The sequence below is a fragment of the Struthio camelus genome, chromosome 24 (genome assembly GCF_040807025.1).
Source record: "Struthio camelus isolate bStrCam1 chromosome 24, bStrCam1.hap1, whole genome shotgun sequence".
Taxonomy (NCBI): Eukaryota; Metazoa; Chordata; class Aves; order Struthioniformes; family Struthionidae; genus Struthio; species Struthio camelus.
In genome coordinates, this window is record NC_090965.1 from 4351775 (window position 1) to 4483345 (window position 131571).

Here is a 131571-nt window from a genome sequence, read left to right on the forward strand (position 1 = left end):
CCTCTTTGCCAGGCATTGCAGCCTGGAGCAGCACCTTCCCGACGGGGCCACGCTGAAGAGAAACCATCTCCAGGTTTCTCCATTTCCTTTCCAAGCAGGAATTGGTTCAGCTCTGGGACTGCCCCATCCCGGCTGCCTGCGCTAGAGGGCAGAGGGAAGGTGTGAGCCTTAATGCTGGAAAGCCAGGCGTCACCACAATGCAGGCTGACCCTGGCCCGGTGTCTGATTTGGATTCAACGCTCTGTGTGAAACCCTGGAAAGCTGATGCACGGCCAGAAATTGCCCTGATTTAATGGAGATGGTGTCTAGATTGGTTTGTAGCCATGCACCAGGCGCTGCAGCGATTGAACTAAACTGATTTTGTTAAGAGATTCCTGGACTGGGAGGCCGGGAGGGATTGCTGGCGGTGACGTGTCTGCTACGAGTCTGGGTGGGCGGTTTTAATTCATCGAGGCCAGCTGGTTCCCGCTGGATTATGGCTGGACTGAACGCTCCATTTTTGCCCCTGGACAGACAGCAGACGTATTGTGCTCCCACCTGGGCTCTTTCGGGCAGAAACGTGGGCCGTGCACGTGGAGCCCAGAGCCTTGCCCGCGCCGCGCTGAGACGAGAGCGGCTCTGCAGCAATGCCTGCTAAGCAGCCAAAATCCTCGCTTTCCACCCAAATAAAGTCGCAGCCAGAAAAAAAGGGGCTGTATCCAGGGTAACGCAGATGCCTGGCAGCCTCTGTTTGGCAGGAGCCAACCTAAAACCCTTCTGCATCAGCGCAGGGGCTGCTGGCTCTCAGCGTTGCTCCCGCCTTGCCTGGCCGTGCAGGACGGAGCCGGGGACCTGGCTGGAGGGGACGCGGTGGGTCCCCAGGGTCTCCCAAGGTGCAAGGTTTGCTCTGGGCTCCAGCAAACGCTTTGCAGGGCCCTGCAGAGATCCGCCACTGCCATCTAGTGTCAACGGGAGCCCAGCAGCGGGGCGAAGCTGCGGGGCTGGTGCTGGCACCGGCGCTTGCTGGGTTTGCACTCTCGCTCCTCAGCCTTTCGGGGCTGGGGGAGTCCTTGCGGGGGTGCTGCCTCGGCGCAACCTCTGGATGGCTGGTTTTGGAGCTGAACTACCTCCCTGCTTCCTCTGGCATGATCGATTGCTTTGCTGCAAGGGTTGGAGGATTTCCTCACTGTCCTCCTCCATGCAAGGGGCTCCAGAGGGCACTTGGCTGTGTAAACCTGGAGGGGAAAATGCTGCTCCAGGTGTGACTATCCAGAGGGCAGGCACGACATGCTGGGGGTGCAAAGGAAGCCCCGAGAGCTGGGGAAGTGGAGCATGGTTGGGGTGCACAGCCCCTCCAGGTGCCTTCAGCAGGCAAGAACATCTTGCAGGTGGGATGGGGTTGAGAAAGGGTTGCTCAGCCCCCAGCTGCCTGCAATGCAGCTGGGAACCAGCCAGGCTGGTGATGGAGAGTGGTCTGGATGTGTGCGGGGAGGCTGTGGGCCCAGGGGCAGTTTTGGGGTCCCTGAAGGGTTTGGCACTGGTTTGGCAGTGAGGTCTCTTCCATCACAAGCTCTTTTCAGGAGGCTGAGATCTAAAAATGCTGGGTTATGCTTATTTCCCCTCTAATTTGGGGACCTTTAGGAGTTTTTTGATGAAGGAGGTGCAGTATCTTCCTTCCTGGCACCTGGGACAGGTTGATTTTTTTTTTTTTTTTTTTTTTTTTTGGCTGCTTGCTTGATTCTGGGGGCTGGGGGTTTAGGAGAAGACATCACAAGGCCAGCACCTCTGAGCTGTGCTGGATCCAAGCCCACAACACCCTCATGTCTAAGGTCTCTGGATCAGGACTTTTAAAACCTATCTCTTCCAAAGATGGGAATGAGCTGCCTGTGCCCCCTTAGCTGTAGGTAGCAGATTCCCTTGGGCTCCTCAGATGCACCACAGCCTCCTGGAGCATCTCTCCATCACCTTCTTCCTCCCTCCCCTCATCAGTGCAGGAAAATTATTTAGTGCCTTCAACATAATTAACACATTGCAATCCCAAACTGCTAGCAGATGCTCGGCCCTGTAATTTATCCTTCCACTGAGCCATTAATGCCTCCCTAAGGGCATCCATAAAGCAGCCCTGACCGAGGCAGGAACACCAGCACCCACTAATGTCTATGTTTCTGCTCCCCCAATGCTGCCCCTTCTCTCAGGACTGAGGCTGCGGTGGGTGCTGCCCTGGGACGGGGATCCTTGTAGCCTTGGGAAGGTCTGAAAGCCCCGGGATCTGCACCAGTGTCAGGCTGAGAGTCCCAGGGTGGCTTCAACAGATGGAAGAAGTGGCGGTGGGTTTGGCCCAGGGGCTCTAAGCTGTGGGCAGGTCCCCGCGGGCCACGCGGTGATGGCTTGCTGTGTCCCCTGCACACTGGGTTTGGGCTGTCCCTCGCACCCGGGATGCTCCTGTGCGTTTTGCCTGTTGGCACCTTGGGTCTCAGCCTGAGACCCCATCTCTGTGCTGTCCGCTGCTGCCTAGCCCAGGTGCACTATTGGAGTTGTAGCACCTCTGCTTTCACCCTGGTGGTTTTGAGCTAACCAGGCTGTGGGAAAAAATGCTGGAAAAATGAACCCTGCTCCAGGGGAAAAGGAAAAGTGGGGAGTGCCCCACTGCAGCTTTCTATTGCCAAAGCCTAGCTGGGGGACGAAGGGGTACGTGTTTTGGATGCCCCATCTGCACCCCTTCTGCTGCATCTTTGGGGGTTACTAATGAGCCAGATCTCATAACTGCAGAGATTTGGGTGGCAAAACAGGAAGCGGAAGAAAGTGCAAGAGGAAAGGGCCATGCAGGGAAGAGGCTCTGTGTGTTACCATAATTAACACATTGCAATGCCAGACTGCTAGCAGCCGCCTGGCTCCGTAATTTATCCTTCCACCAAGCCATTAACGTGACCCTGCGGGCTGCTAATGCAACCGCGTGTGTACACGCACGTGTCCACCCACGCTGCCCGCTCTGCGCAGAGGAGGGCTCGACTTTCAGCCCCGGCATCCTGAAAGGTTGGTTGCTGCTATGTTGCTCCTGTTCCCCTTTTTGGAAGCTATTTCTCTTTGAGCATTATCTCCCCAAACACGTCTCGTTCCTCAGTTTGCCCCCTGACAAATTATGGCACTTGCTGGATGATTATACGCCTCTGTGCTGTAATTACCTTTGCTTACATTAATTGTGTAATTGAGAGAGGCAATTACATGATGAAATAAGATAGGAAAAGGTCCTGGCTCCCTCTCCCAGCACTGCAGGACCAGTTCTGGTCTTGCTCTGGTGTAAATCCAGAGCAGCTGCCCTTGGTCTTGCTGGGGCAGGGGGACCAGCGATCAAGACATTTGTCACCTTCTTACCTGTTTTCCTGCAATATTTCCTCAATATTTCAGGATCTCAAAGCATCTCTTTTTGCCTTTCTCCTCTGCTGTATTTGCAGGACCGATGACCTCGGCTTGCTCCCAGCCTCCAGGGATGACCCAGCTCGCTGTGGTCCATGCAGGTAAACCCGGCCGGGCTGCGGCTGGCGGTCACCCAAATGGCTCCAGTCCACCCTGGTGAGTCCCGTGGAGATGTGGGGTCTTGGACCAGCCCAGCTCTCCGGTGGTCACCTCTGCCCCTTCCTTGCCCAGCTAAAGGACAGCGGAGACCTGAGAGGACGATGGCAGGAAGCCTGGGGACCCGGGCTCAGAGCAGGATTTGCTCCAAGATTAAGGATCAGACTTGACTCAGCTGTGGCTTTTTCTCACTTGTGCTCAAAGCTGATTTCGTTAAGCTGCTTGGTGAGCGATCGCTTTTGATGCATCTTCCCAATTTTGTCTGCGCTGTCCCTGCGGGGCAGGTTTTTGGCAAGGGGCTGTGTGGGCTCTGACAGCTCCACCTGTGTGGAGCAAGGTGGGGGGAGAGCCAGGTGCTGGGCACTGGTTTCTCTTGGCCTGGATGGGCCTCAGGAATTATCTCTAGGGTCTGATGGGACCCCTAGACCTGCTAGATCCCCCCTGAACACAGAGCATCAACTTGGCTTCCGGTTTTCACTGCCCTCAATCTCCCGTTGACGCCCCCACACCCACCCTTGGAGACTGAGCAGCAGCAGAGGCATGACAAACTCGTCACAGGCAAGCATGCATCGCTCTGCTGCCGTCGCTTGCAAGGCTGTCGTCGGTGCGCTGCCTGCCGAGCCTTGCGTTTAAATACCAAGCTTTCCCGAGAAAGGAAATTAAACTCCAGGCACGGCGCGTTTAATCTGCAGACAGCGATAATCCTGTTTGTAAACACTCAGGCAAGGAAAGAACAGCTCCAGTGCGCCCGCAGGTTTATGCAGCTGGAAATGTGATGCACAGAAACTCTCCCTGCGTGGGGATGGATGCTTTTATCCCTGCTCCCCCTCTGCATGCTCCTCTGTTAGTCTGGCTATCCATCCTTCCCTGTACGCTGCCGGCCAGCAGCCTTGCCCAAAGCATCCTGTAATCCGTCTGTCAGTGCAGCGTGGAGGTCTCGCAGGCCGCTACTGAGGCATATTCTGGATGTGGTTGGAGGCCAAGGTGGGAGCAATTTCAGAGATGAAAGTCTCAAAGGCCCCAGCGCCTACTGGCTGTGTCCCATCCGCACCGCCCCGATCTCTCCAGCCCACCCTGGCTTGGTCCCTACGTGCATCTCCATCACGGGAAGAAGGGCTGCCCCCATGGCAAACCTCATTTTCCCTCTGAATCCTAAAACCTAGCAGTTCTGAGGGAGATGGGATGACAAGGAGAGGTCAGCATTCCTGCTGGGAGCAGCATCAGGCTTTTTCCTCCCTGGGCTAAACCCCAGTGCCGGGACGCTGTGAGCCCACCTAGCCCTCGCATCTCCCTCTCATCTGCGGCTCCTGTGGGGTTTATCCGGTGTGCACGGAGATGTACTGATCGCAGGGCCTTAAGAAGGCAGCCAGCTAATAACTCCCCTCCTGGGTTTTTCTCCCGGGCTGGCTATGCCACGTGGTATCTGCCTCGGCTGGCTTTTTGCCACCGCTGCTGCTTCTGGGGCAGAGCCTGGCCAGGGTGAGACAGAGCAAAGCAACAACGTGCCGGCAAGAGCCCTGGGAGCGAAGGATGGGCGGATGAGCGGCCGCTGGATCCCCGTGCTGGGTGCCCCGGCCGAGGCGGGCACTGCGGGGAGGCAAAGCTGGGGGAAATGGAGATTGCTGCCAGGCTGGGGTGAACGCCCAGATTTCTGCAGCACTCACTGGGGGAGCTGCCCTGCCAGCTGGCAATCGAAGCCACGTGGACGGCTCGTCTGGTCCACGGTGGAGACAGGCACCAGGCAAGCCCCAGGGCGCCTCGGCTGCCAGCCGCCACTGAGCACCACCCACCCGTCGAGGAATTCAGCTCCCTTTGGGTGCTGCTCGGGAGCCCCCTGCCCACATGCTGTTGCTGACGGATGCTGATTCCCGGCCCCGTAAATCACTTCTGGGCCAATAAGCCAATGGGAACGTGGATGCTGCAGCACGTGAGTGGAGTAGCACGGTGTGGCCAGTGGGCTGCTGGCTTTTTGCGTGCTTGATTAAGGGAATATTAACAGCTGGGCTTTTCCCTCCTGTGCTGGCACCCCAAATTGTGGCTCAAAGGGCTGCTGGGACTGCAGTGGCTTGTTATTCTTTGGGTTGTGGCAAGGTCTTGACAAAGACCTGGTGGGCTAAAGCCCTTGCGATGGTGGGGACCTCCCTGAAAGCCACCCAGAGAGGGCTGTGGGCAGGGATCCAGCACAGTCCTGCTCATGGTGGTGGTCTATGTCCTGGCAAGGCAGATTTTCAGGCTGGGCACCCACAGGGGTTTTTTGGGATGCTGTTACTTTGCCGTAAGTGTGGCAGGGTAAAGCCCTGGGCTTTGCCATCAGCCCCGCTCGGCGCTGCGGTTCCTCTTCACCCTTCCAGAGGGGCAGAGGGTTTTCTCAGGACTTGGTGCGGGATGGACCCAGGGTGTTTTGGGCAGGCAGTGCCCTGATGCTGAGGGTGGAGGAGGAAGGGGGATGGCAGCGAGGATGTCCCCGTGTTGCCCAGGTCGGACCCCTGTGCTAGGTGAGGTTGCGCTTGGATACACCGCTCCATCTCGGCTCCCTGTGGAGGGAAGCCTGGCTCATGCGGCGCGGCCGTGCCCGGCATGTGTTGGCTCCAGGACTTGTCCTTCCCGCTCCATGCTGGGGTATTTTTTTCTTCATTCCCGAGGAATCGCAGTGGCATCTTGGCACAACTGCCGGGATTTTCGCGGCATGTCCTGTTGCTCCTGCTGGCTGGTGATTTTTGTGCATGCTCCTGGCTGTTCATGTCGGGCTGGTTGGGAGGATCTGGGAGTGCTGTGAAAGCAATGTCACCAGGCCAGGGAGCCCCAGGGCAGCGGGGAGGGGGGGTGGGGTGAGCACGGGGCAGGAGGGCAGTGACAGGGAGGTGTCGGGGAGGTGCAGACGGTACAAAAGAGCTGCTAGAGGGAGAAGGAGGATAATTACAGGATGGGGCTGAGCTCAAGAGACCCAGCTTCAAGTCCACCCCCAAGCCTGATTGCTTAAATCAGGGTGTCTTTTAAAGACCCTGAGGGATGTGGGCACCTGCTCCTCTCTGTAGAGGATCCAAGGCCGCTTAGAGCAGCGTTTTCTTGCCTGCATCCTCTGGCTTGAGGCCAGGCTTTGCCAGGAGTGGTGAGTCAGGCTGCCGGAGGCCCCTGTCCCCCAGCTCTGTGCCCAGTGGGTAGTTTCTCTGGAGGAGCCCCGGCAGGCCCCATCCTCTGCAAGGATGCTCCTCCGCAGGGGCTGGAGCAGCTCCCAGCCCTGCAAACCAGCTCCTTTCTTTTCCCCGCCTCGCACGTTGGCTGCTCCTTGTTCAGCCGAGCCATGGCACGGCCTGGGCTGGGTCTCATCCCATCCCCTTCGTGGCGTGTCCCTCACGGGCCTGCATGTGGCAGGGAGCTGGGGCCGGGTGCTGGCTCCCGTCGGCAGGAGCTCTCGCAGCAAAGTCGAGGCAGCTGAGCTGAAAGGAGCCCAAGGAATTAAAAGCACCCACAGCAGATGGTCGGCGCAGCCTGTCTCCCCACCGCCTCCTCACTCTTCCCTTTTCCCATCCTCTCTCCTGACTCCTCTTATTTCTGCTTGCACTTAGCCTGTGTGCTTGTGTTGCTTCGCTCTCCCTTGGGGGCTCACCTGGGGCTTTGAGGTGCCCGTCCCAGGGGATCCCGGCCCCATGGAGACGTCCTTGCAAACCGCAACCGGCTGGTGAACTTCAAACCTTCCCCAAGTGACGTGTGTTGAACGGGGGGAGAGTAGTTCAGGGCATCTGTTTTCATTTTCTGAGTCATGCTCGAGAGCTGGCAAAGGGCTGCCAACGTGGAGCCTTTGGGAGCGCTTGCGTTGGGTCTCTTCTCTTTCCGCGAGGGGTGCAGGATGCTGGAGCCTTTCTGTCTCTGTTGCTCCAGGAGAGGTGGGGAGGCCTGGAGTTTGGGCGTAACCTTCCTCCCCCCCTGGCTTCTTCCTCCTCTTCCTCATTCCTGTTGTCTCCATCATTCCCCTGCTTTTACTGTTCCTCCCGCTTCCCTCTGCCCCCTCGCTTGGAAGGCTGTGGCTCTCCGTGACCGTGCACTGGATGCTCCCAGCGCCTGACGAACCCAAAGTTTCATCTACGGAGCTCATGTGTTCAGAAGATGAGGACCCTCATCTTCAGAAACGGGCAAACCCAGGCAGGGATGGGAACTGGGGCCTGCTGGGTATTCTCTGAGGAGGCAGGGAGCAGAACCCAGGGGTCTGGGGCTCCCTGCTCCCAGGGCCTTGCCAATCTTCCCCCTTCCCAACTGCAGAAAGACCTTTCTGTGTGTTTCTGTGCTCTTGGCTCCAGCTTTCAACATCTTCTTGAACGGGCCGTGGATTCCAGCTAGCGAAGGAGGAACAGAGAGGGGCGGTTAAAATGTCCATCCAGTCTTCCCGGTCTGATGGCTCTTATTTTGCCCAGGCTCCTTCTGGCCCACCAGGGTCCTCCTTATGGTTCACCTCCTCCCCCCAGCTCCCATGTTGAGATCAGCCCCCCCCGCAGCTCTGCCCAGGGGATAGATTTCCAACCAAAAACAGGCCATAAAGCCCTTGCTTCTGATGGGGATGTGGCCCAAGCGACCGTGGGGTTTGCAGTCCCCATGCCAGCCTGCTCCCAAACATGGGTGGGGCGTCCGCTCTCCAGGGACCCCTGCTCGGCTGCATTCCTCCGTGGTCCCTTTCTCGGAGGCGGTGGCCGTGTCATTCAGCAGAGGCTGAGCCCCACCGCGGGGACCATGGGCTTGGCCCATCTCAGATTCATTGTTTTGGGGTTGATTTCTCTGTCTCTGTGCCCCTCTGGGATGGCTTTGCCTTTGCCAGTTTTGTTGTGCCTCCAGACCTTGTCTCGGGCGGCACCGTTCAGGCCTGACGTGGACAATGAGTTGTGCTGCCATCTTGGCAGCCGGCCCATGTGCCGACAGCCGCAGGGATGCGGCCACCTCCGGGTGCGGGGAGCGGATGGAGACCGTTAGCCAGGCAGACAATTGCAGCCTGGAAGAGTTCGCATGGGAAGGACGAGCTGGGCTGGAGGGGCATTTGCATTGCAGCGTGGCCCAGGAGGTCTCGGAGCAGCGTGGTCTGGGCGGTCCCCTCCTGGGGGTGACATTGGGCCGGTCCCCGGCTGAAGCATCATGCGCTGTCAAGCAGGGAGGAAAGTCCCGCTCCCTGACACCATCGCGAATCCTTCCCTGAGCCCATCGGGTGTTGCTTGAGCTCCACGCCGTCTCCTCCTCCAGGCAGGACTCGGCGGTGCCGGAGCCTACAGGAAGGGATGGGGCACCAACACCGTCCCCTGATGGCACGGACCAAGGCTAAGAGCAGGGTCAGCCCCAGCCCATGTGACCCAGGCACTGGGGAGAAGGAGGACGAAGCCAGATTCACAGAGGACTGAACAGGTATGAAACGAGCCCCCCAGTCACTGCCAGCCCCGCTCCATCTCCCGCCTGGCCGTGGATACCCCCACCACCCCGCGTGGCCGGCGTAGTCCCTCCTTGGCAGAGCCATCTCTTGCTTTCTCCCTGCTCCGCGTAAGGAGCCTTGGGGAGGAAAATCCCCTTTTCCAGCAGCGGTGGCCCCGCGGGCGGTTGCCTCGCTGGGTGGATGGGAGCCGCCGTATGAAAGGGCTGGTGACAGGAGCTGAGCGGGGAGGGCGCGGGACGGGAGCCAGGCTCCTCTCCCCAGCAGTGGTTCACATATCTTGGGTCCTGCTCTGTCCTCAAAGCACAGGAGGACCGGGGGGCAGGAGGGAGGGGAGGGCCCTTCGGCCAAAGCCGCTTGTCTTCATGCGGATGATCGTTTCCAGCTGAGCCACCAGGATGGGTTTTATCGGCTACTTTTATCCTCCAAGTGAGCTCCACAAACCCCAGGACCTCCACCGATCTCTCTAGACTCCGTTGCAGCAGCTCGGAGGGGGTCCAAACCGCAGGCAGAGCCCTCCTGCCGGCAGCTGAGATGCAGAAGGGCTTGTGGAAATGCCTGTCCTGGGTTACAGCCAGAGGATTCAAAGAAGCAACCTCTGATGTTGGGGTTCAACAAGCCCTGATGTTGCAAAGGGGTCAGGGTGAGGAAATGCGGTTCCCTGGCCAGATGTTTTTGGCTTCCTTCGAACCAGGGGTGCACGTGGGACGCCGAAGGTTGGCTTTGTGCCGTGCTGTCCGTGGCCGGGCCAGGCAGCGCTGGGCGCGTGACTCCACGCATGGACTTGCTGGCTCACCCATGCAACAGGTATCTCACAGCCGGGACAACGGCTCCACGGGCAGCCCAACCTCAGGGATCTCAGAGGAAGGACGCAGAGGCGCTTGTGTCACCCCTGAGAGCTGGTAGGATGCGCTGAGTTGGACCTGCAGGTAAAAATGCTCGAGAGAAGGGGAAACGCAGGCCTGCTCTTTGCCCTCTGCTGCTGCTCCCCAGCGTTTGCAGGTCTGCCCCAAGAGCTCGGATGGGCAGTGAACTGGGGCTCAGGTCGTGAAGGTCTCCGGAGAAGGAGAGCAGCTGTTTCAGGGACAAGACACGCGAGCGAAGAGAGCTCAGCGTGGGATTGCGCTGCAGTGCTGCAGAACGCTCCCCAGCTGCTGGAACAAATGCAACCCACCCCCCCCCAACAATGTGCTGCTCCATCACTGCTCGTGTCCTTGCCAGATGGCTGAATCCTGCTCCTCGAGGCGCCCTGGCCCCGGGAGGTGAGGGGTTTGGAGGCTTTGCCCCTTGTCTGGGGCAGGACGCAGCGACGGCAGCACGTTCAGGCGGCTGGGGATGGAGGAGCTGGGACGGGCTCTGTTTCCTAGCTAGGTGCAGACCCTGCCGGGCCCGTGTTGGGGCAGTTGGCTGTGGTTTGGAGATGTTTCCCTTGCACTCGGCTCTCGGGACAAAACAGCCTGTCCTACACTGATGTGCTGAAGGAAGGAGGGGGCTGAGGTTAAGGTTAGTGACCCCAGCACCCAGCTTTGCCTTGGGTGACTCCATCACTTGATGCCTCATTTCCCCCGTCTGCCCTTCCGGACTGCTCCTGCCTTGAGTCCGATTGCCAGGTGATCCGAGCATCTTAGCCTGTGTTTTTTCCACCTCTCCCTTGTACCAAAGCGGGTTATCGAACACCACCTCCCTCATCCCCCTGCTAGAGCTTGAGGGAGGCGAGGAGGGAGGATGCGGGGCGGCGGGGTGAGCTGAAGGTGAGATTTGGGGCCTGTTTGCCCGGCGATGTACACAAGCAGCGTCCTGGAGAGCTGGGGAAGGAGGTGTGACGTCAAAGGCAGCGCTTAAAATATACCCAGGGCAAAAATCACATGACAGCTGGTGAAAGATGAGCCGGCGTGCTCAGAGCGCAGAGCCCTGCGGGAGGCTTCGGGAGACGGCGAGAAAGGTCCCTCGGCCAAAGTCAGGAGCTTTGCCGTCTCCGCGCCTTTATTGCGGTGGCTCCGTCGCTCCGGCTGCGACCCGGCGAGCGGCGGCAGAGCCGTTCTGCCACGGTCTCGGCCCCGAGGGACGCAGGTGGCCGGCTCGCTCCCATCTGCTCACCCGCAGCCGTGCTGGCAGCCGGGGCTGCGGCTGCAGAGCCCTGGGCGGTTCCTGGGTGACTTCTCTTGAAAGCAGCTACTGGTGGTGACCAGCTGGATGGCGTTTGGCCGCTTCTCTTTAGCGGGCCTGGCTGGGTGGAGAACGATGCTCGGTGGCAAATTGCTGGAGGTTGTTTTCCAGGGGAGGGTCAACTTAGTGGTGTTGGTTCAGGAGGTTTTCCTAGGGCTCGCTGTTACCCCCAGGGGATGCAGCACAGGGCGAGAAACTCACCTGCGTGCACCTTTAGCCCTCTAAAGCCTGCTGGGCAGGTTGCCCAGTTAGGAGGAGCGTTGAAGGACCAAGCCACGTCCTGATTTGTGCAGCATCAAATGTGGCTGTAGCAAACTTCATCCCTTCTGTGCTGTGTACTCTGCTGCCGTTCGGGAAGGGAGCGAGTGTCCCCTCTCAAAGGAGCGGGCCCGAAGACGGACTGAGATATCTACTTATTCCTGCAGGAATAAGATGCAGCCAGCAGCGGCCTTGCAAGCAGATCTGCAGCTCAGCAGCCCTTCAAAGGGGTTTGGTTTCGTTTCCGAGGATCAAACCTTTGGTGCTCCCTCCCCAGCACCCAAGGGTGCCACAGCTCCCCAGAGCGGGGTCTGGGAGCCCACAGGCGCCGCCGCGACCCACCACAGATCCCAGCTCTGACCTCTCCGGGCTGCTCAGGGAGAGCTGCATCCAGCCGCGAGGGGAGTCTCCTGCCGCTGCCCGATTGCCCGCCCCATGAGTGGTGACGCCTGGGTGATGGTCACCTCTGCTCAGCCTCCCCCTACGCCACCCTAGAGGGTCTGCTCCACTTCAAACCCTCCAGGGACATGTCTGGATAAAGGCCGTAGCTCCTTTAGGCTGTACGGCAGCGATGGGAGGTGGAGGGAAAGCCTGCGATGAGCTCCGTCTACCCTGGCTGAGATGGCTCAAAGCCCTCCAGTAAAGCCTGACCCAGGTAACCAAAACCACCTGGACACGTGGAAATTGAGCCCGATCCGCCAAGTGGGCAGGTGCCTGGGGCTAGGAAACTGCTGGCTAGCAGCTCTCCGAAGCGTGCGTTCCTGCCGGAGCCGGCACGGCGCTAACGAGCCCGGTGCTCATGAATTCGCCCCGTTGCACAATGCAAACTCGGCCGCGTCTGATCTGACGGCAGCTCGGCATGCCAAGAAAATTAAGACCAGAGCGCAGAAGCAGCAGCGCTTTAAAGCGCGTCGTCCTGCTGCTAGGAGCCTTGCTCGGAGGCAGTGGTACGTGGCTCTCATTCCTGCGCCTGTGCTGGTGTTTATTATTTTTCCTTCTATTGTGCAGAGTCCCCTTTATTCACGGCATGGTTGTCCCCCCAGGGTTGAGTGAATCAGTGCGGTTTTCTTCTTGTGCTTATTATTGCCTCCCCCCCTCCTTTTGTTTTTTAGACATGACCTACAGTCCAAAAATAGTTGGCTCCTGCTCCCTGGCAGCCCACAGCCCTGGGATAAAACAGCCAACAGGTGAGGGCATTGGGGTTGGTTTCATTGAGATCTCTAATAAATGGCATCTGTTTCTTTTAAAGGTTATTTTGCCCGTGTGTCTCGATGTTTCCAGCTGGAGCTATCTGGCATTTACCCTGCTCTTGAGGACAAGATACCTGGCAGAGTTGCCATCCTGCTCTTGGAGGAACCAGGCGGTTTGGGTGCTCGGGGCCGGGCTCGCAGGAGCTCTCGGGGGTGGCACCATGCCAGCGCTAGCCCAGGTTGGGTTGAGCGCTCATTTGGCCGAGGGGCCGTTTGCCACCTTGCAAACGTGGTGCTGTGTCCGCCCTCTGCTCTTGCAGAGAGGAGGGGGACAGGGATACCCAGCTGGGCAGAGAGGCGTCCAAGGAGAAACGTTGCCTACCGCCGCCAGCAACGAAGCTGATCTCTCCACGTCGTCCCAGCTCGGCTCTGCTCAGCGCGACACTTTGGACAAGTTACAGCATTGCCCTATGCCTTGGTCACCCTGTCTATAAACAGGGTTAAAGCCTCTGGTTTCTGCATTACACAAGGAATAACGGCTCTTGTGAGAGGTGTCTGGACCTCTCCGGTGAAGCAATGAGGCTGGGGATGAAGGTCCCAGGTTGGGATCCCAGCTGCGACGCTGCTTCACCTGTAGCCTTGGGTGAGTCCCTTCGCCCCTCGGCTCTCCCGCGGGGGCCGGCAGGCAGCGCGCGTTTTGTGCGGCGGGTTGGGATCCTTGGCTGGAAAATGCTACGTCAGAGCTGGAAATTCCTCTGCCCTGAGCCAGGACGGTCTCTCCTCTCCCAGGCTCTGTCCCCTTCCCTTTGCGTCAGCAGCGCGAAGCGCCAGGCCTGGAATAAACCATGACGGAAAGTAGCTTTGCAGGCAAATACGTGTTTAGAAAGAGGAGGGCATTATCCCCTTAGATTATTGTCACTTGAATATAGGTCATCTTGACAGCTTATGTGCAAAACTGTCCTCTGAGCACATTGACAGCGCCACAGTCGCTTGCCGTGTTAATCCCCGCTATCTGCACCCTGCTTGGGGGGCAAGCTGAGGGTCAGGAGCCTGTTCACCAACAGATGAGGCATTAAGGTCATAAATCATTAAGGTAGTCATCTCTTCCTGAAGCTACAGGGAGGAAGGTGCTCCCTGATGCCAAGAGGGGTTTGAAGGTGGGCAGGCAGGAGAGGGAGAAGTAAATACGTACCCCCGTGCTGGCAGGACCATCATGATGCTCCAGACCACAGGGGACCAAATCGGGAGGGATTTGCTCCTCCCTGCAGACGTCTCTCCCACCCTTCCCATAGCTCTGGCCTTGCATCCCCGCAGGTCCTCCTGCCTGGCTGCAGTGCCCGGCAGGCTACGCTGGGAAACGTGGCCTCTGCAGCCGCCTTTCTGGGGAGGCCTGGCCGTTGTGTCGTCACATGCTCCCCGTTAAACCTCCCCTCGGTATTTTTCCTGTCCCGAATCTGCGACTTTCATCCTTTAGAAAGGCTCACGGGTGCCTCCGCCGCGCCTGGCCCCCCCCCTCCCCCGGGCTGGCTCCCCGTAGCTATCAATGAACGGCTGGTGGCCCTGTGATGCCATCACCATGGTGACAGATGGCAGCCGAAAATGCAGGAGATCGGGGTCACATGAGAGCAGCAGTAAACTCAGGCAGTTATTTATAGGCTGCTGCTTGAGCATTTATGGAAATGCATCTATCTTCGACTGTGGTATCAGCCCTTTGCTGGGTCTCCAGGGCATTGTTCTTCCAGGAGAGATGTTACTCATGCCCACGCTCCGCGTGAATCCAGATTGTTCCTACGGCCCTGTGGTGGCTGCTTGGACCGGCACTGGAAAAGTACAGGGCTCTCTGGTTTTCTGTGGCTGAGCCTGAGTCTCTGGAGCAGCTCCTGTCCTCTCTACAGGCGAGACAAGTGCAGCTGTATCCTGTTTCTTGCATTTGCTTGTGGCATCTTCTGCTTCTATCGGTGGCATCATCTTCAGCACAGCAGCTTCTTCCCTTGGCCTGGCTAGCATGCTGCTTTCACGGCTAAGTCAGAATTTTCTCTGGGTTTCACATGAGTGTGTGTTCGTGGTAGAGCCTGGATCCTGGCCAATTTTAGCTTTGCTACATCTGGGGAAACCTTTCTGTGCCTCAGTTTACCAACCTGCAATATGTTCCAGATCATCTGCAGCATGGGTGGCTGTGTGAGCTACCAAAGGGATCTCTTTAAATCCATAGAGGAGGCAAGGCTCAAGGGACTGCTTATCTTCCTGAACTAAGGGACTTAAACACATGCACTGTGTTTGACTCAAGGTATCGTAAAGCCAGTCGTGATCCAGGAATTCCCCTTCCCCAGCTTCAGTAGACTTGCCCCTGCATCACACTGAGATGTGCAGGGTCAGGATGGCAAGTTCAGACCTTCTTAATAAGGTTGCTTGATCCTCCTCTGCTTTCCTTCTGGGTGTGCGGAGAGCTTCAGCTGGTGGTGTTTGCAGCCAGCTGCCTCTACAGCTCCTCTTCCCCAGCCCTCCAGAGCAAAGGTGGCATCCATCCACCCGCAGGGGCAGTGCCTGGATGCAATAAAAACCTCTGTTTTTAGCAATTAGGAAGTTGCTCTCGCACCTGCAGACAGCAATGCCTTTTCTCCCATCGCTGGGCTTTTCCCAGCAAGCCGGACAAGCTGCTGACACTGCTCAGCACAGGAGATGGCTGTCACCTTGCTGGGTTTCTGTACAGGAGCATCAACCTTGAGCCCAGCTCACATCGACCCTGTGCAGGATTGAATTGCTCCTGGATGCACTGTAATGTCTCCTGGCCCCTCTTCCTCTTGGTTTTTGTCTTAAAATGCAAGTGCTCACCATGTCCTGGGCAGAAGCGCGGGAGAGGGGTAAAGACTGTGCTGGCAGAGGGCCCTTGGGTCCAGTGGAGTTACTCCAGGCAACTTGCTGGCTGGGCGCATTGCTGTCTCGTTAGTACCCACCCAGGGTGCTTGATCCGTGTCTGGAGAGCGAGATCAGCTCCCACAGGGCCCGGCCAGCCTGCTCAGTGCCAGGGAGGCTCTGCCTGGCTGCATCGGGCAGGACTGTGCTGGTGGTGCCTGTCCAAGGACCCTGCCGAGATTGGATCCCTTTGACTTTGCTATTTCCTTCTAAGTGGAGAGGGCCAAAAAAACGCAGTAGCTCTGCAGGAGGGAACTTGTCTGGGAGCTGTGATCAGGCCAAAGTGTCAAACCTCCCCCTGTGATGGCTCAAAGTCTTGCCTTTCCTCCCCAGCTGGGACACTGTGTTCCTGGCCACTGGGCAGCCATTTCCTTGCTTCTCCTGTGAATCAGAAGGCTTGATGCACATGAAGGATTGCGACAAGATGGCATTGCTAAAGCATAAAAGGATCAAGGCTTTGGAGAGGCCATGAGAGCCATCCCTGCCTGCCACCCTCCTTTGTCCCTCCAGGATCAGACTCGCTGCAAAGAGAAGGACGCCTGCCAGGCTTTGATCCATCCACAAAGATCCAGCAGTCGCTGGCCCCTCTCCAGGCCTTGCTGCTGCATGAGGGGACAGGTGAGCACCCCAGATCTGCGTCCCATCATGCTACTCGATTGAAATGAAGGCCAGAAGTCTTGTTCCTGCCTGGAAAGCAAACAGAAGCCAGAGCACAGAGCACAGACGTGGCGTTTGCTTCCTGCGAGGCAGCGCTTTGTATAACATCTGAGGAGATGTGCATAGTGTGTCTCTCTTGCAGGCTGGCTCATATCGGTGTGACTCCTTTGACTTCAGCATGACATTTGCCCCTCCTCTCCCCACCAAGGTGTATCAGCCCTAGTGAGAGCTCAATGACATTGCAAACAAACCAAAGAGATGCTGCAAACCTGTGCATGCAAAACAGCGGTGGTAGGTGAACATGAGCAAGGCACACACCGTCTTCCCCTTTGCAGCGCTTTAATGCCACGTTAAGCAGCCTTATTCCTGCCTGACTTAGGGATGGGATGGGTAAAGGAGCAGATCTAATGGAATATGGCCTCATTTCTCCTAGAGAAGAAGAGGGAAGAGAAAGGAAAATTGTGACTGTTGCTATCACGTTTGGGCTCTAGATCTCCATGTAAGTCCTGGCTGAACTCCCAGGTACCTACAAGAATAATTTCTTTTGTACCTAATGAGCTGGAAAGAGAAATGCATCCAAAGGCCAGAAATGTGCATAAACATTGAAATCCAGGAGCTGGAAGAAGCCTGATTTGGGGTTGGAGCTCTGAGTCACCCATGGTTTGTCTCTTCCGCGTGCAGCTTTCCTCCTGCTGTGCTTTCTCAGAGGTTTCAGGTGGCCCAGGCGCTGGCCACTGGTACCAGCATCCCAAGCACCATCATCAGCCCATTCTGGGGAGAAAAGTTTGGGGGCTACACCCTTAGGTCTGGGTGGGCTGAGCTGAAATCTTCAGGAGTTGTAGACCTTAACCACTTCCACCAGGCATTGAGCCAGCAATTAACTTCTTTGAAAACTCCTTTTCCTCACAAGTAAATCAACATAACATCCCTCTGGCTTTCTTGATTAACTCAGATGCTTTTTGAGGGCAGGACTCACTATGCAGCACTGAATTGAAGGGGAGGGCTGATCTCCACAGGTGTGCCTGGGCTTTCTGTTAAACACACCACAGTAACTGCATCAAAGCAGCCTAACTGGCTTTGTGATAAATTAATCCTGTGTAAGAAGTTGAATTTGGAGTTTGCTTGCCTGGAAGGGCTCATGTCATGGGCTAGGTGTGTATTTCTCTCTTCCTCCTAACAAAATACCTGGTGTCATTATATCCCACCATGTCCTACTGGGGGAATTAAACTGCTGAGTGGGTCCCTTTCACATGTAGAATTTCACCGTGGGCATTAAAGGTAGGCTAATAAATGCTACTACCTCATCCTCCAGATTTGGCTTATACCACTAACTTAGCCCTACTCAAGCCCATGCTGCTCCTGTGCTGAGCTCTGGCACTGAAGGGAACTAGCATGACTGGAAACGTGGTATCCTGTGAGTCCAGAGTCGGGCCTGGGTCTAGGGCCCCTGAACGTGCCTGGCTTTGGGCAAGGTCTGAATTTCACTGGCTTGAAAGGGAAGGCACTGGATTTGCACCCAATTTATGGGGAGCAGAATTCAGGTCCTGACCTACCTCTTTCCCTCTGATGTGATTTGAAACAAAGCAGCGCCTCCAGTGTGCCAAGTTATCCTTGGAGGAAAGGGGTGACCAAAACCCACCTCCCACCACCAAGCAGTGCCCCAGCTCAGAGCACTCCCCTTCCCCAGGGCAGAGGTGTGGTGGTGGCCAGGAGGGCACCTCTTGGGGCTGTCCTTTGGTGGTGGTGGTGGTGGGGGGGGGGGCGTTATAGGAAGCTCCTGCCTTTCCCCACACCGCTAAGGGCAGGTGGGCAAGGGTGAACCTGCCCTGCTAGGACCCACCGCTATTTTTCTAATGCAAAAACCGGCGGTGTGGCAAAGCCCCCTTCACCCGGGGAGGGGGGGGGGCGACAGCCACCCCCCGGCGCCCCGGCTTTGACGTGCAGCAGCCCCGATGACTCAAGCCTGCGTCAGGGGCTGCGTGTCCCTTTTTTCTTTATCTCTCTCTTTCTTTTTCTTTTTCTTTCTTTCTTTTTTTTTTTTTTTGGAGGCGAGCAGAGTTGCCCCCCCTCTCCGGTAGCGAAGGGGAGCGGGGCCGGGCCAAGCCGAGCGCGCATCCGCGGAGCGGTGGGCGCGGAAAGCGGCCGCTGGGCGCGCAGGCACCGCCGCTGGGTGCGGAGACCAGGAGCGGCTTTTCGGCGGCTGGGGGGCCGGGGCCGGGGCCGGGGCCGGGGAGGGGGGGTGGTCCGGAGAGCACCGGCTGCCCCTTCACCTTCCCCGCCGGCACCTGGTCAATTTCTTCCCGGGAGCCTGGTCAATTTCTGCCGGGAATTTGCTCCGTTTCTCCTCCCCCCGCCCCGCCCGGAGCCTGGTCGGTTTCTCCCCGCCGCCGGGGAACCCGGAGCCGCCGCCGGAGCGCAGAGGTAAGGCTGCCCCCTCCTGTCGCTCCCCCCCCGCGGTGGTCCCAGCTCCTGGGGGTCTCCTGCCACGCCGGGTCCTGCTTGCTTGGTTTCCCCCCTCCCCTTCTTTCCCCTAACCCTGCTGTCGGGGCCTTTTCCAAGGAGGATGCTCAGGGAGGAGTAGAGCTAAGCCGGGGAGGGGGCTTAGGGGGGTCACCTGAACTCTAGAGGCATCAGGCGTGGCCCTAAGGTAGGTGGCATCGAGGGCTGGGGGTGGGGGGGAGACCTTCAGAGTCAGCAAATGGCTCTGGCCACCCCAGAGAGGCTGGGGGTAACCCCTGGGGGGGGGGGGGGCACTGTCCTGCCAGCTTGGGCTGGCAAGGGGCTCATCTCCTCCGAGCTGCTGCCCAGGGATGATGGAAATGCAGCTTCCAGGTTGACCTTGACAATAACATTGGGAGAGGAGAAAGCACTCGTCTGCAATGAATAATTAATTTCTGGCCCTCGAGGTGTTGGCGTTTTATTTATTTTAATTTTTTTCCTGCCTCTTCCTGAATGTGGGTGGCTGGTTTCTGAGGCAAAAAAATGAGGGTCGGGTTCCTGGTTTTGTGCCATTCACAGTATTTGGTGTGAGGACTCCTTACTCTCTGATGTGCATTTATTGCATTACTGGATGTGCCCGAAGATGTGTATTTCATTCAGACCTGCTCTCAGGTTCGTATCTTAGCCAGGTGCAGATCTGCATTGCTCCAGAAAATTGGGGCTTAGACCCCCTTAGAAATATGGTCCCAACCCTTTGTAAAGGACCTAATTTGTTCTGATTCTTGGATCTTGCTTTGTGTCTGAGGCACCCGAGGTTTGAATTCATCAGGAGCTGATGTAACTATTTCTGGTTCTAGTAGGAAAAAACCCAAAATGCCACAGTAACTGAGCTATTCTCAGGAGGATCCAGAATTTCTTGTGAAACATCTCTCCAGAGGTGTTGTGAATAGGTCAGGGAACCTGGATGGTGGTTTGTCTGTAGTTCAGCTGGTTGGAAGGGGAATACAATTTGGGTCTAATCTTTTTCCTCCAGGATTAACTGGAGACAGCTCCACTGAAATCAATAGGAATAAAAGGTTTTGATTTAAAACTGGAGTGACTCCAATGACACTTTAGGCTTACACAGGGTGAAGAATCTGGAGTTACCCCAGAGCCAAATCAGATGGGAACCACGAGGATCAAATTTGCCCTAGATCAGATGCTGACGTAGACAAATCCAGCCTAAACCATTGCCTCTGGTGAAGACGCTCTGATTTTACCCTATCCTGGGTGGTGCGTGAACTTGTTTGTTTACAAATGACGAAGCTTAATGAACTACAATAAGGGAAGGCAGAATTTGCAGCGGGATTTGGACCCTGCCTATTTGCTGCCTTCTAGGATAAACCTGGCCTACTTTTGGGCTCAGCTGGTAACCGTCAATCAGTGTGGGTGAGCTAAGAGGAAAAAGATCATCTTGTGAGTATAACAGAGCCCTGAAGGGATCATTTGCTGGTTGGTTTTGATACGGTGTCACGTTGTTGCAGCTGATGTGTGTTTTCATGATACTAAATGAGACATGAAAGGAGACCCAATTGGATGAATCAACGGGATCATCCAGCTGTTATGTCTGGCTCATGACCTGTCCGCAGAATTGCCCTTTCTGCACTTCTGAAGGCGTCTTTGGTAACCATTGAAGAAAACAGTCACTACTCTAATATCACAACCTAGCATCGTTTGCACAAATCCAGAGTTAGGGGCTCTGGGGTGGAGCAGGTGCTGTGTAGTGCAGGTGGCTGTGCTAGCCGCACCTCTGCTTGCCTTTAAAGGAGCTGAGGATTATTTATAACATCTGTGCAATCTTGCTGCTGAAAGCCACGCTGGGTAGGTGTAAGACAGAAGCAAAGGCAGGTCTGATTCATCAGTGAATGTGAATTGCTCCTGTGTCACGATGCTAAAGTGGGCCTAGACGTTTGCACGGGAAGGATGCGGCTCCGAGCACCCGGCTCCTCTGGGAGGGAAACGCCTGTCACGCACAACCGAGGCGCTGCAGACACGCGCTGGGGCTTTGAGCCTTGTTTCCAGCGAGGCTCCTTGCGAGTCCCTTGTCCTCAGACACCCCTACGCTCTCCCGTCTGCTCATACCGGCCCTGTCCAAAGTTGGCACCTCTCCGCACGCCCGTGTGTGCTCATACCCCGTGATGTGGGACTGCGTGAGCATCTCAGCTGGTTTGACTGAGTCACCACGTGTCATCTCTGCAGGGTGGTGAGAGCTTGGCACTAATTAGCAGGGGCTGTTTGAAGGAAGGGGAGAAAGGGAACAACCCTAATGAGCCCAGATGGCCAAAACCTTCCCTGTGGAGCTGGAGAGGATGAGCAGGGAGGAGGAAGATCAGATCTGGAGCTCTGAGTCTCTCAGTTTGTAAGCAGGCCTCAGCTCTCAATAGCTTTTAAAATGGATGCGTCTCGGGCCAGCCTTTCTTCGTGCAAGGGGAGGTTGCATGAAGGAGGCTGCAGGAAGGCCCGAGGAGCAGGACTGGGGGAGATCAGAGCTGAAATGTTTCTGAGAGGGGCAAAAGTCTCTTCTGGGGGCTTTGAGGTGTAATTTGGATGCTTCTTGGAGGGTGTCTCCCTTGATTTCTTGCTGCTTGTAGGAGTATGCTGCTGCGGGGCTCTGAATTTCCTCGATGTGATACCTTGCAAAGGATCTGGTCTGCAAACGCAGTCCTTCTTGCAGCCCTGCGCTCAGAAAGGAGCTAGTCCTTGACTGTGGGGGAACGGCACAGGGCCAGGAGCTGATTTTCTCATGATTTGGTGTCTAAGGTGAGATGTGCATCGAGGGCTCTTCCCCTTTGCTGCTTGGCTTTGCAGTGCAGAGGGGGAAGATGGGAGACGCCTGCCTCCTTCCCTCCGCCTCTCCTTTCCCAGGTTCTCCCACCGACTTCCCAGATGACCTTGCATCCGTCCCTTTCTCTCTGCATTTTGCTTTCCCCATCTGCACCGAACAGCCCTGCCCTGGCTGCGAGATCTCCTGCGGAGGTAACTGCGAGCTGATGCTCAGCTCCCCCAGCCCAAGCCAAACAGTGGCCTTTCTCCTCTTGAAAGCCCTCTGTGGCTCTGAACTCCTTGCCCTTCCCTTTCCTTGCTCTGTGACCTTGGGCAAGTCCTCTCCTTTCTGGGGCCTCAGGTTTCCCTCTGTGCCGTGTCGGGAGGGAGCCCATCAGTCGTTTATTGCCTCTGAATCCTGGCTTTGTGGGGAGCAAAGGAAAACCCCTTTGGGAACATTGTCGGCCCTGCGTATCTATGCTTTGAGATCATCCCAGAAAGGCTGCCGGAGAGAGCTGCTTGGGGAAGGGACCAGCAGAGAGGCCCCGTGATTTATATGTTATTCTGAATTCACCAAATTCCATCTCCTTTCCCCCCCCCCCCACCTTAGTTTCTCCAAAGTGGATCCAAACGGGGTATAAACGTAGCATTTGGACATGGGAGCTGCTCTGTCCCTGGGTGAGGAGAAAGCTCCTGCTGTGCTTATCCTCCGGGCCCAGAGTTTGAATCTGCTCCCAGTGGCTGCCCTCTCTAGGGGCTGCTGGAAATCCACGTCTCCTCTCAGCCTGCATCTGCGCTACCAGGCCCAGACCTAGCTGAAAGCTTTGCTGACACATTTCCAGCCTTTATTGCTCCCCAGCCACCTTCCTAAGAAAGCAAGGATGGGCCGAGGCAGGGTACACGGCTCGGAGGCCACCCCATCAGCTGGGCATGGGGGCACTGGGGGCTTGTCACTTGGTGCAAATGGGAGCCTGCCTGCGAGTCCTGCAGAGGAGCAGGGCTTAGGGGACCACGGTCACTTTGCCTAGAGGCCAAGCAGACCAATTACCGAGGCAGCCCAAGGGGACTGTTAAAGTGGGAATCTTATTTAAGGAAATGCCTAGGGAAGCTAAGCAGTGGGAGATGGAGGCGATAACTTATCCCTAGGGAGAAGCCAGTGATGGTTTTGCCAGCATCTCCCCTGTAACACCTGGCAGCATGTTGGGAGATGCTCTCTGGAGGCGTCTCTAGGGATGCTGGCACTGACCCCATGGGAGAGAGGGTGGCTGCGCCGGGGGAAGGACCTGAGCACCCGAGAAAGCAGCGTCAGCGTGGGTTTTACCTGGGAAGTGTGGTGGCATGAAGACACCTCCCTCCCAGGAGCTGAAGTGAGGTTATTACAGGGCACGGGCTCTGAAAGGGTCTAATCTTTCCTCTAAAGAGAGAGAAAAATGCACATTTAAGAAAATTAAGGTCATGGGGGGCTGAGTAAACGAGCCAAATCTCCATCTGTCAGTGACAAGGGTTTGTTCTCTCTATCCAGCTCTGAAAAGCTCCTGGTTGTCAGCTGATCTGACTAGTCTTTCTCTCAGGGTCATTATTATCTTTGGCAGAGCAATTTTTGATTGAATTCCCTTTCAATCAAAAAAATGGATGGAAATACCTTTCTCAGATAGATTTGGAGTGCACTTTCCAATTTGCCTGGGGGGGATTAGGCCTTGGGACTGATGCACTGATGACCCTTCTGTGGTTTTTCCCTGCTCTGCTTCAGTCTGGACCCGTGTCCTGTGAGGAGGGAGGAGGACTCTCCCATGGGGAGGAAGCTTGTCTCTCGGCTCATTCACCCTCTTCCTCCAGTGTCATCTCACTCCAATGCCGTGGGAACCGTAGGCCTAGAAGAGCAGTCGAGCTCTTCTTGTGCTCCCCCAAATCCTTTGGGACTCTTGCTGGCTCCAGCGTCCCCCGCAGGGCTCCTACGTGAGCAGGTCAGCGTCCCATGTCGTGGGGCGCTGAGGTCTGGTGGCTTGGCCAGCAGACCCGAATTCCCTTTAGCTCTATCCCTAACGAGAGGAGAGACGTTGGCACCACGGCCGAGTCCTCCTGAAGGTCTGAGTCACCCTCAGAAAGAGCTTCAGTGTTTGCTGAGCTGCAGGTGTTTCAACGGAGCACCCAAATTCAAGGTCTGCGTTCATCCTGTGCCTGATCCAAAACTGAAGGCAACCCCAGCAATTTCCTGGTTGCTGGATCGGGATCTTTGCTCGCCTCTGTGTCCTGCTCCTTCCAGCCGCTGGCTCGGCGCTGAGGATGCTCCGGCCTCGGGCAGCCGCTTGCAGGTAATTGCTGCTGTCGAGCCGCGAGCTGTTTATGTGAATGGGCCGCTGTTAGGAAATTAAACGTTGCTGGATCGGGCTTGAAAGAATAATTCAAGCGGCTTCTCCGAAGGAGCCTGATCCAGCAAAGTCCGTGGAGCCGGCACGGTTGCCTGGCAACGGATGCAGACTACAGCCGAAAATAGCTTTCCTAATAGGAACAGGAACTGGGCCTGGCAAACGGGGAACTTTCTTCAGGGGTGAAAAAAAAAATAGCGAGGTGAGGACGAGGAAATGTGAGATTTCCTGCTGCCAACGCTTTGCTTCCCTCCCACGCTGTGCCAGTGCCTCGCCGCGCTGCCTGGGGACGGTCGCTGCTGCCTGGCCTGAACCTGCTGCTCTGCAAATATTTGCTGCAGGATTTTGAGCTTTGCTGGGGGTCTAAACTGGATCAAAAGGATGGATATCTGCCCAAAGAAATATATAGCGCTGGGAACAGCTCCGGAAAAACCATGGTAGCATCCTCTTTCTGCTTGCGCTGGGGTAGGGCTCGAGGTGGGACAGGTCCTTGGGCATGGCACCATCTCTCCTGCAGGTGCTGGTAACCTGTTCTGTGCCCCTGGAAAGCAGGGGTGGAGGGGACTTGGGTTGTGTTTTGGGGCAGAAGAGTTTGGACGTGGGCTCAACCCCTGGACCATTGTATTGTGCGCAGCAGCCCACTGGTACGAGTGGGTAGTGCTGGCCCCTTCCCTGGATTGGGCTCCAGGTTAGGTGGAGATGACTACAAATCTGATACAGGGAAGAGAAAAATCCCATGTAGGAGTGACAGGCAGATGCCAGATGGCTCTGACCAGGGGCCTCCAGTATCCCATCACAGGTGTAAGATGCTCTCACCCAAAAGCAGAGAAAAGAAGGAAGCATGACCCTTTGGAAAAGTCATTTTTCCAAGATGTGGGACTTTCCGTGGGTTTCCTGTATCTTCTCTCTAACCGCCGTACCTCCACGGTCCCAGCTGGGGCAGGAACTTCGGGTCTGACCCCCAGCTTGGCAAAGAGGGCAGGGGATGGTGCTTTCTGTTGCTGGGTCAGGGAGGCCAGACCCAGTGGAGCAGATTTCCCTGCTGCCTTACAGCTTTCCAGCCTGGATGACTGGTCAGAGCGCTGCAGGGTCACAGGCATCCTCCGAAACGCTTCCTCTCAGGGCCACTAGCATGGCCGGAGGAGACCTCAAGCCAGGCAGCTGTGACATCAGCATGGCCACTGCACGTGCGTGGAGTCCCAGGTGCGAACATGCAGCTGCACATTTGCAAACGTGCCCGGACGCGAGCCAGCTCGCGGCCCTCTGCCGCCGCACGAACATGCCTCCCCTGTTGCACCCTCCTGCTTGTCACCACGCGGGCAGCCAATCGACGCTCCCTTCTGCCAGTCCAAAAATTAATCTGCTTGTGCCCGTCCCAGCCCCGCGGACACCCAGCACTGCTCCCAGGTGGGTCTGTTTGCTCGTGCACCTGCATCCCCCACCTTGAGCCCTGCTTTTCTTAGCCAAACAGACCGAGATCCCAGTGGTGCGGTAACCAAACCGCGGAGCGATTGCTCTGCTGCTGGAAAGGCCTTTCTCGTTGCAGTTTTAATGAAAAAGGGTTTTGAAAGGAAATGGTGCCATCAGTCTTGCAAACAAGGCAGGCAGCCCCCGCAGTGGGGGCAAACTGGTGTAACTCCCAGGCCACCGCAGGACCGGCACGGCTTTTCCCAGCCAAGGCCAGCCTGTGATGGAGGTGGAGGGGCTGGAACAATTGATGGCTTTGCATCGCCCGTGGCTGTTTTGCAGACGTTATCTGCTGTAAAACTGCCTGGGAAGATTTAGCTACAGGCTTCCAGGCTTTTAAGTCATTCCTGATAACATCCAGGGAAGGCAAGCGAGCGCTGGCATTTGTCACTGTCACCTGAGTGCAACACCGAGCTGGCTCTTGGCTTGCAAGCTGTCCTAGGGCTGGGCTCAGTCTCGGGCTCGGGGAGGCAGATTGCCTTGAGCCGGAGGAAGGTCCCTGCTGTGGGTCCCTGTGGGTCAGGGGAGGCTCTGCTTGACGGCTGATGAACCAGTGGCTTTGCTCCCCCTCGGCACTTAGCATCTTCCCAGAGCAGAATAAGGTCCCCAAAGGCACAGGGATGTTGGAGACTGTTTTTACCCCGGCTCTGCTGGCTCCACCAGCACCAGGACGCCTTGCTGCACCTTGGGGCGAGGTAAAAATCGCTCAGCCTCCCTTGGCTCCTTCCTTTTGCAGGTCCCGCTGATGAAGAGGAGGTGAGGCCTGAGCTGTAGTTACCGCTGGTGCCGTTCCCTTCGGGACACTTGTCTTCTTCCTGCCTCCCCTCCCGGCCCCCTGGGGCTGCGCGGAGCGATCCCGATGCCGAAGAACAGCAAGGTGACGCAGCGGGAGCACAGCAGCGAGCATGTCACCGAGTCGGTGGCCGACCTGCTGGCCCACGAGGAGCCCGTGGACTACAAACGCAGCGTCCTCAACATGACAGGCGAGACCTGGGACAAGCAGAAGGACGTAGAGGACGAGCTGGAGGCGGAGAACCGGCCGGCGTGGAACAGCAAGCTGCAGTACATCCTCGCGCAGATCGGCTACTCCGTGGGGCTGGGCAATGTCTGGCGGTTCCCCTACCTGTGCCAGAAGAACGGAGGAGGTGAGAGACGGGGCAGGGAAGGGCTCGGCCCTTGGGATGGGAGATAGGACCCGATCCTACCCGGCTGCCCACGGGCTGCTCCCGTCGTAGCTGTGATTCGGATCATGGGGCGGGAGGGAGCGAGGGGGGTCATTGGGGCTCTGGCACCCGCATGCTGCCCGCGGGCTCTTATTTTGTCAGCAGCCCCGGCAAAGCATGAGGTCCTGTTAAATCGGGTCACCTTTCCGGGCTGCATCCTCCGATGGAGTAAGCTGGCAAAGAAAGCAATATCGAAACCAGCCCGGGTGATATAGCCGCTCTGTTGGTCCATCTCTCCTGCCAGCTGGTGTCCATCTGTCTGATGGGGGCTCCCTGTCAGTGACGGTGTCCGTTTGTCCGGTTACAAGTTGCTTTTGTGTCTGAGCACCGGCAGGTTGTCTGAGCGGGGAGCAGAGCAGGTTGTCGTGTCTCGGCTTTCACCTGTCCCCGCGTAGGTCCAAGCGGGTATTTTAACAGGGCAGCTGGATGGGGAAATGGGGTGTTTTCAGGGGGTGGCTGAAGGAGGAGATGGGCAGCCAGGACCTGCTGGAAGAGCCTCAGCCGGGGCACCACTTGCCACTGAGTTTGCATCAGAGCAGAGACGCAGGCACCCCCGGGGCCGCCGCTTTCTAAAGGGCGTCCGACAACCTGAGCGGAGGGCGAGATGAATCCAGAGCCGGGAGCAAGAACGTCTGGCTGCAGTTCCCAATTCCTGTTGGGGCAAACCGGAAATTAAGGGGGCGAGAAAGGAAAAGAAAGAGTCCCTGCGTTTCCCTAGTTGCCAAAGCCGTTTGCATTGTGGAGGCCTCCTGCCCCGTCCCCAGATCCTCCTGCCGCCTGACCCATCCTTTCATCTTCTCACTTATAACCCAGGCCAGTTTCTACCCTGTGCAACCTCTGTCAGCCTCCAGGAGCCATCCCGGGGGACCTGGTTTCTTACAGCTGTGCTGAGACCTGACACCACTCATGACACTGGTGAGCGGGCAGGTTGCTTGTCAGTGGTCCAGCTCCAGCCCTCTCCAGCGCAACGCTGCCCTTCGCAGCGCTGGGAGGCAGCTGCTGCAGAGCGGGTATTTGACCAAACCGAGATGGGCCCGGCTTTCCGCCCCTAGGATCCGCTTTGCTTGTTGCCTCTGCCCTGCCTCCTGCTCTCCGCGCTCCTGGCAGCGCATAATCCAGCGTGCCCCCAGCCCGGGGGCTGGGAAGCCCCCAGGGCTCTCAGTAATTAAAATATCGCTGGTGTCATCTTTGCGATGAGTCAGTCTCCCAACCGGACCTGTGCGGTCAAGCGCTTCCCACCCCGGGGGCTGCTCGCACCCCCTGCGCCCCCCACCACTCGGCGCCTCCCCGGCAGCCGATCCCGCTGCGAGCTGGCATGCGTAGCCCTACCTGGGGTCCAAGCGGGGCCGGAGGGCAGGGGGGAAGGTGCAGCGTTTCGTCGCGCTGCGGCTGTGCGCGGGTGCCTCGGCCGCGCCGGCGGGGGCTTGCGGGTCAGCCGGGGCGCGCGGGAGGTGGGTGGCAGCACCCGCGGGGCTGCGCGGCTCGCCGCTTGCGCCGGTGCACGTGGCGGCTGGGCTGTCCGCGTGGGCCGACGGAGGTTGGAGGCAGAGCCTGGGTGAAACTCGGGGCTGGGGTAAATCGATACGGCGCTGCCGGCTGTTGAAGATCTGCCCCGTCGCAGCCCAGCTCCGGCCTGCGCCGTCCGAGCAGGTCTTCTGGTTAAAGGAGATCGGGAGCCGGCGCGGAGCATGAGGTTAGAAACGCCAAGTCCTGGATCCCTGGTGAGCGCTTAACCCATCTGAGCCTCAGTTTCCCCTTTGGCAGCACAGGGAACAAATAACTGCCATTTGTGTGATGAATGAAACTTTCTCAGCTTAGACTGAGGGTCTCCCTCCTGCAACCTTCCCCAGCCACCCCGACTCCTCACCTGTGTGCACGTGGGACGGAGGGACCTAAGACGATGGCGGTCCTGCACCCTTGTTGGGTTTTACAGGAGGGCTGGCTCACGTTCCCCTGCCGGGACGAAACCCCGTGTGCCGGTGGCTAGCAGAGGCAGGGCTGCGTTTGCTGTCTGTGCGGGGGGAGCCTTAAGCGGCTGGTTTTAGGCTGCGTGCGGTGCGGGGATGGTATGTGTTGCGGGCCGCAGCAGCCGTGAGACCCGCTGCAGCGGGGCGGCCGGGTGTGCTGGGTTTAACCTGGCAGGTTGGCCGCGTCCTGCGGTGCGGTGGAGAGGTGCCCAGCAGGACAGGTACCCGGACAAGCAGCAGGTTTTAGGAACTCCTTGCTGTTGTGTAGCATCTTCCCGCAGCAGATCTCGGAGGCTTTACAAGCTGCCTCCACCACTGCCCTCATTTTACAGATGGGGAAACTGAGGCACAGAGCTAGCAACTGGCTTGACCAGCAAGTTGCGGAGCTTTTCTGCACTCCACACCAGTCTCCTCTCTCCTTTTTGGCCATGTGGCGTGGTCTGCTCCGTTCCCTGGGGCAGACACTGTTGTTTTGCCCTCTCCTCCTACCACATTTAACCCTCTCGGTCCCTGGCTGGTGTTCCCAGGTGCCTCTGTCATGCAGCCAGATCCAACCAAGACCAATATGCACCATCAAGGGCTTGAAGATAAGCACGGGCTTGAGCGTGGGGCTGCTGAGCAGACTAGTTCCCACTGGGCCACCAGTGCAAGGGTGGTAGCAGGCGGACGGGCCCCTTTTGGGCATGCTGAGCAGCCCCGGGGCAGGTGGGCGGCTGCTGTTTTCTCTCCCTTCCTAGTCCCCGAGGGCTGCGTCCGCTGGAGAGAGCGGCCGCGTGTCGGCAGCGAGCTGGGCTGTAGCCTAATCGCCGGGACTCGGTGTGCTCCGTGCTGGCTGGCAGCGCTGCCTGCCGCGCGTGATGCCACCGGTGCCCATCTCGCCAGAGAGCGTCGGGGGGAAAATCTTCGGTGTCACAGAAGGGGGAGGAAATTTGCACCTGCAGATCTGTATCTGCCTCATGCTCCCGCTTGTCCGTCCGTCCGGAGGTGGAGATACCGGATGAGGTGCGGGAGCGAGGGGCAGGAGCAGAGATGCCCAGGAGGGAGCCACAGGTCGTGCTGTGGGACAGAGGGTGGCTGCTGTCCCCGGCGCATAAATCCACGGCGAACAGGCTCTGATGCATCCCTTTGAAATGCCCGTGGCCCCGCAGACGGCTGGGAATAAGCCATGTGCTCCAGACCCCGTGTCTCAGCCCCCGCCTCGCAGCGGGCTGGAGTAATTCATCAGCCGGGCGCTGCAGCGTGAGTCATCGCATCCTTTATGGTCGTTTGGTTATGCTTCCCGAACTGCTAATTTCTCTCCGACCTCCTCAATTAGGCAGAGATTAATCACGTTTCTATTCTGAGCGATTTCTCCACAGCGAGGTTCCCATTTAGGCCCTCCCGGGCATCCTTCCTGCTGGTGGGTGCCGGGTGGCCGTGGGGGTGCGTGTCTCCACGCCAGCGGTTCAGCGGTGCCCGGGTGTTTGGATGCCCGTGTGTGCATGCAGGTACCGGTCCGACCAGGCAGACTTGTGCCTGTCCTCGCGTCCGAGACCGCCGGGACCGTGTGTCCGTGCACACGCGCTTGCTTAGGGAAGCATCTCCTTGCGTGGGCAGCAATGCGCGCATGCAGACGCTTGTGCGTGTGTATCTTCATGTGCTCGCGTGTTTGGGTGTATCAGTGTGCGGGTGTTGATTCCCCGCCCCAGCGTGAATGAACAGGAGCTGATGAACCAGCCAGAGCCTGTCCGGCTGTGTCCTCCCCGTCCGTCTGTCCTTGGCTGCGAACGCAGGCAGGGCTGGGGGCTGTGACGAGCCTTCTCTCCCCCGGCAGGCGCCTACCTGGTCCCGTACCTGGTCCTGCTCATCATCATCGGCCTCCCCCTGTTCTTCCTGGAGCTGGCAGTGGGGCAGCGGATCCGCCGGGGCAGCATCGGCGTCTGGAATTACATCTGCCCCCGCTTGGGGGGCATCGGATACGCCAGCTGTCTCGTGAGTGTGCCCATGAGCCCCCCTCCGGCCCGGTTTGCCCAGCTCCGCCAGTGGGTCTGGGGCTGGTTTGGTGAATGATCCCATCCCTGGATCCCAGCAGCCCTATACCCTCAGGGTCCCGGCCCGGTGGGAGGTATTTTAGGGACCGTGCTGCTGCCTCGTGGCTAAATATTGTCTCCTCCTTTCTCTCCCCAGGTGTGTTTTTTTGTTGGTCTCTATTACAACGTCATCATTGGCTGGAGCATCTTTTACTTCTTTAAGTCCTTCCAGTACCCTCTTCCCTGGAGCGAGTGCCCCATCGTGAAAAATGGCACGGTGGCCGGTGAGGGATTGCTGCTCGCCTGGGGACAGCGGCTACGCGGCAGCCGTGAGGGGGCAGTTCCTGGGGGAGGTGGGCTGCGGGCCACCGGGCTCCCCGGCATCGGTGGCTATTGTGGGGACACTGGTGGTTGGGGTGTTTCAAAGGGATGTGGGATGGGTGGGACGTGGGTCCTCTCGAGACTATTGGAAATAGCTTTATAGGTGTTATTTGATAGCCAGGTATTAAAAAATGTGATTTTTCTGGTAGACCTTAGACACTATCCCTTGGAGCAGAGCATTTCTGGGGCGTCAGTGCCTCCCTCATGGCCGAAGGGAGCCCAGGCATCTAGGTTAAGTGGAGATATTTCCCTCGGGACAAATGAACCCTGTTTCACTGGCAGCTCGAGGTCTTTCTCCTCTGTTGGGGTGTGATGCCAGTTTTGGGGTCCAGGTCTGGGGTCTCCAGGATGCTGGGATCCAACTGATGACTGCAGAGGGAGGCAGCAAGAGCCAGGAAGAACCATGCCAGGGCTCGCCTGGCTGCTTCCTTAGTACCTGACTGAGACTCCAGTGGAGCTAAGAGTGTGTTTAATAGCATCTGAGCACCTCCTTGGGACACTGGGAGACTTTATGGTGAATGCAAATGTACCTCCCTGTGTTTAACATCTTATTTTCACGTTGTCAAGTGAAAATAACTTGACAACTTGTCCTGTCTGTTCTTTTTCCTACTAAAAATGAACCATGGTCCTGTCCCCAAGTTCCCAGCGGTACCTACCTTCCCCAGCTGCTCCAGCAGGTCTTTGATGTTAGCTGATGTTAGTCCTTGGATGACTATTCCCCAAACCCCTCATGCTTTCATGCCTCTGGTTGCTTGCAGTTGTGGAGGCCGAATGCGAGAGGAGCTCGGCCACCACCTATTTCTGGTACCGGGAGACCCTGGACATCTCTAACTCCATCTCGGAGAGCGGGGGCCTCAACTGGAAGATGACCTTGTGCCTGCTGGTGGCCTGGAGCCTTGTTGGCTTGGCTATGATCAAAGGCATCCAGTCCTCAGGGAAGGTGGGTATCGCTGCCAAGCTGAGCCCGGCTGGGATCCATCCCTGATGCTGGGCTCTGCCTGCAGTGTCAAGGCAGAAGCCGCCTCCGTGGCCCGTGCTCTCTTGCCCTGCTCTGAGGGGGCCGTGGGACGGCTGCCCAGCTGACACCAACAGCAATGGCCCAGGGCTGAGCCACATCAGAAGAGCCAAATAACCTGGCCAGGCCCCTGTTTTGGGATCCCACCTGCTCAGCACAGCCTATATGTCAGTATGGGCTCTGGAGGGAGGCAAGGGGAACGTACTGTGGTCTCTGTGGGCAAATCCCATGCCATTCCCCTGACGTATACTGTCCAGATGCACCTTCTCAACAGCGCAGATGTCATCTGCTGAAAGGGATTTGAGGGCCCTGAATCAGTCCGCAGCTCAGTTCCCTGTGGATCCCAACAGCAGCTTTGCTCGTAGGATGCAGTGGTGAGATCTGCACCCTCCTTTGTGGTGGGAGCGCTGGGGCTGTGAGCGCAAGACGCAGGGCAGGAGGAATGAAGGGCTTTGGGTAAGGGATGCCGTTAACTTTCAGAGGCTGTGAACATTTTGAGCAAGACTGTGTAAGCAGCAGGGTCAGACGTGGAAGGGTAACTGCTCCCCCAGACGCTCAATCACCTCCCATCTCCAGATGTGCTCTGCAGAGCATCTGGCCCGCTGGCAGATAGCGCAGGGTGGCAAGTCCACAGCCCACTATCCCCACGGCCCTGAGACAAGGGACAACAGGTCTTTCCTGGCCAGGTTCAAGCCTCTTTCACCTCTGCTCACTGGAAATGTGCCCCATACCAGGAACCAGCTGGGGCTTCCCCTGGCAGATGCTGGGGAAGTGAGGGAGGTGGGGTGCAGAGCTACCTGTCCCTAGGCAGCAGCAGTTTGCAGTGCAGGGATTTTCTGAGACCACGCTGGTGTTTCTGCATTTAAGAGCCCTGATTCTTTTCCTCTCCTAAGTGTGTCCATTCATTTTGCAATTCTGAGTGAGCTTTAGCTTTTGTAGCATCCTGCACTGAGGAGTCCCACAGCTAAACCCTGTGTTGCACGAAGAACAGACCTCTTATTCGGGAGGATAACAACTGCCTGCAGCCCAGCGCTTAGGGATACCAAGGGCTGAGTAAAGGGCAATGCAGCAGCATCATGGCCCCTCCGGGTGGTAAAAGATACTGGCTTTGAACCATGTTCCCCTTCTCACCCCTGTGGGGTTTGGCCCTTGGCTTAGGGAACGGAGCGCAGATGGCTGAGCACGGGAGGAGGTAAATGGGATCGAGTCCACATCATGTCCTTTTTGCCCTAGGTCATGTATTTCAGCTCGCTCTTCCCCTACGTGGTGCTGGTTTGCTTCCTGGTCCGGGGCCTTCTGCTGCGAGGGGCAGTGGACGGGATCACGCACATGTTCACGCCCAAGGTAAGGGCTACTGAGCCCAGCAGGCTCCAAGGAGGTTTCCCTCCTGGCTGGCTGCACGAGCTTGCTTTGCAGGGTGCAGTTTCCCCCGTGGTTGCAGTCACCTCTTCCACGTAATGCACCTTCGCATCCCTCTGCCCAGACTGTCACAAGCTCTCACGTAAAACAAATCTGCTCCGGGCCATGCTGCCACTCATGTACACGCAGCAACCCGCAAGGGCTTCCTGCCCCTAAAAATCAGAGCATCAGCCCCGAACCTCCCCGTCAGTCCTGAGGAGTCAGGCAGGAGGTGCTGTTGGCCCCCCTAAATACAGGTGCAGCCAGGACAGACAAGAGGATTGGGAACTTGCCAGCCTTGGTGCAGCTTTGAGCCTGTTATCTCTGGGTGCCCAGACCCTGGGGCAGAGGAGAGGGGGTGCCCTAGAGGGTGTGCCCTATGTACTCCATAGGAAGATACTGGCTAGCAGAGAAACCTCTGCTGGTGTTGTGTATCCATTAATTAACCAGCTAATTAATTAATTAAGCAGAGATGTAGATGAATCAGCTCAGCTGGCGAAGCTGTTACAAGATATTAATTATGATCTCTTGATGAACAATGCTTGGAGGCCTCCAGTCTGCAGCTCTGGCTCACAGAAGAGGGGTGTATTTCAGGGGATGGGGGGGGGGGGGAGTTAAACAAACCTACAAGCTGAGACATTTAATTTCAAATGCTCCAGGCGCTCTGGAGGCAGCCAGTGGCTGGGGGGAAGCAGATACTGATTGCATTGTGTAGGCCTCCTGGGGAGGCAAACAGGGATGCCAGTTCCTCAGGACAGCCGGGCTGCAGGGCTTTGCACTAGGAGATCAGGCACCCAGATCAGGCTGTGGGGCAGAGGGAGGGAGCCGGAGCAGCAAGAGACATGGCTGGACCAATTGATCTTTGCCTGCCTTTCCCAGTGCCTCGGTTTCGCCTCCATTAGAGAGGACCTCTGAGTACTCAAAAGTGCTGGGCAATACAAGACCCTGATCAAGGTGGACCAAAGCATCCTCATGGCTGCTCTGAAACCAGCCCATGTTGTAGGCACAATGGCCTTTTAATTTAGCTCTGCCTTTGTCAGGATGAGTTGCAGGGGGCCAAGTTGTCTAATCTTCCTCTTCTGTTTCCCCTCCAAGCTGGACAAGATGCTCGATCCTCAGGTGTGGCGGGAGGCAGCTACACAGGTTTTCTTTGCCTTGGGCCTCGGTTTTGGGGGGGTCATCGCCTTCTCCAGTTACAACAAGCAAGACAACAACTGCCACTTTGACGCAACGCTTGTCTCCTTCATCAACTTCTTCACCTCTGTCCTGGCCACCCTGGTTGTGTTTGCTGTGCTGGGCTTCAAGGCCAACATCATGAATGAGAAATGCGTGGTGGAGTAGGTGGATTTCCTTTCTCTCTCTGGGGTGGGGAAGCCCTGGCTCTTGCTGGTTGTGCTGGGTCTGCCTGACTCTCATCCATGTGCTGGAGATGATGGAGTAAGTATCCTAAGGCTGGGTGATACTGTGTTTTGGTAGACTCAAATTCCTGATGATCAAGACCTGGCATTTCAAAGATGCTGTAGCCCACTGTAGCTGAGGGCACATTTCTTCTGGCTCCAGGAGAGAATCAGGCATTCAGCTCCTCCAATGTAAAATCCAGCTCCAAGGTGAGCCGTTAGTCTGCGAATTGTGGGTGAATCTAACATGTCTGGTCACATCATCTGGGTTTCCCACAGTTTCCACTCATCTCAAGGTCCCCTGGTCTGTAAGGTTAAGGAGCAGCTGTGCTGTACTTCAGAAGCAGCTGGATGAAGGTGTATTTGTGCATCAAGAATTATCTTTAGACAGAGTGAGCTGTGTCCGTAAAAATCCTGATCATGCATTGTGGAATCCCAGAACTGAGGAGACACTGCAGCAGTGTGCAGCAGAGCAGGGCTGAGGGGGAAGTAGAGACCACGTTCTCCGGTGGATGCCTGGCTGCACCCTCTGTCATGTGGCCCAATGCAACTTATTCTTTGGGAAATTGCAAAGGGTTTGGATGGCACATGCTGACTGGGGCCTGGGTGACCCAGGAAGGCTCTGCCTGCCTGGTCCGAAGAGCTTGCATGGTCAAGCCATGTCCTCCACCCTGGGAGGAAGGGGACTTCTCTGAGTGACCGGACTTTGCTCTCCTTTAGGAATGCTGAGAGGATCTTGGGGTATCTGAACACCAATGTGCTGAGCCATGACCTCATCCCACCCCATGTGAACTTCTCCCACCTCACGGCCAAGGACTACAATGAGATGTACAGGGTGATCATGACAGTGAAGGAGGGGCACTTCAAAGAACTGGGCTTGGATGCCTGCCTGCTGGAGGATGAACTCAACAAGGTACCTAGCAGCATTCCTAGTAGGATAAGAAGGTCACCTTGCCCATTGCCTCTCCCTGGTAGGATCTGTCTATTCATGTTGCTCCTGACATGTGGATCTGGAAAAAATATCCCCTTTCTCCAGGAATGGGGGTTCCCTGCCCCCATGATCTTCCCCAGTGCACAGTGGTCCTTACCGGGGTGGGGGAAAAGGTCTGCTCATAGCAAGTATAGCAGAAATCTAAGGTCACCTCTGTCTCCAGGCTGGGGTTCCAGACTATATTTTTCTTCCCCAATGAGTGATTCAGCACGATGGGAGAAACCTGAGGCATGAGGTTACAGGTTTGGCATACCAAACTGTGTCCCTGACGTGGTTCTCTCCTCCTTTTGGTCCTCCCTCTCCCTGGACAGTCGGTGCAAGGAACTGGCTTGGCCTTCATTGCCTTCACAGAAGCCATGACTCACTTTCCAGCTTCGCCATTTTGGTCTGTCATGTTCTTCCTGATGCTAATAAACCTGGGTCTGGGGAGCATGATTGGGACCATGTCAGGCATCACGACACCCATCATCGACACCTTCAAAGTGCGGAAGGAAGTGTTCACAGGTGAGGTTTTTTTCTCCTGCATTCTCTTGGGGAGGGGTTGGAGGGTCCCCGTTGCCCTGGGGAGTCTCTCCAGAAGAGCTTGGACATGATGGATGTGAACTGGGCCCTGGAGGGGCCTGACCAAACAGCTAAAGGAGGGAATGGACCGTGTGACGGAGCCCTTGATTTCCCTTGCGTTGCTCTGCTGACCATGCCCCTTTGCTCTCTGCAGTTGGCTGCTGCATCTTTGCCTTCTTGGTGGGCCTGATCTTTGTGCAACGCTCTGGGAATTACTTTGTCACCATGTTCGATGATTACTCGGCCACACTGCCTCTCACTGTTGTGGTGATCCTGGAGAACATCGCTGTGGCCTGGATTTATGGCACCAAGAAGTAAGGCATTTGCCCAACAACAAGAATAACTGTGACTCCCGACTAAAACCCTTCCTTTCAGCTCTTTCCCATAATATGTTTTCCCTAGGAGGCCAGCTCTGAGGGAGCAAATGCCCCAGATGCGGTTACCTCATAGAAGCAGTAACTGGCTAAGCAGCAGTAACTCAGTTCACCTTGATCCTCTGCCCTGCCTTAGGTGTAACCTAGTCCCAGGAGAAAATCCTTCCAGAGGGCATCTAGTATTAGTTGTGGTGCTGTGTTATTTGTCATTACCCTTTTGCTTGAGGCTTCAGGGTGAGTCTGGAAGGGGGGGCCTTGCACCCGTTCTTGTTGGCCAGACCCTGGCCAGAGCAAGATGCTCAGGTGGCCTTTTCCTGAGGAGGTTCCTACAGGCACAAGGGACACTGAGACGCTTGCTTGGACTGACCGCGCTCTTCTTCAGGCCCTGCACTGGGCATAGTTCACAACAGAGGCTGCTGGGAGTAGGCTTCTCATTTGAAGGTGGGGAATAGCACAGCTCTGTCTCTTTCTCTTGGCAGGTTCATGCAGGAGCTGACAGAAATGCTGGGCTTCCGGCCATATCAGTTCTACTACTACACCTGGAAGTACGTCTCTCCCATCTGCATGGCTGTGCTCATGACTGCCAGCATCATCCAGCTGGGGGTCAGCCCACCAGGCTACAGCGCATGGATCAGAGAGGAGGTGAGCACTGCTCCCTTCCCAGGATTCACCTTCACCCCAGGCCCAGACTGAGTAGTGGGTAGCTGAGAGCTATAGAGCATCCTGCTCTCCCCCAGCTCTGCTCTTTTCTCCTCCTGCTGGGAGACAACCTGGCTGTGGCTGTTCATCCGCTGCAGGCAAAGGTCAGATTTGCCTGCACTGCCCAGAAGTCCCAAGCCAGCTCTGACCATGGGCCAAAGTGTGAGCTAGGGATTTGTTTTGCATATGGTCAGTCCTTGTCTGATGAAACATCTGACAGAGTAAGGATCTGGAGAGCAACTGCATTGAAGAATCTTACAGCTTGGTGTCAGGGTGGAGGTGGTGCTCTTGTGGAGAGCCCTTAGCTTCTCCAGTGGACAGAAACTGGTCTTCTGTGTTCCCTCCCCACCATCTCTAAAGATCTGATTTACCCATTTTCTCTTTGTATCAAGTGCATGATTAGCATGAAGTAGGAGGTTCAGGGACAGCCGGAGTTTGCTGAGTGTAGGCGGTAAAAGACTACACTGCACTCCCTAGCCCTCCCTTCCTCCTTTTTTGACTGAAATATTTGCAAAAGCAAATGTACTGTTGGGACACCAAATCCCAACACTCCTCCTGCACTTCTCTGAAGCAGTGAGACCTACTTAGGAGACTCACTGTCCTGCGGTGAGGAGTTCCACAGCTTAATTACACGCTGAGTGCAAGACTGCGTCCCTTTCCTTGTCCTGAATTCACCTTCTGATAGCTTCGTGTGACACCCCTGAAGAAGAAGTCTGGAAAGAGGCAGTAGGAACTGCCTAGCGCTTAGGAGATCTTGTATCTGGTGTACACCACTTTGGTCTTTGCTCTGGTAACCCCTTTCAGTGGCTCTGAAATGCGAGAGGGGGCTGAAGCTCAGCTCTGTGCCTGGGTGAGAGTGTAGATGATGGAGGAGAAACTGACATCTCTAATGTTCCTCTAATGACACTAATATCCATCTCTTCCAGGCTGCAGAAAAGTTCCTTTTTTACCCAACCTGGGCCATGGCTATTCTCATCTCTCTGATCATCCTGGCATCCCTTCCTCTGCCTCTGGTCTTCATCCTCCGTCAGTTCCACCTTGTGTCAGACGGCTCCAACGCCCTCTCTGTCACCTACAAGAAGGGCCGGATGATGAAGGACATCTCCAATTTGGAAGACAATGACGAGACCCGCTTCATCTTGAGCAAAGTGCCCAGCGAGACCCCGTCCCCCATGCCCACGCACCGTTCCTACCTGGGTCCTGGCAGCAACTCCCCCATGGAAATGAGCAATGCCCCGAACGGACGATATGGGAGTGGGTATTTACTGGCCAGCACCCCTGAATCTGAACTGTGATGGCTGCCTGCCTGCCACCCCCACCGGGAGAGAAGGTCACTGGGGAGTGGATCCTAGCTGTCCAGGCAACAGGAAAATTAATTAATAAAGAAAACAACAAAGAAGAAACCCCTCTTAGAATCAAAAGCAGCCATTTCCAAGATGACATCAGGAAGAAGGGATTGCGGGAGGGGCAGGACTCTCCTACGACAACCTTCGCCTGAAAGGCAGGACCCCTCATAGCTTGCCTGTGGGGAAGGGAGGAGGAACAAGAGGTGCTGCAATATCTTTGAGGGTTGTTCTCATGCAGCTTAAAGCTGAAGCAAAGAATCTCACTTTCTGAGCAGCTGATGGTTGGAAAAAGGACCCAGAGTAAGGTGGAAAGCCAGCCATGCTTCCTCCTGTAACCCAGAGCTCTTCCCTCTGTTTTCCTTTAGCTGGGAGAAGTCATGGCCTTATTCCAACGAGCACAATTAACCATTGATGTTCATAGCACAAAAGGGTGCTGTTGTTGTCACCATTGTTGTTGTATTTCCTGTAGTTTTTATAGCTGTGAACACACCCAAATAACCCCAAATTTTGACCAGGGTTGCCAGGGAGCAGTGCTGGGTTGGCTGAGTTGTTGCAAGGTGTGGGATTGCTGATGATCCTTGCTATCTGTTTTGTTACCACCAGCACAGAGACAGTGTCTGTGAGTTGTTCTGAGGCACGGGGATCGCCCCCTCCATGTGAAGATGTGGCTAGCACACTCCTTGGTTAGGCAGTGTTATCATGCTGAGTGGCAGAGGGACCTCTGAAGTGAGTGTGATTTTTTTTTTTTTTTTTTTTGTTGGGATGTGTGAGTGCGTGCAGGATCTAGGCAAGGTTACTCTAATGGGGATCAGGGGCAATCTCCTGGAATTACTCCTGACATATGAGATGCTCTGTTGAATCCAAATCCCTGGCCTGGTGAATCGTCTCGTCTTGCTCTTTCCTCAGATGTCCTGGAGGGACAAGCAGAGAGGCTGTGGGGCATACAGTGCAACCACAATCCTGGTTTAGCTCTCAGGAAACCATCCCTGACTTACCTCCTTTGCAGCCACCAACTGAGGTGAGCTGGGTAGTGATTATCGCTGGACAGGCATCTTCATTTATCATGGTTTCAAGCCAGGGTCTGCATTGCCTCCTGTTGCACCTCTGTAGGGACTCACCAGCCCTGCTGGGGATATCCAGCTCTTGGGGGTAGCAGAGGCAGGACATGTCTTCTGAGCACCAATTATTTTGGGGTCAGTGCCAGGTCCTCATGCCCCTGCTAGCACTTGATCCTGGCTGGTGAGGCCATGTTGCATAGCTGGGCTCTGTCATGCCCATTTGTGTTATCTGGGGACCAGACTGCCGAGACATTATGTTGTTTCTTCCCAGGCTCTCTAGAAAGGGTTGGGCTCTCCCAGGTCGGAGAGGGTCTCTCCTGCTGGGACTGAGGGTCGTTTCCTTGAATCCTACACCTAGCCAAGCGTTTCTGTCAAGGGTACCAGTATTATATGTCCTTTTTCTTCTTTCCCCTTGGGGACAGAGGAGCAGTTGCCTGCTTGAGCCCTCTCTCCTTCTAAGCACATTGCTAAGGTCTCAAATTGCTAAGGTCTCAAGGGTGCTCCTTAACCTCGGTCCTACTGTGCTTAGGGCACATGTGATGGTTGGTTTCAAGCCAGTTTGAAGGCCAAGTTCACGGGTGCTTGCCCACGATCCCTTCTGTCATCCTTTGCTTCCTTATCAGTGGGTTTTCTCCCCCGCTCAGTTCTCCTTTTGGCTGGGAAGCAAAGGCAGAAAGTATCCCGTCCGTTTTCCACATCCTTGACTTCTCTTAGCATCGCTGGGGCAGGAGGTCCCTCACAATGAAGTTTCTCTTGTGGGTTGTGATCCTTTATTTATAATGCTTCTCCTTTCTATCAGGGGTTCATCTGGGGGCCTCGGAGCTCTTTGTAGACAATTAACTTGAGCCTTTTGTTAGCCATTTTACTGGGGGTGGGGTGAGGGGGGGAAACAGAGGCTAGGACTGAACTGGGGTAGCTCAGTCTTCACTGACAGCTCAGAGGAGCACCAGCCCTGTGTGGTCAGGACCAGGCATGCTCTCTTCTCTCTCCTCCAGCCAGTCTCCCCTTCACCATCCTCTCTGCTGCCAGTTCAGTTTTCCTCTCCTTCCCCTGCCTCAGCAGAGGGATATACAAATTGTCCCACTGGATCATCTCAAAAAGGGAGAAGCACAAAGACCATGCTGTTCCCCCTGTCGCTAGGCGAAGATGTTCCTTCCGATCTCTCTTATTTCTCCCTCTGTCTCTCTGCCTTTCCTCCACCTGGCCAGCAAATCGTTGCACCTACATCACCTTCCCGATCTCCCCGTGGCTGTAAGTTAGATCAGCGCCGCTGAGCCCAGGGGCCAGATTCCCACCATAGCTCCCATGGAGTTAATGGAGCAGGACACCTCCAGGAGTCAAATCGTGCAATCCTACCCACTTTGGTGATGTGACTCCCCTTGAACCCTGGGGGGAAGGATCTGGCCCTCCATCTCTCCCATTACAATTCCCAAACCAGCCAGGGAGGCAGTTGCTTTCCTTCCCTCTTCTTGCAGTGTCAATAAGAGGCAAAGTCAATAAGAAGATAACAAAAAGCTATATTATATATATATATATATATTTAAAAGATTTACACAAAGAGAGGAGATGGAATAATATCCTAGAGATTCTCTATTTCTATTGTATATTTATTCTGTAAATGTCACTGTAAATGCTGTTAAATGACAAAACATATTCCAAAGTGGCCCGTGACTTAACTTTCATTCTCAGTGCTGTACAGATCAATTTTCATTGTATATCAGACATGTTTTTACCTTTTTATTTCTTGTGTGTGGTGGGTGGCCGTCCCCCCACCCCAGCCCCAGGGGGTCCAGCCGTCTGGGCGACCCAGCAGAGAGGAGGGGTGGGGGACGCGTGTCTTTTAATCCGTGGCAGTACTGTATTTCTTCGTGGCATTCGCTCGGTGTTGGGCACGGGGGTCCGGGGCGGGGGGGGGGGGTAAGTTTTAGGTGATAGCGTGTTCGTTCGTAGCCGCCGTGTGTGGGGGGGGTGTGTGCGGATGCGTTTTGTTAGGGTTCACTTCTCACCGTGCTCGGTCACTTTTGGAGCCTGCGCTGGGGGTTTCTCCCGCTCGCTGGGGCAGGCTCTTTTCGGATGCACCTTCCCGCAGTTCCTGCGGCTGCTCTTTCCCTGGCGGGGCCGTGGACCAGGCTGGCCCACGGCACCTTTTTTAGCCTTGGTGATCTTTTATTTTTTTATTTTTTTCCCCCGCAGAGGCACAGGGAACAGCTGCTAGTTATGAGCACAAGCACTTTCCGGTTTTCCTCCTGGGTGGTGGAGAAGGAAGGGGGGAATCGCTGCTGATATTCCTGCCCTCTCCTCTCAGCTTCGGTTCCCAGCCTGCAGGGAGATGGCATCCCTGGCTCGGGGCATCCCTCTGTCTCTCCATCGCTCCAGGACAGCCCCTGCCTCTCCTCCTGTCCCCCACCCCGAGCCTGGGTCCCACTGGCAGAAACGGGGAGCGGGTGGCAGAGCAGGGTGGCCTCGGTGGCCAGGATGGCCCTCGGTACGGGGGACAGCACCGCCAGGGCCGAGCGATGGCAGCAAGTGGGATGCAGCCGCGTCCCCCCCACCTCGGCAAGCACAGCGCTGGCGAAACCCTCCTGTACAGGTACAAAGCACAGATCTCGTAGTAACTCGTCCCATGTAGCCTCGTAGCCGGTCTATTTACCAAGTGTGCTGTGCTGGCCGGACTCCTCCTCGGGAGAAACCCTGTAACAGCTGTAACAGAGTCCGATTAAAAGTCTCTTCTTACCGAGCTGCCTCCGTGTCCTTTCTTGGGGTGGCCTTCGGGGTCTTGCTGAGGCTTGGGGGTTGCAGAAAGCTGAAGCTGGAGCGGCCCCGAGAAACAGGGCTGCAGCCTGGAGGGGGGCAGCACTGCAGAGGCGGGAAGTTGGAGGGCTGTCTGCACCCACGGCCGTCCCTATTTCTGCCCATGCATCTGTCCTCTCTGGTCACCTGTATCGTCCTTCTGACCCACTTTCTCATCCCTCCATCCTTCTCCTTTTTTTTTCCCGGAAGTGCCCATCCACCCCTCCATCTCTGGAGAGGGGAATGAGGTCTTTGTCGTCTGTTCGTACAGCTCCTGGCACGAAAGGCTCAGAGTTTGCAAGCGGCGCTCCCGCGTCTCCCTGCCCTGTCCTCGTCCAGCCCTGCTGCTGCCGGAGGCTCCCGAAACACTGCGGAGGGGAAGACGTTTCCCCCAAGGGACCCGAATCATTTACAGCATCCCCAAAAGATGTCACCTGCTGGGTATCTTCTGGACCAGGCCTGGCAGGGAAGTGGGTCTGCCCAGGGAACCCCAGGGGCTGACTCTTCCCTTTCCTTTTGCAGCTCCTTTGCCTTCCCCAGGGCCGATCCGAGCACGGAGAGGGGTGAAGGAAAACCAGACGGATGGGACCAAGCGGGAGCCGCCGGCAGCACCGTGCACCGCTCCAGCCACGTCCCCTCGGCGGCGGGTGCCGCGCGGGAGCAGGGCAGGTTATTCCCGAGCATCTCCGCTCCCGCCTGACGTCTGCCCGCCGCAGCCCTGCTCTGATGAAGGGAAGCGATAAAAGCAGCCTGGACACGTGGCGGGGAGAGGTCCCATTAGCTGAAGGTCTCTGATAAGGGAAAGAAATTACATTAGCAGGGAGCTGGGGCTGGAGGCTTGGGCAGCTGCGAGGAGGGGAAGGCAGCGGCTCCCGTGCACCAGCCCCGCTAACGCCGGGCACGGCGGGCCGTTTGCTGCCACGTCCGTAACCCAGGCCAGGGGGTTTGAGCAGGAGGAAGGAAAGCGCTCGGCTCCTCTGCTGTCCCAGATGACAAAGCGACCTGCCTGCGCGGTACAGGGTGAGTGGCTCCCTCTTCCTCCCCATCCCTCCTGCGCTCACACTGCCGCCTGCGCTGGGCACCTCTGGGCTTGGGAAGAGCCCCAGACCCCGGACCCCAGGAGCTGAGACGTGTCCCATCCTTTAGACCTGTGGCTGGGTGGGATGGGGGCCTGGCAGGCTGCTGCAAGGCTGGCTTGTCCCCAGCCACCCCGCAGCGCGGAGGGGTGCTGGTCTTCTGCGTCCTTCCCTTCTTCTCCCCTAGGCAGGGAGCAAAACCCAGCAAAAAAAAAAAAAAAGCCAAACAGCATCAGGCTTTGGTGCATCTTTGAGAAAGCAGCTATTGCACTGATCTGGGCTTACTCCGGCTGTGGAAAAGCCCCAGGCGCCTGTAAGACCTGGAGGGAGAGACCAGGGCAGGTTTCAGCCCCGTCCGCCCCGTGGAGTCCCCGCAGCTGAGAGCGGCTCTGCGGGGCCGGAAATGCCCAGCTCGCAGAGTCAGGGGATTTGTGCGAAACAAAGGAATGAAACAAACTGAAAAGGATGGTCGCGACCATTGTGGGGCTAGAAAAAAGCCTAAAATTAGCAAGCCCGAATGTAAAATTTAGGCTCCGTTCATACTTTAAAAAAAAAAAAAAAAAGAGCTATTCCCACAGCTTTTGAAGTTGGGTTCCTCAAAGATATGAGTGTGGGTGCCGGTTAGTGAGGGTTTCACTCAAAGTTAAAACCCCCTCCACATTCATGTTTTTGAGAACCCCCCAGGCTAGCCCAGGGCTGGATCCTGCACCCGGTAGCAGGCGACGGTGGTGCCATCAGATCAGGGGGGGTGTTTTCTGGGTGCCTGACCCCCATGCTGGGCAGCCCGTGTTCCTCTTGGCTCCCACAAGAGCTATCGTGCAAGCTGTCCCCTGGGACGGGAGGGAAAGAAGGGTCCCCGTCACCAACCTCACGTGCCGTCGAGGTTGAGCTCGCTGCAGGGACGCGAGTGGGTGCTTGTAACGCCGTTCCAAGACTACGTCCAGGGGAGATGGCTGGGAAGGAAATGTTCTTCCCGTCTCAAAATAACCCTGGACTGACTGTTCCTTACCTCTGGGTACGGACACACGGTGGACTGGGTGCTCCCGCTAATAGCAACATCTTGCTGTAGGTCTCAGTCTGCCTTGACATGTAGAGCAGAGTCATTTTTTCCCTGCTTTTAAAGTTGGGGAAACCAAGGCACAGCATCAGCTCGTGAACCGCTCACAGTCATTCGAAAGGCTGGCGGACGAGGCAGGGATAACATTGCTGTCCCCGCTTCAGCCCAGCCCTCTTCCCGCCACCAAAATGCTTTTGCGGAGCAGAATCACAACAGCGACGCCGCAGATGGAGCCAGATTTGCCGGCCAACCGAGACAACCTCCGACGCGGCTGTTTTTCTTGTCTTTCTCCAGCCTGTGTTGCAGGACCCACAAGATGGCACTGTGTCACAGCAGCACTGGGCCTCTGCCACCTGCATCCCCGGGAGAAATTTGGGGTGCGGGTCTTGCTTGCTTTCTTCGGGAAATGAGCTATTTCTCCTTCCAGACAAAGTGCGCAGACGATGGGGGCTGCAAACTCCTTGCACGCAGCTCGCCCAGGAAGTGAAGCCCAAATCCTGGGCTGGCGTGAGCAATTTCAGCTGAAGAACTCACTTCGGCAGAGGTGGGAGGCAGAGATGAACCTTGCCCATAGCTTGCAACAGCCCCTTTGGGAAGACCCACCAAGAAGAGTGTCACGAAAGGTTGCTCTGGGTTCATATCCTGGGGAGGTACCGTGCAGCACCAGCACCCTGGTGTTACTGCAGTCCTGCAGGGCCGTGGGTGCCACCGCCCACAACCTGGAGATTGACCCATCCCACCAAAAGCATGAAAGGAATCAAGGGCAGAGAGCTGTAGGTCACTGAGGTCTACATAGCCCTTCATAAGATCGTATTAACAGGAACCTGGTCTAGAAGGAGCTGAAGAGGCTGGCTTGGTGGCCTCCACCCCAAAGCAGGATCATCTTGTCCTAAACTGCTTCTGAGGTGCAGGCCACCTTCCTCCAAAGTCCCTCCATGGGTGGAGACACTGCACAATCCTGGTGCCTCCCTGTCCTCTCCTTTAGGTCATGCTTGGGGCTTTGCTGCTCCCTTCAGGCTTCCCGTGGCCCCATGTGTAGGTCTGGGCACGCTGGACTGGGGACCTGCCCAATGTCTCAGGTCATGGCTGGGGGATGAGGGCACAGGCATCAGTGTGATCTCAGAGCCAGGGGGCCAGGTACTGCTCACCATGTCCTTGGGACTCAGCCAAGAGCTGTGGATTTCCCAGTTGGTGCTGCTCCCCCATGAGATCTTCCAGGTCCACGTGGCCCTGCTTTATCCCTCACCTGGATATCATCTGAGATGCCTTCTTCATCCTTGCAGTGGAGATGAGGGAGGTGTCTGCAGAAGTGACTCCCTCTTGCTCCCTAAAGGACCTTATTCATCAAGCTCTTTCTATTTTTTCTCTCTCTATTTTCTTTCTCTATTTTCTCTCTCTCTCTCTCTCTCCCTTTTTTTTTTTTTTTTGCATGGACATTAAAAATCTGAAGGCATATTTAGAGAGCAGACAGCTTTGGGCGGGTGATGCTGGTGAAAAGATCCCTTCCTTGCCTGGATGCAATTCATGTGTCTGGCTGGCTGCCCCCTCCCACCTCAGGAGAGGCCGCACTCCGGTGCATTGAGATTTCCTGGGATGAAAGTCACCATCTAAAATATTAGCATCAGGTCACAGCATTCCTTCATCCTGGCCAAACTCGCATTACCGATGATGAAGATCTGAGCTGCGATGCCTGGCTGGCGATGCAAGGCTCGATTTTTCCAGCACGGCTTTCCCTGGGGCTCTGCTCTCCCACACTGGTGCAGGTCCGGGTGGCTGGGGTGTGGAGCTGCACCAGCTTACACCCGCCGAGGATCCAGCCCTGGAAGCTGTTGAGATGCAGCTACAGTTGGAACAGGGCTTTCTCAGGGTCAGGATTTTAAGCTCTGATGCCTCATGTCTTCTGGATGTTGGGGCTGCCCCAGCCACCCCCCAAAGCCCCTGGCAGTGGGGTGAGTGTTTCAGGCAGGGGACAAACCTAGGCAGGAGGGGAGCTGGGACCCTGGCACCCAACTCTGTGGTCTCTCTGCAAAGCCAGAGGAGGTGCAGAGGGGGCTGCTGGATGGGGCAGGTGGGGGCTGGCCATCCCCTCCCCTTGCTCTGGGCCAGGGACCTTCTTATGCAAGTGCTGGCCTCCAGCTCAGCTCCTCCCACCCCAAATAGGAGGTCGGGGGGGCGCTCAGATCCCACCTATGACCCCAAAGTGCACGCATGCCTCAACTCTCCTTCCTCCATCACCCCCACCACTGCCAGTGCAGGAGTAAAAACAGCCCTGGCAGGACCATGTCCCTTGGGTCTTCACCTTGGTGACAGGCTTGTCCCTCTGGGCACCTTGGCTCTTCGCCTCCTCCCCAGCCCCGGGGCGTGGGTCCGAGCTTCAGCAACCCCATGGGAGGTAACTGCTCCCCTCCCCGAGGAGAGGAGCGTTTGGGGGGATTTTGGGGGAAGGTCCCCAAAGGTTGAGGTTGTGGGTGCCTTGCGTTCTGCACCGGGCGAGGAGGGTCCAGCCCTGACATCCGCAGCCCCACCTCTGGGGAAGGGGCATCCGCCACGTCGGAGTTGCTTCTTGCCAAAACCGGACAGAGCGCTGCCTGGGTGGGGGGCAGCGGAGGGGGCTGCGCTCGGGAAGGAGGGCCGCGTCCGCCCGGGAGCTCCCCGGCTTTGCCGCGCCTGGGGCGGCGGGGTGGGGTGGGGGGGGGGGGTCGGTCTCTCCTGACCTCTCGGTGCGAGAGGGATTGCGAGCCAGGGAGGGATGGGATCTGCTCGAGCCTCTGCCAAGAGCTGGCTCCAGATCTGCAGGCAGCTCTGGGCTGCATTTCCCCTCCGGCGCGAAGCAGAGCTTGGGTGTCCGGGCTTCGCTCCTCGCCGCCGCCACAGAGCCCGGCCAGCCTCAGGCGGCAGCGGGGCGCCGCGGGCAGGTGAGCCGGCGGCTGCGGGGTGCCCGGAGGTGCCGTCGGGCCCGGGGTTTTGGGGGACGGGGGTTGGGGGGGGGGTGGAAGGGATGGATGCTTGGGGTGGGGGAATGGAGGGAGGGATGCGGGGATGGAGGGAGCGCGGAGAGGGCAGCGCAGCGCAGCTGGGGCGGCAGCGGGGGGCTGCGGGCGCTGGGGGGGGGGTCTCCAGCCCCCCCCCTCCTCCCCCGGTGGGGCGGCGCCGGCTCCCTTAACCCCGCCGCCCGCTCCCAGCCCTATAAAAGCCCCCGGCGGCGGCGCTTCCCCCGCCGAGCCCCGGAGCAGCCTCCCCCGCCGAGCCGAGCCCGGTGGGAGCCGCCGGGGCGCGCAACAGGCCCCCCCCCCCGTTCCCCCCCCCCCCAAAAGCCGGGGCCGGCGCCGCCTGAACGGGGGCCCCCCGGCGCCGCAGCCCGCTCCCCCCCCCTCCCCCCGCGCTCCGGGAGGGCAGGGCCCCGCCGGGGGGCCCACGGCCGGCAGGGGAGGCGGAGGGGTCGCATTACCCCCCCCCCCGCCAAAATCCCCGAGCCCAGCCCGGGGAGGCGGAGGAAGCGCCGCCGGAGCGGGAGGGGCAGGCGGCGGAGCCCGGCAGCCCCCCCCCTCCCCGCCCCGGCCACGCTGCAGGTACCGGGAGGAGGGTCGGGATGGGGAGGGGGGGATCCAGCCTTGCGGAGCTCAGGGCCTGCCGCCCCCCCCGCTTGGCGACAGCACCTTCCTGTCCCCCCCCCCCCCCGCCCCCGTCGTGGTCCGCATCCCCCCGGGCTGCGGCGGGGCCCGGCAGCGGCAGCGGGGCCCCCTCCCCCGCGGCCCCCTCCCGCCTCCACTTGTTGCTCCCCGGCAGGGCTGGGCTGGCTCCTCGTTTAGGGCGGTTTTATTTCGGGGGGAGGGGGGGGCAGGATGGTTTGGGAGGGGGTGGAGGTTGCAGCCTGCCTTCTTGTCCCCGAGCTGCCGCCCGTGTCCAGCTCGGCTCCGGCGTGCTGCCCCTCGCCCGGCGTCGGGGCTGGCTGAGAGAGCAAAGCCTGAGCCCCCCCTGCCTTTTCCGCTTCCCAGTCCTGTCTCTGCCCCATTCGCCCGCCTCCGCCGACTCCCAGCTCCTCGCCCGGAGGAAGGGTGCGTGTAGCGTGCATCTCCCATCCACCGAAATCTATGATCAGCTCGGTGTGTGTCTCCTCCTACCGTGGACGCAAGTCTGGGAACAAACCACCCTCCAAAACATGCCTGAAGGAAGAGATGGGCAAAGGGGAAGACTCGGACAAGATCACCATCAATGTAGGGGGCACCCGGCATGAGACCTACAAAAGCACCCTACGGACTTTGCCGGGTACCCGCCTGGCCTGGCTCGCCGACCCCGATGCCCAGAGCAACTTTGACTTTGATGGGAAGAGCAATGAGTTCTTCTTCGATCGCCACCCCGGGATCTTCTCCTACGTGCTCAACTACTACCGCACGGGCAAGCTGCACTGCCCTGCAGACATCTGTGGGCCCCTCTTCGAGGAGGAGCTGACCTACTGGGGCATCGACGAGACGGACGTGGAGCCCTGCTGCTGGATGACCTACCGCCAACACCGCGATGCTGAAGAGGCCCTGGACATCTTTGAGAGTCCTGAGCCTGGCGGAGGGGCTGGTGGAGAGGAGCCCGAAGAGGAAGGGGGTAGGGAGATGGCTCTGCAACGCCTGGGCATGGATGATAGGCCACCGGGGGCTGCCGGGGCTGCTGGAGGGGGTGGATGCTGTCGGAATTGGCAGCCCAAGATGTGGGCGCTCTTTGAGGATCCCTATTCATCCAAGGCAGCAAGGGTAAGCGCCCGAGACGCATGGGTGGGGAGGTGGGATGGGGCCTGTGTTGGGTTGTGTCTTCATCTCCCCATCCCCATGGGCTACACTGGACTCTCCCATTGGGTTACATGCCCCCCCCCCCAAATCCATCCCCCTCCTGCTGCAAGGCCCATTGGCCATCTTTCATCCTTCATCTCCTCTTCCCCTCCCAACGCCCCATGTGGACTGGGGGAGCTGGGACAACCCTTGCGTCCCAGCCCAGCCACCTACCCCCTTCACACCTTCGGGCCCTGCCCTGGGCACATCCTGGTCTGTCACGTCCGAGCCGGCGGAGATGAGGGATTGTCAGGGAGAGTCCTTGGCAGGGCTGAGTCCTGGCAGAGTTTCAGGACGCTCTAGGACAGGCTGGATTATTTAGTTTCCTCTTGCTAGGTTCTGTGTACCTACATGCTGAAAACAATGTTTAATGTCAGAGGCTTACAGCAGGGAGGATAGGGCTGGAGCGCGTGAACACGCGTGCCTTCGCTTGCTGGCATACTGTGCCTTCCCCCCCGAGCTGGGCTTATTAATGACACAAATCACAGCCGCCCAGTACCCCCGGTGCCCGTCTGCACCTGGGGGAAAATCTTAAACCAGGTCTTGAAGTAAATGAGATCCTGAAGTTTGTCCCTCAGGCACTCACACCCCTTCTTCTACCTGGTAGCGTGGCCCCCAAAGATGCACCCTCCTCCACCCATGCCAGCCCCCCTCCTGGTGCCGTGCGAGCACCCTTGCCCCCGTGTCCCCCCCCCGCCATAGGTTCTTGCAGCCGGGTGCAACCATGGGATAGCCACCTGCGTTAACGCACCCAGCCTACGCGCACGCGTTCCTCTCTCCCCGTTGACAGACGCCGCAGGGGTGGCAGCGTTCGCAGCCCAGGCCCAGCCTCACCTGGCCCCTGCAGCGCGCAGCACGCGGGCAAGGTTGTCGCATCGGTGGCAGCCCCCACACAGCATACGGTCTCCGTCAGCACGTGCGAGCGCAGGTTCGCAGCCGCGACTAGCACCCCCCCCCCAAAACTCTTCATCTGCGCACGCCTTTGGGGACTCACGTATGGCATGTACGTGAACACGCATGCAAACGTGTGCACGTGCTAGCAAACGCCCGTGACCCGCTCGTGCACTTCAGCACCCCTTGCAGCCCACCTCCGCAGACCTTCCCTGCCCACAGGCTCAAACCTGCCGGGACATATCCCACACAAGCAGGCATAGCTTTAGGCTCCCACCCGGCCCGTGCACTGTTTTGCACACCCGTCTCCTCTCCCAGATACTCCAAGATCATCCCCAAAGCTCTGCCCACCGACACCCCCCCCAGCACCCACCCACACCGCTCCGCTTCCCCCCCGTCCTCTCTGTGCGTATCCCCCCTGTCATGCCCAATTTATAAATCTGCCACACACACGCGTACATATTTAGGGTCTAAATAAATTCTGGATGCATTTAGAGCTGTAAAAAGCATCAGTGATAAGAAATCCAGCAGGCATTTCACACCCACCAGCAGCGCGCAGGGCAGGGGGTCGGTTTGCCAAGGAGGTGTCTTTGCAGCGAACGTAAGGAGCCCCCCCCCCCAACACGCACGCACAGGGGATGTTGGAGCAGCAAGAGCTTTACTTGTTTTGGAGAGGGGACCCAAGCCCTTGCTTGTCTTTGAGGGGGTCTTTGCCTCTGAGCGATGCTCTGAATGTTGCAAAGCTCCAAATCCAGAAAACAAGCCGAATCATTCGAGTGGGATTTTTTCATGCTATTATTTGGGTCTGCTTGGCCTGTGTGCTGAGCTGCTCTTGGAGACGTGTTTGCTAAACAGAGGTGGCAGGAGCGTGTTGAAGGCAACAGAAATGGCTGGGATGTGAGCCCTGACCGGGAAATGAGAGGGTTGGAGTGTGACCAGTCTGCACCAGGGCTCCTGCTTCCTTCTTGCTTCTCTAACATAACGGCTCGACTTACCACTGGCATGGGGACGTTCAGCTTCCAGGCCCTCCAATGCAACACTCATAGGCCATTTTCCAGGCTAAGATATCAGCGTGTTTTTGCAATTGCTTAGGATAAATGCTTTGGCAGAAGGGGAAACTGAGGCACAGGCAGGGAAACGCTAGAAGTCGTGCAACCCACCCAGGATCAGCCTGTCAAGGACGGCGACCTGCCCAGAGCACCCAGTTACTGCGGGGAACGGTCACTGGTTCTGCATCACCGTCCGGGGCTGGGACGCTCACGGACCCGTGACCGTCTCTGCAGGTGGTTGAAATTGCAGTGATTTCAAGGAGCTCCCCTGGGATTTGGAGCGGGGGCCTGAAGGGGATTTTTAATACTACCCCATTTCTGAGTCTCCTTGCCCTTTCAAAGGGAGAGCAAAGGGGTGGTGCCGTCTGCCTCCAGCGGTCCCCGGAGCTGTGTGTCCGCTTGGGACCTCGTATCTCCATTCATAGCCTTGGCAGGCTGGTGAAAGCTGAAGACACCTGCTGGGTAATAAATAAAGGCTTGGAATTGGGGGGTGACAGAGGTTCACATGGTGGCAACGAGGTAACAAATAATGGCTCTAACCTGGAGGCCTCCCCTGGCAGCGAGTCAGGCTCTTGGGAAGAAATCCAAAATAAACTGGGCTACACGGGGCGGCTGGGGAGAAGGGGAGCAAGGACCTTCCTTACAGTATCTCTCTCTCTTGGCACCCCTGGAGCTGCCAACTGGGTGAGTTTGTGGTTAGAAATTTCCCCCGAGTATTGAACCTCTCTTCCTTCCATGTATCATCCATACCCACAGGATTATTGTCCCAAGTCCAGTCTCAGCGGTACCAGTGAAAACTTGGTCCCTAGCATATTTGCGGTCCTGGCTGGAGCGTGACAATCTGTTGCTCCCTGTGGGAAACTGCTCGGGGAGATCTCAGCCCCGTGCTGGCTGTGACTGGAGCACACCAGGTGGATTTTAGGTTTACTTCCAAGCTCTGCTCAGTTGCGCTTCCTCAGTTTTCTCCCTTTTCAACCTTACTTCTGGGGTCGTGGCCTCAATTCTGTTGGCTTTTCCAGGCTAGTGACCCCCTATGGGTCATGATGTTTTGGGAACAGCCATCCCAAGCTGTTGGGCGCATGTTGAGACTGTGCAGAGCATCGGCAGGTTCTGTAGGATTGGTTTGGTGGCACTTTCAGTGCTGTGCTGGTGGCTACTGGGTTCCCAGTACTGAGGCCTTCTTCTGTGCCAAAAGAAGTTGTGGAGACCCCTCCCAGTGGTCTGCTCTTGGGCACCAGAAGAAGGCAGATGGGTGCAACTTTCTAGCTGCTCCCTGCCCTCCAGGCATCCTGCCTTCAGAGGAGGTGTGGTAGCTTAGGAGGGCAGATATCCCAGCTGCCAGCGCAGCCAAGAGCAGGCAGGTCACAGCCTCCAGAGCTGGTGTTCAAGTCTTGTGCCATCACCAAATGCCTCTGTCCCACAAGAGGCAGTGGGAACTGGGCATGGCATTCCCAGAATCCTCTATAAAAGTGCTAGCCTGAAGCTTTGACCTTACAGGGTGATATTTTGCTGTCTGGGTCTCTCCTGCAGGACAAACACCCAATGCCAGTTCCCCTTAAACATCAGGCTGCGTGTGTGTATATACATAGACATGTATACTTGAAGACACCTTCGGAAAAAAAAACTTGAGCTGAGAGCCAGACAGAGGCCAGAGCTGAGATGAGAGATCTCAGGTCAGCTCTGCAGCTGACACAAAATGGGAGCAGCGCTGTCGACTTCGGAGGAGGAGGTTGGTTCACACCAGCTGTGAATTTGACTCCTATTTTTAGAGGCTGGTTCTGCTCCTGGGGCTAAATCGGATCTCACCTACGTGGTTCATGCAACAGGGCTGTTTCATTGCCTGAGCGTTTTGCTCCTTCCAGAGAGCAGTGTCAGGGTCTCGCTGTCTTCCTTGGTAATTTGTTTCTTCCTACTTTGCTTTGATTCTAAGTTTTTAATCTGAAAGTTTTCCTGAGATTACTCGTATGGGGAAACTCAGGAATGTTACTCTGAACTCAGCAGATAAGGGGATTATTTTGGCTATGCCACCACTGTGTAGACACAGTCGTCCTGTTACAATGGCCTTGCTTTAAGATCCTGCTTTGGTTTAGTTGGATTCGCTCTCCTGATTGTGCCCATGTCGCTGAAGGCAAGGTTGGTCAGTGAGGGCAGGCTGCGGCGTGCCTGGGAGCTACCTCCAGGAGAGCCACATGGTGGCACGTGGTCCAGGGTGGTCTGGTTAGAGCGGTATGAAGCACCTCAGCCTATCTGAGGTAGGTGTCTAACATGGGGGGGGATAATTGTCTTCCAGAGATTTCTCCTTAGGTTAGAGGAAGAGTCTGGCTTAAACTTCACACCTAACTTCTAGAGAGCTGATTCTTTCCGTGCTGGATCTGTGCTGCGCCAGGAGCGGGTTTGTCCTCAGGGACCCCTGCGCAGATGCTCTCGGGAGGCCCAGGTCTCCTGACTGTCCCCAGCATGTTAATGCTGGTGTCTAGGGCCAGGTTTTTCTCTAGCGTGACTCAGGCTGTCTCCGCTGCTGATTCACTCCAGCCAAGGACCCTGGCTGTAATTTTGAGCAGGCTTGCAGTGTGGCTGCCTGCTGAACAAAGCCAAGCGAGTGGGTTTGACAACAAAATGAGCCGCTCTCTCTTGGCCAGAAAACACTGAGAGCAGGCAGGTCGCATCCTGCTCTGTGAGGGGGCTTTGCCACGCCTGCGGTGGCAGCAGGCAGGGTACTTTAGCAGCAACGGGTGCTGTAGCACCTTCTGCTCCCAGGAAGCCCAGCCTGCCTGCACTTTGATCCTAAAGGGAGGTAGAAGAAGGGCTTTTCTGCTTGGAGGCTTTTTTCGGGTGCTCTTGGAAACAGATGCTCTGGATAATGGACTCATCATGAGCTCATCCTGCCAGGAAGGAGGCCTGAGTGTGATTGATGGGGCGGGGGGGGGGGGGAGGAACGGCACCAAACTGTTTCTTCTGACACAGCCTTTGGTTTCCACCTTGTACTGTCGGTCCTTCCTCGTTCACTCGCATCCAAGGCGAACCAGGAGCCTGAGTGCTGTGGCTGTGAATGGTGCAGACCTCTGACATGGAGGGCTTTTGGGTCAATGCAGGGGAAAGCTCTTTGAGCAGGTCCTCTCAAAGCTGCCTTTTCATGTCATTCCCAGTGGAGGCTTAATCCATACAGAGGCTGTTACAAGTCTCCCTTCATTGCCTTCACTGTCCTCTCCGTCCCAACTCCAGCCGTGGCTGCAGCCCAGCACAACTTCCCCTGTACCTATCATAGCACTTGGGGAAAGGTCCTGGACTGACATCCCCAGACACTGAAGTTTGCTGTTAACTCACAGGACAAGTCCAGGGAACCTTCCCTGTCCACGATCCTTGGAACTAGGGAAGAAGGGACTGACTGGGTGGAAGCAGTACAGCTCACCGAGGTGTTGTGAGCCTGTTGTACTCATTTGGGTCAGATGAGGATTTCTCCCATCCATGGGAGAGGATTAGAAGAGATGTGCCAAATGCAGGTGACACCAGAAGTGTGTCTCAGGCTGCCCTGAAGTGGTCATCATTGCAGTTCATGAAGTTGCTATCCCCAACGGTTGACCACAGTCTTTCTGTGTATGCCCCAGGAAGTTCAGCTAATGGCCCAGTTAATTTCTCCTTTGCAGGTAGTTGCTTTTGCCTCGCTATTTTTCATCCTGGTCTCCATCACGACCTTCTGCCTGGAGACGCACGAGGCCTTCAACATTGATGTCAATGTGACGGAGACCCTCGTGGTTGGCAACACCACAACGGTCCTGCTGACGCACAAAGTGGAGACGGAGCCCATCCTTACCTACATCGAAGGTGTCTGCGTCCTGTGGTTCACCCTCGAGTTCCTGGTTCGCATCATCTGCTGTCCAGATAAGCTTCTGTTCATCAAAAACCTCCTCAACATCATTGACTTTGTGGCCATCTTGCCCTTCTACCTGGAGGTAGGTCTTAGCGGCCTGTCCTCCAAAGCTGCCCGGGACGTGCTGGGCTTCCTGCGGGTGGTCCGTTTCGTCCGGATCCTCCGGATCTTCAAGCTGACACGGCACTTTGTGGGCCTTCGGGTGCTGGGCCACACGCTCCGGGCCAGCACCAATGAATTCCTGCTCCTCATCATCTTCCTGGCCTTGGGGGTCTTGATTTTTGCCACCATGATCTACTACGCCGAGCGGATCGGAGCCAAGACGTCTGACCCACGTGGGAGTGACCACACTCACTTTAAGAACATCCCCATAGGGTTCTGGTGGGCCGTGGTCACGATGACGACCCTGGGCTACGGCGACATGTACCCCAAGACCTGGTCAGGCATGGTGGTGGGGGCTCTCTGTGCATTGGCCGGGGTGCTCACCATTGCCATGCCTGTGCCTGTCATTGTCAATAACTTTGGGATGTATTATTCACTGGCCATGGCCAAGCAGAAGCTGCCAAAGAAGAAGAAAAAGCATATACCCCGTCCGGCCCCGCTGGACTCCCCCACCTACTGCAAATCTGAGGAAAACTCTCCTCACAACAGCACTCAGAGCGACACTTGTCCCCTGGCAGTAGAGGAGGGGGCGGCTGAGCGGAAACGGTCAGGTGAGACCTCAAAGCCCTGGGGTTGGGCCAAGGGAAGGGGAGACTTCTGAGAGCCCCCGAGGGAATGTTTGTTGTCTCCTCTGTCCTATCAGCCTGGTGCTGTAGTTGCCCTGGGGACTGGCCCTGCTGCAGGATACGGCCTGTTGCTCTCTCGGTGGTGAGTTCTTGGTGCAGAGAGAGCTGGGGCATGTGGGTGCCTGGTTATTGCATGCTCTATGGATAGACCAGGATGCTGCAGATCAAGATCCCCCCTCTGAGGGGTGCAGAACCCCTGGGGAAGGGCCATATTTTGCTCTCTTAATGGTGTAATTTAGGGTATCCCTACCTAACCTACATCTTCCTTACCCTGACAGAGGTAAAACCATTGGTCTGATTCCCGTCTTAGCCTGGTAATGCCCTTGGGGTAGATTTTCTTTTGCTTCCTCCCACCATAAATCAGAGGTGGCTTCACCAAAATGCATAAGTCCATGGATACTCCCTGGGGCCTGATCTCCTCATCCACATTTGTCTTCTAGTAAATTGAGCATCCCTGCATGGCAAGGCCAATGCTGGTCCAAATCCTGTGCTCAGGCAGGAGCAAAATTAGCCTCTGTACATTCATTATTTGGCCTCACCTCAATGAGCTGAAAATTCTGGGTTGGCTAGTCTTTTTTTTCAGGTTGCAGTTGGTGTTTATGTGGCTGGAGAGGGCATGTCCCTGGCTTTGCAGTGTCCAGCCGTGGGCAGTCTTTGGTGGGCAGCATTGCTTGGGCTGAGCTTCTGGGAAGTGCAGGAGCCCTGCCGTGGTATCATTGCTTGGCCCAGAGGTTGCTTACCCTCTTCAGCTGGGTTTGCTGCCGAAGGCACCTCCAGGTCACTGGTTCAAACCCATCTGGCTTTCTGAGTGGCTTTCAAAGGGCAGCAGCAAAAGGTGTAGCAGAAGGCCAATGGTAACCGGAGTGAAATGAGTTGACCGGGTGAATGTCCCAGTCCTGGTGGGCTGGTACCTGTTGATTATCTTCCAAGCCTGTTGGCACCAATGTGCTGGCAGCGTTGGCAGCAGGGCACAAGGACTGAATGGGTTCAGCCTGCTCACCAATGAGAGGGCTGACATGTTGGGACTGTGCTTGTGGCCCATCTAGGAGAGAAGCCATCTTTGCAGCAAATAAACAGCCAGTGGGGGCTGTCGTAGCCCAGTATCTGCCACTAATGCTGCGTTCACTAAGGTCTATCCTGAACAGCAGCAGCGGGACAGTTGGCCACGTGTGTCTAACAGTGATGCTCATTCATCCTATTTGACATGGGGAGGCCTGAATGCCCCAGATGGGTGTTTCCACCTTATAAAACTCCCCTTGCCATGTGTTTATGATGCCTGTCTGCCCCAGGAGCCCTGGGCAGAGGTGAGCAGTGAGAGGAGCCCCATCACTCTGCAGGCAGCAGGTCACCCCGGTCTCTTTAACCCAGTGTTGATCTAGGAGCTAGGTCCAGGGGGCCAGATCCTGGCATAACATCCTCTTAGTTAATGAGTCATGGAGTCACATGACAATTAGCACTTCACCGCCATAATGAGCAGCCCAGATCTCCTCAGCTGATGTGAATTTTGGGGAGCTAATTCTCACCAATTGGGTGGGTGGGTCTCAAAGACCAGGGGTGTTTCTTCCCCTTGCCAACCCTGCTTGGCTTCACATAGGGAGTATAACTCTCAGCAGGAAGAAGAGTTGCTGTTTGCTGCTTAGGATTAAAATCTGGCATGGTCCTGCTTCCCCAGACGCTGTAAGTTAGTATGTCTAGGCTGGGATCAGTGCCTGAATCCTTGGGTGTTTTTCTGGGCCATCTGCAATCTGGTCCTCTGCTTCCTTACTTGGTCTAAACAAACCCTTCTGGCCACCCCTGAATCTTGGGAGCAGCTTGTCCTGTGGGTTATTGACTGCTGATGAGTCTCTGCCACCTTCTTGCAGACTCTAAGCAGAATGGTGAAGCCAACGTGGTGCTGTCAGATGAGGAACAGCCGCTGTCGCCGTCTGACGAGGAGAAACGGCCTATGCGGCGCTCCAGCACGAGAGATAAGAACAAGAAATCTTCCACGTGCTTCCTGCTGGCCACAGGTGACTTCTCCTGCACAGCAGATGGAGGCATCCAGAAAGGTATGGGGGAGGCTGGAGGTGTTTGCCGGCCAGAGCCGGTCTGTGGGCTGGGGAAGATGAGGATGCATCAGTGAGGTTGATGCCCTGGGAGAGAGGATGCTCTAAGCCCTGCCTGTGTTCATTTTGCTCTGCTGGGGTCAAACCCCTTGTGCCTGTGGAAGGACAGCTGGTGGCAGTGAATGCCATGGGCTGGTTCTTAAGGTGCCAAACAGCCCTGGGGTTTGACTCCCTTCAGGCTCAGCCTCTGCTTTGTGATGCTAGTGAAGGATTTGACTAGCATGTCTGGCCATGGATTTATTACATCTGTCTGAGACCATGGTTCATCTCAATCTGCCTTGCTGTCTTCTGCTCCCCTCTGCCCCCCCATCTCTAGCCCTCTGAATAAACCTGTCTTCCTGCCTCTTCATTGGCTTCATCTCCATCCACCATGTCTCTTTGTGCTAGTTATGCCCTTTTTGTTTCCTCTTCCCCTGGTTGCCACCATTTGGGAGCTGTGGCCTGGCATTGGCCAGACTGCTCTCTTTGGGGACAGGCCTGTCCCTTTGCTCATTGGTGCTCTGTCCACCCCCTCAGCTCTTCTCCCTGGTCCTCACCCAGCCATCTCAGGCTGGTATGAAGGGGAGAGCTCTGCTGGGGAGGCAGTGAGGAAGTTGGTTGAAAGGTTTTCATTGGGGGGGGGGGAAAAAGACTGTGGGCTTTTCTTTTTCTCCTGTGATGACTTTTGGTGAGTTTGAGCCCTTTGCTAGGAAACTGCAGTGTGTCAAGTTCTGCCTTAGGGAAAGTACCGGGCTGCCAGAAAGGCTGTCTGTTTTCCAGGGTTTTGGAAGTGAGTTTTGCTAAGCTTGAAGTGTTGAAGTTTTCTATGGAAAGTGGTGGGGGAGACCAGTCAGGAAAACGTGAAACTCCTCTTCCCATGACAAAACAACTGGCCCCTTCAGCCTCGTCCCTCCGTGCTGTCCTCCAGCCCTTCTCTGCTCCGCTGGAAAGCATGCCTGGTGTTTTTCTCCAACACTCCAGAGCCTGGGCCCTAGGAGGGTGAATCCAGAGCCTACCTGGAGCTGCCAAACCCAGCTGCATCCTTGATTACTAGGTTAAGCCTTAGGACCTGGTTTGGTTCTCTCTTATTTACCTGCATGTCTGGGGTGATGTGAGATAATGTAGCTGAAGAGCTGGTCTGCCTCTGTGGTACCATCTAATCCTTGGCTGCTTGCTGGGATCAGTGTACACAACTTGGGACCAGACAGGAGGAAAGAGGATATGTAGTGTCTCTGAGCTGCAGGCCAGGGTCTGTTAGCTTACGGTGTCAATGCTTCACAGGTCCTTGGAGTTTATTGCTTTTAAATCACTGCAGATGGTAAAGACTGGATGGGCTGGGACAGGAGGACCTTGGCTTTGGGTCTGCAGCATCCAGCCCTGGTGCTGGGCTCATCCCACGTTCCTGGGAGTTTTTATACTGTAGGGGGTAGTGTGCTTTCATTTGTGAGGCAGCCTAGCCTGTCCCAGGCTGTCCAGGGCCAGGCTCTCTCAGGGCTCCTGGGAGATGTTTGGAGGCAATCATGTTTATTACATTAGTAGAACCAAACTGGTTGCATCATCCTGGGAAATGAAGGGTTTCCTTTGGTGCTCCTGCCCAACCTTGTCCCTTTTCCCCTTAAAGAGAAAAGGGGGGAGTAGAGAAAGAAAAAAGCCTAGCTCATCTTCTATTTGGGCAGAAGAGGACTATACAAATATTTACTTGAAATCCCTCACTTTCCTACCAAAAATGACTTTCTCTGTGAACTTGGTCTCTTTTCTTAGCACAGACTAATGAGAAGAGGTCAGTGGGTCCCTTGTCTATGGCTGGCTGTAGTGCTGCCCCAGATGTGGGGGGGCTGCTGAGCTGGAAAGGGTGGGGGAGAGGGACAAAAGCCAGCGTTGATCTTCTCCCCTGTAAGACATCAACCCAGGCATCTCTTAGCTGCATTTTAGCTTGGCCAACTGAAGTCAAGGGAGCTACGGTAGCTCAAACAGATGAGGATCTAGTCCTGCTCCCAAATGATATTGCTTGGTTGCAGGAGGCCACTTTTTTCTTTTTTCCTTTCATGGTGGTAGCGAGATATTTGAAAGAGCACTTCAATGATCTCTCTTGGTTCGCTCTGATGTCCTTCCTGCAAATGTCAGAGTTTTATACAGTTAAAAATAGATGTGTACATGGGTCACTTGTCCTCACCTTGCTAAAAGGCTCCTGTGCCTGGGGAAGGGTGCATCTGGTGTTCAGAGGTCCTGAGTGATGAGTGAGACCTTTTGGGAGAAGAAAGCCCCTGTTTCTGTGTCCTGCTCAGGCTGTTGGTGGCAGGTAGATGGGATGCTGCCCCAGGAGGTTGAGGCTGGTGTTTTTTCTGGTGAAATGCTCCTGTGTGGTCAAGGTTTGCTGTGGGGCTGAGGAGGCTCAGATCAGAGCGAAGCAGTATCTTCTGTGCTGGTCGAAAGTCGTTGGGAGCTGCAGAGGCACCTCTCCCCAAGCCTCCTGATTTATCTCCTGCTGAGGCTGTTTGTTCTGGTACTGGGATGCTGGCAGCTCTGCAAATTGAGATGAGCTTGGTTCTGAGCCTGATTTGCTGATGGCCATCTGTCAGATCCTGGGGCAGGTACTGGTGTCTGTACAAGCTGTGGAAATTGGGAGATGGGGCTGCTTGGAATATGCTGCAGATCTTGGCATCAGCCATGGCTTGAGTCTGATTCCAGAGGTTTGGGATCTCCTGTGATCCTCTCAGTTCTGGAGAGGATCATGCTGGACTGCAGTGTGAAGCCTATCCTGTGGCATGTATTTCTTGTCCCTGTTGCTGCTTGCAGTGGTGCAGCCTTGCTCCTCTTCTGTTAGGGACTGCTTCTGACCTTTCATCTCCCTCAAGGCCTGGGGTCCTGCTCAGAAATTCCCTGCAAGGTCTCCAGCTGGTGCCCAACACGTGCTGACATGGGTCTGTCATGGCATGTTAGCATCTGTCCTCTGCTTGGATGGGTTTGTGGGCTGCAGGGCTGGGGAGCAACAGTGGGTCTCCTGGCCAGTGCCAGGCTCGGTTGGTTAAGAGGGCCTGGGAAAAGCAAGATATGGACTGAAATCAGAGTGACCTTTCAAGGGGAGCAACAGGGAACCAGGTTAAGTTAAGGGAATTTATCTCTTGAAGTTGGACCTCTGCAGTGGGTCAGGGATGCCAGCACCTCCCTTTGATGGCACGCTGGCATTGCAAAGCGCTGTCCATCAGCAGTTTTTGGCTTGGTTTCCAAAGCCCAGCATGCTGTGCTGCTCGTTTTACTCCATTGCTTGCTATTAGTGCAGGAGAGGAGTGGCATGTGGGTTGAGCAGTGTGCGTGGTCACAGGGGAAGCCTGTGCCGGTACACCACCGGTATGCTCTGCTCGCTTGTGTGAACGGTGGGGAGTAGGGACAAGTCCATGTTTGCCCGGAGGCATGCGTGCAACCTGCATGTGAGTGCCGGGCCGCCGTTATAAACAAGCGCACGAGATCCCTGCCTGCATTACCCCATCTGCTGCTGACTCAAAACGTGCATGTCTGTGCAAGCAGGCACGTGTGCTTGTGTGCCACGAGTATATGCACGTGGGTAACGCGGCTCCGCAGCCTTGCCCGGCTGCTGGGGCCTTGGTGGGGAAGAGCCCCCAGAGGTACATGGTGCCCTGCCACTCTGTTTATAAGATGCCTCCACACGGCTCCTTGGCAACAAACCCATTTTTAAACCAATCCTGGTGACCTCAGTTAGCACCTATGTGAGTTGCTGGGATACCAGCCTCCCTAACGAGCAGCACCAGTGGCAATTAGCATAGCACAGCCTGCCGGTGCTTTGCAACTTTACTCCTCGGTAGCAGCTGGGTGCTGGACTTGGCACCCAGCTCTTCCGGTCTCGTGGAAAGCCACTGTCACCTTCAGAGCCAAAGGAGCAGAGCTGGGCATCTTCTCGAGCTCGTTTCTGGGCACGCCAGCGAGCCTGGGAATGACCTGGGAATAAACTGATGGAGAAAACTAAGTGTTGGTCTTTGGACAGCTGGCTGTTTGCCCTTGGAGCCCTGTTTCAGAGGGGTGCTGGAGCTATCAAACATACTTTTGAAGTGCTGTCCCATGAAGGGATGCTTAAGACTTAATCAAAACTGGCGGCAGGATTTTGTCCCTGTTTCTATTCACCCTTCCGCCCCATTTTTATCGAGTGATCTCTGCAAGAGGGCAAAGATCCTTGTTATAAAGGATCCAGCCACGTCAGCAGGGCCTTACATTGAAAGGTGGCTTCCCGCAAGCCCCTTAATGACTCTCGGCCAAAGCGATGTCATTCAGGTGTTGGGTCCATAATTAACCTCAGGCTTTCGGAGGCCACTTGCAACTAGGTACAAACGCTTCCCACGCATGCAGCTCAGGGTGTGCAATGGGCAGGGAAACGCGTGAGCCACTCCGAGGTCCTTTGCGCCCCAGGGAAAAGAGCAGGGTTTGCAGAGTGAATAACCCAATGCTGTCATTAGGGTGGTTGTTTGGGGCAGGGGCATCGCTCGCGCCGCTGAGCGTGGGAAATATCCCCAGCTTGTGACAGGGAGCCCGTGCATGGGCGCGCTGGCCTCCCCCTGCGGCTCGGGGCTGCTCTAACCTCCTTTGCCTGTTCCCTGCCTGGATTTAGACCAGTGGCTTCACGCCAAAAAGTAAATAAGGAAATTGCTCTTCTCTTTGGGGCTGGATTCTGCTCTTGCTTTTATTGTGGGCAATGGAGAAATTTGCTGAAGTCAGCAACAGGTTTAGGCAACCAGCCCTCTCTTCTGCTTCCCTTTCTCTGCTTTAGAGCTGGGAGAAGCTTTGCTGGAGGAGATGCTTCTCCTCGTAGGGATCTCAGTTGTGAAAAGAGGTTGAAAATTCCCATGCCTGCCCAGTTGGCTGCGGTGGTTAGGGAATGCTTAAGAAATAAGTATAAAAGTAGATAAAAGGTAGTGCTCTGGAGCATTTCAGGGCTACGTGCGCGTCTCAGCATCGTCTTTGGCCACCCTGTGCTCACGCGGGTGAAATGTGGCTTTGATGTATGCTGGCTCGGCCTCCCACTTCCTGCTGCTGTTTCAGCTCCGCGATGGTTTCGGCACTAGCAGCCAGCTCTCAACTGAGCAGAATGGGGCCTGCCCCGAGCCAGTGCCGGTGGCCCCGACTCGGTGCCTTTGCGTCAAAGCAGAACCTGGAGACCTCCCAGGGGACGCGGGATTGTTTCAGAGCTTGGCACCGGCTAACAGGCCATCCATCACCTTGTTTTTCTGCTGTCAGGGAGCCGGTCCCCTTCTCTCCCTCCTTGCATGCACATGCTCACGCACTGGCCGTTCCCAACACCGCAGCAAAAGCCAACGTGTTGCGGTTTTCCGCTCGCCCCAGGTTTGCGTCGCTCTTGCAAGCGATCTGTCACCTGCCAGGCTGCAGAGCACAAGCGCAGCGAGCGTTGCATGTCGCCAGGCGGTTCGGCTTGCCACGGACAGGAGCGCACTTGGTTTTGGTAGCGAGCTGGTGCTGCGAGGAGCAGGGGTCTGCAGGGCAAATCTCGGGGGATGCTGGAAGTATCTTTAAATGGGACTGCCAGTTTTGCAGATTGGACCGAAAAAGTCCAGTTTTCATTGCAAATACTTGATTTCTTTCTAGAAGGAAAAGTGACTGTGACCTCTGAGAACGTTTGCTCCATTTGGCACTTTTCAATAAAAGCTTAAGCAATGGCTGACTCTTTGGGGGAGTGCGAAGGGTTTCCCTGCTTAAAGAAAAAGAAATATTTGCTCTTTAGTTTAATTTCTCGTGGAAAATAACGAGCATGTCTACCTGCTCCTCTCTACAGAAAGGTGTCAGCAGCAGCTTACTACTACAGCACACTTAAAAACCGGAGCCGAGGGAATAATTCATTACAAATCACACATTTGCTTGAATTCTGCTTCTTTCCCCGTTTGCTTCAGCCCACAAACTCCCCAGACTCATTCCTCATTCAAAGCGATTTGTAAAAACAAAACCCTAACCCCCTAGGACCGACACGTGAATGATTTGGTCTCCCAGCATCACAGGAGCTGGACGGCGTCGGTTAGCGACAGGAGCCACGTGGCGTCGCTTCCCAGCCTGGATTGGCGACTAAGCCCAGGAGCGCGGATTTGCCGCTGAGCGCTCCCTGCTAAATTTGCTCTCGGCAGACGCCTGCTTTTAGGAAGGGATGGTCACGGGAGGCAGCTGGGAAGAGAAGGGTGGAGGTGAGACCACTCGAGCTGGCTCCTCTTGCAGGGAAAGGCCTGAGCTGAGTGGGGTGCACTGATTTTTTTTTTTTTTCTGTGGTCTGCTCCCAAGGCCTGGATTTGGCTGGCCTGAGTCGAAGGCAGAGCAGGGAATGTCTGGAGGCTGTCTGGATCTTGAGCCGGCTCAGTTGCCCTCAAGCAGGGGCCAACAAGGTGTTTTCTGACTCTTTAGGGGGCTGAATGCAGGCGTGGGGATCTGCTGCGGGCTCTCGGCGATGCTCCCTCTGGGGACTCTGCGCGCAGAGCCGTTCTTGCCGCCGCTCTGCTCTAATCTCACCTCTGTCCGTTTTCTTCACAAAGGCTATGGAAAATCCCGGAGCCTAAGCAGCATAGATGGTGTGGCAGGATCCACGGTGGCCTTGGCCCCCCTCGTGTCGCGCTACAGCTCTCCCTGTCCGCTGAGGCGCCCCTGTTCTCCCGTCCCCTCCATCCTCTAAACGCCGTCCGGATGCTGCTTTGTTGTGTCGGCTGCGCGCTCCCCGCTCCACTGTGTCGCTCTGTCCCCCCCGTGACACCGTGTCTCCGCGCTGCCCCTTGGTGTTTGGCTAGAGGTTCGCCGGGAGAGGAGACCCGAGCCGGGACGTCTCCGTCGTCGAGAAGCGGGCTTGGACCTTCTCCAGCCGAGCGCTGCCTCCGTGCTGCCCCCTGCCCAGTTTGCAGGCGACCTGTAACATCTCCGTAGAGCAATCGTGTCTTCTCATATCCATGTTTGGGACAGTCCCTGGGGGGATGTTTTCCGCTTGATGTTTTTTTTTTTTTCCCCCTCCTTGAAACCTTATTCGCCCCCAATAAAATGGGGCAAGGGCATGCAATCCCCCTTGGTGTTGAACCCTCCTTCCCGTGGGCCACTTGCACTTGGGCAAAGGGTGGAGGAAACATAAAGAAGGACGCGTTGGCTGATGAAATGAAACCTTGTCTGAAATGGCTGAGTTCGTATCCTTTTAGGTTTTTTTTTTCTTGAACAGCCTCACCTTTCTGGAGGCAGCTGACGAATAAATCTCTATTCCTTGTCCAGCAGCAGTTCCCTTCTATTTTGTGCTTTTTACTGTTAAGTCGCACTTGATCCTTGCACGCTTGCGCCCGCTTTTCTATCTGACCTCAGGGATCATCCCAGGGCTGAACAGGGCTCTCGCAGCCTTGAAAATCGGCCCTGAGATCTCAGTTGGAGGGCGGAGGGGTGCATGGGTTGGGTGCGGGGAGCGCGCGGACGATGGAGCCAGGCTGGGATAAGGCATCAGCCAAACGCGCACACGGATGTTCCCACAAAGAGCTGGGACGTGGTGGGGAGGAGAAACTGGGCCCCTCCGAGCAGTCGGGGAAGCCGTTGTTATTAGGAGGTGGGGAGCTGTGAGATTTGAGAGAAGCTGATGCGCAGACGGAGCGGGCAAGCCTCCTGCGAGATGGGTCCAGGGTGAAAGGGCTGGTGGGGCAGAGCATCCCTTTCCCCGGAGCAACCACGGGTCCCGCGGGGATGGGAAACTGAGCCGGATTTGAACAAACCTCCTCTGCCATCCTGTGAAGAGGTGTGAGTGCCAAACTCTCAGTCGTGCTGTGGTTTTCGCTCGTGTATTTTTTTTTTTTTTTGAAGTGATCTTGAGTGGTCTCCAATGTCCTTGCTCTGAATGAGAGCAAAACCTTTGTTTTCGCCCTGCCTCCTGGCTCGTTTCTAGCTCAGATGCCCCAGATCTGCCTCCCCAAAGGGGTCTGGGTGTCCGACTGCTGAAAACCGCGTTGTTTGGCATCTGCTGCCGTGGCCCCGATTCTGATTGGCATGCTCTTGGCCTTTTCCCTTATTCCAGGGAAGTCCAACTTGGTGTGGCTGGAGCCTGGGAGCAAACCTAGTCCCGGGCATGGAAGAAAAGCTCAGAGAGCCTCTCAGCGGATGCTCGTGGGATTATTTGGAGTGAGGCTCCTCTTGGTGCGAGGCCCAATTTTGGCAGAGCCTGTGGTCCTGCAGCTCATCCCAGGCTCGCCTCCCCGTGCCTCGGTTTCCCTTCAGGTAGAAGAGGGTTAATGCCAGGAACCTCCTGCAGGAAAAAACTCATTGTCACTGCATTGTAGAAGATGCTACCCAAGGAGGAATGGTTAAATGCCTTGGCTGGTTTAGGTTTTCTTTTCCCACTCCCCAGTGAGTTTAACAAGCAGTTGACAGGAGGAGCCAGTCAAAACATCTGCCTTTATTTGGGAAGAAAGCGAGCCCCCCCCCCCCCAAGTCCTACACGAGGCAGAGCCTGGAAAACCCTTTTCTTTCCTTCCTCTCTTCTCCTTCCCCAGGCTTGTCAGCAGATCATTAAGAGTCAAAGGAAGGAGTAGGAGAAGAGAGAAAAGCTCAGCTTGGTGCTGCGAGCAGCTTCCTGGGAGTTTGACGTCGAGCTTTGAGCACCCAGCAGACCCGGCCGCCGCGGTGCCGGAGATGTAGATGCGCGTGGAGTCCCCGTTCAGGCGGCGATTTGAGGGCGAGCCGCGACCCTCGCCCTCGCTACCCGCCGGGACATCCTCTCGCGGCGTCCGAGCGTGCCGCCGTGAACGCCTTGCCTAGCCGCCCTCGTCTAATTTCTATAATTACAGCGTAGTCGCGTACTGGACGGTTCTGGTAACTCTATGGGGTTGTGAGACGCGGGGAAGCGCCGGGCGTCCCCCCAGCCGCCCGAGAGCGAGAGGGTCCCGGGGGCCGCGGCGCGGCCGGCCTGTCCCTCTGCTCCAGGCTTTGCGTCCCGCTGCGCTTTGCGATGATTGTGGCCTTTCCTCCCACGATCGAACAGGCGCTGCGGGAGGTTGCCCTCGACCATTTCGGTGGTCTCTGAGTCATAAATGATTTATCCGAGGCCGCTCGCTGAATCTGGGGACGAGGCAGGCGTTAAAACCCAGCTCTCCCGGGCTGCCTTTGGGGTTTGAGGCACGTGAAAGCAGCCGGTTAACCTGGGACCGGATGCAGCCGCCAGTCCCGAGACCTCCCGTCCTCCCCTTTTCCCCCTCCTCAGGCCACCCAGTGTCCCCAAGGGGCTCCTCCGAACACCGGAGCCGCTTGCCTGCTACGGAAAGCCCTTGGTGGGCTGCAAAATTTCTCCTCGGCAGAGCGGCGGGTGGTTCATGTACTGCGTATTAGACCCGACGCGGAGCTGCGCTATGCAATTTTTAGAAGTGGCGTTATGCAACTCGGTAGAAGGCATGACTAATGTGCAAAAAGCTCCTGCCTCCAAAACAGCAGAGCCCCGAATGGGAGCTACAGGGATTTCAGTGGGAGGCACCAAACTGTTGAAAAAACCCACTGCATCTTCTCTCTCTTCCCCCCGCCTTCTTCTGAATAAGCAATTTGGGGGACACAGGAGGGGAAAAGCTCCCAGTAATTACTTTTTGGTTTTGAGGGGGGTTTTGGGGGTGAGCTCACCTGGGCTAATCCCCCTGGATAAGAATATATGGGGAGCTGCAGCGGGTCAGAACAGCAGACTGCTGAATTATGTAGCCCAGGGTCTTATCTCAAACAGTGGCCAAAATTGGATGCCTGGAGAATAGGATAAGAATAGAGCAGGCGTATATGATACTTCCCCCGAATATCCTCCCAGCCACTTATCTATGTTTAGTGATCTGGAGAGGAGCGCACGTTCCAACTAAGGCAAAATGCACCGGGGAGAAAGCAAGGTTGTTTGATTTATTCTTAAAGAACCGAATAAATCAATAGGCGTACAGCTGCCTCTGCCCAAGTCCTAAAATGGCATTTAAAAAAAATAAACTGCTATGCAGCAATTGTCATCGCACCAAGCTCGCTGCCGCCTTCCCGGCCGGCAAAGGGAGCGCTCCAGCTCGTCCGGGAGGACAGGTAGGAGCTGAGCTGCTCCCCTGCGTGCCGGCTTGTCCTCCCCGTGCTGGCGCTGGGGAGGCGATATTTCCTCCCTTTGGAGGTTTCGGAAAGTTGGCAGCGCTCTGAGCGGGGAGCGACGTGGCCGTTTCCCATGGGAAGGAGCGAGCGCGGCTGATCCGAGCCGCTGTCCCAGGGCTGTCGCCCCCCCCGCCTGCTGCAACGCCCAGGGGACGGCAGCAGAGAGAGCCGCCTCGGGACCCCAAAGTGCTTCCCCCAGCTCCAGGGGGGCCAGTCGGGGCTTATGGCGTGGCCGGCACCGTGGCTCACCCCATCAGAGTGCGATCGGGCAGGTGCTTGAGGGATTTGGCCTTTTCCCGCATTAAACCCCCTCTCTTTGGTGCTTTTTGCAGGAGGTTAAGCCTGACCGCGCAGCTACGTGTAAAGCGCTGTACGCACCTTCTGCGTGTACCGTAAATACATCCCCGCGCGCGGCTGTTTGGTACCCGAGGAGCGCTCCGCTCCCGGATGCAGCTGGCCGCAGGCGCGCGTGATGCTCGGTAACGGCGCAGGGATTAGAGATGCCTTTTCCCAGCTGCGTCGCTCCGGGGCTGCCCTGACGCCGTCTGGCTGCTCAGCCCAGCAGCGCTTTGGGACGGCGACCGTCTCGCGTGGGGTGCGCGTCCACTCCGCGGGGTGATGTGGGCACGCGGCCACCTCCCGGAAAAGCAGCCGTGTGAGCCCATCCTTGGGGGCGATTTCCTGCGCTCCAGCTCGCCCCTCTGCCAAGCGGCCTCCGGCGGCTGGGGCGCCCGGCTCGCCGTTGGGTCCCGGGCTCGCGTGCAAAGTATTAATTGTTATTGTTGCAATGACTGCTCTGTTTCTCGGGAGATGCCTGAAAGAGCTGAGAAAATAGAAAGGCCTGTCAAGCAGCTGGGCAGGAGGTGAAGATGTCAAGAGAGTAATTGCTCTACCCAGAAGCAGCCTGTTTCTGGCTTCTCCAGCACTGCCAGGAAAAATCCTCCGTGCTTATTTGATGACAATTAAAAAAAAAAAAAAGAAAACCCAACTATCCCTTGCCCATGCTGACGAGGAACTCGGCGAGCAGAGGCAGATGCAAAATAAGATGCGGCAGAGCTTAAAAACAGGCGCCTCCTGCCTCCCAGCCTGTTACTTCGTTACCCCCTCTCGGGCAAGGGTTTCCTGCGCTTTTTCCCCATGAAATGCTCAGAAATAATCTTGCAAACCGCTTAGGAAAAGGGTTGCTCTCTCGCCCTCGTGCGGGACAGCCTCGGCTGAGGCTGGAGCCCAGATCCTGCCCCGACTCGGAACGTGGAACGGCGCCTCTTTAAATCCCTCCCGTTGCTCTCCTAAAGGGAAAAGGGAGGCGGAAAAGGGGTCGGCAAAGCATCCCGCTCGGGATGCCGAACCCTTCGGAGCAGCCGGGCAGGAGGAGAGGGCGTGGGAAAGCGGTCCGCAGCGCTTAGGGCCGCTTGCAGAAATGCTGGTAGGGGGAAAGCGCGACCGTGCAAACTTGGCTTTGGCCCGGGGAGTTTTGGGCGGGGGGGGGCGGATTTTCAGGGCTGGGTGGCTGCAGGTCCGGGCTGCCCCGAGCCTCCTGCCTTGCACAAGGAGGGGACGACGGGGGCATCGCCCGGGCTCTCTCTGGGCGGTAGGTTTGCACCCAAAAACGGCCGAGGGAGGAGGCTTTCGCTGCGGAGGGGCCGATTCACGGCTGGCGGCGAGGGGCTGGGACCCGCTGGCGGTGCCGAGCCGGGAGGGCTCTTTCCTGGCGGCAGCTTTGTCCGGGGGCAGCGATGAAACCACGCTGGGCGCTGCCGTTATTTGCGGTCAGTCGCGCTACCTCCGCCGAGGCTGCGAGCTGCTTCCCGCGGCAGGTCCCGAGCGAGCCGGCGAAGCGACTTGGAGCGGGGAGGAGGAGATGGGAGTTACAAGCCGAGTCGTGTCGCTGGTACCGAAGCCGGGTCGCCCGGCCCGATGCAGTCTGGCAGCTCAGGAGATGGTGGCATCTCCTGCAGGCCAGCAAAGCGCCCTGCGAGAGGTGGCGTTTAGGGACGTGAGCCCCCCCCGGGTCTCGCTGAGCTGTGGCTGCCTGGGGGGCTTGACAAGCTTCTCAGTGCCACCGCGCGCGTGGTGGGGACAGGAGCCTTAGCGGGGGTCGGACAGGAGCCTTACGGAGGTCCCAGCTCGGCTTGCGGTGGACAACGCAGCTCTTTGGTGTCCGCGATGCTCGAGGGAGGACGAGGTCCTTTAGGAGCGACTGAAGCTTTGGAGCCGGGTTTGGGCTCCAGTTAGGAAACGCCCCCAAAATTGGTTCCCACCTTGACTCGGGGGCGTTATCGGCCCGGCAAAACCCGTACTACTCACGCGTGGGCAAACAAAGCAAGGTTTTCGCCTCTTCCAAGCCCCTCGCTTGGAAACCGCGTCCTGGCACACGCGGAGAGGCGGCGCCGTGACTCAGAGCTCCGATCCACGTTAATTAATTCGATGGTAACGAACGAGAGCGAGAGAGCACCGCAGGATATGAATGCACTAGGCTTGGCTTTGGGACTTTTGGCTCTTGGGCTTGGGCTCGCTTGGAAACTTTGGGTCAAAAGCAGCCTTTTGGGAGGAAAGCGCCGCAGTGGTGGAGACGTCTTCCCTCTGCTCTTCATTTTTAGCCTTGGAGTCGCCTTGATCCCTGTTCTCGCTTCCCTCGGAGAATTGTTTTCCAAGTCCCCAGCCAGGGGGAGTCTCTGTTTTAGTCCCTTTTGAGGCATTTTTTGCCCAGTTTGCCTATTTTAAGGCTTAGGAGGCCAGTGTTTCCTCCCTCCCGACGGTGTCGGAGAGCTTCATCCCCGCGCCAGCAGGGAGCCCGCAAGCGCTCCCCGCCGCGAGCGACTCGAGCGCCCGGCGCCGCTAAGGAAAACGCTGCGCTCGAAGCCCCGGCGCGCCGACAGTCCGGGGATGCCCGGGAGGGATGGGGTGAACGGGGCGGACGGTCCGTCCCGGGGCAGCGGTGGCCGTTGGCTCCGCCGCCAGTTGAACGGATCGTTGCTGCTTTTCCCATTGAAATCCTCTCTCTCTCTCTCTCGGCCCAGGTGCATCCTCCTCGCCCCCTCTCCCTCTCTCTCGCCTTTTCTCTTTCTCCGCCAACGGGGCCGACGACAGCAGCGACTAACGGTGTGTTTAATACCTGTGTCTTTAATCGCAGATAGCTGCCAAGACGTCCTCTCTTCCAGTTACTCCCAGGGCGAGGTGGTCACCTTCTCCTGAGCCCCGGCCCCCACGGATGCAGGCAGCGCCCCGGCGAGGGAGGACACGACCGGAGGGATGCTTTCCCCGAGGAGCTTTGCCTGCCCGGCCCCAGCGGCCCAAAGCTCTCGCGGCGAAATCCCCGGCCGCCCCGAGCGCGGCAGCCGGGACGGCCCCGCGCTGCCGCCGGGCGCCCGTTGTACGGCTCTCTGCAGCTTAACCCCGAGCCTGTCCGCCCTGCCCTCGCTTTGGGACGCCCGCGCACCCCTTCCTCGCCGCCGCGCCGGGCCGGGTGCCCTTGTCCTGCTGCAGCGACCCAGGCGGAGCGCGGACCCCCGCGGCCGACCGGCGCGGAGCACCCCCGGGACCTTTTCGCCTGGCGCGCCGTCCACCGCCTCCGACGCCAAACGGGCTCTTTGCTCGGCTCTGCGGGGTTCGCCCCGGCGGGCTGAGCGGGGCCGAGGCGGCCGGGCGCGCGGGAAGCAATAGCGGCAGCGGACGCCGAGGTGGGGTGAAGCCGGCTGGCCTGCCGGGGGCAGTGGTTCTGACGCTGTTACGTATCTCTGTGACCAAGGCAATACTAATCCCGTTACCTTCTGTCCTGTACGCATGCCTCTACCTGTCAACCAGTACTAGAGTTTGAATAAAGACGTCCACGAGCTGGAGTCAGCTCCCGTATGCGCCTCCCGCCCTCGGCCCTTTTCTCTCCGCGGGCTCCCCCCGTCCCAGCCAATCCCCCCCCACCCGCCCGCCGCAAGCCCGACCCCAGGGGGCCCCCAGCGCCGGAGAGAGCTAGGTCGGCAGCTGGGCTGCCTGGGCGTTGTGGCCGAGCGCCGTGCGTTCTCGCGCAGCTCGGAGCCCCCCTGGAAAGCCCGCGGCAGATTTGTTTCGACGTCGTTCGTTTGTTGAAGATTTAACAAATCCGACTCTCAGAGATGAAAAACCGGCATTACTGCAATACCATCCTTAGGTTTCAGAGTGAACGGCCTCTTGCAATGAACGGAGTAGCTCTCGCCAAGCTACCCGGCCAGCCTGACAGCAGAGCCGAGAAGACAGCACTGAGCTGATTCATGGCCAGCTGATATTTTCCCACTCGTTTTGTAGCTGGCGTGCTCACGGCGCTGACTTTCGAATGGCTCCTTTGCACCCTCCCGAGGAGGCTGAAATCCTCTGCGCGCCCCGAGGGCTCAGCGTGAGAAAGCAAAAGAGCCCTCACGCTAGCTGCTTGAAGAGTCCCAAGACACTGCTGCAGCGAGTTGGAGGGGCCTCAATTAAAACTTCCGAGAAAGAGCTTGTGGGGCTCGCTCTCCAGTATTAGCCTGCCCTGGAAGGCACCAGGTCTTTGATTTGAGCCTGGCGGTGCCCGGAGAGAACTGGAAGGTTAAAGCCTGGGGAAATCTGCTCGTGTGATTGACCTACCACGAAACCGAAAAGAAAGCAGTTAAAAATGTGAGCAATCAGTGCTTTGGTGGCTGGTGGCCAAACATCAATTAAAGAGAAAACCTTTCTCCAGGGCAGCGAGAGAAACTCTGTGTTTTCCACTCCGGCTGCAGAAAGCCATTTGCGAGCGAGCTGGGCTGCAAGCGGCAGCCTGGGCCCCGCGACGCTATTGAACGCGCTGCTGGATCCCTAATGATATTAAGCGCCGTGGCCCTTCTCCAAAATTGCCGTAGTTGCGCGCTCGGATCATTGTCGAGCGCTTGGGTTGTCTGGGCCTGAAAGCAGAGCAGAGACGCTCGTGTAGATGAAACCGGCCACCTGAAGCCCTTGGTCGCGCAGCCTTTCGGGACGAGCATCCTGGGAGCAACGTGGTATCGTTCGCTGGGACCTGCCGGGCTGCAAAACGGTCCAGAGCGAACTGCAGGAGAGCAGGCGCAGCCCGGGCCGGCCAGCCCTTGGGGTTAGGGACAAGGTGGCCACGTGGTAGGTAGATGGTTGGGATGCGAGAGGTCCCCTGCAGCAGGATGAGGTGCCTTCTCCATCCTGGGGCACCATGTGCAATCTGTGTCTCACCAGCTCTGGAGGGGCCTGCAAAAATTAACCCGGAGGAACAACCCGACAGTTCGAGGACTGAATGTGTCCCCCGGGATCGTCGGCTCCTCCAGGACGGTTTCAGGCTGGTGATCCCTGCTCACGATGGGGCAGGAGGTTTTTTTTTTTTTTCCCCCCGGGAGGAAAGCCGGAGCGGAGAGCCCAAAGGTTTGGACGCTGCCTCCTGAACGTGGCCAACCCAACGACCGGGACACAGCACACGCGATGGGTGAGAAATTAAATTAGGAGAAGACTGCGTGTCGGGGAGCTGCCGAGCGCCAGCGCCTGCCTGGAGCGAGAGAAAAGGAACGCGATTGCTTCCCCGGGCCGGCACGACCTCGCTGGCTCTCGCGGGGCCGCTCTCCTCCCTCTTTGGCCATCAGCTCGGTGCAAGAGCTGCGGTCTACCCTAGGTGGGACGAAGCGGGGGGGCCGTGTTGCAGTGTCGCCAAGCCTTTCTGAAGGTGCACCAGGGTTCCCACCTCGCAGCCCGAGGCCCTGCACCGAAAGCAGGGTGCTCCAAGGGCGGCCCGGCCGCTGCCAGCGGGGTTGGAGACACCGGCGGTCGGACGGGCCCGCGGAAACCCCCGAAGGGCAGCTCGCGTCCTGCTGTGGCGCTCCCCACCCAGCTCTGGGGGACACCAGGGTGGGACATCAGCCAGGTAAGGTCCTTCATCCCGCGACGCTGCTGCCGGGGGTCTCCCTGCAGCACAGACCAGGGGGGATTGGCAGGGGTAGTGCCGGCGAGAGGATGAACACCCCATCCCAAATCCCCAGCTGGTGCTTCCTCAGCCAGCCTGGTCCCAGGCGAGCACGTCACCCCCGGGACACCAGTGGTCAACCTCTACTTGTGGCCCTGTTGGCCCCAAGGGGCATCCTGGCAGCAGAGGGGTCGCCGCAGAGCTGCTCCCGCTGCGGCGTGCGGGAGACCAGGGCGTCCTTCCCTACGCCGCTGTCCCCAAGCCCGGCCGGGGCCCGCGGCACCTTGCAGCGAGCGGCTGGACACCACCACGGGGTTTCCTGGTGGGACCCGGTGGGATGGAGGAGGGTCGCAGCAGGCAGGGGGATGGAGATGGTGCCTCGGCGAGGGGCCGAAACCCCCCGAGGGCAGCAGAAAGGACTGGGACTTGCGCTCCTCGCCTTGCCCCGGGCGATCCGCGACGCCGCATGGGGCGCGAAGGCGGGAGCGCCGCTGCTTTTTCCCCGCGGCGTTAACGCGTCCCCGCTCCCGGAGATGTCCAGCCCTGCTGTCCTGCCCAGCGGAGCGAACCGAAACGTTTCAGGGGTCCCGGCCCGGGCTCGGGGGCACGGCAGGGATTTCGTTACCGGCTCCGCCGGTCATGAAAAGCCGCACGCACGCGTGTGTTGGTCGGGCTACGCTTGAGCTGTCGGCAACGAGCTTGGATTCAGGCAGTTTTGGCATGGCTCCGCTCTTGGCCGGCGTTTCTTGGCTCCAAGCCCCTCTAGGTATGACTCCATCAGGAGCCAAGCGGGAGGAGGGGGACAACGGATGGCGAAGGAGCCTGGCACCTCCTTCCCCCGACCCCGGCTTTCTTTTCCCGAATAAAGGCCACCTCTCTCCTCCCTTGGAGCGTTTTTGACTCTCTCTTTCCGCAGCAGGGCAGAGGGAAGGGACGGCAGGGGGAGCGGGGCGGGGGGCACCCGCAAGGCGAGCGGCACGGGGACGGGCAGGCCGTGCCACCGCGGAGGGGAGCGGAACGGATGGGAAGCCCCGATGCGGCGAGCGACGGCCGGGGAGGGGGGGGATGACTCGAGGAGGGCGCGCTTAAAAGGGACGTTAATCGGCGAAAGCCGGTGCCGTCGCTAAAAACAAGCGGGCGGCTTCGCGGCCCAGCGCCAAAGCGATGAGCGCGTTCGTTTTTCATCTAGGGAAGTAGCCCGAGATTTTTGTGCTGGGCTGGCGAGGCCACGCGGCCGGGCGGCAGCTCCGGGCCGGCCAGGCTCGAGCGGATGCCAGCAGCGACCGAGGTGCCGGACGTGCCGGGCACGGGCTGGCACAGGGACTTCCCTTCGGCCTCGGCCGGCTGCATGGAAACGGATGGGGAGGAGGAAGAGGCTGGAGCGAGCCTCGCGCACAACCCTGCCGAAGGCTCCGGCTTATGTTCGGGGCTGGATTTGCTCCCGCCGAGCCCGTTTGGCACCGGGATGCTCCACGCCTCCCCCCTGCTCCCAGCTCTTTGCTTTTAATTATACGCCAGGAGAGGGCAGGGCGATGGCAAGGCAGCTGCGTGGTCGCGCCGGGACGCCGGGGTCTCCTGCCGCCGGGATGCTTAGCCTGTGCCTCGGTTTCCCCCTTCTGAAGGGATGAAAATATTTAATCCTCCCCTTCAAAACTAGCCAGACAGGAGGGATTCGTCTGCTGCAAAGAACAACCGTAGGAGACCCTCCCCAGGCTCCCCTTGCTGGTGGCTGCAGTGGGAAGCACTTGCAGGGCACCAGGAGAGGGGTGCAGGCGCCGCGGGGTGATGGGAGGATGCTGACACCAGTGGTGGGCTGGGGGACGGCCAGCGGGACCCACTGGCCAGCCCGGAGCAAAGCCCAGGAGGAGGGAAACGGGAGCGGAGGGGTTTTTGGAACTTCATGCTGCATCCTCCTGCCACGGGGCTGCTCCTTTTAACAAGGCGATTGCTCTAATCCTGCCTTGGGAAGAGCTGCCGGCAGCAGCCAGCTTTCCTTTAAGGGGTCTAGAGCGGCGGCACAGCTCGACGCTGCTCCAGCTGACTTTGCTTCGGAGCGGATCAGGGAGCGCTTGTGCCATCCCTGCTATCCTTTGCGGAAAGGAGCAGCTCCAGGGCCTCGGCAGGTGGCTCTGGCCATGCCTGGGGTATTTAGGAAGCAGGAGAGCTCTCCAGAAGCCAGGTTTAGCTCCTTCTTCCCATATCTGTGAAGAGATGAGGCACTTCCTTCCTTTCTCTAAGTCTTAGTCTTAATTGAAAGTACCTGTGGTTTGCCATCTGCCTGGAGGAGTCTTGCTCTGGGCTGCAGGAGATGGAGCTGCGAGGTGCTCGGGAGGTCATAAACGTGCCCAGAGTAGCTGCAGGAGATGGAGCTGCGAGGTGCTCGGGAGGTCATAAACGTGCCCAGAGTAGCTGCAGGAGATGGAGCTGCGAGGTGCTCGGGAGGTCATAAACGTGCCCCAGAGTAGCTGCAGGAGATGGAGCTGCGAGGTGCTCGGGAGGTCATAAACGTGCCCAGAGTAGCTGCAGGAGATGGAGCTGCGAGGTGCTCGGGAGGTCATAAACGTGCCCCAGAGTAGCTGCAGGAGATGGAGCTGCGAGGTGCTCGGGAGGTCATAAACGTGCCCAGAGTAGCTGCAGGAGATGGAGCTGCGAGGTGCTCGGGAGGTCATAAACGTGCCCAGAGTAGCTGCAGGAGATGGAGCTGCGAGGTGCTCGGGAGGTCATAAACGTGCCCAGAGTAGCTGCAGGAGATGGAGCTGCGAGGTGCTCGGGAGGTCATAAACGTGCCCCAGAGTAGCTGCAGGAGATGGAGCTGCGAGGTGCTCGGGAGGTCATAAACGTGCCCAGAGTAGCTGCAGGAGATGGAGCTGCGAGGTGCTCGGGAGGTCATAAACGTGCCCAGAGTAGCTGCAGGAGATGGAGCTGCGAGGTGCTCGGGAGGTCATAAACGTGCCCAGAGTAGCTGCAGGAGATGGAGCTGCGAGGTGCTCGGGAGGTCATAAACGTGCCCCAGAGTAGCTGCAGGAGATGGAGCTGCGAGGTGCTCGGGAGGTCATAAACGTGCCCAGAGTAGCTGCAGGAGGCCTCAGCAGTGACTGTATGATGTTAGTGCCTGTGTCTGCGTGGGTGCGAAGTGCCTCTCCAGCTCTGCCCGATTGCAGGTGTATGATAAACCCTTTGTAGATGGGTCTCTCTCCAGCTTTCTTGTGGCTCCATCTCCCGCTGCCCCTATTCCTACTGGAGCTTTGCCCTGCTCCAAAGCAACTGGCACCAGTTTGCCGCTGGTCAGAGGCGCTCGGGTTTTCTCTCCAGTGGAGTTTTGCTCCCCGCGGTGCTGAACGCTAGCCCCTGGCGTGGCTCTCCCGTGCCGCAAGCACGCGGTGGCCGACCAAAGCCTGGGATGGACGGACAGACAGGTGAGTATGGCTGCTACAGTACCCCTCCTGTCCCCTCGGAGGTTTACAGCCCTGCCGAATTTGGCAGCCGTCCCCGGCTGTCAGAGCTCTGAGCATCCGTTCGCCTCTGGTGACGCTTCAGGCGTGTGTTTTAACGGGGATGGTGTCGAGGTTTTGGCAGGGAGGGAGAAGGGTGGTGGTGTTGATTATGTCCAGTTTCCACTCATTTAATGTGATGAAATCTAATAAATAAATCAAGCCTGAAATGGCTTTTCTTGACAGTCAAGGCAGGGAGCTAGCAGCCCATTTTTGGCTGGGCCACGAAAACCTTGCATGGATTTATTTTATCTCTTTGGCTATTCAGAGCCAACACTCCTAATCCTATTAGTGCTGTGTGGAAGCTCTTGGAGTCCATGAAAAGTGACCTGAAATGTTGACTCACCAGACACGTGGTGAGAAAGTGGCCAAATCACTGGGCTCCGCTGCGGCTGGTGCCTGGAGAGGGCTGGGAGGTGATGCCTGGGGTCCTGGACACCCTAGGGTGCCCGTTCCCCTCCCTGAGCAGGCAACAAGGAACCAAAATGTCCCCTTAGCAAGTTCTCCTGTCCCCAGAAGTGGCTTGGGGAGAAGGAGGAAAAAAAGAATCTGATACCGTTTTTATTGGGAATTGGCTTTTCCTACTGGAGGTGGGGAGGATCTTCCACTGGAAAGCCTGGTTTATCACCCACCCCTAAATGCGCCTCCTGGGGTGGCATTTCTGTTTTGGAGCACCATCCCCTCAGGCACCTGGGAAGGCTGGCTGAGCCCCCAGAGTGGGGCCAACAGCAAACAAGCAAATGCAGGGTTTTTCCCAGGAAAAAGCAATCCCGGCCCTTCAACCTGCTCCAGGGCTGAGTCGGCTGAGTGTTTGCTAAGCTGCCTGGATGCGAGCTCATGCCCCTGTCTTTCCGGGGCTGTTTAATTAGGAGAGAGACCATGCTCATTGGTGGTTGGCATGGCCAGGAGGTCAGATCTCCTCTCTGTGGTCCCTGGGCCCCTCTCCAGGCTGGCTGGCGGATGGCAGGCTGCCCAGGATGGGTGTTGCAGGGTGCTGTGATCACTTTGGGGCCGGAGGGCAGCGGTGGGTGCTTGGCCTCCAGCTCTGAGCTGCTGCTCGGGGAGCTGGGGAATGGGGCTTTGCTCCCGGCTTGCACAGAGGCTTCTTTGGTTTTGAGCAAGAGGCCTTGTGCCCCGTGCCTCAGTTTCCCTGTCTGGGTGTCCCTTCCCCGAGAGAGGCTGTGCTGCTGGGAGAACGTCCTTTTTTAAAAAAAAAAAAAAAAAAAAAAGGAGAGGTTGATGTATTTTGCAGGGGGAAAAAAAAACTCTTGGAGTCAAGCGAGGACAGTGCCAGTTAATTGGAGAGAGGAGTGCATGATCTTATTTGCCTATTACGGTCCCAGCAACGCTAGGCTGAAGCCCGGCTCCGAGCACAGCGAGGGAGCTGGCAGCGGAGACAAAACCTCGGTGTACCTGGAGGGAGCAATTGGCCAGACTTCCCCAAGGTCCTGATGCAAGCGTGAAAATATCCCCCTCCTCTCCCTGCCCTGTTCTTGGCTTTCCTGTGTCATTGCCGGTGCCTGAGTTGAGGCCACCGAGGTGCCGGTGGGGCGAGCACGGGGGGAGGTGGCCTCGCACGGCCGAGCATCCTCTGCGGGAGGCTGGCTGTGATTTTTTTGCAGCAGGACTGGCACGGAGGGACCACCTCGTCGGGAGACGGCTCTCCCAAGGTCACCTCTTCCCTTCCCGCTTCGCCCAGGTCATTCCCAAATTCCTCCGAAGCAGGTGGCTTCTTCCGCCCCATCCCGCGGTAGCTCTCTCTGTCCAGACCAGGCACCGCTCCGGTTTGACACGCCAACTAATGCCTCGCTCCTCCCAGCCAGCTGGGGACGGACAGACACCCAGTTATCTTGGCTTGGCAGAAGGACAGCTTGGAGAGGTGACATAAAAACCCAAGGAGCCATGTGGATGGTGTAGTGGACTGTGATCTTCTCCGTCCCGGGCTCGTCCCTGCCAGGCCGCTCCTCCCTGCGCCGTTGCGGGCGCAGACACCCCGGGATGCGTGCAGGGACCCTTCCGTCACCTCCTCGTCCCCCTCTTTATTTATTTATTTATTTATTTTTTAAGCTGATTCATGAAATCCTCGTGCTCGCAGCGCCGTGTTGCTTTAAGCTGTTTACTCGAGTTCAGGAGGCGACTGTGCACAGGGTATTTTTAGCTCGCTGGGTAGCAGAGCGGGATTAAAATGCAGTCAGTGTTACAGACGCTGGGGGTGAATCAGTATTCCAGCGCGAGCCTCTCCGTGCCAGCGTTTTCCATTGAGTGTCTGAAAACCCCGCGTTTCCATGGAAACCCGGCTCCAGGGCAACCCGCTTCGTCGGCGGAAAAAAGCGGTGCGCAGGTAGGGCGACGGTGCGAGGAGCCGTCCGCTTCGTCCGCCCAAGGCGGCCGTAAACCCTGGCTGCGTTCGCGCTGGGGGCCGCGCGGATTGGGCTGTCGGGGCTGGGCAAGCGTCGTTGAAGGGTGGCTGGTGACAAGGATGCTCGCCCCATGCTGACCCCTCTTCCGCGTTGCTTTTTCAGGGCCGAATCCGCTCGCGGAGCGGCCGGTTGGCCGAATCACGGACGTGGCGATGGTGGCTTGGATGGGAACGTGCCGGTGACACTTTGCCACGGAGGAACGGGGACGAGCGGTGCCGTCTGCTTTGGCTTTGCTCCCCATGAGATGAACCGGGAACTTCTCCCCTTCCTGGTGCTGATGGGGTTAAACGAGTTCAATTAGTAGATCCCGTTACCCACATTGGTGCCTCATCCTCTTCCACCTCAAGGATGGCTTTGGTGGGGACAGGTTGTCTTCAGTCCACTGTCTGGAACCGGAACGTCCTCAAGGATCCTAAAGGATTGCAGTCAAAACCTGCCCCGCATGTTGCTGTCCCCAAGGAGGCTGAAATCCTTAAAGCATCATTCAAACGTTAAAGCAGACTAATACAATGCACAAAATAAAGGCCTGCTCTCAGCGTGGTCAGCCCCATCGCTGCCTCCTTGCCTGGGAGTTTGCTATCTTGACTTTCAGACCAGTCGAGAGCAGCCACGGTTGAACGAAGCCACCCAGTTTTCAAAGCAGACTTTGCACTTTTCCAGTCTTCACCTGGTGGGGGGGGATACAAACCATCTGCATGAAAACCTCTTCAGTTTCCCAATGTCTTTTTCAATAAAAGAGAAATTGATGTTTAAAACCCCACGTCCTTGGAACACAATCCAAGCTGAGAACTTGTGCTGAACAAAATGATTTTTACTGCAGCATTTTTTCTTCAGCCTGATTTATTAATATTTTTGCCCAAACAGAATACTTTCTGAGAAAAGGCTTCTTTTGATCTAAAAACCTGTTGTCGTAGTTTATTTTTTTAATTGAAAACCACTTCCATTTTCATTAATAGCTGTTCTAGCATCCCTAGCCTGCACTCAGCAGGGTTGAAACAGCTCCTATCCAACGGGTTATTTTCCAGAATTGGAAACAGCCGACATGATGGGCTTTCATCTATGCTCATGGCATATTTAGACAGCCTTGTTCCTATGCGGGCAATGTTCAGAAAAATGGTCTCTTTTCCTTGTTCTGGGTAACAGAAGGGAGGAAAAAGTTGTGCTTCAGCCCAGCCCTGTGTTTTTATGTGGTCTTGTAACTTGCTTTGTCCTGGTTTTGGCCAACGCTCAGTGCAGGTTAATCTAGGGCTGGCGCTGTGTAATGCGGTGTGACTTGTGGTCCTAGAAATCACAGTGGCTTCCTGGTTTGCCAGGAACATGTTGGAGAGCCGCTGCCGGGGCGGGAGCTGCCTCCTGCCTTCCTTTGCTTTACGAAGCTGCCTGACTTGTAGCATCTAAAAGGTTTTTTTATTTGGAGTCAAGGACCTTTCTAGTTTGGCAGACCCACCTTCCCCTACAAGCGATGCATGTGGTCACAGGGAGTGCCAGCATCCCTGGGGACAGGGCCACGCATTTAACCCTGCCAGATGCTCGTCGAAGCTCAGTTACGCTCGGCGGCAACAAAAGGCCTTTTTTGTGTGCGAGTCTTGAGGCGCCTGCACGAAACCCATGCAAATGAATTGTCTCTTATCATCGCTGTCTGTCCGGGCTCTCCACATCATTAGCCTTTTGTTTCCTCCTGGTGTGAGCTATTCTTCATCTTGGCTTGCTGTGCACACAAAACGATATTTGCAGAACACTCTGCAGCAAAAAAAAAAACACCAAAAAACAAAAAAACAAAACCAAAACAAATTGCAGCACTCCAGATATCCATTGACACTAATATTTCAGAAACGTGCCCAAATTCTGCAAGGGCTGACGCGGCCCTCCTTCGGTGTGCAGGGGGAGGTGGTGGCTTGCACAACTTAACTTAATTCTCAATGCTAAGGCAATAGTCAGGAGGGCTGGGCTGGAGCAGGGGTGCGTGGAGGGGACGCATGCTGCCTTTGAGCCCTGCTGGGAAATGTTGGCCCATCTGCAGTATAGCTTTGTGCCTGCCTCCCTGCACGAGACTGCGTGGGGTTGGGGGAGAAGCCTGAAGAACAGCTTTCCGTAAGGATGTTCTGGTTGCTCTCAGCTGGAAAAAGTACCTTCTCCCTCCCTGCGACTTGCCAGGCTTGCAAGGGAAGGGAAGGTCTCGAAGCCTTATCTGGGCTGCTCTGCAACGCTGCTGCGGGATCTCGCAGGATCAGCACCGGTGGGGTCCACCTGGATGCGTTCCCCCTCTTGGCACAGACCTCGTGGTGCTTCTCCGCAGGACCCCACCACTCCAGCCTCTGCTTGGCATTTATAGCTGCCATTTGCAGTGTTCTGCTATTTTCTGATGCTCGTTTAAAAAAAGCAGCTGACACCATCTCGCTGTTCATGGGAGGAAACTATTTAGGGACACAACTAGTGGGTTTTGGAAAACTTACCATAATGGGAGAGAGTTCCTTCCAGCGGTACATCTGTTTTGCTCCCTCTGAGAGCCGTGGGCCAGTGCGTCAGCCAGCTCAAGCAGAGCGGTGCTTAATGGGACACTTTTAATGGGACGTTAACAGCTTAAAAAATACGACAGGCAACTTCTAAACAGAACTATTTGGAGTCAGCTGGAGCCAGGGGCTCTTCGTGTTTCCCGAGCATTTGTCCCTCTTGGAGAAAGATGTCAAATTACTTCAACCAGGTTAAATGTGTCCTCAGTGCTGAGTGGCAAGTAGAAAGCCAGCATGTACTGATGAACTTGGCAGAGCTGGGTTTAGAAAACCCAGAAAAAAAATAGAAAAAAAAAGAAGGAAAGCTTTCTAAGAGGTTGGGTCTGAACTACTGCAACCCACCAGCACCACGGGAAGCTGTTAAGGATAAGCAAGCTCAGAGAGATGCCCAGATTTTCTCTCTGGTCTTGGTCGTGCAGCTGTGATAGGGAAAACGTGCTGGTTCTGTGTGGCAGCACAAGAGCTGCTGTACCGCAGAAAATGACGGGATATGAACTGGGAATGGATGGGGCGCCCGTCCCCCATCTGAAACCCATCTGTTAGCCAAAGGTGTCTCCTGACTTCATATGCCTGCTAGCCAGACAGCTGCTCTGCTGTCAGGCCACGTCCACCATCCCTTCCTTGCAATTCATGGTTTCATGCTTCTAAATTCAGCCCTTTTTGGCGTGAGAGAGGGATGAAGGAAGGTGGATGGTGGTGAAGGAGGAGGGGGAGCGTTTTGCTCTCCGGGTCTATTGTCTAATCAAAGCGAGCCCGACTTTAAAGGCTTCCCGTTCTGAGTGCAGCCGATGGGGAACATGCATCATTAAAAATTTTGAAGTGCCTCCTTTCCAGCACTTCTTTGAAATCGCTTGCAACTACACAGCCTCTGCTTTGGCAGGGGGTTAGCAGGTGGCTTCGGGCGGGCATGGGAGAGCTCTGTTTTGCAGCCCCCATCAGACGGGCTGGTTCTTCCTTTCCATGTGACCCCTTGGATGCTGTAACGGGGACAGAGCCACTGTGAAAAGGAAAAGCAATTTAAATGTGAGCTCCCTCCAGGCTGCAGGCACCTCTCCCTCCCGTAACGCAGCACACGTGCCAGGAGTTGCCTTGTTTGCAAGTTTACCCCCTCCCATTTTCCCTTTCCATGACATCTAGGAGTTGCCTAGACGTTACCTACTGGAGCCAGCGAGCCGTGGGGCAGTGTGACAACCTCCTTTGGTCCAAGGGATGCTTTTTTTTTTTCTCCCTCTGTAAGAAAACACCTTGGTTCTACAACAGCTGTATCCAAAAAGCTAACGCAGCAGTAGGGAGGTGATGAGCCTGTGGAGCCTCGGCTCCCAAAGCTGCACGGCGCACCTGGGTGACGACCTGCTTTTCGACCCTCTTTTCGCCAGCAGCTGGGGCAACGCGGGGCTGAGATATGCTGCAAAAGGATGCAGCGGTGGCCGGGCAGAGGAAGAGAGGCCGATATTGCAGCGTGGGGACGGGGCTGCGAGGGAAGGCGGGCGCAGAGCGGTGCTGCCCGCAGCGGGTGCTCCCAGCCTGCGGCCGCGCGGGGAAGCGTGCGAGAACCCGGGCTGGGGCTGCTGCTCGCCAGCAAATCGATGCTAATCCTGTTGTCTCGGCACGGCGCTCTGCCGCAGAGACGGCACCGCCCTGGCAGCTGGGGATGAATACAGCCGGTGGAAGGAGCGCACAGCGATGCAAATCGGGGTGGCTCGCTGTCCCCTGCGGCACCCTGCGCATCTCTGAGTTGTCTGGATCCCCCCCCCGCCCTGGCCATCGTTCCTAAATCGGGTGGGCGATTCTAAAAGAGGTGTGATGGGGGGATCTTCACCTTCCCAAATGGGTGAGGAGCAGCCAATACCTCCTGGCAGCTCCTGGGGGAAGGTCTCCGTCCTCTCGTGGCGATGCCCCGTGCCCCTTCTCCCTGCAGCCTCATCCGGGGGAAGGGAAGGCAGAAGCAGATGCAGCCAAGGGCTCCACGCGCCTGTCCTGCTGTCTGTCCAGGCTCCTGCCAGCAACTTCATTTTCCTTTCTTTTTCTCCTGCAGCTCCCTGCGGGCACACGCCACCCGAATGCTGCTGCACCGGCCTCCTGCTGCAGAGCGCAGGACCTGCGGCTCACCGGTGCCTTCCCGAGGCGGCTGCTGGCCCGCGCCTGGATTTGCCCCTGGGGACAGGCGGGTGGACAGGCCTTGCCTGGCCCGATGGAAATTCGGCTGGGCAGAGGCGACACGTCCTCACTGGCTATCGGCCCCGCTCGGCGCTGCCAGCGGCCGCGATTCAGAGCAGCTGCCAGGCGCTGGTACGGCGCCGAGCCGCCTTCGGAGCCCCCCGGCTTTGGTGGAGCCTGCCGCGTAAGCGGGCTGGCAACGAGGGGTAATCGCTGGCGTTTGGGGGGGGGGCTAACGAGACAGAGAAAATTGCTGGAAGAGGAGGGGATAAGCCAACCCCGCTCTGCAAAACCCTCCTCGTGCCCCCGGCAGGCTCGCGGACGGGCAGCGAAGTGCCCGCGCGGCTGCGAGCCGGCCCCGGGTTCTGCCGCTGATGCCCTCTTCGGCGTAGGGCACATCGCTCAACCTCCAGGCCTGGCTTTGACCTCCCGAATCCAGGCTGCCGGCCTTTCAGGGCCTCCTCTGCCCCTTCCAAAAGGCTGCTTTGATTTATTTTATTTTATTTTATTTTTTCCCCCTCCTTCCCTTCTTATTATTGCAGCTATGAGAGACCATTGTGTTCAGCAACTCTGACTTCCTGCATTAGGCAGGCCATAAAATTTTGCGTGGTACTAAGCCTTCTTATTAGCGTTATTACTGAGAAGGGAACGAGCGCAGAAAGCTCGGCTCCATGGGTGGGTAGCTTTTTAAAGCAATCACCTACAGCCGTGCAACCTGTTATGAAAACTCCCTGTATAACCAACATGGATTTGTTATGTGCACGCGGGTAATTATACGGAAATCGCCGTCTCTCGACACATAAAAGCATGCCGTGTTTGTTCCGTAAATTAGGGGGGTCAGCACAGTTGTTGGAGATGTTTTCCCGTCTCACCCCATGTCACGCATGCAGGTGGCGATGGCAGAGGTTGGCGAAGCTGGGCGCTGGGCTCGCGTCTCCGATGGCCTCCTTGCACCCGGTTCGAGGCTCGCCGCCTTGCTCTCCTTACAGGCGGAGGAAGGCCGTGCTACGTTAATTCCCAGGTAGGAAAGCGCAGTGTGGAACGCTTAATGCCTGATAATAAACTTGGCCCAGTCATCCTTCACACTCGCCACCGGGCTCCAGCATTGGTCTTGGCTCAGTTCTTCCTCCTCAGGCCGTGGTGGAACTGCCCACGGAGGTGCCGCGGCCAAGCGGGTGCTGGGGTTTTTAGCACTGAGGCATCTAGAGCCTCCAGCCCAGGCAGGGCTTTGCTGCGCAAGGTACCAAATGGGACTTGGGTGGCTGAGGCCTGAATAGGCTTTGGTTTTAGGTTGAAGGCAAGAGCTAGGAGATGGGGGAAGGCCTGGAAACTTGATCAAGGGGCACTGCCTTGGGCAGGGGCTGCAGCCAGGTGCAGTGTCTGGGAAGCATGGCTTGGAGGGGAGCTTAGGAAGGGTTTAGCAGGCACGGTGCCCTCTGGGAGGAGATGAGCACATCCCCAAAGAGCAGGACAGGAGAAGAAAGGGATTTAGCCAAGCACAGTGTAAGATTTTCAGTCTCTTTGGTCTCAAAAGCTGCCCCATACCCACCTCCCACTGCACCAGCGTTTCCCCTTAACTCTGCCCACCTCAGCCCCTCTCTTCCCACTGATGCAGGCTGGCTTCAGCCCCTGCGATCCTCAGGGCACAACCACTCTGCAAGGCCATGCCATCACCTCTAGCCAGGCCGACACCTGCTGCTGGTCAACCTAGCCCTCCCTCAAGGTCAAGGCCTCCAAGGCGAAGATCTCAAGAACCTCCATAGACCAAACTGAGTCATAGCAGGACACGGGAGAGATTGGCATTGGATTTTTTCCCACCTTCTCCTGCACACTGAAGCCTGTAGAGGAGAAAGGGGTGAAAGGACACAAGGAGCCTCTGGGGCTGGATTCTGCTCAGCTGCTGGGCATTGCTGTGCCCCCAGGTGGCATGGGGAAGCTTCACCTGAGGCAGGGCTCCTGCAGGAGGGCTGCACGGGGTGGGAAGGGAGAACAGCCTGAACTCATCAAGATGTTCACAGACTGGCTTCCCTTCTCTCTGGTTTTGTTTAAATTAAGCCATCTGCCCACATTAAACAGTAAATTATCTCAGCTGCTGCCTGTCTCTCCATGGGGAAAAGGGCCAGGGAAGGAGGGTGAAGGCAGCAGGGCTGCAAACCAGGCTTTCACTTAGGGAAAACATTGGTCCGGTGGAGGTATGTGTCATTTCCTCTTCCATGCACTGGAGATTAGCCCCAGGCAAAGTGGGGCAGGTTACCTCTGCGGGATCATAGCTGGGCTCCTCCAGCCTTGGAGGAGGGCTGGAAATTGGTCTCTAATCTGCCTAATTGAGAGGAGCACTTTGTGGTGCGACCTTCCTTGGCTCACGTCCTTGGGAGTCCTGTTCTGGGCGGCAGCCGCCTGCTCGAGCGATGAAATAAAAGCCCATGTCGTAAATCTTCAGCTCAGAGGAACGAAGGGACTTCAGCATAGCAGGATGACCCTCTGGAGCTATGACAGGGAACGGCTCCCTGGGGCCGCAGCCGAGACGGGAGCAGATTTAGCTCGGGGCTTCTGCTTGGTTTCTGGCTCAAATGGATCTTGCAAAGAGGGAAATGCACACTGGTCTGGTAGTTGAGGGATGTGTTTTTCACCATATTATTTAGCTTGGCAAGACTTCTCTGTTCTTTGGAGATGTCTTTGGAGGTGAAGCCACCTCCTGGGTAGCTGGCTGGTGGGTGAGCTCCCAGTGCAAGACCCCTCTTTCCTTGGGCAGTTTGGAGCCAGTCCCAAACCTGTTCCCTTTTGCTCTGGACATGCTGGCCCTCTCTCTCAAGTGCCTTTCTCACTGCTGGGTTGGCAGTAAGTGGCTGAAGAAGTCAAAATGAGAACTGCTAGGGATGTCAGGCAGAAATACCCTGGGCACAGAGCCCTAACCGGGAGGCAAGTAACCACGTGCTGATGTGAAGCTGAGCACTCCTGTGCTGGCCTTGTTTCTGCCCGGTCCTGGGAGTGAGGATGGAGGTGAGCACGTGCATCCATCCTCCAGATGCTGCAAGGAGCCAGGTGCACAGGTGACCCGGCCAGGTGTCCTGGCCGTGGACTGGCTGCCTCTGGTGGCAGATTCAGCCATGCTTGGTCCCCTCTGCTCCTGCCACGCTGGATGGTTTCCCATGGCAACGTCACCACTTAGGCACGTACAAGTCTGTCACCTTGCCAGACACCCCCCCTTCCCTGCTGACCCCCATACAGTACTTGATGCTATGACAACACCCCAAAAATAGCCATCCTCGCCATGCAGCTGTTTGGGTCTGGGGAAGGACGTGGGCTGGCCAGGTGGGACTTCTGGCATTCACTACCAGCTCCTTGCTGAGGCCTGGCTCTTGTCATCAGTGTAACGAGCTCTACAGCCTCTGAGTCTGTCCCAGGGCTGGGTCAGGGAAGTGCTGGGCAGCCGGTTGCAGCTGCAGTGAGTTCTGCTGTAAGCTGCTGGCAACCAGTTATCCCAGCAATTCAGCCTTGTTGTGGGGACAGATGTAGTCCTTGGATCCCATGATGGCACCTGCAGATGCAGGACCTCCTGCATCCCCCAGGCTCCGGGGGGCTGTAGGTGGCCCTCAGAGAGCAGCAGCCAGAGCTGGCCGACATCCGCTTGGCAGCTGGCCCATCTCGCCCAACTCTGGATGGCGAAAGGCTGCCTGCTTGGTCAGACTTGACTTAGAGGAGGCGAGCGGCGCACGGGAGTCCCTGTAGAGACGGACTGGGGTGGCTGTGCGGGGTGGGGGGGGGGAAGTCTTTGCTTATATGCATCCAACACTGGCAACCACAGTTCCTGCCAAGGGATGGCTCTGCTGTGCTGGAGAGGGCCTGCACCCACCCTCTGCTGCTGGCACCCTTTAGCAGCCCTTTAATGATGGAGGAACATGCGGTAGGAAGAGGGGGATTGGGCCATTTTTCTCCCTCTGGCTTTCTGTCATGTATTTTCTTGCATCTCTCTCCCAGCTGCGTTGTCCTAAGCACAGCTGGAGCCAGGACTGGGCAGCGTAGCTCTGTTCTGCTTCGTGTGCCCAGCTCTGGCTTGCAGCGGCTCAGGGCGTCTGGACTGGCACCAAGAGCATCTGCAAGCAATTTGCGTTCGTAGAAGCCATATCAGATAGCTGCAGCCAGCTTGGCTGGTTCGTTGCGTGGAGTCGGCAGAAGGGCCCCGACACCTGGGCCATCCCCAGCCACCAGCAGGAGCGCCGGGCGCTTTACTTCTATATGTGGCTCTTGGCGGCTGTGAGACAGCTTGGTTAGATCCGGTGTGTGGGCCACGGCACTCAGCTGCGCTCGCTGGGTGTGATGTTTTTCCAAAGCTGTACTGTCTCCCCTCCTTGTTTCAGTGGTCTCCTGGGCTCAGGTTCGCCCCCTCAGAGGCGTTTCAGGGTCTCTTGTCCAGTTTGTGCTTGGCCCTGCTGCGTTTGCCAGGACCGTAGCACGCAGGCGCTGCTGAGCTCCTAACGGAGAAGGATCCCACGCTGCTCCTGCGCTGAAATGGGGATGCAGGAGCTGGTGGAGCATTTCTGAACGTGCAATAGGATTTATAGGACTTTGGAGGAGAGCAAAGCTGCATGCTTTCCCCTGCCCTCAGCTCCTCTGTCCCATGCTGCAGCCATTACCCGGGGAGCTTTTTTTCCCCCCCAAAAGCAACTAAGGCAGATATTCATGGTGGGTCAAGCCTGCATTCGACTGAGGTGTGAGAAGTGACTGTGGGTCCTCTCCTGCCCCACTGCAATGCCAACCCCAACCCCCTGAACCCGCAGTAAGTGCCCAGGGAGGAAGGGGCCACCCCTGCTCACACAATGCGGTTTGCTATGAACACACTGAGAGTGTGTTGGCAGCTGTCCTTGCCTCTCAGCTGAGCGGTTGTCACTTAATTACAGGCAACCTGTAGCCCAGGGTCATTAAGCACCAAGAAGAAGAAACTACAGCTGGGACCACTCACTCAGCACAGGGCAAGCACAGGTTTGACTCCTGCCTCAGACAGCTCCCCGGCCCTGGAGGCAAGACCTCGGTGGGGATCGATTCCCTCCCTGTCTTCTGGTTTACAATGTGATCTCGCCTGTGTTTTCTGACTAGCCGAGGGAGCCGGGTGAGTCAGCACTTCACAAAGGCTGAGAGGGCAGCTGAGCAGCAGGGGAAGTGTGGAGAGAAAACTGATGGTGGGCTGCAGGTGAGGAAATTTGGGAAGGAAGGCAGTGAGGGCTGATGGAAAGTCGTGGGAGAGGGCACCGAGGAGAAGTGAAGAGTGCTTCCCCCCCTCCCCGCCTTTTCTGCCAGAAATCAGCAGCTGATACTGCTGCTTCCTACTAAATCCACCCAAAGAGCCTAGACGAAATCCCCATGACCAGCCTAAGAAATGCCCAAATCAAAGCAGTGGAGGTGAGGGAGCCTGCTGCGGGGAAGCCAGCAGGAGAGAGGGATGGATGGATGGAGCTCAGCACAGGGAGTTAATCGACTGTGAAAAGGACTGATCACAAGGGTGAGGGGCAGAGCCTGAAGGGCAAATCACACCTGCAGCAAAGATGAATGAGATGTTTTCCCAAGATGAATGAGGGAGGCTTCGCAAGGACACTGGCTGGAGGTCTGGGCAGGAGACCGTGGAGGAGATTAAAGGGTTAAACCAATGACCCAGGTTCTCATCTAACTTTCCAGCAAAGACTTAGGTTTGTCCACTCATTTGTATTTCTCTCCTGGCAGCATTTAGGTGCAACAAACCCGTGTGTGCATACACACACGCTGCCCTTCCCCTGAGGACTGCCTTGGAAAATAACCTCTTCCGTCTGAGGATCTGTGCCTGGCTTGCATCCAGGAGGCCTCGGAGCCTTATTAGCTCCAGGGACATGTGATTATCCACAGGTGTCAGAGGGGAAAAAAGAGACACAAAGAAGCAAAATGGCTTGGCCCAAGGTGTAAAGGAAGTCAGCGGTGGGGCTATGAGTAGCCCTGCTGTCTCCTTAAAGCAAGCCAAGCGCTTGGCTGTGAAGCCTCCTGAAAGGTGGGAAAGCCAGAAACCAACTTCTGCTTCCTAAAAGTCTCACAGAAGGGAGGGGTGTGCAACAGCAGCAGGGATGTACTGGCCTTCGCTTTTGGGTGAAGACTAAAGACTGGCCCAAACCAGCAGAACTAGGAGATGCTGTGGGCCACACAACGTAAGGAAAAGGACGGACAGACACACAAGTGGCTGGCAGATTCTTGCCCTGACTGGAACCTGCCCTGAACACTTGGGTTTCCTTTAATATAAGATTGGAGAGGGGCTAAGAGCTGGCCTTTGGGAAGAAAAGCCCTAGAGCTTTCCTTGTGCTGCAAATTTGCTCCCTCCTGGTTCCTGTGTTGGGTGCCCAGAGAAGCAGGGAGCCCCCTTAGGTGCTCTGCCCGGGGGATGGAAAACCTCACCCTGGTCACTCGCCCCGGCTGGCAATTAGCAGCCCCTGAAGCATGAGGGTGGACAGTCCCCGACACTGCTCTCCGCACTGGGCCGGCCCCAGCTGCTATTCTTGCTCAGATGTGTCTGTTCTTTTTTGGACTGGCTTTTGTCTTCATCCAACCAGCCACCCCGTCTCCCAGACAGGAGACGAAAATGAGCTCTCTCATCCTCTGCGGAGGAGAAGATCAGGGAGAGAGACAGAGGAAAAGTGAGGGAAATTAAGCAGAAATAGCTGCAGGGGTCATTTAAAAATATCCCCATGACTCCCTTAAAATATATATAGCAAGAATTCATAGCCTATGGCTGAGGGAGCTCCAGGCACCAAATGTATAAAGTGGTTTTTGATAAAGACCCATGGGATCATGCATGGGTTAGGGGGAAAGGAGGTTTGTGGGAGGGAGGAGGAAGAGATCCCATGCTGTGCCTGGGGTGGGAGGGTCCAGGGTTGCTCTCTGCGATCCTCCCATGCGCATGAGCCACCCTGATGCGAGGTCAAATCACATGTCGGTCTTTTAGGGTCTCTAAAACATGGCCCTTTAACTTCAATCTATCAGCTGGCCAAATCTAGGGCATCCACTGCCCTAGACAGGCAGGCAATGCAACAGCCCTTGGAGACCCCATGGGTTGCCAGTGTCCTTGCCAGCCTGGGTGCAGCAGCTTTGTGGCGTTTTCACCCAGCCCATAGCCATTTTCCTCCTGCAGGAGCAAGCTACGCTGGTCCCGCTGCCTGAGCGAGGACTGCCTGGTTTAGTCCCTTGGTCCCATGGAGGTGGCAGGGCCGAGACCAGCCCTTCCAGAAGGGAACCGGTCCCATTTCTTTGTCTCCAGGAATGGAAAGGCAAGAACATGCTGAATGCACTGAAAATGCAGACGGAAGAGATGGAGCGGTGGCAACGTGTGGGATGGAAATGGTAATGAAACGCCTGTGCGCGGAGAGCCCAGCTGCAGGTGCGCTGCAGTGCTCGGCTGGTTTAAAGCCCCAGGATGCACTCAGTGGCGCTACATCCCTTATGCCAGCTGGCCCAGCCCATTCGCTTTGAGATCCCAAAGTATTTCTCAGCTCCTGATGCTTTAGGAGTAAGAAGATCTCCTTGTTCTTGGGAGCATTTTGGGATTAAAGAAAGCTAAAAGCCCCCTCCGGAAAACAGCCCGTGTCGCCCCGCTCCCAGGCCTGCCCCAGAAGCTGCGTGATCAGCCAGAGCCCCTGAATTATTCACTGCTCCTCTGTGTCACGGAGGATCCTATTACGCTGTGGAGATGGGTCTCCTTGAGCAGCAAAGCTTTGCCCAGAGCTGGCAGCTGGAAACCCAAGAGCCCGAGGGAGTTAAACGCGCAGGTTCCTTCCTCAGGTCTGGCGATGCTCAGAAACGTGCCCAGGCTGCGATAGCAAAGTCAGCCGGGCTTTTAGATACCAGCGGTGACTTTGGGGCACTGACTGAAGGTTGGCGAGTGTCTCGTTACAGACCTGTGGGGTTTATTGATTGTCTCCTGCCTGAGTTCCCACCCCGTTCAAATTGTAACTGCTCTCCTCCGGATGACAAACGGAGCTGCCAGCCTCCCGGCTCCTCTGATTTGTTTTAATTGCCACCTTCCCCTCCCTCTAGCAACATAAAGACACGACAAGACCATGCTGGGAGTACCCAAGGTGGGACGTGCTGGGGCACGTTTTGCAAACTTGGGGCTTTTGTGGAGGTGATGGGGCTGTCTGAGCTGGTGCACCCTCTTTCCCTCTCTCTGAAAACCCACAAGGGGAAACTGAGGCAGCGGAGCTGGTAAAAAGGACGTGGGAATCTGTGCATAGGTGGCAGGGAAGAGGAATCAGTGTTGGGCCACCTAGGCATGGCTGGAGGTGGTAATGTGGGGGTGGACAATAACTGGAAACCAAAAATCTGAGTTTTGTGGTCAGCACTTGTGTCTCCCTAGACTGGAGGGGTCTCTGGCATCTTCTGGGCTCCTCGCCTGATGCAAAGGGTGACACGTTTCAGCACGACACCTTTTCTGCTTGCAAAGGTGTTGGGAAGGAGGGAATGTGTTGTGAAGATGTGGTGTTTTCACCTTTAGGGCTATAGAAAAGATGCCTCGATGTGACTGGCTATCCTGGAAGATAGGGCATGCTGCCCAGCATCTAGTTCTTCACTCCCACAGCGGCTGGACCTGTGTCACAAGGAAGAGCTGTGAGACACGAGACAGGATGCCCTGGAGACTGAAGGGAGATGGAGGACTTCTGCATCTTTGTGACGCAGCGCTTGCCACTGCAGGGAATGAGGGGTGCCGAGCCTTACGGTGGTGTAAGAGAGGCACAAGGCGCTCTGCAAGTTGGTTGGCACACGGGGCCATCTTCTCTGTACCCCTGGGTGGACACTGGTCCCTCTGCAGGCTCCAGCTCAGCTTTTCAAGGGTGCTTCTTGTCCTTTCCCAGCTGCTAGTCCAAATGGCTGAGAAACATCTCTTGCTGCAGGCTGTGTCCTTGCTTTTCTCCCCACTGGGACAGCAGGGAAAGGGCCTCTGTCTCAGCTGCTCAGAGCTGGGAATCGGTGCCACTGGCTGGCTTTTCACAGCATCCTTTAATGCTGCCTCTTCCTCCCAGAGCAAGTGCCACTCATCTTGAAAATGTCACGCATGGCTGTGATGCTATAGCTCAGAGCGGGGATAGGGGGGCTCTCCCCCCACGCCATTTTCCACCTGTCTCCTGGCCTCCATTCAAGGACCCGACAGGCACCCAAGAGCCCCAGCTGCTTGTCCGCGGCGTTAGGAGCCAGGCCTCAGTTGTTCGGATCGGCTTGGGGTCCCCTCATCCGGAGCTGCCACCTGTTTGCTGGCAAGACACAGCTCGTGCAAGGATGCTGCAGTGCTCGCTCATCATGTCGCGGCTATGGCAGTGTGTCTCTGTGCAGTGACATGGCAATGACTTGAGCGGAGGCACCAGCCGTTTAAAGGCGCCGGCCTGCCTGGATCGTTATGGGCCTCATCTCATCGCAGCGCAAGTGCAAAAGGGTTAAGTTCTTCTGGGCAATGCTGCTCCTTCTGAGGTTGGACGGCCTCATTTTTCTCCCTGTTTTCCAGAGGGAAGAACGGAGGCACAGAGTGATGATGGACCAGATTGCTGCCCCTGGCATGCTTTTTGGTCAAAGGGTCTCTGAGTGGAGGAGGATGATGTGGTGAAATTAAGCTCCTCCTAACACAGATAGCAACTGTAAGCCAGACGCACCAGCTTGCAGAGGGCAGATGGACCGGAGATGGGACATTAGCCAATGGAGCTGCAGCCCATGGATATACTCAACCTCCCTAGGTACCATGAGCTTCCTTGGGCTGCATCCCTGCTCCAGGAGCAGCAGGGCCCTCCCTTGCTGCGGTGAGCCGAGAAGAAATGCACCGAGGGCTTTGAGGCCTCGGTGTTGCAGAGACGGGTACCCAAAGTCATCTGAGCCTCCATCTCATATGGAGATCACTGCCCTGAACGTGGCCATCCTTGGAGCATGCCGGGGGAGGACAGCTGGGGAAAGGGCAGGAGGCTGAGAGCATGGAGGGAGCCCGGCAGCTCAAGTCTTTCTCGTTATGGGTTAATGCCCAAGCACCAACCTTCCTCTGGACACTGATCTTTAGTGAGGGACGTGACCCTGCAATGTGATCCTGGATCCCCAATCCCCGAGGCTGCCTTGATCCTCTCTGTACTTTGGGGGTTTATTCTTCCCTTTCCATTAATCTCTGAATATTAGGTGGAAAGTGAACAATTACTGTGCTAATGGCTCCATAAACTCCTTCATTACTTATTAAACTCGAGCACTCCTCGCTCAGCTGAGAAAAAGAGATGAAATGGCGAAGAAAAGGGCTCCGAGGGTGGCAGGAGGGGCTGCGCCAGGGCAGAAGGCCCAAGCTCATCAGAGCAGGCTCTGGCCAGGGCTGCAGGTGGAGGGGCCGGATCAGGCCCCAGCAATTAGTGGGCTGCCGCTGCCCTCTGCCGGCAACGGGGCTTGGGCCTGGGGGCTGCCTGCCTGACCCTGCTGGGGTAGGAGAGGGGTTAGCCCCGGGACAGGCTGCAGCCTGAGATTGGGGCTGCGATGAGGTCCTGGGAGCAGGAGACTGGGGAGTCCGGGGGTGGAGGGAGGGGAAGGGAGGCAGCCACCTCCGACGGTCTGAGATCCTCTGCTGGGGGACCCAGGTGGTGCTGGCAGAGTGGGATGCTGACAAGGATGCTCGCAAAAAAGGTATGTGGGAGGGAAGGGGTGAAGGGACCGCCTTGCCTGGGGAACTGCTGCAAAAGTCATCCCTAGAGCCTTTGGGATGGTGCTGAACTGAGCGTGAGCAGGGAGGAAGGGAGCCTGGCTTTAGCTACCGGTTAACTCAAGCAGAGTCACTCCTGATTGACCTCGGTGTGAAGCGCAAGGACGCTGATCCCTGATCTGCACAGGGATGTGCTCCTGGTACCCAGAAGAACAAACAGGCAGCGGGACCAGTTCGTGCCTGACCCCTCCAGGACAAGCGAGGGATAAAACCCAGAGAAATTCCTGGTGGTTGACACTGCATGTCTAGAGGGACTGTCACCATGTGAGTGTAATAGGAGAAGAGCTGATCCAGGAGACCAGACTGGCTGAGGACTCTTGAATTCAACCCAGTCCTCTGACACTGCCTCCCGGTGAGAGTGCCGGCACGTCCCAGCCACCTCTTGCTCAGCTGCAGAAAGAAACCGGCTCCCTCCCTGCTTTCCTCGAGGTGCTGGGAGCTGCCTTGCGGATCGCTGCCAAACCTCACCAGGATCCCGCAGGGTGGATGTTCTCCAGCTTTTTCTGCTTGCGAGTGCTAGATCCGGGCCATTGCAGAGATCGCTGCGAGAATTGCAGTGACTAACCAGGGGAAGCTTTCGCCTCCCCTGCGCAGCGTTCAGGTCAGAGTGCAAGACAGCTCACTTCTGAGCCGGCAGCTCGCGTCCCTGGAGCGCTCTTGTGGCCTCGCCTAAGTGAAGCTAATGTATTTTGATGTCTCTAATGGCCAGCTGGGACGCAAGTGCTCCTCCAGGAAGAAAGTTAGCCTGCTTGAATACCAAACTGCGGAGGCCAAACAAACACCTCCCCGGTTGAGGCGCTCACAAGTCTTTTGCCAGTGTCAATCAGTGGCACTCGGAGCTGGTTTGGGATCGAGGCAAGGAGCCCTCTTTGCCTCTCCTCCTAGGTCAAGTTGACCTGTTCCTCTAAGATCTTCTCAATCCAGACTTTGAAAAGGAGACATATAGTTAAACTGCTAGAGAAAGGCTTTTGCAGAAAACGGCAAGTTTCTTTGGTTCTGCAACATGCAAGTATTACCCAGGATCAGGCCAAGTCCTCAAAGGTACTTGCATGCCCAACTCCCATTGACACCAAATGTAATTAGATGCTTATATCTAGGCCATGGGCTCAAGGGCCATCTGGCACCTTAATTATTTATACACATATATAAACACAGACAGTACTCTTTATCTAGTCTGGGCCTGGGGGGAGATTCCTGCTCACGCTGTATTCTTTCTCATGGCCTGACAAAACGTGCTCTTTTCCAGGGCTCTTTTCAGGTGCTGCGTTTCCTTTCTCCAGTGCCAAAACCCGCTCTGAAATGCCTCAGTCCTGCCGAACTGTCAGTGACCAGTTGCCTGTTGCAGAGATCTATCTCTGACCGCGGCTGACGCAGCGGCGGAAGAATCCAGGAGAAGATTCCCCCCTTTGAAGGAGCAGATTGGAAGAAGGGCTGAAATCAGATTAAATGACAGACAGATGTCCCTTTGGTGATGTGTCCTATTGCTCACCCAAGGTGTCTTTTAAACTATGAGTCATCAGCCGAGGAATTTTAATTTCTGTGTTTCACACACAAACTGAGGCACCACAAGGAAGTGGTTAGGACCTTGGCAGAGTCTGGGGAGTTACAAGTCTTTATCATTAACTGTTTAACGTGACGCTTTTCCTCTCAAGCCAGTGGAACGGTTCCAGTTTTTACCAGATGTAACCTCAAAGATGAAGCTGAAATAAGGTAAGGTAGGTTTCCTCCCGTTTTCATCTCGCCTCCAAAAAAGGCTGGCCAAGGAGCGAGGCTCCTTGGTGCCTCTGTGATTCTCCGACGGAAACCACAGGAAACCCAGAGGGAGAGCTGGCTGCGAGGGGTATTTGCACTGGCTGTGGATGCATCTGATGCACACCGACGTGGTGGGATTTTTTTTTTTTGGTTGTTTTAACTGGGAGCTTCTGCTCCCCGAAGCAGGTTGCGGCCAGGTCGCCCTTCTAAACTGATCCCACCCTGAGCTCCAGCAACCTCTCCGACAGCCCTGGCATTGGAACTGAGACGTTGCTGCAAAATGTTAACACCCAGATGGAATAGCATTTTATTTTTTTCTAAGGGGAGGGAAAAAGAAACCCCGCCAGAGCACTTTCACTCGGTTGTGTCTTCCCAGGAAAGCAGCTTGAATCAGACACGAGCAGTGGTTGCAATAAGCCCGTTTGGCAGAGTCGTGGATGATGCTGTGTTTCTAAGACACCCGGTACCGCTCTGCGCCTGTGACTCTAGGCCTCTTTGGCATTCCTTCGGATCGCTGTTATCTGGGTGATCCGCAGCCACATAATTGTATCTGTCTTCCATATACTTTCAGGATAATTATATCCACATGAGCCAAGCAGGCCCGTCTCGGATACGCATGTTAGGTTAACTCCCTGTCGTTGCATGGGAGAATCTCATTTTCAGGAGCCCGACATATATTTCAAACACAATTTTTCTCATTCCTCGGTCTATATTTAGAGAGCAGCTATTTACCCACCATTTAAAACCCACCCACGGTTTCAGGAACTGCTGTGTACCATCTCTGTCAGAAAGCGATGATATGACAGGGAGAAATGCAGTCTAATGGCCTGCTATTAAAAAATCAGATTCAATTCCCCTTCTGTTGGATTAAGCTGCTCCTGGGGAGCTCTCTTGTTTCCACGGGTGACACGGAGATGCGGGGACTTTTCAGACAGTAAACGTGGCTCGGGGGGGCCGTAGCAGTGCCGGGTTAAACCAAGTTCTTCCGAGCGCGCTTGCAGGTTTGCGTTTTTCTCGGACGTTTCCGAATTTCCAAACCGAGCATTTTGAGGGCAGCCAAAAGAAAGGAATCGAAACGCCGCGGGGCTGCGGAGGGGGTGCGAACTTCGGGTTGGGGGGCGGGCGGCCGCAGGGCCAGCGGGAGGCAGGGGTAGCTCTTCCCTTGGGGGCGGCAGGGCCCGCCGCCCTACGCCTTTCTCCCCCCGGGGAATCTGAGTCTTTATTTCCGACGCAGAGGCCAAGGGGAGGCTCGGGCGGGAGCGGGAGGTGTCCAGGCCCACGCGGTGTCACGCAGCGAGCGGGAGCCCGGTCAGCGGGGTTAGAGCCGCTTCGGTTGGACGGTGACTGGAATTCCCTTAATATAAATAACGTCTTCTGTGACAGAAAAATTGTAAATGTGGGAATACTGGCTGGTCCGGCTTTTCTTTCTTTTTGTGCTTTCCTTTTGGCCCCCGCGCCCCAGCCGTTGACGCACCGCCCGGCCTGAGGAAAGCAGAAGAGACCAGCGCCCCTCCCCCCACCGCGCGCCCCGGCCCGGCGCGCTCTGAGCTCGCCCCAGCAGCCGCACGGCGAACGCTCCTGGGGAACCACCCCCTCCCTCGCTGCAACCAATCAGAGTCAGAGCAAGCGTGACTGACCGCTTCCTTACCCTATCCGCAAGCTACGCGGCTGCACCCAATCAGATGCCTGGGGAGATTTTCTCGCCCAATCATAAACGAAGGGTGAAGCTTGGGTAGCAGCCCGCGCTTCTTCGGGAGAGGCATAGGCTTCAGCCTATCAGAGCAGCAAAGGAAAGGTTACCAGTGGCCAATGAGGACAGAGGGCGGGGTTAATACAGCTCGCGAGAATTTGAGAGGGACGATGGGAGCCCGCGTCTCAGCCAGCGAACCAATGGGAAGCGGCGAGGAGGGGCCACAGCCAGGACCGTTGCAAGTGGCAGGCCGGCGAGCCAATCGGAAAGACGAGTTGAGCTAGCCCAATGGCCAAAGAGCGGGGGCGGTCCCCTACCGTGGAACGGTTATGATTGACATGGCAGCCCGACCAATGAGAAGGCCGTTCTCGTTCTAACCGTCCACTAAGCAAACGGGGCGGGAAGAAGTGCGAGCGGGGCGGCTCCTTCCGCGCCCTCCTCCCGCAGCGCGCGAGGCCGGCCCGGAGAAAGACAGCTCGCTCGGCCAATCGGAATGGGCACAGAGGGGGGAACGGGCGGGTCTTCCGCCAGCCAGCCCTGGCAGCGCGAGCGCCCGCCGCGCGCGGAGGGGGCGGGGGGTGGGGGTGACGCGCGCGCCGGCCAACGAGGGCGGCGGGCCCGCGTTAAGCGGCCAATGGGCGCCGGGGGGGCGGGGCTCGTAGCCGCGGCGGCTTCCAAGATGGCGGCGGGTGCGTGAGCGCGGCGGGTCAGTCAGTCAGTGAGGCCGGCGGCGGGGAGCAGGGCCGGGCGGGGGGCGCCGCGGGGCCGGCCGCCATGAAGGGCAAGGAGCGCTCGCCGGCTAAAGCCAAGCGGTCGCGGGGCGGCGGCGGCGGCGAGGACTCGGCGTCCTCCTCCTCGTCGGCGCGGGGCGAGCGGAGCGGCAAGAAGCCGAGCGGCTCCGGCGGCTCCAACGGCAGCGGCGGGAAAGCGGCGGCGGCGGCGGCCTCCACCGAGAGCAACAGCGGGAGCAGCCGGCGCGGCCCGCACCCGGACAAGGCCGGCCGCGCCGGCAGCCGCGAGTACGAGGCCGGGGCGGCGGCGGCGGGCGGCGGCGGGGGCAGCCGGCACGGCTACAGCAGCAGCAGCAAAGCGGCGGAGCCATCGCGGAGCAGCAGCAGCCGCGGCGGCGGGGGTGAGTCCCGGGTGCCGGCGGCGGCCCCGTCCTCCTCCTCCTCCTCCTCCGAGCCGGGTGCCGGCGGGGAGTACAAGACGCTGAAGATCAGCGAGCTGGGCTCGGCGCTGAGCGACGAGGCGGTGGAGGACGGGCTCTTCCACGAGTTCAAGCGCTTCGGCGACGTGAGCGTCAAAATCAGCCGCCTCCCGCCGGGCACCGGGGCCCCCGACGAGCGCGTGGCCTTCGTCAACTTCCGCCGGCCCGAGGATGCCCGCGCCGCCAAACACGCCCGCGGCCGCCTCGTCCTCTACGACCGCCCGCTCAAAATCGAGGCTGTCTACGTCGGGGGTGGCGGAGGGAGCAGCCGGCGGCGCAGCAGCCGCTCCCCGGCGCTGCTGGACAAGGAGTCCCCCTACGGCACGACGGCCGTGGGAGTGGCGGCCGCGGCAGCCGCCGCTGTGCGGCACCCCCCGGCTGGGGCAACGCAGCGGGCCTTGTCGCCCGCCAGTAGCGGAGGAGCCCTGGGTTATCGAGACTACCGGCTGCAGCAGCTCGCCCTGGGCCGCTTGCCGCCTCCGCCCCCTCTGCCCAGGGAATTGGAGAGGGAGAGGGACTACGGAGGTTTCTACGAAGCGCGAGTGCGGCCGGCCTATGGGCTGGAGCGCGTGGCCGGTGTGGCGGCTGCCGGGGGCTTCCGCGGAGGAGGAGGGGGTGCCGGAGCAGCCGGTGAGGAGGAGATCAGCCCCGAGGACGACCAGAGAGCCAACCGCACGTTGTTTCTGGGCAACCTGGACATCACCGTGAGCGAGTCTGATTTACGCCGAGCCTTTGACCGTTTTGGGGTCATCACTGAGGTGGACATCAAAAGGCCAGGCCGTGGGCAGACCAGCACATACGGTTTTCTTAAATTTGAAAATCTGGACATGGCGCACCGGGCCAAGTTGGCCATGTCAGGAAAGGTGCTTCTACGCAACCCCATCAAGATTGGGTATGGTAAAGCCACTCCAACTACCAGGCTCTGGGTGGGCGGCCTTGGGCCCTGGGTGCCCCTTGCTGCCCTGGCCAGGGAATTTGACCGTTTTGGCACCATTCGCACTATTGATTACCGCAAAGGGGATTCGTGGGCCTATATCCAGTATGAGAGCTTGGACGCGGCACAGGCAGCGTGCACCCATATGCGTGGCTTTCCCTTGGGTGGGCCGGATCGCCGACTCCGCGTAGACTTTGCTGACACTGAGCATCGGTACCAGCAGCCCTACCTGCAGCCTCTGCCGTTGCCACCTCCTGCTCATTATGAGCTAGTGGCAGAGGCTGCTGCATTTGGGGCTCACCGGGGGGCCCCGCCAGATCCTCTTCGGGGGGCTCGGGACAGGACACCACCGTTGCTTTATAGAGACCGCGACAGAGACCTTTATTCTGAGACAGAGTGGGTGCCTCCGCCACCCCCTGTGCGGGATAGGAGTAATCGGGCAGCTGCCTATGACCCACTGGAAAGCCTAGATCGCCGTCGGGATGGTTGGTCCTTGGAGCGGGACCGGGGGGAGAGGGAGTTGGGCACTAGCAGTAGGGATCAGCCTAGGAAACGGAGACTGGCGGAGGATGGAGGCCGGCACTTGGACCGTTCTCCGGACAGTGAGCGCTCTTCTTCGTCCCGAAAGCGTCACTGTTTAGCCACAACCTCTCCCCCAGACCGCAGCCCTGAGCTTGTCGGAGGGCGGGAGCGCTATAGTAGTGACCCAGAACGCTCTTCCTCCCGTTTGCTCCTGTTGGAGCGGCCCTCGCCTATCCGGGAATCGCGCAGGGGAAGCCTAGAGCGAGGCCAGAATGAAAAACGCGACCGCAAGAATTCCGCTGAAAGAGAGCGGAAGCATCGCGCTTCTGCAGCAGCTGCTGCGCAGGAGTGCAAAAGTCCAGCCAAAAAGGATGAACGCGCTACGGAAGGAGGCGGTGGAGGGTCGCGGCTCAAACCTCCGCCTCAGAAGCAGCAGCAGGATGGAACGTCGCAGGCCGGGGGAGCCCCCAAGTTGTGCTTGGCTTGGCAGGGGATGCTTCTGCTGAAGAACAGCAACTTCCCGTCCAATATGCACCTGCTTCAGGGGGACCTCAGCGTTGCCAGCAGTCTCCTCGTGGAGGGAGCAACTGGGGGTAAAGTAGGTCAGCTCAAGATCACACAACGTCTTCGTCTGGACCAGCCCAAGCTAGACGAGGTCACTCGTCGCATCAAGGTGGCAGGTCCCAATGGGTATGCCATCCTTTTGGCTGTGCCTGGCACATCAGACAACCGCTCCTCATCTGGAGCTAGCGAGGCTGCCACCACCTCCACCCAGAGGCCGCTCAGGAATCTGGTGTCCTATCTAAAGCAAAAGCAGGCTGCTGGGGTGATCAGCCTCCCTGTGGGGGGCAACAAAGACAAGGAGAACAGCGGGGTCCTGCACGCCTTTCCACCCTGCGACTTCTCCCAGCAATTCCTGGACTCCACGGCCAAGGCGCTGGCCAAATCAGAGGACGACTATCTGGTCATGATCATTGTCCGTGGGGCATCCTAAGGCCCTTGTGTTCTGTACCCAACCCTGCCTACTCCTCCACACAGCCCCTCCAGCGTGTGCCAGGTGCTATGGGATACAGCCTTAGCCAGCCCTGTCATTATTTTAAATTAGATCTTTGTTTGTAGGTAACTTTCCCTGCCCGTTTTTCTGTTACTACATTTTTCTATAAAGTTAGAAGCCAGAAAGGTTGGTTAGCCATTAGTGTGAATAGGATATTGTGAGAATCCCTTCTCAGTGGGGATAGCAGGGAAGCTAGGCCTGCTTTGATTTACAAAAGAAAAGAGCAAGAGCTGGGGGGGGGGGTGGGGAACCAACAAACTCCCGCCTTTTTAATTTTGATTCGTGTCCTTTTTTCATTTCATATATTTTTAAAGCAAATTCAATAGCTTGTCCTCTAGAGTTACAAACCTAAAAGACCAGATTTAAAGCACTCGGTAGTTTAAATGGAAAACCACACACTTAACAGTGGACTGGTGTCAACTCATTTTTGAGTCATTGAAATTCTGTGAAGGCCTCAGGCCAGCAGCCCTTTGGCCTGACTGATCCCTTTCATCAGGAGCCTGAATGGTTTCCCTTTGAGTTGCATGGCTCAAGGTTGATTTCTTTCAGGTGGCTAGCACCTGCTCTTGGGTACACTGCAGAACATTAATTCCTTTATTGGGTCTTTGATAATTTCAGCCAGTCCACCAAAATGCATGCACTGAAAGGATGCTTTTTAACAGGTGTATTTCTCCTATTCCTCTGAGTTCTATTGTATCCCATGTATGCACTTTGGGTTTGTAGCAGTGACAATGTTTGGTGAATAGCTGAGGACTTTGTTACAAACCATGAATGTCTTGTGCTTACTCTCGTATGCAAGAAACAAGGAGGTGCTTTAAGAATAACTTTAGTTAATATTGTGGTTTTTTGTTTTTACTGCCTTTTTCAAAGAGTTGCAGGTACAGTGGGGTCTGGTTCCACAGTGCAAACTCTAAGCAAGTATGCGTCTCTCCAGAGATGGCTTTTAATTCTGTAATAATTTAATTACATAAAAGTTCTCATTATCATTTTACCTCTTTGTTAATAGCAAGAAACTGCTGTCTGCTAGAGACTTTTCAGGTACAGTACAGGGGGCATTACATGAGGTTTTTTTAGTCATCTGGACTAAAGTGTTTTAGCATCTTGAAGAGGTATTAGAAGTACCCCAAAGTGCTGTGATTTGATCTGTTGTTTATGATTCTATGAGGAAACGTTTACCTTTTTCAAAGAACTTGGTTCACTTTCTCTTGTGCTTTCCCCCCCTCAGTGGGCACTTTTCTCCAGTTACCTTGGACACCTTGCTAATACAGGCATTTATGAGGGAAGAAGGGATCTAAATCCCTGTTGTTCTGTTTTACAACTGAAAGGGGGTTGCAGCTAGCTTCTAAACCGAAGTGTAAATCTGACTATATCTACTTACACTTTAGAGGCCCTAAAATGTAATCTTGCACTTAAAACCAGAATGTAATCTTGCACTTAGCCGCGTTTTCAGAAACCTGGGCAATATAAAAGCGATGCTGCTTTGCTCAGTAGATCTTCCAGGATCTTCCTGGACAAGTGTTACAGGGCTGAGGGACAAGTTAATTTCTATTTCAACTTATGTGACAAAAAAATTCAAGCTCAAAATGCGGACTAGGTTGCTAATAGTATGTGAAGGAGGAGATGTCTTGAATGTATTTTATAGACACAACAATCGCTTTTCAGGTGTGACTATGCTTGCTTTAGATTCGCTATCGCCGACATAGGAAATTCTGCAATATTGCTTTCCATAGTCACTCTTCAGAGGAGTGCTCCAGTTCAAATGAGGTTTGATATCCTTTTTTCATTTTTTTTTTGACAAAAATGAGTAGATGTAACCCAGCCATTGTGGTGAACTTAAACGTGGCAGAATATCCTCAAAACAGGTTTTAGTGTTATAGCTACTTTTATTTCTGTATGGAAACGTATAAGCCTCATCTAATGCTCTTAAATGTTTGCGGGCGAAATCCAGGATTTCTGGATTGTTGTCCTTCAATGTGAATGTAACAGATATAGATGGCAGAATTCAGCTGTTCACCTTACTATTAACAATGAGAATTTTTGGAAATGACACCAATAATGCAAATAACTCTCTGTATGTTGTAGAAATACAGCATATTTACCACTTACTGCAAAGAATGTCTGTTTTAATTCCAGCAGGTGTCTATGTTGTGTGTTAGCATGTAATCAACGCTGCTGCTAACTCACTTTAAGTGTTTCTTGCATTTACAGTGAGTCTTTTTTATTGCGTTTGATGCCAGAGTCACTTGCAAGCGCAGAGGTTTAAAGGAAAGCAGCCTTTGTAACTTGAACCACTGGGAGTTCAAATCTTTCCAAAACCAAAAAAGAAGCACTAACCTTGTTTGTGTTCAACACTTAAACTTGCAAAGAACAGCGCTTGATGTGCTGATATGCAGTAGACACCTGTTTTTTTTTTTAAACTCGTAAAACTTGGGGTCAACACGGCTTATCCAAACTTAAAAGCAAATTTTTTTGACAGCTAGCTGGGGAGGCGTGGGAACCCTTTTGGAAAGAGCATCATGGGTACACTTCCATTGTTTCCTTGTAAAGTAGCAGTGGCTATATTTGCCACTGGCTTTTATGAGTCAAAACTGTGCTGCACTGGAGGGTGATACGGAACAGGCGAGGCTGTGTTTGACTCCAGGTTTTCTGGTCCTTTATTTAATGGAGTACCTGCTTCTTTAAATCTGGTTTATTTGTGGTTGCTGCTCTGTTTTGTAAGCAAGGATTTTAACACCCTTTGAGGGTACTTAATGTCAAAACATAGTTGACTGGCAACATTTTTTTTGCCGGCACTTAGTCACATGCTGCCATCAGGTCTAGTACAGCTTTGTTGGCTGTGCTTTTCTCTTAGGCTATGAAGCGTGCCCCATTGGAGTAACTGTCCACTAAAAGTCGTCTTGGCCAGGGCTGAATGCAAGTAGAAGTCCATATTTAATACCATTTCTGTATAGAGCAAAACAGATGTAGCAGACGTTAGCTCTCTAGTTATATTTGGCATTATGTCGCTCTAGTGAGAGCTCAGGATTTCTTCAAATGTTGTGTGCAGCTGATGTTCCTATATTTCATTAGTTACAGTTTATTGAATTAGTGTGGAAAAAGGATGTCCTTTTCCTGAATCATTTCATAGTTGTGCTTTATGCTCTGGGGGGAAAGAACCTCAAATGACTCATACTTTTGTTTAAGGTTTTAGGCTTTTTATTTGAAAACTTTACGCAACTTCCTTGGCTGCTAGCCAGTGGCTTTGTTTGCACTGGTCTAGTGTATGGTCTGCTGTTCGCTGACACTGCGGTGTGAGCACTGAGGTTACCTTAAACTATGGAAGTTTCAGACTCCTCAGTTACAAATAACGATGCATCATTGTGAGCATTGTAGAGGGAGAACAGAGATAGGTGCCAGATTGACAAAATGGTCCTACCCTTCCTTTTAAAAGGATGTTTAAGGACTGAAACTGCTTTGGAGACAACCTGCTCTGCCTCCTGTGGAGGGCAGAGAAGCGAGTGTGGAGATGTCTTGGATTTTTTTGGGAATCATCTGGTTGACGGTAACTGAGGTGAAAGTACTTAAGTATTAATGGGGAGGGTGAGCGAATCAAAATTGTGAGGATGGGCTCGAATGATCTGAGGACTGGCAGAAAGTTGCTTGGAATATCTTAGTTTCTGGCTTAGCTAAGAAAAGCAGTGTTGAGAGCAGTACTCCTAGTGAGTCTGCTGTCTGCCTGTTGAACAGACACAAGAGTGGAAGAAATCATTGCCGTGTGACTAGAGTTTTTGGGGTTCTTTCCCCCTTGTTTCCCTTTCTTTTTTTTTTTTTTTTAAATGACTTTCTCTGGATAACAGCGAAGGACAGATATTCCAATGAAATATAAACTTAATGATGAAATAATTTTGGTATTAGGCTTAAAGCAGACCGTATTGTTCTGAGGATGGTTAATTGAATATTCAACTTCATGCAGTTTTGTTTGTGTGAAAATGATGGATGAGAAATATTACTTGAATGGTAACAATTTTAAATTTTATTAGGTGTGTCTTTGATTTGACCTCTTCTACAATATTGGAGTTGTCTGCTGCTAGAGTTATGCAGCAAAATGAGAACAAAAGAGAAACTTGTAACACTACACTTCATATTTCTGTTGATAAGTTGCCTTCAGGAAATGTTCTTCGAGGAAAGTCAACTAAATTATTTATAATTCAGTTGGTTTTTCTCATGTTTAATTATTTTGATGCATCCTGTTAACTGTTAGGAAAGTTGAATAATCGTCGATACTGTAAGCCTAGTTTAACATTGGTCCACAAACAACACCTGCACTACTTGTTATGCATCTATACATAGAAGGTGACTTCATTTCAAGGTTTTGCGCCCGTGGGTGGTCTTGGTGCTTTTTGAAGTCCAAGTAGAATATTCAGAAAGGCCTTGTAGTTCTTTTATGTTCATCTGTATAATGTAGGGAGGGGAAAATCTGTTGTATACATTTGTACTGAAATAACATTTTCTTTCCTCCTGCAAGCAAAGCTGGTGGACTGCAGAAGACAACAGCATGGGATTCCAAGCTCTAATGGACCTTTGGGAAGAGAAGCTGTGGCTTGTGTGGAATTTACATGGGCCTCTTGATGGAAGAAAGCTTATCTGTTTAGTATTTGTGCATTTTACTAAAATGGCAGCTTAAAAAAAAAAAAAGTTGTGTATCTGCTATTGTGATGCCAATGCCCGTGTTTTAAGTGGAAAAAAAAAATGACCTCTTTGCTTTGTGCTGTGTACACAAGATTGCTGGAAAAGTAAAGGAATACCCTTTTTATGGCTCACACAGCTTAAAAGTAGCTGTCACTCAAACATGCGCTCACAGTTGAGCTGATTTTGTTTCATTCTAAATAAATTGTTTCTTTTGAGGAAAATGGTTTTTCTGCCTGGAAGTGAATTGACGACAAACGTTTGACCCCTTTGTTTGCAGCGGAGGGGTACTTGCTGCTGCGGCTCGATATTTGCTCTGATAGTTGTGGGTCTTGAGCAAGAAGCAGGGAGACCGACACTTTCGCGTTGACCAGCCTGTTGTACCAAATCTGAAGAATCTAGTTCGTTGTGTTGCTGTGGCACCCCCCTTTGGTTGCAGTGAAGGGGGTCACTTGCTGCTTTACTCCTCATCTTTACGAGGAAACGGTGCTGATGCTGGCATGCAAGAAGCAGGGAGGCACCCTGCGTCTCAGAACGGTGTACAAGTCTGGGGCTTCGCTGGTTCGAAGAGCTGGAGTTCCTGAATTTTAAGTTTCTGATTTATTTTGTTCACCCAACTTGTTTGGCTTTAGTTTTGATTTTTTTTTTTTAATTTTGAAGAAAAAAGTTTGAAATTGCTTTGAATCTTGCACGTAAACCTTTGCACCAAATTGCCTAAAGAAAAAGAGAAATGAGTCCTTAAAAATGTTTAAATGATGTTAATAAAGCCTTTCCTGACATACGTGAGGCGCTCCTCCATCTCCAGGGGCTTTGCAGCAGTTATGCAGTGATGGGTTTAGTTCTGGATGGATGAAGAGTTCCTGAGAGCTAGAGTTGGTAATTTAAAACCTTTGCGTTGGTTTCAGTGCCTTATTCTGACCAGTTTTGAAGCAAATGTTCCACACGCCTCGGATGTGCATGCACCCTGATCGTGTCCCAGGTACGACTGCATGTTTGCTTGCAGTCACCTCAATGTGTAGTACAGATTGTAAGAGGAAAAAATGGAGGCATCCCGAAAATATTGTGTGCTGTAGTTCCTGCATTATCCTGTATGGGGGCTCCTGAAGGCTGTTCCAGTACAGGAGTACAACTCCATGTTTGCTGCAGGAGACTTCGGGGCACATTTGACATCAGCAGAGACCAAGAGGAAGCTAACACTGCTGCATCGTTGGCTTCAGAAACCTCTCGTGTTATGCTTGCCGGTCTGTTAGAATTAACTAGTCGCTGTCTGCCACGCAGATGAAGACACCTTGAAATTGCAAGCTTGCCCTGATTGCCTTGACATACTTTAACCTTCTGTGGATTAAGAACCTAGTACTGTCCTGCAGCCATGCAGGCTGATTGCTAGGCAGCAGGTGCTTTTCTACAAAAGGATGCCATGGTTGTGCTCTGCGAGGTGTCTGTTCCTGGGGCAAACACCCGTTTAAATCCCTAAAACAGGTAAGGGGGTTGAAGAGATTGGACTGAATTGTGATGTAAACGGAGATGGTTTTGTTGTTCACCTTTTTCTCTTGAGAGTGTCTACTAACCTTTACTAACGTGTTCACTTGGGTCAAAGTGCCACTTCCATCCACTCTGGGGATGGGAGTGAAGGAACGAACTCTTTGGTGTTAGCATCTATGTTTGCTGCTGGTGTTCCCGTTAAGGAACACAAGGTTTCTCTCACCACCTGGTGCAAGATGCTGCTGCTCAAGTAAAACTCCAGGTGTTCAGCTTGCCAAGCTCGAGAGCTGGTGGGTTTTTTTTTTTTTTTTCTGAGTTCACGAACTGCTTGAATTAACACCAGCTTAACCTGAAACTGCCTGTAACTTTGTGTATATGGATATGGAAGCCAAGCTGATGACTAGGCAAAGCTACTTGTGTATGTCCATGGTATGTTGGCATTATTTAAGCTGTGTGTTACGAATGGGAATGTTTTTAGATACTGCTGGTAATGAGAAGAGGGAAGTGGATAAGGGGAGACTCTTGAGATGGACTGTTCTTCCAGAAGCTGGTCTCTATTGTAGTTAAAAGTTTGTATTTTTGCAATGTCCTATTTCATGTGCTGTCGAGATCTGATCTCTGAATGTGGTATCGTTTGAAATGTCATACAAAAGGTTTGGGGCTTATAGTAATAATGGGAGGCATGTTTGAACCTCTTCTCCTCTAACTCACAGGGCGTTTAATGCCAAGAGGAGATGAGTGATCTGTTAGTAGAACACAAAGAAAGGAGGTGCTTTCAGAAAGCTGGTTAGCTACTTGGCTGTGTATCTCAGGGGTTGGGCACTCTCCCACCTTTTGGGTATGCTTCAACTTGTTGCGTTATGGCAAATAGGGCTGGTGGTGGTTGTTCCAGAAAAGGTCCTTGTCTCTGACTCAGAATTTACTGTGTGTTTAATCAAGAGATTGTTTCCAGTCTCCTATATGCTACATATTTGGGTGACTTGTAGGTATTTTTGAGATGGTTGGTGTAGGATGGTTCTCCTATGGCTGCTCTGTAATAGCAAGTTATTTTTTTAATGTGCTTTGTCTGCCCCTCTGCCTTCTGGATTGGTTAGAGGGATGCTTTACCAGCCAGTTATATCTATGTTTTTGTTAAAGCTAGTCTCTTTTAAGGGTTAACAGTGCTCTGTGCTCTATATGCATCATATTAATTTGGTTAATGAGACTTCAGGCAAGCAATCTGGGGAAAATGGATTTTTAAAGAGAACAGTTTAATTAACTGCACTGCAGTGTAAAGTGATGCAAGTGGATTAGATGGGAAACTGGTTATTTGAATTCACACATTTTCTAGAATTGTGCTTTTTACCAGCTACAGCTGAATTATAACTAAGTTTGATACGTCAGATGGCCCAGATTCTGCTTATAGCTAATAGCAAGATGATGTTTGCATAGTGCTGCTAGTTTATTATAAAATGGCAAACGCTCTTTGAGGATGTGTTCTCACGGTGTGTCCTGGTGTGAGCCTATTAGGCAAGTCGTCTGCAAAAGGGTTAGGGAAAGAAGTGGAAAATATCTTTGGCTGATCTCTTTGTAATTTCTGTTGTGTCCGCTTCTGTTATTGTCTGCTAGCCATGTGCCTGAGTTTAATTCTAGTTTGCCTGAGAACTGGGTGAGGAGAACGCTTAAGACTCAGGAAGCTGTGGAGGGGCTTGGTCAGCTGTACCCTGTGTGATGGGTTACTTGGAGCTGATGAATTGAAGTCTGGGCCCTGTGTAAGAGCCTACTGGCATTGGTCCTACTTGTCTGCGCTCTGATGAAGTAGAGGTGTCTTTAGCAGGAAGAAAATGCAAGTGTGAGGTGGCATACGTTCTTCTGTTTTGACAAACCTGTGTGTCTTACTCCAGCCATTAAACGTGGCTGAAGAATTGCGGTATGGGTGCTGACATGATTGCGTTGCTGTGGGTTAACGGGTTACTGCCTCTCAGCTGAGCTCTGCACACTGTGCCCATGCTTTGGTTTTAAGCGAGGGTGTTTTGTCCTGGGATTAGGAGGGGTTGTATGTGCATGTGGTTGCCTTCCACAGATGAGCTGATGAGCCGTAAGTTAATTGTGGGTGACAGATATCTCATCACTCGTTTCCCTGCCTTGACCTTCATACCGAGGTCTGCAATCTGATCTTAAGATCAGTCTATAGATTTTTAACTCAGTTTTAGCTCTCTTCAGTATCTCCTGTACTCAGATACAGTGATAGATCAGGCCTACTTTTTGGCGGCGTGTACTAATTAATCTAGAGGGAGCGCTGTGTGAGATCTTGAATTGGCCGTTTTCCCTGTAACCTCTGCAATTTGTAACGAGCGAGCATTTAGGTACGTGAGTCTGTATCTTCTTTCACCTGAAAGTGCTGTGCTTCAAGCCTATCAGATTAGGAATTTAGTATGCCTCAGGACCCCATTTAGGGCACGGAAGGATTTCTGGTCATTGAAACCCGTGTCATTGAACAGGCTGTTCCAAAGTTTCATGAAGGTTATGGCTAAGATCTGGCTGCTGGTAGAAGGGAATTGCCCTGTGGATGGTGCTGCTCTTTGCGGTCCACTTGGCCAAGGGATTGCTCTTGGTTCTTGACTTCAGTATAAGCAGGCTAGGTCTGTGAGCAGAGCTGGGCGTTTCAGTTCAGTGAACCAGCACCTTTGTCAGCCTTGACAGAGCTTTGGTGGAAGATGAACTCTTGAACCGCAGTAACTGCCGTAGCCGAGGCACGCGAGGAGGGCGCAGCGAGGAAGGGTACGCTGTTGTTTCCTGTGCTGCTCCTCTTAGTGGATGAATAAAAGGCTGCCTTTTTCTCATCTGCCACCCCAACCGTCTTTCTATTGCACTAAGATGGATTTCAAAAGAAGTTGGAATAGCCGCGTTCCTGACTGTCAGATAGCTTTTAACAAGTGCCTCAGCCGTTTCTCGTTTCAAAGACAATCGGGGCAGAAGAGGCCCGTACCTTCTAGCAGCAGGCTGAGATGTTAGTGGTGCTCGTTGAGCTCTGGAGAACCTGGTTGTAGATGCTGCATCCGTGAGACTTGCCCTCCCCTTGGCCGTTTTGTCCATAGCTCCCTTTCACTGCTCAGCTAAACGCTTGAGGGGTTAGAGAAGATTTATTTGAGCTGCGTTAGTCACTTGAGTGTCATAAAAATGCCCTTTGGCTCTTCCAAGCCCGAGTGTGGTCCTTGCCCTGTCTCGCCATGTGAGACGTACCTGTTGGGGAAAGTTTGTAAAAGTCCAGTGATGACTTAGGAGGCAAAGTCTCTAAATCACTTTGGAAATGGCGACTTTGACCCATGAATTACTCCTCTTTTGAAAGCCTTCTGTGGGCTTGAACAAGAGTTGTTGATCTTTGTGGTCACCACAGACTCAGAAAGAAACTTTTCAAGTGAGGATCAGGCTCTATCAATCGGTATCTTAAAGCTAAGACTTCTGGGAGGCTTTTCAAATGTCTCCATCTTAATTGTTCCCATTAGGTTAGATGATAAATCCCTATCAACGTCAGTGAAAATAGCTACGCCACCTTTGAACGTGTGTTTTTAAAAAAAAAACTCATGTTTTGGGGAGGCTTTCATCTGTCCAGAAGTAAATCTTCCTCACTGAGGCTTTGCTGAATTTCAGTGCAATAACTTTCTGTAGCCCATATCCAAATGGTTGGAGAGACTCGGCTCTAGGAAGTGTTCCAGGCAGGGAGGGAAACAAACACCAAAGGAAAAAAAAAGCCGAATGTTCTTGTTATCAGCGTGTGTAAGGACAAGTAAACAGTCAAAACCGCACACGGTATCTGCCAGACGGGTGAAGGAAGAACAGCCTTGCTTCCTGTTGCTGGAAGGCCGTGTTGTCATATCCTTACTGAGCTGGTTTAAATTGCTTTTTGCTTTGTTCCTCTGAGCGAGGGTAAAAGCAGGAACCTCAGAAGCATAGTTAGATGAGGCCCCTAATTTGGGGTGTGTTGTACATCTCCATAAAAAAAGAAAGACGACTGGTGTCCATTTAGCCATTAGGAAGTGTTGTTATTCTTTAAACCATCCTCCGAATTACGTAGACTCTGTTTTGGCATGTAATGAAACCAAGGCACCGAGAAGCAGACAACCCGAGATCGTAGGTGGTGGGATTAAACTGAAAAACTCCTGACTTGCATCCTTTTCGCAGCCTGCCAGACCAGGCTGCCTTCGAGTGGCTTGGTCAATCTTGGTCAGCTCTAGCAATTCGCACAGCTCTTGTCCACGTGAGAAAAAAGACTGAAATTATTTCAGACTGCCTCTTGGAGTGGATTTTACTCTGCGATAAAGATCATTGCTTATTATGTGATAAACATCAGGATCGGCTTTCTCTGCGTTTAGAGCCTTAGGTTATCAGCAGCCAGCATCTGCGAGGAGTAATGTGCAAGCCCTAGATGTGGTTATTAGGGTTTTCTTGGGGAAGGGAGGCAAAATATGTAGAGTGGCAAGGAGAAGGGCTTCTTTTGTGTAGTGAGGAATGAATGGCTAAAGTCATGTTTTAAAATCTCTGCCCTGACTTTTGATGGCCCAAAGTAGGTTTTCACAGTTACAGAAGCAGGAAGGGAAACCTACAGCTGATACCAGGGCCCTAAAAAGCACATGACAGCTGTGCTTTTATATCGAATAATTCCAGTCTGAGCTAACGATTTATGAAGTATGCTTTTTAGTGTGATCTCCGATTACCCTGACTTCCATAGCTCTTACAGAAAGAGTTGAAAAACTCTCAACAGCTTTTTATCCTGGCTGATGCAAAATCAGCTGGAGCTGGGTTAAGGTCCAACAGGTGCACGCAGCATAAATCCATCTCCTCGAAATACCTTTCGCAGGCTCTTGGCAGTGCTTTGGGAAGCAGGAAGGAGCAGGATTTGACCGGGCTGCAGTGAGTGATCTCGTGTGGAAGCTGGTTTCGATCAGGAATGAGATGGCAGTGAAGTGTGAGTTATCTTGTATCGCTTCTCTCTGATCTTTGGCCAGAGACCTGTAGCTCCTAGGCTGCGCTGCCCAACTGTGCTTGGGCACCAGTAGCTGATTAGTTCTTAACTGCAGCATCATTTCCTAGAATTTCTCACTGGACAAACCGAGTTCATGTTTTGTTCTGCCCTTCCTCATCTTGTGCTAATTTTAAGCAGGAATCAGGCTGCGAGTTTCCTTTCTTATTGTTACTAAGAAAAAATTTTATCTAAATAAAGTAGGCTTTTTCAGAGGCGCTCAAGGGGGTTAGGCTAGCTTTCTGTGAGAACAAAATGAGTGTTGGATGCTGTTTCATTAGGCTTCTTGTATTCAAACAAAAAAAAAAAAGAAATTTAATTGCTCAGGTATATCGCCAGTGAGCTTTGCTATCCAGCATGTAGCTGTATGTTTTGAAGACATCTTTGTTTGCTCTCGGTACCATCTTCCTGGCACTAATTTGAGAAAGTTTTGCTGTGTGTGGTTTTTTTTTCTTTTTTTTTTTTTCCTTGTCTCTAATCAAAGTCCCTTAGGTAACATGCTTCCAAATCTCATTTTTTCATCCATATAAAAACTCGATGCCACTTGCTTCGGAGGTTATCCACAAGACACTGCATGTGCAAACACTGAGCTTGGGGCGGTGGGATGTTACATTGAATGATTCAAGATAGAGAGCCAAGTTTGTTGTTAGTTTTATGAGGGCTTTTTTTTTAATATATACAAATTAGGGTATTTTTTTTTCTCAGAATGATCTCTAGTGGCTTGTTAGCAGTTTCTTTCCAACACAAAGCAAGTACCGAGATGATGCCTGAGCAGTACGTGCAGGTCAGGAAGCATGAGGGAGTGCAATCTTCTGCCGTTCACCCTTGTCTTTCTCAGGAACAGGAAGGAGGGAGGTCTGAGAGGGCACCGGGTGTTAAGTAAAGCTATTTCTGTGCTGAAGATCGTCTTAAGCCACTGCTGCTCATTTTCCCTACTCCCCGCCCCCCCCCCCCCCATTCTGCAGTTAAGTCAGGGCACAGGCACAAAGGGAATTACAGCTACATTTCTGTAAACTTGCTTTTTTCCTGGCAAACCCTGCTTTAGCGTTTATCCTAACGGCATACAATGCTGCTTGCTGTGCAGAAACGGCCTTCTGAAGTTTTATGCCAGATGACTTCAACAGGATGGAAAACCTTCCTCCAGGCAGATGTTCTCCTCATCGTTGTTTCTCTAACGCGTGTGTTGTGTGTACTTTGCAAGTAAATAAGTGGCTTGAGTTTTTGGAGCTGCGGGAAAGCTAAAGCATCCGTTCTGTGCTTGCCTTCCCAGCGAAAGGTGTGAGAAGAGAGAGAAACGCATCTGACCACTGGAGATTACCCTGAGACTACTGGGTCATAAAGGAAAAAAAGGCTTGAAGTCTCTGCTCCTCGCTCCGCTGCAATTTGATGGTAGGATTGTGCTCAGGGCAGCTGGGAGCACTTGTGGGGTTTTGCAGAAGCAGTGGTGGGGATTGTTTCCCTTGAGCTCTTTTGACAGATAAGAGGAGGCGATCAAAAACACTGTGCAATCGGGGCTTGAGAAACATACCTTGCCTATGCAGAATATTTCTGGAGGCAAATGCTAAAGCCAGCTGGTAGTACCCGTCTGTGGGGTAAGATGCCATGGGACACAGGAACTCCTGAGCTGGTTGCTCTTTTGCAGAGGGAGACAGAGGGTGCAAGCACTTTGGAGAACCATTTTTCTAAATAAGGGAAGGAGAGCAGTGGCAGGTGTTACTCTGATGAAGAGCACAAGCGAGGAGAACAGGGGAGCGCTCTCTTCCTTAAAAACCCTGAGGTTTTGAAGGGAGCCCATTTGTCGGAGCAGATGGGTGGAAGGTCTGTCATGCCACATCCCTTTGGGAGTTGTTTCCTGGTGGCAAGCGAGCTGAAAATGTAGCAGTGCTTGTGTTGAAATTAGGACAGCGTTGATGAGAAGGGGCTTATTTCGGGGGAGAGGAAGGAAGAGATTAGAGCATGAAGACAGGTGCTGTAAATCATGCAGTGTGAGATCAGCGCGGGGGTGTGTGGATGTGGTGCATTAGCCCTCTTCATCCAGGGGTTGGTTTGCTCACTGCACTGTTAGATAGCTAAAAGCGCTGCTGAGCTCAAATGTGTGTTAGAGAGATGCAGAATTTGGGGCTTTTTGAAGCTTCCAGTTTGGAAAACCTGAAGGCAAGCCTAAGCTATTAAAGCCTGAATAGTCCCTATTACAGCAGCAGAAGCATGCTGCTGGTCCTTAATTTGTTCAGTAGGAGCGTGATGAACCGAAATATTTCGGCAGGCAAAAACTTAATTTGCAAATGAGAGCTTCATCCCTCCTAGAGAAGATCTTAGCTGAACGCTTAGTGCAAGACTAGCTTGAGACAAATTACACGGTACCCGCTCCTCTCCCAGTGTCTTAAATGCCTCATAAATAGTATTTTTATAATTAAACCCCAGTTGCTTGGAAAATGACCTGCTAGAGATCATCTTGTGGATGCAAGTATTAAATGATACAACTGAATCACAATGTGGTATTTGAAGCAATGGTTAGGAAGGAAAAGGGCTATTTCTGAAGCATTTGTTGCCCGTGGATTTCTGCAGGAGTTAGAGGAAGCTGTGAATAGGCAGAGCTTTGAAAAATTAGGCACTTTGTAGCATTTATATTCCCCATCTACTGCAAATTCAAAGTTAAATATTTTCTAGTTTAAGCATGCACAGTTCCGTTGGAATCGTTTAGTTGCAAGACTGCTGAATTTGGCCCATTATCTCGGAATGAATTTTTTTGCCTGCAGCAATGTCTCAGCTCCTTAATACTGTTGTAATGTTCTGTAGCTTTTTATTGAACATATACCATTTTAATTTCGTGCTTGAAATAACCCATTGGACAGTTTAAATGAACGCTTCTATGAGGAAACAATTCTCTTCATGTTAAAAAAAAAAATCATGCCAGTGGCTGAAATTATTGCCATGTTAGAAGAAAAAAAACCCCTGCAATATCTCAGATTTTTCTAATAAATTCAAATAGCTGGTGATAATGCAAAAGTTGAAGCCTCTATACTGGGCAGAAAACCAAAACAGCTGTATTACATCTTGCCCATCCAAACTGAATGTAAAAGAAGCTGGCTGAATGCAGGCGTAGCATTTGCTGCCGGGCTCCGAAAGCTGCCTTCACGTGCTCATCAACTGCCAGAGAGTTATTTGACAGATGAGGAGAAGGGGGGATGAGTCTCTGATGAGGCATGCTCCTTTAACCCGTGGTTTTGCAAGACTTTTAGAGCTAGAGGCAGCACGGCCTGGTACGGGGCGCTCCTGCAAGGTATTTTGGATCCAGTTTTTCTTCATAGTTCAGCAACCTGCCTCGTTTGTGATCCCAGATGCTCTTCTGTATCTATTGCCTTTGCTGTCCTTTGTTTTAATTAGGTAGTACAGTCTTGGGAGCGGGGAATTATATCTGATGTGCTGAATGTAATACAAAGAGTCCTATTTTTATATTATTGTCTGTTTGCCATATTGAAGTACTGGCTTTAATTAGAATTGCTTTTTGGTTCCAGGTCACCTGTGCTGTGACAGATGACACCGTGCCCAGGGTGGTCAGGAGAGCTAGCAGTCCCTGTGCAGAGTCCTCACAGAAAACAGGTTTTTGTGGAACTACTGTGGTTTTTGTGTCCTTTGCAAAGTTTACACGTTCTCGCTCTTTGTGCTCTCTTTGCATCCCTCCCCAGTGATAATGAATTCATAGCGGAATATAATAAGCTAAAACCTCTTGCTGTGTTTCTGAGGACCTTGGCTACCTCATCCCAAAAGGTCTGTCAGCCTCGCTCGCTCTCGCTGGCTAGGACAGCTGGAGGGATGGCTGTGAATTGCAGAGAGGGAGCTGTAATGTAGAACAGAACCAGCGCAGGGGGATTAAATCTGAAAGACAAGGGACAGGAGCAAAGAAGTTTGCCAAAGTGAAGCCCATGTCCTTCTAGGTCACGGGCGTTATTCATTCCTGTTGAATAAAGCTTTATGCTACGTATTTCTCAGGTCGCTTTAATCACACATGCAGTAGAAACATCTAGATGTACTAACTTTTAATCTGACATCTACAAATTTTAATTTTTGCCACTGTTTTTATTTCCTGGTGCAGAAGGTCTGTGCTAGCGATCGCTTTCTGATCATGGATGCAAGTCAAAGATAATCCTTTAAAATTTCCATTGCGGCAGGATCTCTTCAGCCAAGCGTGGTAACTTTGTTGAGGTTGTCTTTTTTTAGCTTCCATTTCTGGGCCAAAGGCTCAAAGAAGAAGGAAATAGGTGAGATGAGAGCACAGGCTCCAGCAAAGAGGAAAGAACAGACATATGTCTGAGTGTAGTCATGCAGCCACCCTGGAGGAGAAAAGATTGTTACTAAAGCTGTTGGACTTTCTCGCAGAAATCATGGGAGGTGGGTGGGAAGGAAAGGATGTGTGTTCTCATTAAAGAATTCCTCAGATGTTTTCTTTAGGTTCCCTTAACTCTTCATGAATCTTTGTTGCTGGGGAGCATTTCCAGCTGATGCATGAAAAGTTAAGACCATTGCCATTGGTGCGATAAGCAAACTTGTAGGACGTTCTTGCTCGGACAGAGAGAGAAAAGGAGCTGATGCCTCCTGATCTTTGTAGTGGACATACCTGATTGCATTTCATCCTTGACTTCTCTTTTCCTGGTTTAAATGAGTGGGTCAGAAGTTGCTGCAGCTAATGGTGAGGTCCCATGGGACTAATGAGATTACTTGCATGTGTTTGTGTTTACAACATCTGGACTACAATCTCCAGATCCTCCAGGCCTGCCTTCTTGTGAGCAGACCCGATTTAGTGCAACCTCTCTAATATGAGAGATCCCAGACCTGGTGCTTGAAATGAACTTGCTTAAAAGTAAACCTTGGAAATGCTCAATTAAAAGGAAAACCTGAACTCCATAAAGACTCAGGAGTCTACATGGGGGCAGATCACCTTTTAAAATGACCTAGTATTCAAGTGTTGTGTTTGTTATAGCATGTAATCTAGTTACCTCGACAATTTTAAATACGGATGTTTGCTTAGTTTCAAACTAAAATATGTGAAGTGATGAGAGTTGCTGCTGCACATAATCAAAAACATAATATGCTTTCAAATCTAGCATAAGCAAATTGAATGTCTGAGGCAGGGTAGTAGCAGTACTCAGGCAACGTGCGCAGCTGAGCCAGATCTCCTCCTGGTGTAAAATGCAATTCAGCCAGTGAAGCCCATGGGGCTGCCGTGATTTACACTAGCAGCAGATCTGGCCCCGGTTTGGCAATCTTAAAACCAGTCCTAGTTAGGAAAGGAAACAAGAGTACAGCCCCCAGAGATGCTGTTTTTAGCCACGCGGGAGCATTGTTCCCACCGTCATCCGCGAGCGCCGAAGCTCGAAGTGGGAAAGGAAGTAGTGAGCCGCTAAGGAAGAGGGTTATGCGCCAAACAAGGCATCCTGAAATTTTCCTTGCTGCAGGTTTTTTTAACAAAACCTTTGTGTGGCTGCGTGAACAGGGGAAAGTCTGGGCGCTTCCTTGCTGCTTTGCTCTACCCTTTGCTTCCCTGCAGTGCTGCTAACCGGTTTCAGTTCCTTGTATCACGTGCCTTTCTCGAGGGAAGTTTCATCTCTGCTCTTTTCTCAGGGATATTGTTGGAGCTCCTCATGCTCTTCAGCCAGAGGGGCAGAGCCAAAAAGCCACGTTGCTGCCGAAGATGGAGCTTCCCGCTGGAAGGGGGCTCCCGGGACAGTGGAGTCGGCGGCGTGGGTGTTTCTGGCTTGGGATCCTTATGTTTTGCTAAGTGATTCATTCTCAAAGGTGGGATTATGTTGTCCAAAAGCCTGCGCTGCAAAAGTGATGCTAACCTAGTCATTTGTAACATGTAGATGTCCAGGACAAAGCCCTCCAGTTCTGGAGCGCTTTTTTTTTTTTTTTTAAATCTTCCTCAGGATATTTTTAAACATGAGGTTTTGGGGTTTTTTTTTTTCCTATAAGCTGTACTTAGCGCTGAAAAAACAGCATTGCTTCCTCGCTGGCAGCGTACCAGTAGATGGCGATTGCCTTTCCATCGCGTGATGCTGCAGCCTCTTAAAGCACATACAGTCTGTGTCCCCCCTCCCCTATCCAAAAAAAAAGTCTAAAAGGAAAAAAAAAAAAAAAGTCTTCCTGCTGCAGAAAGCTTAATTCAAAGCTAATGGTGAGCAAATTTCAGCAAGCAGCAGTTTTGTACGCAGTGCCGGTAAATCCTTGGTGCGTAAGTGGTCCAGTCTAAACAGTCACTGCACATGCTTGGGCTGTGGTTGGGTTGCTTAAATTGCACTGACACCCTGTAATCAGGGGAGAGGCAAGGCAGCTCTGAATTTTTGGGTTTTTGTTTGTTTGTTTGTTTCCCCCCACCCCCAAAAAGCCCAGAGTAGGGACTATCTAGTGTGGAGACACAGGTGGAATTTAGGCCAGGGCATTTAAATCCATCTTAATACAGCTTTTGAGTGATTCCTTCCTCTCCCTCTTCCCCACCCAGGTTTGTTAGGGCTGGATTTTTGTATGCGGGTTGCTGGAAGCTCTTTTGTAATCTTAGATTATGTGGGGTGGTTTTTTGTTTGTGTGTGTGTTTTTTATTTTGCTGTTTGAGGTACTGATTTGTGTTGCTTCTGGAAGTAAAATGTACCCTGTTTCCTTAGCTTGCTTGTGACTTGCTAAAATAACGTTTGTTCTGTCTTGTTCCATTTTGGGGTGGTTTTCCAGAATGGCAGAAGCATCTGGCAGTGTTGGCAGGCAAGCAGTTACGCGTGAGCCATCAGACTTTTCACCTCTGGGCTTTCAGGCAGGGTGGCTGCCTCCGGACTTAAGGGCTTTTAGTTAAGCAGATTTGTAGGTAAGTCACCTTTTCCTTGTATTTTGATCATACTTTGTTCTAGTATGCAAAATAAGCACTTTTCACCTTTCTGGCTGGCATTATGCATTGGGTTCCATGGCATAAAAATACTTGAGTGTTATAAAATCCTAGGAACTGTACTTCTAAATTCAAGGCTTTAGGTAAGTCATGGAGAGGTCAGCAGCAGTCAGAGGCACTAAACCTCAAGATCTGACATAGCGGTTAAATTCCATTCCGTATTCTGCAAAGATCAGATGCTTTTGCAGACTTGGGGAGTTAAATCAGTAGCTTCTAGTCGTATTCTGTTTTCACACTTAATGCAGCTGTATTTGAGGAGAAAATTGCAGAATGTATTTTGCGTCACAGACCTAGATAGTGAACCTTGAATTGTTTCCTCTCTCTTTTCTGAGAGCAAATCAGTATATTATCAGTGAGGCAGGCCAGAAAAATAAGTTTGCTTCTTGGCTTTATTTGGTCGTTATTGACCCCACCTGTGTTAAGATGACTGATTTCTGTCTAAGGTTTTTAGCAGGAAACCTGCTTACTTTACAAAATCTAGAAATGTTCAGACAGTGGAAGGGTTAACATCTTCAGCAAACAGAAGTCTTTCCTAGTTAGTGAAAATGTGCTGGAGACGAATGAAAGTGTAATAGCTATGTTAGCATGTGTAATGCATGGATAAAGGATAGCTAAATTATTTAGCTCTTTTTGTGCTGTATACTATTCCGTAGGAGAATTTACGGAGACAGTTGTAGAGGTATTGCTTTCTAGTGGACATGCATCTCGCATCAGCAGAAGAGATCTTAGCTGATATATATCTCTGTGACAGTATAAAGCACACCGTCAATTAAATGCTTCTGTTGCTCTAAATAGCATCCATATACAGAGTTTTACCGTCTTAGAAATATTGATTAGGGATATCAAATTTTAACATGCCTACAGTATAGCAGAATTGCTAAAACTTTACAGCACAGAGCTGTTTTGCAGAGTACTTGGCAACTTTGAACAGAGTGCCTGTCCAGGCAGGGGACAGCCAATCTGCGGAGAGGCAGGAAGCAATAAATGGAGAATGGGTTGCCAGTTTTGTTCAGGATATGTTCACTAGGTGGGTGACAGGCCATCATTCACACTGGTATTTGACCTTGCAGCTTTTTCTGTTTGCTTTCAATGTGCGAACCTAGGAAAAGCTGAAGATGCTGATGCCGTTTCCAGATATGAGGTATGGCTGAAGGGTCAGTGAAAGGATAAGCTTTGTCCTGGGCAAGGGTGCGAGGATGCAAGTCCCTCACTCGTAAGCAGAGACTGGAGACTTGCTTATAAACACTTGAAATGTGCCAGATACTTAAAACTGAGTTGGTTTTCTGGCAGAGAAGAAGAAAAGGCTTTTCATACTCCTTATCTTTGTGCCCAGGAGCTCTCATGGCTGAGTGGAATAATCTTCTTCAAAACAAGAGATTACTGGGACTTCTCCTCATTACGTTTCAGTGCCCTGGCTTGGTGGGGAGTACTGCTGGGACTGTCCTTGCTTTACCTTCCTCTCCTCTTCTTCCCTCCCCTAGTTTGCCTGCCCTCCAGTCTCTCTGCATCAGGTTTGGTATTGATGCCCTGTTGTTGGTAAAATCCATGGTAGTGTGGTCACTGCTCTTCTGCCATGGTCAAGATTCAAGTGTGGGGTTTCTGCCTCCTCTTTAGTTCATATCCATGCAATTGTCAAACTGCTAGTTGAGCTTTCCAAGTTCATAAGTGAAAGTATTCCCTGTGTATAGAGATAACTTTCTCAAATATGTTTTTTCTGCTTAGACTGAAAAGCCTTCCTTGGATGCGTGTGGGTAGGAGAGTGAACGACAAGCACGCTTTCTCACTGGCTGGAGAGATGACGTTTGTGGTGGGTACGTATTCTATGTAATGCAAGAGTTACCTGTTAGAGGAGGTCCCCCGATGGCCGCTATCCCAGCAAAGAAGGCAGAAAATCCTAAGTAACTGTGGAGTTTTTGTACACCAACTAGATCTACCTGTTTGTAAAACCAAATTGATAATTGTTGGTATCATGTATGTGAATGCTCAAGCACAGAAGATTTTTTTGGGGGAGTTTCCTCTTCAGCAGCCAGACAGTGTTTTAAAGGACTTTGCCCCTATGGATCTGGCTCAGCCTTGCATCTGTTTGCCTCCTGAAGCTCAGTACTGAAATTACTAGGATTTCTATCTTTCAGCTGTCTGGGCATCCTGAAACTAGAAAGGCTTCTAAGTCTTTGAGGAAGGTATTTTAAACTCTGAATGCTGAATTGTAACGAAGACGACTTCCTATCCGAATCCTGCCAGTGCGTTCTGCCTGCCCTGGTTTGTAGGCGTTACAGGTGATCTGGCCCTGATAGTCATGACCCTCTCTCTGCACGCTACTGCTTGAGATACTAAATGAACGGAGTTAGTGGATCCGTTCTGGGTCCATTCTGGTTCCTATGCGACCGAGCGTGATCTGTGAGCTGGAGCAATCTCCTTTAGAAAGGTGGATTTGGAAGGCGCTTAGCTGAGTCAGGTCACTAGAAGTCTGCAGTAAACCCCCAGTAGGTCTGTTATCTGGCCTGGGAATACCAGTAGGTGGGTTGAGGGGGAGCTTTGGGCTCTGCTGTGGCTTGAACTGGGAAGCCTGGAGGGCAGAGTCCCCTCGGGCAAGTCTGCAACAGCCCTGGGTACTGCAGCTTTAGTAAAGGGGTTTGGGGTATTGTGGAGCGTTGCTGGATGCGCAGGGTGTTACTTTTTAATGAAGTTTCCTACTCACCAGCACAGGGAGCACCAGAGCGAGGAAGCCACCGCAGAAAATGGCAAAAGCTACCGCGTAGGCCATGAGTAACGGGAACGTCGTGGCCAGGGGACAGAGCAGGTTCGTGATGCCGCACAGCACGAGGTAAGTCATGTGGTAGTGGTACTTCTTGGTCCAGTTCTGATCGGCAATCCAGCCGGAGAGCAGCTGGCTGATCATCTCCGTGATGCCTGGTGGGAAAGAAGACTTCACTGGAGCATCAAAAGAAGATGTTTCTTTTTTTTTTTCTTTTTTTTTTTTTTTGGCCACTCTGTGATTCACTACGTTGCTCTGAAATGTATCCTGATTCTGCCTGGCGTATGCATTAAGGATGTGACCGCAAAGGACTGAAAAGCTGAGAAGTTACAGGAAGGCAATTTTAGGCTGTTGTAAAATTCATGCTTTTTCTTCCTTACCATGGTGCCTGCTATTGCCAAATGCCTGTGGGTACGCGAAAGTGCTCTGTAAAAATTCAGCTAAGGGCTATGCAGTCAGCCTAAACTTCTCAAAGGCCCTTCAGTAAAAATAGGAAAGAGTAATTTGTCACTCTTTTTTTCAAGATAAACAAAAAGCAGACTATTGGGAAGAAATATGCATACAGCTATTTTAGTTTTTATGAAGAAGCCAAAAAGGACAGAAACCCAACTTTTTTTTTTAAAGAGTGGGCAAACTTTTTTTTGAACACTTTTGGATACGTGTTTATAGACTAAATATCAGAAGAGTGTTAACTGTCAGTTAATATCTTGCTGACCGCTGTCCCTCCTACTCGTAATTCAAAACGTCACCTGCAGATTAATTGTTGTGCTTTCGATGTAGGTTCCTTGACAGCATACCTCATTTCTAAATACTACACAGCAGCGTGGCAGTACCATTTATTTTTGTACAATAAAATATTTTATAATGACTGAGGCTGTGGCCGCTTTCTTAACATTATGCGACTTTAGTGCAATACCTTCGTTTAATCAGGCATGCCTTTCCCCCCCGCCACTTTGAGGAGAATATGCTAAACTCAAACGGCGAGCTCCAAGTGATGTTTCTCGGCGCCGCGTTTCTCTCTCTGCTTACGTTCCTCGGTCAAACCATAGTCTTTGGCTGCTGAGCCACTCGGGGATTTTGCCGTTTGTGGGCTTAAGCCAAGCAGGGACAGCTGTGGGAAGGCCTAGGAGGACAGATAGCACCTATGTAATTTGAAGTTTGTGTGTTCCCTGCCGAAAGGGTGGGTTATCAGCTAGTTGAGGTTGAGAGAACCACCCACCATGTGAGAGAGACTTTGTGCATGTACAGAAGGCAACGTTATATATACAGAAGGGGGGTAAGGGCTGTGTGAGCTGACTCTTCTTTGAAGATTTATTCTAGGACTTATTTAGGACTATTTCTTGGCAAAGACTGCATGATACCTCTTTCCTCTCGTGGTACCGTTGCAATTATAAATCTGTTTAAAAGCTTCTTCTGCCTACCAGCCACTGAAACGAGGTAAGAGGCATCCATGCTGCTTATGCCCAGCGTCCTGGCTCTCGCAACCAGGTGGAAGGTAGGAACAAAGTAGGCCAGCTGGCTGAACAAGAAAGACCACGTGAAAATGCAGAAGACGGGATCCTTCAGCGGGGAGAAGTCGAGGCAAGGCTGCGCACTTTCTTTTTCGGTCCGCGGCTGATGTTTGTAGCTCCCTTGGGCATCGGCGGCTGTTTCTGGTGAGCGGCTGTCTGCGAGAGGTTTCTCGAGCCCTGCGGCGGCCGCCGTGTTCGCTGGGACCGAGGAGCCTGTGCTCCGGGGCGTCGGGAGTCGCTCGATGGTGGGGACGTCCTGTGTATTTTGAAGCTGCGTTGCCCTGCTAGTGGTTTCATCCAAGTGTCCGACGCAAGTTTCCGAATCCTTCCTTGGCTCTTCGCTTTTAGCAGGCGAGGGCTGAGGAAGCTGGGAGCCTGCAGGCCGCAGTAACATACTGGAGGGTATGAGGTTTAGCATGATGCCTCCGAATATCAGGAGCGTACCTGAGCAAAGACAGAAAATCAATTTTGGAGCGTGCTAAGGGAGGAGCGGTAGGAAACGACCTCCCTAGAACAGGATATAGTTTGCACTGAACGCAGAGAAAACGCGAGCAAGGAGGTAGAGGTGGTCCTACAGGAGCCTTTATTTCTGCTGTTTTAGCTAGGAGTCCCTTCGTGATACATAGGCACGCAAATAGAGCTATTTCTGGGACATGAGTTCCTGTTCTGTTTTCACTCATTAGTAATCCGTTATGCATGACGAGCTTTTGCGAGGCCTGAAACAAAGCGTAGTAAATGGGAGAAAGTCACGATTTTTAGTTTCGGTTTTGGTTTCTGAGGTCTCTGTTTTGACGCCGATTTAACCTTAATGACTGGTTAAGTGTTTAATCATTAACCAAGGTTATGTCCCCAAACTATCCCAAAGAGGCAGAGTTGTTCCTTGATGCGGCTACTCGTTAATTTTAAAAAAGAGCTGCTTATTCTGTCTGTGCAATAGCTAGCCTGTTTGTGCTCTTGTAAAATCTTTTCTTGAACGCCCTCTTAATGCTGGTGAAGTTTGGGGGAAGAAGGGAGGTCCACTCACCTTGCCAACCGTAAAAATCAATGAGCAGTTGAGTGAACGGCGCTAGGAGAAACGTCAGCCCCATTCCCGAGCGGGCGATCGCGCTGGAGAAAGCCAGTCGCTTCCTACAACGTTTGGCCATCATCACGGCAGCCGCCTGGTAAAGGCAGGCGAACCCCATACCTGCAACAAGGGTGGAAAGAAGACATCAGTGCCTGAGAAGGGACCGCTGTGGAGCAGTGGAGGTGGTCTTTAGTGCATGACCTGAGCGTTATTTTTGCCACGTGTGGGTGATTTGCACAAGGATTTGCCTGTCCTTTTTTACCTCTCCTATAGTGAGGTTTATGGTTTCAAAGTCATGCCATGAAGAACTCATTCTCCTTGGACAAGGTGCATGGGCTGTGAAAGCAGGGGGACTTCTGCAATTGCTACCAGCGCAGATTTCATATGTGATTTTTAGTATCTGGCTTCTTTGTGCTATGTACCTTTGGTAAGGGGTTTGAAAGGCCAGGATTCACTGCAATGTTGGGTCCAAAAAAGAAAAAAAAAACAAAAAAGCCAAAAAAAAAAAAAACCCAAAGCAATGTTTGCTTAATCTGGCATGTTCAAACTGGCATTTTGTGTTCCTGAGTGTAGATCCCCGGGGTGATTTAGAGGAAGAAAACCCCCAAAGAATTGGGGGTTACATGCAACATCTAGCAGAATGGGGCTTGTGATTCTCCAGTAGCAAAGCACATGGATTTGCATTCAACGAGCTGCTTCTGCTCATGGTCCTCGGGCAAATTTGCCCTGTTGTGAGCAGCAGCCAACTCACCCGAGAGGAGTCCCAGGGAGACGCAGAGGAAGGGGACACTGGTGGCCTGTGTGCTGATCAGACAGCCGCCGGCGACCAAGCTGGCCCCCACAACGGAGGTGAGCCGTTCGCCCAGCTTCCCGCAGACGATGACAACCACAGGGGCTGCAGGAGAAAGGAGAGAGTGCCCTTGCAACAGAAGTAGATTTGCTTCAGTAACACTTAAGATAAATGATGCTTTGCTGATTTGGACCTGACAGTTACCAAGGTTATTGCCCCGGAGGAAGTAAATTTGCCAGGCTGGGAATGTTTTGCTGGAATGGGTCTGTTCTGCTCTCCTACGTGAGAGCTGCAAAGAGACCTTACCCCATTACCTGTGAATTAGGGCGATGGGGCTGGGGAAGGAAACAAAGCCCAGACTTTCAGATTTTCTTAACCTGCTTCCTAATGCACATCGTTCAGCCGTGGTGACTTATTCAGCAGCTGGTTTGCTCTGTGGCGTTAATAGTGGTGCTAGAGGAAAGGTGGTTCTCCGAACGGATCTGGTCTTGTGCAATAGACCCGCTACAGAGAGATGCTGAGACCTGTGCATCTCGGTGCTCCTAACGTGCTAGTGCTATGGACACACTTCAGTGTTGGTGTGTCTTCTGGTTGCAGCAGCTATAGTGGTAAGCGGATCTGCAACCCGTCCTCAGCGCCCATTATATCGACATCTGGCTGTGAGCAAAGAGGCTTCGGATAGAAACAACGTGCTGCATCCCGAATTCCTGCTCACCTCCCAGGAAGCGCAGAGAGGACATGATGGAGCCGATCCAGCTGATCTGCTCGGAGGAGCCTCCCACTTTCTCTTGGAAGACCACAAAGAAAATCCCGAAGGTTTTGAGCATTCCCATCAGGAGCACGTTCACCTAAATTCAAATCGGATTTGAGGTAAGACGTCACAGTGATTGATTGGGAGACTGCTTTTGCTTGTCTCGTGTGTGCTTTAGATGTGTGTGATTCTCTGTGCCAGGGAAGAAACAAACTGGGACAAGTGAACTTGCATAGCATGTGTTGGGAGAAGGTCAGTAGAGTGGGCTTGTGATGACCTAGTTGCTCTCTAAGCTTGGAGTTTAATCTTAACAGAGCCTCCAAAATCCGTCTGTACAAACCTGACACAAGCTAGGTCTGCTCTTCCAGTGAAAATGAACTGAATAACATTAGCTCTGTATGTTTTTTTTTTTTTAAACAGTAAAACCCAAATCTCAGCTGCTCTCTGAACTTTGAAATGCTGCAAGTGGTTGGCTAAGTTGTTGAGTGGAGCACGTATGGCTATCAGAAAGCCAGGTTTCCCAGGCTAGCCCTGCCACAAGGGCAAAGGACAGTTTGTGTCCTCAAATTTATTTTTAACTCCCTTCCTCCTCCCCTATAGCTAGCTGGTTAATAATTGGCAGCAAGTTACTCTGTATGGATGGAAAGTTGAGACTGCTTGACCGTTCCCAGGTTTTTTCATTGGGTCTTGACACTGTATCTGTATAATTGATGGGAAGATCACCCACGCTTCACTTTGCATGTGGTATTAAACTGCAAAGCATGGAGGCGTTAGAGAATTAGTGCCTCTAAATGGTTTTGAGACCCCTCGTCCTACTCGAGTAGCGTAGTTGAGCATATATGTGCTTCTTGCACGTTAGCACCCTAAGGAGAAGACGATCAGATCAGATCTTCAGCTGCTCGAGAAGAGAATCTCGCCCTCACCAGAGGTGAAGTAGGCCCCTCTTGAGTTGGAAACCTCAGTGGTGTTGTGTAGTAGTAGGAAAAAAAAAAGGTCATATAGCTGCAAGCTATCTTTTGTCCCTGGACTGCAGGTGGTTCTGTGCCCTCGCTCACAGCATCAGAGACAAGGTGTTTTCAAATGGCTTTGCAAGGGAAGACGCCCCTGCGTTTTCACTGAAGGTGGCAATCAGTTTTTGCTCCGCCTGCAGTGAAACAGGGACAACGTAACATTTCACTGCCTGGACTCGGTATAGCAAAGCACTCGCCTCCTCCTAGCAATAGCTTATTTTGCCATCAGCTCGATGGGATCAGCAGGTCCCGTCATCCGCGCTGCATGCGCGGGAGGAGGACTTTGCAGGGCTTTCTATAGGCCCCAACTTCAGAAGCTTTGTAGATAAACTTGCTCTCTGCTCACCAGAAAGAAGTGAAACACCACTCCCCATGCACATCCTCCATCAGGAGCTGCTTCTGCTTGGTTTTTTTCTTTCTTCTTCTTTGCTCTTGGCTGGTTCATTGTCTCTGCCTCTTTCCTTTCCCCTGTAAATGAGAATTTCAGGAAGCGTTAGCACCTTGCCTCATTGATCAGGTGGCTTCAATTAACCTGCAAAACTGTTCTCAAAGCAAGCCCATGCTTTCATGTATCCTTTTGGTCCTCAGCTTTTTCTGTTAATGAGGCAGGAAACAATAATAATTTGCGTTCAGTCATCAGATCTTGAGAAATTTTTCGAGGATGGGTGAGGCTTCTGCTAACCTTTTCCCAAAGAGGTGCTAAGTTGCATGTTCTCATTGGCTGCAAACAATTTAATTTCCTTTCTCTTTCCCTCCAAGTTATTCTGGCTGCTTAAGAAGCCTTATGGGCTCCTAGGTGACAGGCATCTTGCTGCATCTCTAGAGCATAGGCTGGTTTGTGCAAGGAAGGGGGGTTGTTTCGCCGTCTATTTGTGTCTATCTCTGAACTCTTAGACTTGTTTCCCACCTTTATCTGCTTATCTCCTTTCTGTCCCCTCTCCTGTCCTGAATGTCTGTCGGTGATAGGAATCCTCCTTCCCGAGCAGCTGAACCCTAGAGCAGCCAGGTTGGTGAACCTGAAACTTTTCCTTACCGGCTTGCTGATGCATGGTGTAAAATCTTCCAAAAAGCAGTAGCCTGGGAAGAGGAATAGTCTCTCTTCATTTGCTTCAGAAATCGGATTTCTGCCTCAGCGCCCCTAAGTCTGTTCCTGCATTCGTGTCCAGCTGCGGCGGGGAAGGAACAGAGGGCACGTTCTTCCCGAAGAGCCGCAAAGCGGGGCTATCCTGGAGCAAAAACTCGAGCCTGCGAAGTGCCGGGACTTTGTGGACGAGATCTTCCTCCTCCCTGGAGGCAGTGCTCCGGCTTGCGTGCCTCAAGGCAAGGGAGTCCCTCCCCTTCCCCAGGCCGGGAGGCAGGAAAGCAAGGCTTTGGCTGAGCCTGCATCCTGCCTGGACAAAATGGGAACCTCCAGAGGGAAAGTCCGCAAGGATACGGCTTCGGGCTTGGCTTGGTGGCCTGCTAGACGTTGAACAGAGCAGTAGGTGGCAATGGTGGACTGAAGCCAAGCTCTGATTGCGGCCGCATCTGTAGGAGAGCGGAGCTTTCCCGTGGGCTTTCCCACGCCGCCTGGGCTGGGCTGCGGAGCCCCTTAGCTCTCCAGCCTCTGCCCCTCCCTCACTTGAGACAGATTAGAAAGGTTTTATTTTCCAGCTAGCTGCTCAGCAGCTGCACTGGGGCAGCCACACTTCTGCAGTGCTTTGGCGGAGCTGATAGTCGTGTAGGGCCTGGGCTGGCTCAGTGCCTCTATTGTAAATATGCACAAACTCCACTACAAATCCAGCTGTGCGCTTCCTCCCCCAGTTTTTGATCGACCTGTCAACCAAATCAGCATGCCTGAAATCGGATAAAAGCATCGGGTCGTGATGATGATCTCTCTCTCCTCCCCTCCCTTGGCAGAAGAAGCAATACTTTGTTTTACTGTAAGATCTGAGTAGGCTGTAGCTTCCCAGAGCAGAAATATTGGATTTAGCATACTGAAGTATCTCGTAGGATATAAGGTCTTCCTGTAGTAGGGTTCGTAATATATGCATTCATCTTTAAAGTGTAACATTTTTGCAATGAAAATGGTTCAAGAGCTTGAAGAACAGCAGGTGAGAGACAGGCGGGGGGCCGAGGGCATTGGTGAGAAGTCGGCGGCAGCATCTGGTGTCTCATCTGCACGCCGAGATGCCAGACATCCGCAAGGAAATGCTCCAGCACTCTGGCTTGAGCTGCTCCCCTTCTCCATGTGCTGGCGGGGAGCAGATGTGGGGGCCCCTGCTAATGAACGTTGTGGACAGGGTTTCATGTTCCCAGGGCTCGTTACCTGCAACACTGAGCTCTGTATGTGCCCTTCTCTGTTAATTGGAGTGCTGAAAAGTGAACACGTGCCCCTGCCCCTTGTCTTCTGCCCTTAAAAGAGCCTGTGGCTCTGGGAGAGCAGCTTCTGCTGGCTTTTGATATTTTAAAACGTGCACCTGCGCTCTTCTGAGTAGAAGGGCTTGGAACTTGAATATGAAGAAAAGGAAGATGATTTTAATAATTCATTGCTTTGTGCCCTATGCTTTGAGACGGTGCTAGAAGCATAGGGGATACAGGGGAAAGTGGAAAAGCTGAGTTTTGTGTCCTTCATGTTCTAGCAATTGTGTGAGTATGGGGAGAGGTTGGAAGACCTGGGTGCAGGCTGGGTAACTGAAGTCAGCATATTCTTTGCTTAATAGCAAAATTTGGGCAGGCTCCCTGTGGTGATTTAGGCATGTGGCAGCTTTGCATCGTTGGGGTAAGCACCTGTATGCTCCTGGGTGTGGGCAGGGTCTGACTGGAGAATGAGATTCAGAAAAGCAAATTTTCAGGGGGATTCTTGAGTGTGTGAGTAAAAGATGTCCCTTGGCACCAGGCTGCAAGCTTGGTGGCTAAGATAGGGCTGATCACCCCATAATATCTCCCCAAGCTAGGCATGCAGATTATTTTGGTTATGGACCAAAGTGTCTGTTTATTTACCCCGGTTGTAAATACAGCGCTGTCTCTGACCCAGCCCCATTTATTAGAGCTCATACTCATGTTGGACCGTGATGCTTCCCTTTGACCTGCAGCTAGCT

General features: G+C 54.4%; 4 protein-coding genes and 1 long non-coding RNA gene across 10 annotated transcripts; 4 read left to right on the forward strand and 1 right to left on the reverse strand.

Annotated features, from left to right (window-relative positions):
- Positions 1-2788: 2788 nt before the first annotated feature.
- LOC138062118 (uncharacterized) lies at positions 2789-17335 on the forward strand. Its single transcript, XR_011136150.1, has 4 exons — positions 2789-3012; positions 3432-3774; positions 8773-8931; positions 12627-17335. It is a non-coding gene; the product is annotated as an uncharacterized lncRNA (long non-coding RNA).
- Positions 17336-18355: 1020 nt separating this feature from the next.
- SLC6A17 (solute carrier family 6 member 17) lies at positions 18356-41370 on the forward strand. The gene is made up of 12 exons (XM_068918326.1): positions 18356-18558; positions 25948-26356; positions 30215-30372; positions 30568-30694; positions 31550-31731; positions 33040-33150; positions 34300-34541; positions 35322-35514; positions 35904-36096; positions 36308-36467; positions 37007-37169; positions 38153-41370. Exons 2-12 carry the CDS (start codon positions 26071-26073, stop codon positions 38519-38521), a joined length of 2184 nt encoding a protein of 727 aa, XP_068774427.1. The 5' UTR covers positions 18356-18558; positions 25948-26070; the 3' UTR covers positions 38522-41370.
- Positions 41371-47254: 5884 nt separating this feature from the next.
- KCNC4 (potassium voltage-gated channel subfamily C member 4) lies at positions 47255-72023 on the forward strand. Of its 4 annotated transcripts, none has more exons than XM_068918469.1 (5): positions 47255-47468; positions 48549-49295; positions 54955-55891; positions 57829-58014; positions 71300-72023. In XM_068918469.1, the coding sequence occupies exons 2-5, from the start codon at positions 48645-48647 to the stop codon at positions 71359-71361; spliced, it is 1836 nt and encodes a 611-aa protein (XP_068774570.1). In that variant the 5' UTR covers positions 47255-47468; positions 48549-48644; the 3' UTR covers positions 71362-72023. The 4 variants fall into 4 exon arrangements, with proteins under 4 accessions (XP_068774570.1, XP_068774571.1, XP_068774572.1 ...); XM_068918470.1 differs by lacking the exon at positions 71300-72023 and adding an exon at positions 64590-65688 and having other exon boundaries at positions 47285-47468; XM_068918471.1 differs by lacking the exons at positions 47255-47468; positions 71300-72023 and adding exons at positions 48096-48122; positions 64590-65688.
- Positions 72024-99504: 27481 nt separating this feature from the next.
- RBM15 (RNA binding motif protein 15) lies at positions 99505-107423 on the forward strand. The gene has a single exon (XM_068918475.1). The coding sequence runs from the start codon at positions 99589-99591 to the stop codon at positions 102472-102474; it is 2886 nt and encodes a 961-aa protein (XP_068774576.1). The 5' UTR covers positions 99505-99588; the 3' UTR covers positions 102475-107423.
- SLC16A4 (solute carrier family 16 member 4) lies at positions 107176-129894 on the reverse strand. 3 transcript variants are annotated; one of them, XM_068918477.1, is made up of 9 exons: positions 129525-129894; positions 128838-128959; positions 127446-127578; positions 126692-126835; positions 125899-126060; positions 124785-125318; positions 123307-123518; positions 122449-122542; positions 107176-118011 (listed from the first exon to the last, which is right to left on the reverse strand). In XM_068918477.1, exons 1-9 carry the CDS (start codon positions 129538-129540, stop codon positions 117857-117859), a joined length of 1572 nt encoding a protein of 523 aa, XP_068774578.1. In that variant the 5' UTR covers positions 129541-129894; the 3' UTR covers positions 107176-117856. The 3 variants fall into 3 exon arrangements, with proteins under 3 accessions (XP_068774578.1, XP_068774579.1, XP_068774577.1); XM_068918478.1 differs by having other exon boundaries at positions 107176-117556; positions 129525-129884; XM_068918476.1 differs by having other exon boundaries at positions 117577-118011; positions 124725-125318; positions 129525-129835.
- Between the last annotated feature and the right edge of the window lie 1677 nt (positions 129895-131571).

Excerpts from the sequence above, each read along its gene's own strand:
- RBM15 (XM_068918475.1), top strand. The coding sequence starts at position 99,589 with ATGAAGGGCAAGGAGCGCTCGCCGGCTAAAGCCAAGCGGTCGCGGGGC.
- SLC16A4 (XM_068918476.1), bottom strand. Across the intron at positions 125,319-125,898 it reads TGATTTTTACGGTTGGCAAG|GTACGCTCCTGATATTCGGA; the intron begins GTGAGTGGACCT and ends GTCTTTGCTCAG. Across the intron at positions 123,519-124,724 it reads GGTACCACGAGAGGAAAGAG|GCATCACGGAGATGATCAGC; the intron begins GTATCATGCAGT and ends CTTTCCCACCAG.
- KCNC4 (XM_068918470.1), top strand. The coding sequence starts at position 48,645 with ATGATCAGCTCGGTGTGTGTCTCCTCCTACCGTGGACGCAAGTCTGGG. Across the intron at positions 55,892-57,828 it reads GGCTGAGCGGAAACGGTCAG|ACTCTAAGCAGAATGGTGAA; the intron begins GTGAGACCTCAA and ends ACCTTCTTGCAG. Across the intron at positions 58,015-64,589 it reads AGATGGAGGCATCCAGAAAG|GCTATGGAAAATCCCGGAGC; the intron begins GTATGGGGGAGG and ends TTCTTCACAAAG.
- SLC6A17 (XM_068918326.1), top strand. The coding sequence starts at position 26,071 with ATGCCGAAGAACAGCAAGGTGACGCAGCGGGAGCACAGCAGCGAGCAT. Across the intron at positions 33,151-34,299 it reads CGCACATGTTCACGCCCAAG|CTGGACAAGATGCTCGATCC; the intron begins GTAAGGGCTACT and ends TTCCCCTCCAAG. Across the intron at positions 34,542-35,321 it reads AATGAGAAATGCGTGGTGGA|GAATGCTGAGAGGATCTTGG; the intron begins GTAGGTGGATTT and ends GCTCTCCTTTAG.